This window comes from Erpetoichthys calabaricus, chromosome 5, assembly GCF_900747795.2.
Source record: "Erpetoichthys calabaricus chromosome 5, fErpCal1.3, whole genome shotgun sequence".
NCBI lineage: Eukaryota > Metazoa > Chordata > Cladistia > Polypteriformes > Polypteridae > Erpetoichthys > Erpetoichthys calabaricus.
Window position 1 is genome coordinate 126,342,375 of NC_041398.2, and position 112,696 is coordinate 126,455,070.

Consider the following 112,696-nt stretch of genomic DNA (forward strand, 5'->3'; position numbering starts at 1 on the left):
AAGGCAGTTCTATGAGACTGCAACTCCCAAGCTGCTCTGTGGACAACCATACTGGGGCTCTCCGTAAGGATACTGTCAGGCAGCATATGGAGAAACAACTTACAGATGGGAGACAGTCTCCCACTGCCTCATCTGCGTGACCTCCAGACTTGGGAAAGGAACTATTACTTATCTCAATCAGGATGCTCCATCCATTTTGGTTATCCATCTCTGCCATGTGTCATTGTAGCACAAAGTGGGCATTGCCCATTCTGCTAGGAATTTAGCGACCAGTAAAGACAGCAGATTTAACAAGGATGTGGAAATCCTCCTTTCACCCCATCAGAATTCTTGAGAAAATGGCTTAACTGCAACTCTTACTGTATCAGGATCAGCCACTACCTCAAATTTGTATATCATAGTTGAACTGACATCTTTGCAGAGACCCCTTCAGACCAGAAGACACCAAGTGGACACCCACATTTAAACAAAGACCTGTAATTCAACGAGTGGCTACTGTAATGGACAAAATAATATGCCTATGTGCAGACCCTGGTTCGGTAACTGGAAATGACTTTAATCCAATCACCTGAGGTTACAACTTCCTCCAGAAACTAGCAGCATTCATCTCTTAGTAAAAGAACTTCTCTCTCTAAGAAACCTAAAAGCTGATGAGCTGCTCCCTCTTTGTGGAGTTGAAAGCTGAGATCCACTCTCTCAAGCCAGTGTGTCATGTTTCAGACAGCATTTTCCCAGTTCTGTAACTTGCTAGGTGTGTTTAATTTTGTATAATTTATTTGAATGAATGCTTCTTTAGTTTATAATGTACATTTTTCTATGAGTGTGTTGGGACAGGCGTGTGGCCTATGTTATGACCTTTGTGTTTTGTGGGTGGCTCCCCAAGGGGCGGGGCCACCTGCCAATAACTGCCAGGAATGACCCTTCACCCTTTTTAAAGATACCTCCTGGTGGTTCATTGCGAATGTCCTAGGGAGTGGAGTATTACTGGTGTTTCTGTGAGCTATTGCTTTTGCTGCACTCTGTTTTTGGCTACACCTATTGGGTTCTGTATTGGGATTTTGTTTATTGATTTTTTGAACCTCTGCTCTGTTTTATGACCGTGAATATTGGATTCTGTATTGGGACTTTGTTCACTGTGGATTGCCTTGCTTTTTCGGACAATTCATTTTGCACTACGGAGCTTTGTGTATTACAGAACCATTTAGTAAATCCATCCATCCATTATCCAACCCTCTATATCCTAACTACAGGGTCACGGGGGTCTGCTGGAGCCAATCCCAGCCAACACAGGGTGCAAGGCAGGAAACAAACCCCGGGCAGGGCGCCAGCCCACCGCAACATTTAGTAAATAAACCTTTTTATTTTATTAAGATTTTTCTCGGCCCTTTGGGTTTCTAGTCAGGGTTTTTGATGTTTGTTTTTCCCCCCAGTAGTGGGCAACTTTAGAAACTCCCAGTTTCATGACACAGTGACTGAGCCCAATCTGAGAAGACTGAGAAACAACAGTTATTTCAAGAAGGGAATTTCAGAGCCTAAACTCTTGTGCCAGAAAGAGTATTGAATTACCTTATGAAGTTGTAGAGGACACAGCAAAGAGCCATGTCGCAACGAGAAAGAGTACCCTCCAACGCAAGAAAGTAACAACTCCACACAACATCACACACCATTCTTGGTATCGTCAATCTGTTTATGTGTGCCAAGATAAAGTAAGAACTTTAAATAACTAGTAAGCAGCCAGCCTCTTCTGTGTTATAGGTTTGTCTGTCTGCATCCAGCCTTATATGTCAATATACTGTATATATATGCAGTGTGACAGATAGGGGGTGCTATCGTCCCCTTAAACCCTCAGACAAGACGCCAAACACCAGATAAAAGTCCAAATATTTGATTTATTTGTACAATAATGTGCACAAAGCACCCTCCACTCCACAATACTCAATAATCAATAAACCATACACATTCCTCCACTCCCAGACGCTTAGTCACCCTGCCTCCCAACTCAGCTCGCCCGTCTGGGATCTCCCAGAGTCTTTTATAATCTACGACCCGGACGTGCTTCTGATCCTTCAGTCCATGTGATTACCCAGCACTTCCGGGTCAGATGAAAAATCTTCTTCTTTATCCCGGAAGTATGTAATTTCCTCTGTCGCTGTGACTAAGACGTACTTCCGGGTTATAGGGCAAATAACAGTCCCTGGGCCTCCCTGCAGCAACTCCTGGCGGCCCCCATGGTATCCAGCAGGGCTGTGCATTAAAACTCCATTGTCCATGATTCCCTGCTGGCATTCGGGGCACCGCCATGCTGCAAGGAGGGCTCCATCTGGCGGCCTGGGAGTATTGGCCGGGATGAATGGCCGGCCATATCTCACAGCAGTTATCATATTTCTATGATCCTTGTGTTTATAATAGTGCTCTTCTGTTTCTTAAAATATGTGTCCTTTAGTTACCCCAATATAAATCTAACAGCCAGAGACAGGTAAGTTAAATAAATAAAGTAGGAATCTTACCGAATTATCTAATAAATTACCGGCAATGCCAAAGGCAAAACTGATAATGAATCAAGCAAGTTAAAATCCTACACAACTTTGGTGGCACCTTTATCAGCTAGATGGAAAGATGATAAATGTGTGTATCTCTCAGTTGCAACAAACTCACCATAAATGGACCAGGTGTAAAAGAAAAAAACAGAAGACTGGAGTTAATATGTGTGTTAAATGCAGTAGTAGGCATTGCCGCTGCTGGAGGCCAAGTTGCCTTTTAAAGAAACATAACTCACTATTAATAATACAATTAACAATAACCTTGACATTTTGCCTGCCAGGGCCTTAGTAAGAAAACACTTCAGCTCCCAGAAGAAAAATCTTCCAAGCTGCAAAACATTTAATGTAGATGGCTGCCTTCCAACATAGGCCACAGATTTCCAATGACTTACACTGGGAATGAATCAAATTAGACTTTCATTTGTATCCCTACAGTGAGAAGTGCTCCGATGCTCTTTCACATGCAAGTTAATCTTGTCTGAGAGAAAAGCTTCAGGGAGAGGAGGTTCTGAAGAATTAGTGACGTATAAGAAGTTCAGAGTTCAATGTAATCTGGTAGTCTCTAAATATCTCTGGAAGACATCCAAGACTCGGAGGCCATTTGCCAGGAAAAAAACAATGGAATACAGAAATGTCCTGTTATAAAGAACACTCAAAGAATCATTTCTTGTTAGTGCAACTTAACAAATGTAATTACTTGGCCAGTTTAGTAGATGTTTGCTAAAATGGTGCAGATTTTCAAATAGGATTTAAGCGTTATGAAACAACACCACTTTGTCCCACTGGACCTAATATCGTAGCACTACAAAATAATATTTTTTGTAAACCTGACTTTTAAAATCCAAATCGTAGTGCTAGGCGGTTATAAAATGAAGAAAAGTTTTAGTTTTTGCCAACAAAACAGAAAAGTGCTGAAATAATTTTCATAGCAGACCAGTGTTGTAATTTGAAGAAAGTACCTTTGGCAGCAATTACAGCTGCCAAGGTTTTGGGGAGCCGCCAATTTTGTACATCGGCAGAGCACAGTTTTCAAATCTACATCTTGTGTGGCTTTTGCAATTGCAGTTGGCCTCATAGTATGGTACCCTTTGCAGATTTTGAATCAACAGCTTGATCTGTGTGGGCACTGTCTAGAAGGGGCCATCTTTGTAATCCAGAATCTCCATCCATCCATTTTCTATACCCACTTTATCCAGGACAGGGTTGTGGGGAAGCTGGAGCACATTCCAGGAAACATATGGGAGCAAAACAGGAGCAAACCCTGGGCAGGGTGCCAGTCCAGCGCAGGCCTACTTGAGTATTATTGTTGACCATATGCATCCCTTCATGGTCAAAATTTACCCATTCCAATGGCTACTTCCACCGTGATATTGTATATGTAGAACCACAAGGAACTATACTGGGAAAGCTGTCATATTCAATCTACATGCTCCCAACAGGCCAAATTATATCAAAACACAAGGTGAACTACCACACACACACATATCAGCATTGCCAATCCACCTAACCTACCATTGAATAACAAAAGAGGATGAAAAAAAAGGAAGCAAGAATAGTTCTTTTATTAACAAAATACTAAAGAAAGGCATGCCCAGAAGGGGGGACAAAGTACAAAATAAACAGTTGTCACACACACGTGAGTAGGAGGCAGCTAAAGGGCTTACATAATTGTAATAAAACATCCGACCAGGGGGCGGCGGGGTGCACTGACTGTCTTTCTCGGTTCCCTGCAGACATTTTCTGGGAAATCCTGCAAGGTTCCGGCGCCTCTGAAGACGTCACTTCCTATACAGGCCTTTAAAGCTGCCATCTTTGCCACATGTAATCAGTTCTGTTTTGGATTCAGTCTGGTGACTATCTCTGTTACTAAAAAGCCTTTTGCAGCCAGGGATATTATATGGGTGGCTGCCCCAAACCTTTTTATGATGTCTGGACTCAATTATTATCACACAGTAAAACAACAATCCAAGGCCCTCTACAGTCATGGTCGTCTTTTTGTCAGCTCATCCACCAACACTCAGTACAAGCTCTCTTTTTCACCTCCCATCTTCCTGTCTTCCTCCGAGCTTTTGAACGGTCATAATGCACCTTTTGTGTGCTTCCTGAGGTCACGTCCAGCCACCACCACCCTGTACTCTGCAGCACTGCTTTAGACACCGACGTTACAGTCGCAGTTGAGTGTTTTTACTGATGTGTCATTCTATTTGGAGTCAAATCAAACAACGGGGAAATAATGCTAAAGAGTGCTCAGCTCAGTGCTAAGCATGTCCTGCACCAGTAACCTACAATGAAGAGTCCAAAACTTTCAATAAATGACAGCAGTGACACATTATGAAGTTCACGTCAATGAAAGGCTATGACGTACAGTCCAGTAATTTCTTTTAATAATTACAATTTTCTTGCCTTCATTGTTTCCTTGCAAACTTTAAAAAAGTATTACATTTTATTCTCAGATCCCTTATCCACCAGCCAGGAGAAATTAAAAAAAAAGAGGACATATTTAACATAATCAATGAAAGACCATGAAATATCCACTGTGTTTAAAATTAATTCAGAGCAACATTAATGACTGCCAGTTTCTAAAAGTTTTGAAGTTGTTCCTCAGGTAGTGACATCAATTTTCTGTCATTACTCACGTGACCACACTTTCCCACTCTGTTCTGGTGGGTGGCTTAGGATTCTTCCAGATGCAGTGTGCACACAGTGTAATGTAACACATCACAATACATGAATTGGTTGTTAAGGAGGAACACTATTTTAAAAAATGTTATTACATATATTTACATGTCATCTTTAACTAGTTTTGGTGTTTGAATGTGCAGGTGTCTAGATAACTGTGCTATTTGAGTGATGATACACGGCAGTGGTCAATTAAAGCAATATGGCGTTTGTGTATTGCATCCATAGTGCGTTTGAAGCTGCGTCTTCTACTTGTGTATCACCTGCATGTTCTGGTTTTTGATTTGCTTTATGTCTGTGTGAACTTCATAGACTAGTGCTGCTTGGGAGTTTCCCATTGAGATGCACTGATCTGCACTATTTGGCTAAAAGTATGTGGACACCGCTATAAATTATTGAGTTCAGGTGTTTTAGCCACACCCATTGCTAACAGGGGCATAAAATCAAGTACATAGCCATGCAGTCTCCAATGAGAAACATTAGCAGTGAAATGGGTCATACTGAAGAGCTCAGTGACATTAACTGTGACACAGTCACAGGATGCCACCTTTGCCACAAGTCCGTACGTGAAATGGCTGGTCTGCTAGCTCTGCCTGATTAACTGTAACTGCTATTATAGTACAGGGAAAGTGTACGAATAAGTCTAGGAACAGCTCAGCCACAAACTAGCAGACCACTCAGGCTCACAGAGCGAGGCCACCGAAGGCTGAAGTGCATAGTGTGTAAAATCACCTAACTTCTGTTGCATCTTGCACAACAGAGTTCCAAACTGCCTCTGGAAGCAACATCTACACAAGAACTGTGCATCACCAGCTTCATGAAATGGGTTTCCATAGCCGAGAAGCTGCACACAAGCCTAAGAATACTATGCCAAGCACTGGCTGGAGTGGTGTAAAACACTCTGCCATTGGACTCTGAAGCAGTGGAAACGTGTTCTCTTGTAGTGCTGAATCGCACTTCACTCTCTGGCAGTCTGATGGCTGAATCAAGTCTGTCAGGTTTGGCGGATGAGGAGAATGATCTCTTCCACACTGCATAGTGCCTACAGTAAAGATTAGTGGAAACAGGATAATAGTCTGGGGCTGCATTTTAGGGCTTGGGCTAGGCCCCCTGATTCCAGCGAAGCATACTGTTAATGCTATAGCAAGCAAAGACCATTCTGAGCTTCCAACTTTGTGGTAACAGTTTCGGGGAAGACCTCTTTTCTGTTCCAGAATGCCTGTACTGCACAAACTCTGATCCATAAAGACATGGTATGAGGAGTTTGGTGTGGAGGAACTCAAGTATTCTGCACACAGTCCTGACTTCAACACTATTGAATGCCTTTGCGAAGAACTGTAACACCAATTGTGAGGCAGGTCTTCTTATCCAACATCAATACCTGAGTTTACAAATGCTCTTTTGGCTTAATAGCCACATTAACTCCAAAAGACACACTTCAAAATCTTGTGGAAAGCCTTCACACAAGAGTGGAGGCTGTTCTAGCCACAAATTCTGGCAAATCGATATTGATGCTCGTGGTTCTAATTACCTTGTTGGATATCTGTGCAGCGCCTTGTCTACATTAAGACTTGTACTGTTACTTTTACACCTCACTTGGTAGTAAAATGGGCTTATCACACCACCCAAGACAAAATAAATGAACACCAAATACCTTTCTCCAGTTTTTTGGTGAACAATAGTGAATATTTCTTGAATACTGTAAAATGGAGATGTCCAGTTATTATTTGTGAAAAGGGATTTCCAATATGAAGCCAGGATGAGTTTAGCAGCAAAGCTTCCAAAACAGACGAAGCTCAGCTGGTGTGAAGTAAGACATGAAGAGGAAAAGATCTGTAAATGTAACAGTTCAAGTGTTGTGATATGAGATTTTGCATATAAGTTGATAAATATTTTGTATGTCTTTATTTGTAACTTAGGCAAAACTAAGTCAGGAAAAGTGAATTCTATGACAGGGTTGGGGGAAGTGCTTGAAACAAATGTTCCTCTGCTGAAGTCTCTCTCTCATCCCCCACACAAAGCCAGGTTGCCTAAGCTTTACCTTAACATATGGTTTTGGGGGCAGGTGTGAAGACATTCTTTCACCCCATTGGTCTGAAGTATGGCTGTTTGGAACTGGCTTGTATCAAAAGCCTTTAAGTACCACGATGCTCTATTGGCTGTAGGGGTTGGTCAGAAAATCTATAAATTTGCTCACTCCCTCACTCTCTTCTCTCTCTTACCAAACTGCTGAATGACCATCTCACACCATGAACTGAAAAGGGCAACACAATGAAGAGCACAGCTCGGCAGCCATATTGAGACAGGCATGCGACCTGTGCTGAAGAAAGCTGACCACAAAATGATGCCTTAACTAGAGACATTTTTAAATAACTAACAAGTCTGTGTCCTGCCTGAAACTACACATTACCATTTAATCAGGTTGTATGGTTGCCAATATTCACTTGTACTTTGCATATTGTTATTATTTATGAATATTATCAATAATACATTGTTTAAATTGTAACTAAACTCCTGCTTGTCTTTTACTACACCAAATTGCCTGAGGTTATAGATGTAGAAGGGAAGGTGGGGAGAAGTTATATACTATAATACCTTATACACAGTGGAAAGTCTGTGAGATTTGAGGCATTCTGACAAAGGCTACATATTAATAATACGAAAGGGTAAAGTAGAGCAATATATTACTCTACCAAGACAAAACATTAAGGCAGCAGTAAAATACGACTGGAAGTGAGATACATGGGATAAGTTGGAGAAAACATTGAAGAAAAAATAGAAAATATGAATAAAAGTGTTGATAATATAAGTTACAAAAGAGGATCAGGTTATAAACCCATAAGGTAGTATTTACAGGGAGAGGGGCAAAGTCTGTAATTTTATTTGATTAATAATTAGGATTTCAGGAACTATGGTGTCCCAGGTAGGAGAAGTAGCAGAGAGAGGTCTCTGAGCTGAATTCAGAGTAAGAGGTTTATAATTTGAATTATACAATTTGGAGACTGGTTGTTTAGCAGGTGAAAATGAACTTAAGAGAATGACTGAAGTAAGTGAAGTGAACAAGTGAAGTAAGACCCAAAACTGGAGAGACTGGAATGAAAAGAGCCAAGAATCTTCAGATAGGTCACCAAGGGCACTAAACTCTGCACTTTGCCACACAGACTACACATGATTGGCCACTGATGTTGGGGACATTATTGTGAAAAACAGGACAGCAAGTATGCCAATATGTCTTATCACACAATGCCAAATATGAAGAGCTTAAGAGACAGTAGAGCTAAGGGAACACTTACGGGACCTATGCTTTGATGGAGCAAAGAGAATCTCTAGTACCCAAGGCAGAGGAGGGGAGGGGAAGGAAGGCATAGTCAGGAGCAGTTGTGATAAAAGAAGAATGAAACACTCACCTCCATTCCCTTCCCCAATGAAACCAATATTAAATTTATTTTTTACAAGTTTAGGATTGGGTCTTTCATCATTCCAGAAAAATCTTGAGATAAGACTCAGCCAGTGGTTGGCTGGAGTATGGAGTGGATGCATGGAGCTTACAAAGTTACAATGGGGAGCTATAGAACCTATATTAAGTACTCACCCCTTTGGAACTGTTCACATTTTATTATTCTAAAACATGTGGATTTACCTTGACTTTTTTGACACTGATAAACAGAGAAGCTCTCTTTAATGTCAAAGTGAAAACAGATCTGTGCAAAGTGGTCTAAATTAGTCTTTCATGATCAACTTTTGCACATCTAGACACTGATTTTTTTCCGATTTCACTTTGAAAAACTGCTCAGGCTTTATAAGGTTGCATGTTGATACTGAGTGAACGGCCTTGTTCAAGTCCAGCCACAAATATTCAACTGGATTGAGACCTGAATTCGGTCGCCCAAGGACAATAACATTGTTGTTAAGACACTCTTGTGTAGCTTTGACTTTATGCTTGGGGTTGTTGTCTTGCTGGAAGAAAAATCTTCTCCCAAGGTATAGGTTTCTTGCAGACTGCATCAGGTTTTCCTCCAGGATTTCCCCATATTTTTCTGTGTTTATTTTATCCTCTACCTTAACACGCGTTCCAGGACTTGCTTCAGAGCATCCCCACAGCATGCTGCTGCCACAACCATGCTTCATGGTGTGTATGGCGTGTTTATCATAATGTGAAATGTTTGGCATAGCATTTAGTCTGATGGCCGAAATGGTCAATTTTAGTCAACTCAAACCATAAAACCTTCTTCCAGCTGACTTCAGAGTTTCTCTTGTGCTTTCTGGCAAATTCTAGCCAAGATGTAATTAATGTGTGTCTTTTTTTAACAGTGGCTTTCTCTTTGCCGATGCAACTGGTAGCATCTATTGTATGTGTAGTCTCTCCAATCTCAGTCATTGTAGCTTGTAACTCCTTCAGAGATCTCATATGTCTGTTGGTGGCCTCCCTCAGTAGTCGTCTTCTTGGATGGTCACTCTGTTTTTAGGGACTGTGTGCTCTGTGCTGATTTACAGCTGTGAGTACTGCTGGGGTCTCGAGAGGCAAGGCAGATATTATAATATTCTAAATCTTTGGAATAATTTGTCAAGTTAGCTGGGAGCTACTAAAGCCTGTTTGATCATGGTGAAACAATTTATGAAAAATGTTCTGTAAACAGTGGGACCTTTCTTGGTAATTTCTTAACATTCAAACAAAGAAAGATCACATATTTGAATAAATTATTTCACCCTACGCTGAAGTGCTACAAAGAAGCCAAAATGGAAAACTGAGACAAATGGATATTATGTATTTCATTTAAACAAAGATAGCTGTAATCTTTAGAATGTTTACCTATTCAGGAGATTTATCATATAAGAAGGGTGACCACAATGCCAGCTGATAGGTAAGCAACTTTGTGTAAACGTTTTACAAGAATACAGAAACATACAGTAAGTGTGTGCGCAAAGTGTGCTGAACTAAAGAACTGATCACTTCACCAGGAAAGCTCAATTGGAACAAACCAATTAAAACTTATTATCGCTACAACTACATAACACCAGAACCCATATCCTTAACTTTACCTGAAGATTAATCTGTAGATTAAAAAATATCATTGGTACAGTAAATATCCAGATAATCAAGCACATATATTTATGTTGTAAATAGTTTTCCTAATCTTGTTTCTAATGCCATGATTGTTGGTTCTCTTCAGCGTGAGCCCTTAATCATGAATAGTGTCCTTTATTAAAATAGCAATTATACTTGAGCAAAACTTCCATGTTGACTTCATCTATTAATTTTAACATGGTTCTTCTCTGAAAACTTTCTACATGGCCTCCTTGATTAACTCTGACAGTCTCTGAAAACCCTGGAAAGAAAAAAAAACATGAAATGTAAAACCTAAACACAAGAATTATTTACATAACAGGTAAAACTAGAAAAATTGCAAGTAGCCGTGACAAAATAACAATTTTTTGCAAGTACATTTTTCCCACACTGTGTGGAATGTGATGCTAACCATACAATTCCTTGAATTCTCCTTGCCTGAGGATAGTGCATCTTAATGTGTGATATAATAATTTTGCCAGCTGCTGCAGCCATTAAGTTTGTTTCATAGTATACTTTAAATGTTTTTTCTTATTTTCAATTACTCTATTTGTGGGGATCTAAAATCACCAAATTTGTGTGGTGTCACACAAGGCATGGTCACACACCAAGGCTGGCTTGAAAGGCAGGTGTGACACCACAGTAAATGTGTCTCATCCATAAAAAAGGGTTTAGAAGCACGTAAACATGTCAGCTCTTTTGATCCTTTCTTTGCCTTTCTACACTCCTTTTGTTCAGCTTTTTGCAGCTTAAACCCAACTATGCTCATGCCTTTGAACTTTGTGATCTGGCACTTTGTTTCTTTTGTTTCTGCATTGTGATGTTTGTCACTCATTAGGACCTAGTTACTCACGGACAGTACACACAGCAATGATGCAGGGTTAGACGCAAGCCTGTGTGGGTTCAGCTATATCAGTCTTTAAGTTTTTTTTTTAATTATATATATATATTTTTGTGTTCACATTGTTTCTAAATAGAAAGGCAGCACAATGGAAAATTTAGTGTATTACAGTAATCCCTCCTCCATCGCGGGGGTTGCGTTCCAGAGCCACCCGCGAAATAAGAAAATCTGCGAAGTAGAAACCATATGTTTATATGGTTATTTTTATATTGTCATGCTTGGGTCACAGATTTGCGCAGAAACACAGGAGGTTGTAGAGAGACAGGAACGTTATTCAAACACTGCAAACAAACATTTGTCTCTTTTTCAAAAGTTTAAACTGTGCTCCATGACAAGACAGAGATGACAGTTCTGTCTCACAATTAAAATAATGCAAACATATCTTCCTCTTCAAAGGAGTGCACGTCAGGAGAGAGAGGAAAGCAAACAAATCAATAGGGCTGTTTGGCTTTTAAGTATGCGAAGCACCGCCGGTACAAAGCTGTTGAAGGCGGCAGCTCACACCCCCTCTGTCAGGAGCAGGAAGAGAGAGAGAGCCAGAGAAAAACAAAGTCAAAAATCAATACGTGCCCTTTGAGCTTTTAAGTATGTGAAGCACCGTGCAGCATGTCCTTCAGGAAGCAGCTGCACACAGAAGGTAGCAACGTCCCTATCGTCTAGGTGTGCGAACAGCCCCCCTGCTCACACCCCCCTACGTCAGCGCAAGAGAGAGAGAGAGAGAGAGAAAGTAAGTTGGGTAGCTTCTCAGCCATCTGCCAATAGCGTCCCTTGTATGAAATCAACTGGGCAAACCAACTGAGGAAGCATGTACCAGAAATTAAAAGACCTATTGTCCGCAGAAATCTGCGAACCAGCAAAAAATCCGCGATATATATTTAAATATGCTTACATATAAAATCTGCGATAGAGTGAAGCCGCGAAAGGTGAAGCTCGATATAGCGAGGGATCACTGTATTTATTTTACTTTTAGTATCTGTGGAATGATGACAAACATTACATCACGACTGGAATTCTTCATCCACAAAGATCATACAATAACTGTATGTTAAACTGATAGATTTTAAGGAATTTTTAAAAATGTGCAACTTTTGAACTTCTGAAATTTGACAATGATGGTATCAGTTTCACACAAATAATACTGCTTTTGTTTTACTATTTTTTCCATTATTTTCATCACAGTTCCATGTGTTTGTTTCTCATGGGTACCACCATACTTATTTGCTGGATAAGTGATACATAGGCCATGTGACTCTTGGCATCATGGCAACCATGAGATGTAAGTGGTTACACTATTGTGTTAGCTGAAAAATGTAGGAATACCTCTGCAAGAAAACCTTTCCAGGCCTGTTCTTGTTTGGAATCTGTTTTTTTGATTACCCACACAGAATATAACAAAATCTCTTGAATACTCATGATGTGACCTTGGCTCCAACTGATCTCGTGGTTGTAACATCACACAGTTGATTAGGATTTCAAATGAGAAAAATCTTGGTATTCATAGCTGATTGATATTTGTAATTAAAATAGAACACAGCATAGAAAAACTTTTTGAAAGTTAAGCATTGCACCAATGCTTGATTTGGAAAATATGCCTTGAACTGTGCATTATACATTCAGAAGTGAAATTTTATAGTTCCCTTTTATAGTATCCTTTAGTGAACAGGTTTCATACTAATTTATACCCTTTTGGCCCTGACATCCTATCACTAGTACATAAATATGCAGCCGTTTTTGTAAAGCACAGTTACGTTTGCAGCCATTGGAACCGGGCGAGCTACTATTAGTGCAGACTGGGGAGACTGGCATACACTCTGCAAAACACAGAAGTGAAAATGGTCATTTACGGACTCTGCGCACCACATAGCAAGTAGCTTCCCTTTCAATTTTATTTCCTCATGAAGACTGAAGTATTTGGCAGCTACTGTATAATAACAGTGATCATTTTTTTTGTTTTTTTTTTTCTTTTTTGAGCTTCCTAGACACCCCAAAGGTAGAATATTTCACAAAATAATTTTCCCATAAAAACAGAAAATCCAGGACCGAAAGGGTTAATGAAATTAACAAAAGGTACAGTTGTTTGTGTGTTATTAGTTTATGCAGATTGTGTCTGTCTATTATTGAGTCTTAACTAGAAGATTAGACCACATTTTTTTGCTCTAATTAATGCAAAAATCCAGTTAAATCTAAAGGGAGTACAATCTTTTGGAGCTGAAAAAGGTGTTAAATAATATCAGATGCAACATTTTGTATGCTTGTGGGAATCCCATACTTTTTTTTAGTGACTTTTAAAACACACACAATAGAGATCAGTTGCACTCAAGTTTTATGATGAAATATTCACTGTCTCAGCATGAATAAACCTAGCGTGCACAACAAAATTTTATACACATCCTATTTTTTCAGTTAGACACACTAGACTAAGTTGGAACCCAAAATTTTAATTCTGGGAGTGACTTTTGAAGAGATCCTTTTTATTACGGTGAGTTTTTATGGACAGTGCCCTTTCCTGGATTTTGAGCCTTGAAATAAATTAAAGAATTGCAACTGGCAAATTGTCTTCTGCTGCCTAATAGAAGTTAGATAATTCTACTTTAAAATTACTCACCCGGACAACGGAAAGTCCTGGTGCTAGTTTATAATACATATAGTGGTAAAAGGCTTGCAAGAAGCAGTGAGAGGTACTATGTCAGAAGATACTAAATGTAACTAAACTAAGCCAAAAGAGGTAAGCACAAACTGGAAAATTAATTGTGAATTTCCCCTTGGGATTAATAATCTATCTATCTATCTAATAAGCAGGCAAGAGATTAAAAAGTAAATGAAAACATGACAATGGATGAAGTCAGAAAATTAGGCGCCTTCTACGGAAAATATGATTTTGCTTTGAAAAATCTCTGGGTTCTAAAGGCTCTTTAAATCAACCTCCTGGTCAACATAGCTACCTTATCTGGGGAGGAGGAAAGCAGAGCACCTCATGGTGATGTCAGTTGGGCTCTCATGCTCACTGAGAATCCACTCTACTCTGCAGCTCCCACACCAACACCACACGCTTTTAAATATTCTAATGTTACTAACGCTGAAAACTAAGGAAAAGTAAAGTATGATGAAGTGAATTTGAAAAGGTTTGTGGTTTAGGCTCCAAAACTTCAAAAAGTCCCAAATCCTTCAAACAGGCTTAGGTGTAAAACTCAAACAGGCCTGACACGTACACTGAATAACTTATAGGTGAGGGAAGCTGTAAAAGGCAGAACTCCCCACCAAAAAAAATTCTTTCATATATTTTATTAAGTAAAGAAAAGGTACAAACACAAAACTGAAAAATCATATAAAACAACTAAACACATCTGTAATCCAAAAAAAAAAAAATAAAATAAACAAAAGAGGAAGCAAAAACTTCAAAGCCAAATAACTCAGACAGAAGGGCCATAAAAGATTAAACATTTTCAGGCCTTTAGATAAGCAGCCTCAACAGCTGCTGTGTAAGGAGGCCCCACACCCTTTGGGCTCAAAATGAAAACAACAAATAATGGTACAAACTAAATGAACAAAACAGACAAAACAAAGAACATCTCAAAGTGATTCTTAAATCAGAAAATGTTAAATAAAAAATATACACAAAAAGTTATAAAACAAAAACATACACACAAATCACAAAAGAATTCAAAAAGAGTAACAGACGGAAGAAAAGCTAAAGCCATGTAGGAAACCCTGGAACAACTGTAACAAATGGAGGATGTAAAAACAAATTCCACACAAAATAAACCTCTGTGGCCTTAACCCAAGTCAGGAAGTACTTCAAGTCAGGAAGCTTCCTGCTCTCTGGAAATTATTGTCCATGATTTACTGTAGGTGGTTTTAAATATTGGCCTTAAATGGAGTCTCTCACCATCAATGCCATATTCATTAAGTAATATAACTTTGCAGTATTTTCCATGAATCTGGAAATCTTAATAAACTAATTTTAGCAGAGCTGCATACTACTCACCTTGGTTTTGGACCTTACTAAGCTGCATTTATTTATTGAGGAACATTACTTTTTAAACAAAAGCCTAAGGCATGCATTTTAGTAAAATATGTTTTTTAATAACATGACTTTCAGTCCAGTGGCAAGCTATCAATATTACGCAACACATTAGGCTGTAAATGGTTACTGAACCACAGAAAGTCAAAGTACAGGACATTCAGTGTCCTTCTTTGAGAACATGTAAAAGACATGAGCATTTGGAATAATTCAGTTCTGCCAAACTGCACGTCAGGACATAAAGCTACAAAGAACACTTGTGGATGCTTCAATAATGTGTAGGGAACAAGGAAAGTTTTTTTTTTGTTTAAGGGACAACAATATTAAAATCCTAATTATTTTAAACCAAGCATGTAACTTACTACTATTAAAAGTTGCACTTGCTGTTTTACTATTAACAATGACCTGTAAAAAAGTAATAATAAAATTGATAAGCTTGAGCATAGGACATTTTAATTTTAGAGAACGACTGTATTTTAACACTTGGACTAAGTTATATAAGTATGTGCAATCGGGGTCCAGCAGAAGAATCTCTGGAAACACTACTCTTACGTAGCAAGACCTTAACAAAGGTTTCTTTTGGTGTCTGTTATGCTTATAACACATCAGTAAAGTGGTTATTCATGTCTGTGCATGGCATATTAAGATCTTTGATATGTTGGTAAAATTACTTGTGAATATGAAGGATTTACATGTCTTATACTGAAGTTTTCAATATAAAGAGAAATATTTCCCACTTAAGCCACTTTCAATTTATCCAAAGCAAATAACCATGTTATTGATGCTTTTTTAAGTCTTAATAACACAAAAACAAGCCTTTGTTAACGTCTTGTTACATATCAATAAATGGGTAAAAGATGCATTTTTGCAGTATCTAAAATAAAAACATTTTACTGAATCTTTTGTTTATGTAGTGAGACTTTAGCATGCCCTCACTTTGCATAGCAAAGACATTTTAAATATGACCCCTTTTGGGCCAATCTTGTACAACCTGCTAATTATGTAAACTGAGAAGGTGGTGGTTAAGACTCAGAAATATCTATGTCTGTTTTATTTGTTTTCAACAGCCATGGTAATGTTAAAAAAAGTTTGAGATAAAGTATATACAGTGCATCCGGAAAGTATTCACAGTGCATCACTTTTTCCACATTTTGTTATGTTACAGCCTTATTCCAAAATGGATTAAATTCATTTTTTTCCCCTCAGAATTCTACACACAACACCCCATAATGACAACATGAAAAAAGTTTACTTGAGGTTTTTACAAATTTATTAAAAATAAAAAACCTGAGAAATCACATGTACATAAGTATTCACAGCCTTTGCTCAATACTTTGTCAATGCACCTTTGGCAGCAATTACAGCCTCAAGTCTTTTTGAATATGATGCCACAAGCTTGGCACACCTATCCTTGGCCAGTTTCGCCCATTCCTCTTTGCAGCACCTCTCAAGCTCCATCAGGTTGGATGGGAAGCATTGGTGCACAGCCATTTTAAGATCTCTCCAGAGATGTTCAATCGGATTCAAGTCTGGGCTCTGGCTGGGCCACTCAAGGACATTCACAGAGTTGTCCTGAAGCCACTCCTTTGATATCTTGGCTGTGTGCTTAGGGTCGTTGTCCTGCTGAAAGATGAACCGTCACCCCAGTCTGAGGTCAAGAGCGCTCTGGAGCAGGTTTTCATCTTGGATGTCTCTGTACATTGCTGCAGTCATCTTTCCCTTTATCTTGACTAGTCTCCCAGTTCCTGCCGCTGAAAAACATCCCCACAGCATGATGCTGCCACCACCATGCTTCACTGTAGGGATGGTATTGGCCTGGTGATGAGCAGTGCCTGGTTTCCTCCAAACGTGACACCTGGCATTCACACCAAAGAGTTCAATCTTTGTCTCATCAGACCAGAGAATTTTCTTTCTCATGGTCTGAGAGTCCTTCAGGTGCCTTTTGGCAAACTCCAGGCGGGCTGCCATGTGTCTTTTACTAAGGAGTGGCTTCCGTCTGGCCACTCTACCATACAGGCCTGATTGGTGGATTGCTGCAGAGATGGTTATCCTTCTGGAAGGTTCTCCTCTCTCCACAGAGGACCTCTGACAGAGTGACCATTTGGTTCTTGGTCACTTCCCTGACTAAGGCCCTTCTCCCCTGATCGCTCAGTTTAGATGGCTGGCCAGCTCTAGGAAGAGTCCATGGTGGTTTCAAACTTCTTCCACTTATGGATGATGGAGGTCACTGTGCTCATTGGGACCTTCAAAGCAGCAGAAATTTTTCTGTAACCTTCCCCAGATTTGTGCCTCGAGACAATCCTGTCTTGGAGGTCTACAGACAATTCCTTTGACTTCATGCTTGGTTTGTGCTCTGACATGAACTGTCAACTGTGGGACCTTATATAGACAGGTGTGTGGCTTTCCAAATCATGTCCAATCAACTGAATTTACCACAGGTGGACTCCAATTAAGCTGCAGAAACATCTCAAGGATGATCTGGAGAACCAGGATGCACCTGAGCTCAATTTTGAGCATCATGGCAAAGGCTGTGAATACTTATGTACATGTAGTTTCTCAATTTTTTTATTTTTAATAAATTTGCAAAAATCTCAAGTAAACTTTTTTCACGTTGCCATTATGGGGTGTTGTGTGTAGAATTCTGAGGAAAAAATGTATTTAATCCATTTTGGAAAAAGGCTGTAACATAACAAAATGTGGAAAAAATGATGCGCTGTGAATACTTTCTGGATGCACTGTATTTATGGATCAAATCACTGTGGAGAATCACATGATAGCCATTCAATCAAGAGCCACAAAAGTTGGGGGGGGACACACTTTAGAATCTATTATTTGGACAAATATCTTGGTGAGAATGAAGAAACAAGCTTCCACCCTGGGCAAAGACAGTCAAATATATGAAATGAACTTTTATTTTTGTACTCGACATGGAGTGAAACATAGTTCACCAGTGCGTGGGAATGAAATATAAATCCAACACTTTAAAGGCGAAGAAGGGAGAATTAACTTAACAGGAGACTAAAGAGACAGCAATCACATTCACCCTTTGCTTACTTGTTGGCACCTACCATACACTTTGGCCATCCTATGATGGCTCTTCATCTTTTCTTTGGCCTGCAAGGTTAATCCCCCAGTGTGCAGAGAGCCATTTGTGAGCAAAAATGTAGAAATGCTAAAGTTCATGATAATATTTTTTCTGTGTTAGTACGTTTCTTGGCTCTCTAATATGAATCTATCCAATAATAATATTACTAGCTGATTGGGAGCCTGTTTAAACAATGAGCTAAATTAACTGAAACAAAACCTGTTAATTCCAGATATCATGCAACTAAAATTGGTGTAGCCTAAGCCAAACTGCACTTAAAAGATTTGGCTAAAGGTCCCAGGCCTAATGTAGGGCTATCAGTGATAAAATTACTGACTCCTTCCATTAGCAAGAAGCCAAAAGATTTGAATTCTAATGCAGAAGTAAACACCTTGAACTGTATAGTATACCCCATATAAATATAATTTAAAGTGAAGCGGGCTGTTATTGTATTTCACATGTGTTCTTTGAGGTTTCATATAAGACTAGTTGTGGATCTTGGCTAGTTTACAGGAGAAACAAAGACTGGCTGTGAAGAAAAGAGAAAAAAATCATTGTGAAAGGGACATTTTAATGAAAAGAGAAGAAACAGATAACTAACAAGACCTTACATAAAGGATTTTCAGTGCAGAATGAATATAATGATGCATATACTCTTTCTATTTCCCTTCTGAATGTACACAGTGGTCATGCACATTAATATAAATTATGTGTTCCACTTAGCTCACCTTCCTTGCATAGATGAGTTATGGGTAGCACATTAAAAAATATACCCTTGTTAATCTATAAGAAATTTTAAGTAATCTCTGGGGTTGGATTCTTGTTCATGTAGGAGGTTGTAAAAAGTACAAGACTTGAGACAGTATTACACTAAGACTCGAGTAGATATAGTCTTCATATACAAGGCAGTTTTGAAACAAACATTTTTGAGAGAGGGAGAAGTGACCAAATGCAGCTTTCTGCTGCAACTTGACCTAACGAGCCCAATCAGTGCAGACAAACATGGAGAGAAGCAGTCAGCTATCCCATTGCATTAGAATATTAAATGGTAATACCTGCCTTGAAAGCTATCAGAAATAACTTTTTGACTATCTGCTTCCTATTATTTTATTTTTTAATTTCTATTTTATTTTTGTAAAACAGAACATTACAATGGCATACTACTCAATTAAACAAAATATTATAATATAACAGATACAACCATTTACTTCAAAATTAATACAGGTAAAGCAGACAAAGGAAAAACAAATGGGAAAAAAGAAAGACACAAGCAAAAAAAAGGGGGATTCTTTATAATCAAATAAAATTAGTGTGTACCACATTGGCTTGCTCAAACACAAAGTCTTGAGCAGGGGTACTCAAAGTTTTTGAATGCCGGTCCACATTCAGTTAGCCACCAACTATCGGGGTCCGCTATAGCCAGGTTTACCGTGTAGGTCTGTAGGAGGCTAGTAATAGATTCAACGCAAATGATAAAATTTTTACAGAAGACCAAGACATGCACAAAACATGGAAAACAATTCAAAAAAGTCACATGACTACTTGCAATTAACACACCAATTACAACAGTTAGTACGTAAATGATTGTCACTCAGTGTGAAGTGTGGAACTGTTGTTTCGATTTCATAATGGCAGCATAGTTCGGTGAGTAACCAGTCAGTGCAATTCTTATTGCATTCCTGAGGTTCTGGTCGGTGAATACACTTCTATGTTTCGTCTTGATAGTGTTCATAGTGGAGAATGCACACTCACAAGAATATGTTGAACCAAACATAGTGAGCACGGAAATCGCCAGTTTCTTTGCAGCAGGATACTGAGAATCTGGAACAAACTTTGACCAAAAAATTGTTATGCCGACTTCGTTCAATTTTGCTTTTAAAACGTGAGAAGCTTGCAAATCAACTGCTTCCATTTGCAACAGTGACAGGTTTGAGTCCATTCACCGTCAGGCTGGACAATGAAAGGTTCAGCAACAAACAAAAACACAGGCTTCAGTTTTTTGAAATCCTTAAAACGTTCATCAAACTCGACCTTCAAATGATGTAGAAATGTGGAAATCAACTGAAAACATGCCTGTTGATCAGCTGTCATGCAGCTCTTCAGGTTTGGGAAATGCAGCATCTTGCCACCTTCCATGTCATTGATGAAAATGCTCAGTTTTGTTTCAAAGGCACAACATTTTTCTTGCAATTCGACAACGGTTTTGTCTGCACCCTGAAGTGACAAATTCAGTGTATTTATATGTCCCATAATATCAACAAGAAATGCCAGCAGTGCGACCTTGTCACTGTCTTGAATAAATGTTAAAAATTCTGCAGCTTCTTTGTATTCAAGGACTGCAGGAAGTCAGCTACATCTTCACGGAGATTCCAGAACCTTTCCAACACACGGCCCTTGCTTAACCATCTGACGTCATTGTGAAGCAGCAAATCTCCAAATTCTGCAGACATCTCTTCAAGAAAAGAACGAAACAGACGATGCTGCAGAGACGAATTACATCGTAAAAAATTCACTAATTTCACAAGAGTAGACATCACTTCCGCCAGTTCGTCACAAAGTTTTGAACAGACGGCAGACTGATGAATGATGCAGTGATAAGCAACAAGGTTGGGCTGAAGTGCCTTCATATGAGTGACAAGTCCTCTATCTTTACCAGTCATTGCTGGTGCCCCGTCTGTTGTAAGGGAAACCATTTTTGTTACATCCAATCCAGCTGCGTGCATAAACTGCGATAATGCTGAAAACACGTCCTCACCGCGTGTCTGTTTTGCTAGCGGTAGTAATGTCAGAAACTCTTCAACAAAATTATGGCCATCAAAAAATCTTGTGAACATACAGAGTTGAGACGTCAGTTTTATCAGTGGATTCATCGCACGCGAGAGCAAACAATTCAGCCTGTTTAAGATCTGATATTAACTGACCACCGACCACATGTGAATTTCCCATTGGGATTAATAAAGTATCTATCTATTGTCAGAAAGGTCATCTGCACGACGACTAGCAGTACTATCTGATAATGGTATCTGCTGAATCAGTTCAACACACTTTTTGTCGCTAAACAGAACCGAAGAAGCAGACATCATGCATTCTTTAACAACCTCTGCATCAGTAAATGCTTTCTTATGTCTGCCAAGAAGCCAAACAATGCGTAGCGAAGCTTTTGTAACATTTGATTGTGTGGTGGTCGCTTTCGTCATCAGCGATGAACTCGCTACCAACGACGACTTAAGGGCGTCGATCTTATGCGAACGGAGCTCTGACTTTGGTGGATAATTCGCATTGTAAAAAAGACCAAAAAATGCCAGTAGACCAAACGCAAATTTTATATGCCAAACAGTTTTCAAAAATGCCAGATTTCAGTTATTTGGCATAAAAAATGCCAGTTGGCAACCCTGCTACAGAGTAAATAATAAAACAACAATAATTTTGGTGCTTTTATATTCGGACTTTTGACTTACGCAGAAGACAGTCGCGGTCCGCCAAAAACGTCTTGGCGGTCCGGATTGTGGACCGCGGTCCGCCGTTTGAGTACCCCTAGTCTAGAGCAATTTTCCACTATCCACAAGAACAGCAATCTAAAGGTCATGTTAGCAACTAGATTAATATATCCTGACTGAAATTATTGTTAGGATCACTACATAAAGTGATTTAAAACAACAGATAAACTGTAAAAGATGAATGAAGATAATGTTATTTATTTGTAACAGTTAGCTATGATGTGAAATATTTAGTGAAAAAAAATGCTGAACTGAAAGAAAAGATGGACTTTAGACAGTAACTCTTGATTAATGGCCCATGAAGGATTGCTATGTTTGTCTCTCAGTGAGCTTACTTACTGAATACATGATTAACAAGGAGCAGAAAAAGTAGAAATTTCTTTCCATGCTTTATTAAAATCCTTTCCACATTAAATATATAAAAGCTTGGTTGCAATATGTTCTAAACATAAAAATTAGATTAGGACTTAAATTCCTCACATGAAAACTATTGGCATGCAAGTACGTAATGAGTTCAAGTGTATCAGCCTAGCATTATTTAACCTTTGAAAAATATTCATATTTCTGTTGGCTGACTTTGGAGGAAACAAGTTGAGAAAAACTGTAGATTTTTACCTGAAGGAAAAAACTGATATGCATTTTTATAAATTCATTAGCTAATTTAATTTTATAGATGAAAGAATTTAGCATTAATTTTATAGGTAAAATAATTTAGCATAAACCCCAAATAGTACTTTACGTAAATATAATACAGTGTGCCTCATTTAAAGCAACTAACAACACTTTATTAACTTAGCAGTGAATTATCTCATAGGAAAACCTATGTCAAAACTGAGGGCCTTTACATAACAGAAAGGCTGCACTGTATCATTCCTGTTGAATGCTCATTTAGATTTGTGATGACCCCATTGCTGGGTCTAGAGTATATTCTGCACTTATTGGTGCCCAATTAATAAATTTAATATTTTTGATGAATTTACTGTACTTCCAGAACTGAAACTTTTCTGTATACTGATCAAAACAGTAAACACCATGGCTAGCTTTAGAATATTGGTTTTAAACCTGGCCTAAGTATAGTGGAACCTCGGTTCACGAACGTCTCGGTACACGTACAAATCGGTTTACGACCAAAAAGTTTGCCAAACTTTTGCCTCGGTTCACGGCCACACACTCGGTATACGGACAAGCCAGTTTCCCTTTCGGTTTGTACATGTTCAGTCTCTCCCTGTGCATTTCCTGTGCAGCGAGCAAGAGAGAGAGCGAGAGAGAATGACACACACACACACAGCTCGAGAGAGAGAGGCAGCGCGAGAGACAGAGGCACACACATAGGCAGCGCGAGAGCCGCGCACACACACACAGGAGCGCAAGAGACAGAGACAGACATGCACACACACAGGAGCGAGAGAGAGGCGTGCACACACACAGCAGCACGCTAGAGAGAGACACACACAGGTGCTCCAGGCTCGCAAAAGAGAGACTCACGCACACACACAGGCGCGCGCGAGAGAGAGGGAGCGAGCGAGAGTGGGAGGGACGCATAAGGTAGAGAAGGTTTGCTTTTTGTTTTCAGTTCCGTTTTTCTGCTAAAAAGTGTTTTTAGCGAGCGGTTCCTACCACTATAGCGCGAGCTATTGCAGTGTTAGTTTTCTCTGTTGTTCAAGGTTTTCTCAGTGTTATTCAATGTTTTTACATTTAGTTTACTATTACGCTGTGCATTCTATGGTATAATTAACTATATTTGTGCTTAAAAACAAAAAATATATATATTTACATACAGTTCGTACGGTCTGGAACGGATTAATCCTATGGGGCAAATTGCTTCGGTTCACGACCAACTCGGTTTACGACCAGTTTTGGAATGAATTATGGTCGTGAACCGAGGTTCCACTGTATTGCCTATATGGAGCTAGCATGTTCATCATTTGAGTGAACTGGTGTTATCTAGGTACTATGGCATGTATCCACATCCCATACATATGCAGGTTTTACAAGGAATTCTAAAACTGGCCTGTGAATGTGTATGTGTGTGTGCGTGTAAGCACCTGTTTTAATGAATTTGATTCATACCTAGTACCAAGACAAGCTGTAGTAAAATCCTATAAAATCCCTATGCCAAATCCCTATATTGGAGTAAGTAGGCTTGAAAAATGAGTGTATATTAGCAAATCAATTACATTTTAGGTTAGTGCTCTTGGGAAAAGAAATGAGCTTGAACTGATCATCCCTTTATTATAAAATTATACATTTGGCAGAAGCTTTTATCGAGGTTACTTAGAAGATCTAGATACAATTCAGTTAGTTACAAATAGTTTCTACATATTTAGTGACTGACTTTAGGTTTATAACTCAATCAGCATTTTTGCTGTGTAAAGTCCAATGCCCCTGCTATTACGCCACACTGCCTGTTCTGCACACATTGAGGACTAAAGAATGCCACTGCTAATGAAAGATGCAGTGCACTGATGGCTTTAAGGTGGACCAGGAAATGCAAGGTGCAGTGTGGAGTCTTGATAAGGTTTGGGAATCCCAGGTACTAAACTGAGAGAAAAGCCTCTAAAAAAAGTTCTATAGACCTCCATATTACAACATAGTTTACATTGAATTAATACATGAAGTGCACATTTGTTATTCCCTTGAAGGGGAAGTAGTTGGAGTTAGTCTGCAGAAGTGGATCAAGATTAATGGATTTTATGACACCCTGAAGAGATGTTAGTGGAAGTAAAATCAACATAAATTAGTTTCATACCTGTGTGATGTTCAAGAAGGTAAAAAAAACTTTGCCTTCAGGGACATTTTGGCCTAACAATATACCAAAAATAAATCATACAAATGGCAATCCTGGTACTGTCCTACAAAGAAGTCATTAGAAGGGAAAACCTCATTGGCAATGAAGTGAGGTCACAGGGAGGACAAGAGTGGCTTGCTTAATATGTGAAGCCAAGAGAAGTGGACAGCACATTAAAACACCTGTTAAATGACAAACAACCAAGCATTGTTATTTTGGTTTAAGCTATAGTATTTTTTATAATTATTCGCTCTGTGCATGGTACACATAGTAAAGAAAACAAGCCTTTCCAGTATACAGTGTATTGACGGAATCTGTTATAAATTCATGAATTTTCTAGGTAACCTGTGAAAGAAAGGCTTAGTAACTCATAAGATGTCGTAGTGAATTTAGACATGACACAGTGCTCAGTATAAAAGGCAATTTGCAAAGTAAACACTCAGTGCATAGTAATTTATAATTTGAATATTTGGTGTACATAGCCAATAAATGTATGTACTCAGTAATTGAATTTAGGAGGAACAAAGAAGCAAACCCAAATCTTAACTGCTTTAGTTAATTTTCTTTTTCTTTAACTCTAAAATTCAGGGGCTAAAATTATTTTGGTTTATTCACTGTTCCAGCTGAAAAGAGGCTTCTAACATCTGGGAAGAACTTTGCGTAGTGGCAACCTACTGTAACTTTAACACTCATTCAGATCAGCTGGTCTGTGTGGTATGCTCTTTTGTTGTCCATTTTCTTTATATATGTTAGAAACTGTTGATTTCAATGACAGTTTCATTCTGCATTTCAAAAAACTTACTGACCCTTATTTCTTATGCCTTTGTACATTTACTGTTTTGTTTTAGAGCGAGATAAGATGTGTAATAACATCCAGCTTGCAATTGCAAGGAAAGTCATGTGTGCTTGACAAACATGGGCTATTTTCTCAACAGTCTCTTGTAATGGTTTATCTGGTTTATATGAATTCAATCACACAAATGTAGGATTTGCTTTGTTTTAAGTACTTTTAAATGCAACACATTAAAGAAAATGCACAGGGGATGAACAGTATACAGAAGTTGTACATGATAAAACTTTTCCTTCATTTAAACCAATATGGTAGAATTCCGATAACCCAAAACTTTGTGTAGTCCAGCGCATTGGCATATTGGTATATGGTACTTTATTTTATATTTTTTATTTATGTGGCATATAAAAAACATTCTATGAAAAAGCCAGCAAAATTATTATTACTATACACGTTTTAGCGGCAATTAATTTTTGTTATGATCATGTTAAATATGTCATGGTTACTTGTGTTAATTGACATTGCATTCTTCTTAATTGTGTTATTTACTAGTAGTTAATAAAGGGAAAGGCATTTAGGACTGAAGCCAGGCACCAACTGAAGCCAGGCACCAGATCTTCACTCAAAGAGCTTTGGGAATCTAGAACAAACTACCGAGCCATGTAGTTAAGGTAGAAACCTTGACAACCTTTTTAAGAAATATCTGGATGAGACATTAGAACAGCGTAACTATTGGCTAAACAAGTTTGATGGACTGAATGGTCTTCTCTCTTTGCCAGATTTCTTACATTCTTAAAGCTAGTACTCTGAAAGACATTTTGTTTTTCTTGTGGAAAGGATAATTGAAAGAACATAAATTAAGAGAGAAATCTAATGATATGCTAATGAACTGAAGAGATAATTTTAAACTACCAGCTAAATAACTGTGTATTTGAACTTAAAGAACAATGCAGGATCGATAAGATGGTGACAATTCTGATTTTATAAGGGATATTATGTAATCAGTTTAAATTACATTTAGATTTGGGAATCCAATAATACACAATCTTGGACACATTATCTGTGATGTTACTTGGAATCATCAGTTGTTTCATCAGTTTCAAACATCAGGCTTCCTCATCCAGGTGACCTGGCCAGGGATGATCACATCTCAGCCTATATCCAAGTGGCATGCTTACTCTCTCACTGCTCCTCCCTTTATATTCAGAGCCACCTAGTGGCTCTTTTTATTGCCTCTGTGTTTGCTGTGACAGTTCTTTTCCTCTTCAGCCTCATGATACCTAGGGCTTCATTTGCCTTACAAAGGGCATCTCGATAGACATACAATTTTACTATCATTTTGCCCGTTGCAATCGTTTACTGGCTTCACTTATTTTCCAGAGGTGGCTCTGATGGAGTCAGTGTCTTTCAGACTGCAGTTGAACACCTTCTCCAGGCTCTTAACTGGTTTTCTGTGACTGATAAGATCTGCTCTCCACATATCCTACAACAGATCTTAACTGCAACCTTCCCTCTTTTGAGAATCAGGGCCCAGGACTCAGAAGGTTTGAAACTTATACATGCCTAAGTCATGAGCTTCTATAATCCTTGCAAAATTAACCTGGCTCCAGACACTGATGCTGTAGTTACCATGAGGTCATGCATTAAGTCTCTGATTGGGGGTTGCTTTGTTCTAGACTTGCTTATAGGGCCCTACACTCTGGTTCTGCTGATTCCATCACCATGATCATTGCAAGAGTGAACAGCATCACCAAAATGGTACAGTCAGTGATTATGCCCACTTTAAATTGGTACCAGATCCAGATGAGACTATCTAACTTAACTTTCTATAGTAGTACTGAATGAGGCCTTTCACCTTCTGGGGTGCAAGGTATGTGTCCAGTGCCACTTTTACCAGCTTTTAGAACATTAGTACACTTTAGATGAGAACCAGCCATTCAGCCCAACAAAGCTCACCAGTCCTATCCACTTATTTCTTCCAAAAAAACATCAAGTTGAGTTTTGAAAGTCCCTAAAGTCTTACTGTCTACCACACTACTTGGTAGCTTATTCCAAGTGTCTACCGTTCTTAGTGTAAAGAAACACTTTACCCTTAACAAGTTTCCAACTGTGTCCCCGTGTTCTTGATGAACTCATTTTGAAATAACAGTCTCAATCCACTTTACTAAATCCCTTCATAATTAAACACTCCAATCATGTCACCTCTTAATCTTCTTTTGCTTAAACTGTATAGGCTCAGCTCTTTTAATCTTTCCTCATAATTCAACCCCTGTAGCCCTGGAATCAGCCTAGTCGCTCTTCTCTGGACCTTTTCTAGTGCTGCTATGTCCTTTTTGTAGCATGGAGACCAAAACTGCACACAGTACTCAAGATGAGGCCTCACCAGTGCATTATAAAGGTTGAGCATAACCTCCTTGGACTTGTACTCCACACACCGTGCTATATAACCTAACATTCTGTTAGTCGTCTTAATGGCTTCTGAACACTGTCGGGAAATCGATAGCTTAGAGTCCATTATGACTCCTAAATCCTTCTCATAAGGTGTATTCTCGATTTTCCGACCTCCCATTGTGTATTCAAACCTAACATTTTTACTTCCTATGTGTAATACTTTACATTAACTGACAATTAAATTTCATCTGCCACAAATCTGCCCAAGCCTGTATGCTATCCAAGTCCTTCAGTAATGATATAACGGATTCCAAATTATCTGCTAATCCACGTATCTTGGTATCACCTGCAAACTTAACCAGTTTGTTACTTATATTCCTATCTAAATCATTTATATATATTAAAAATAGCAGTGGCCCTAGCACTGACCATTGTGGAACACCACTCTTAAGATCGGCCAATTCTGATGAGGTTCCTCGCACCATCACCTTCTGCTTCCTGTGTCTGAGCCAATTCTGCACCCATCTAAAAACATCACCCTGAACTCCCACTTCTTTTAATTTGATACCGACCTCTCATGTGGCACCTTATCAAATGCTTTCTTAAAATGTCAAGATAAATAATATCATATGCTCCACTTTGATCGTATCAAAGGGAAATTATTGTATCATATGCTCTGCTACATACAACTCCAACTCACTTACCTTATTTTTGATACTTCTAGCATTAAGGCAAACTATTTTTAATGTGTTACTCCTTTTACATTTAAATGTTTGCTTAGAATTTACATTACTACGCATTTTTTTTTCTACACCATTGTTTGTTCCTCCATGTATAGATTTAAACCAGGCCTGTCCTAAACTCCCTGCCCCCCCATTCCTTAGTTTAAACAATCGACTAGCCTACATATACGCCTCCCCAATACACTGGTGCCCCTCCAGTTCAGATGTAACCCGTCACGGCGGAACAGGTCCCATCTGTTCCAAAAGGAGTCCCAATGCCCCATAAACCTATACCCTTCTACCCTGCACCAAGATTTGAGCCACGCGTTAAGCCTTCTAATCTCCTCAATCTTACCTGGACTGCCACGTGGCACAGGCAGAACTTCGGAGAAGACTACCTTGTCAGTTTTGCTCCTCAGCTTGGCACCTAACTCTTTGAATTTGGATCGCAGAACTGACAGACTAACCTTATGTATGTCATTTGTTTCAACATGGACAATGACAACTAAATCCACCCCTGCTCTGGCCAAGAGCCTATGAACCCTTCAAGGGAGGTCCCCCACCTGTGCACCTGGAAGGCAACACACTGTACGAGACTCTCTCTCTCTGGAGCACACCTGCGCTTCAATCCCCCTAATGACTGAATCCCCCTAATGATTCTGGGAAATTCAGCCATAAGCATTGGCAAAATCTAGCCATAACACAGTCAGATCTCCTCTGCCCTCAGAATAAGGCAATGGAAAATTGAAAGGATATCTAAAGATAGTATGATGCTTCCAGGTAATATTATAAAATGAATGCACCTTTTAGATAAGAGATAATATATATTATTGTTGATATGATATGAAACATTAGGTTCCAGTATTGTATGATTTTTTTAATGGCAACAGTCCTTTAAAAATATAATATTTTAATGAGTTCAGCAGAGTTTAATGCCACCTTTATCAAAGAATCTATTAATAAGGGATGGTTTCATTTCATATTTAATTTCACAGAGTATTGAGAGAAAGATGTATCTTTTAAAGTGCATTATTCTTTATTTTTGATATCACTTACATAGCACTGATTATTCTTTTACGTATGTTTTTGTATACAAAACATAATATATGGTTAGAATCGAACCTTCTGCACAATTCTGCAACTGCAGCAGTAAGATAGCTCTTTGACTATTACATGAGGAACATCATTGAGGTTTTCTTAGAATGTTTTCACCATTTAAAAAACTTTCCATGACGTTGAATTTTTCTGGGCCTCAGGGCCATAAGAATAATCATTAGTGAAAAAAAATTCCTTAGGCTGTCTGCAAATAGTCAATAATTCCTTGTTATTCAGTGAGTCAATCAGATACAGGTAGCTTTATACATGTAAATGTGTTTGTTTGTGCATAAATGTGTTTAAGTGTCTATACACTACTGAAAGTATCGTTGGTTTCACAATGCTACAAAGTATAACACTGTATAATAAAAGATGTACCTGATCAATCTGCTCAGGAGTTGACTGTGAGAATGCAGCTCTCAAATATGGAGAGGGCTGTGAAGGGTCAATGTTGAACGCAGCTCCTGGTACGAGTAGTATCTGCAAATGGAAAGAAAGAGTGATACAGTATGAATCACCAGCCATATAAATGCATGAATGAATACACTGATTTGACTATATACCCATCTTGTATGACTAATGGAACAAGTTAGGTGATGCATTTAGGATAATTTCCTAATTTCTTCAAAAAAGATTAGTTATATATGCAAAGCTTCATTTCATGAACAATAATGATTTAAATCACACCAATCATACTACTAACAACATGAAACGTCGATAAAATTTTAGCACATAAAATAAAGATACCATAAACTCTTTCACAGAAATTATTATTTTCATAGACCCAATTGTGTGTTAAATAGGGAAAAAAACATATTCAAGCACCCTACTATTCCGACTTCTACAGAAAAACAAGGTTAAAAAAATAATTTTCTTATTAATTTACAATTACTGTACCTCTTCAGGAATCATGCAGAAATGAACCAGATAAACCACTGATACTCTAAAATCTTAGAAGCTTTCCCAAAAACACCTTAAGCTCATGACAATATGAAGAATTTTTTAAAAAGTGGAAAATTAAAAAAGAAAAAAAAAACACGTTCTACCTTGTTTGATTTTGGTCTCCTATACCCTTTGCAGAATACTCTATTTCATATAAATAAGCTTTCATTTAAATAATTGGATGCTACTTTAATTTGGTTTATATCTAATAGAAAAGGGCCTCAGGTAAAAAAAAAAACCATAATATTCCTTCACTAACTAGTAATTAGCCTGACTTTACCTAGTCCTGTTCAAGACTAAATGGGTTAAAAAATCACTGACTGACTGTTATGCTTCTGTTTAAAGACAATGGATGGAATCAGGTAACTCTGATCCAATACATGCATGGAAGGAAAATCCTATGCTAAATCTTCTTCACAATTTTTTTCTGTGCAAAAATATCTTCAAATGGATGTAAACAGCAACAATCATTTTTTATATTATATATTACCGAGTATATTATAATATGGAAGCTAAGTCACAGACTTTGTATAAACAACACTGCTCACTTTCCTAATCTGTATTATGGAGGTTCTGCTGTGTATCATTAATACTTCTAAACACTATCTCAACATTATTTTGTGTCTGTATTACCTAATGGTGTACCAATCATAATTTTATGGTCGATTCCTATCTCTGATTTCTTAGATGGAAAATCTGTTTATTCCGAATGTGTTTTTTTGATTTCAGGGTACCATACAGTCTGCAAGTGTCACATAAGTAATTTAAATCTGGGTAATAAATAATATTTTATACCCTGATTAAAACATTACAACCTTTACAGAGAAACAAAGTAACAATCAAACTGTAAACATAGTTTTTCTCCATGCATCCATACATCCATATATCCATGTTTATAACCTGTTTAGACCAATTTCATGATCGCAGGACAGCAGAGCAGACACCAGCACATTCTGGTAGAATACAGGGACTTCTTCAGAACACCTACAACATGCTGGTGCAGGATGCATGTTCAATTCATTGAAGGTCACTAAATTTTATATAAATGATAATTAATTACTTGAAACCAACATTAACTAGTATCAGGCTGAGGTGTTCTCTTAATTCACCTCCAGCTGTAATCAGAATTTATTAATTCCTTTGCACACTGCATGTCAGGGAACTATTGCACTACATAAGACTGATTTGTTTTGATTCCAGCACTATTTGATTCATGTTTTATTTTAAAAGAAGTTACTTTACCTTTGGTGTAGATACACTGACCATGTGTATTTTTTCATATGAGCAATCAAGTTGGTCTTTGACTTACTAGTTAATTACTAACCTAATAACTTTACTAAAAAAAGACTAACACAGCAAAACTTAATGCCATCTTTAAAAGGGCATATACTGTAGGTGTTTTCATTATTATCACAGTAAAGTAATCCATAGATGTTGTGGAACTTGATCCGAACACAGACAGGAAGACACGTTGTAATCAACCCACACACATTTATTTCAGGCTTCCATATTTACAAATCTCTCACCGACCCCCAATACCCCACAGTCCAGGCCAACACAATGCCTTCTCTCGCTCTCTGTGTCTTCAGTCCGCCTCCTTCTCTCCTCCAGAAACCTTTGTCCTTCTTCCTCCCGACTCAAGTCCCCCTCTGAAGGGAGGCGGCCCCTTTAAATAAGCACCCGGATGTGCTCCAGGTGTGTTCCCGGCAATCTCCCACCGACACGCCCCAGGTGTCCCTGTTCCCCCAGCACTTCCTGGTGTGGTGGAAGTGCTGAGGTCCCGGGTCCACCAGGTATTGGGGTCCACCTGGCTGTGACCACGGGCCCCTACAGGGTCGAGCTTCCCAGCTCTGTACCCGCGGCCCCCAGGGCGGTCGCCCCTCAAGGTCTGGAGGAGGCACAAGCCCTCCTCCGATCTTCTCGGGCGTACCGGCTGGGTACCACCCCCATCCGGGTACCACAATGTCAATGCTTGGATTAGTATAAATCAGAGAATCTCCCCAACCCTGATGGTTGCCTTTAGCTTTGATTTTCTTTTATAATTTTAACATAGATTCTTCTTTGGAGTAAGACACAAGTTCTCATTCAAATAAAAATGACTGGCAGGAATGTTTCACACACCCCATTAATTCATAAACTTGTACTTTACTTATTGTTAAGCATGTGCAAGTAGGGGACATCTTCAAGGGGACATGCAAGCAATCCATGCAAGCAATAGCACCCCAAGTTGACAGACGTCCTAACACAATCTTTTTTTCCATCAGCAGATCAGAGGGATGACAGCTAGATGTGACATAATTTCCTCACCAATCCAGGAGGCCTCATCCCTTTCCAAAAGTTCCCTATAAATTGAAGACTGCAACCAGAAGTAGGCATTACAACTGATAGTGACAGAGCTACTAATCAGAAGCACTATTTTCTTCAAACAAACAGGAATGTAGAAAGCCGTTATTTTTAACTTTTTTCTGTTTGTCACCATTAAATGGTATGTTGCCATGTTCGTATCCCAAATCTTTGTGCTGCCTGATTCTTAATATTTATACATTATTGATACATTGGCCATTAGATACATTGCCTCACTTTCTTTAAGGTACAGGTCATCAAATCCAAACAGTGTTTACTAGTATGAGTGAGGCTTTCATGTTAAGCCTCATAAAATCCTCTTCCAATCAGGTTTGAAGAGAAAAACCATTTGATCCCGATCTCTGGCAATTTATTCAATGCACTATCCATAAATACATCTGTTAATAATTTGAAAAAGCGATTGGTAACTCACTACTGATTTCTCAGACAATGAATGGAAGTTAACACTAGACAGAATGCATTCTTCCCCAGTATAGTTCAATTAACCTTTAAAATTTCACATCTATTGAATAAGACAAAAAAAAATTACACTGGACTAGATTGTACTTGTCAAAGATGCTATTAAGTACCTAGCTGCCTTTGCCAAATGTTTTGGTTATGTCCTCTATTTAAATCATTGAAGGCACGGGCTTTCACCTACTTACCAGGCAGACTCAGGATTACTATAATTAATCAACCATGAATTGCACTTTTTGTAGTAACACTTGCAGAAATGCTAAACTGATTACTTTGTTCTGATAACATACACTACAGTACAGTGTATTATTTTGCTCAACTGGAAGAGTCCAAACAAATATAATAAATTACCATGGAAAACTGATGCCCTGCATTATTAAAGATGTAAAAAAAAATATTCACAAATGTTTCATTATGTACATAGCACCCAGTTGTTCATGCTTTTCTCTGCAAGACGTCATGTAGCAATGGGTCAACATGCTCAATTGCTGCAAGCCTTGTAATCACACTAACATTTATGAACCATGCTCAGTTTTAATATACTCTCTTCATCTCTTTCTGTCTCCAGTTTGGTGAGGATGAAGGATTTGAATTTGGAATACTTAATTCATATCTATGTTTATCTTGCTGCATTGTAACATACTGTATATACTGTATTGACCTTTTAAAATCAAACTTAAAAATTATTTACAGCATAATACAATTTTAAAAAATGAAATTGACTCACACTATATCATGAACATCATGAAATGAATTACTGTATTTATTCTAGCTTTGACTGTTCATTCATTTAAAAATAAATGTGCAGCTTCAATCATATACAATGAACGAGAACCTTAAGAAATAATGAAGATGTGGATTTAGCTGTCAGGCTGCAGCATGTTCAAAACTGAACTTCTATCTTCTGTTTGGCATTCTAATTTAATACTTCATCTCATTCAATACCTTGAGTAAAGCCGACATGGGTGTGTTGGCAACATCATTAAAAATATTTTCATGTTAATAAGACTGAAAGCCATAATTTAAGGAAATAGACTCAAAACTTAAACCATCAACATCCAATCAGAAAAAAACATGCAAAAATAGTAAACACATACACTGAGTGATCTGAGCTAAACACATGCAAAAGCATTAAGAAAAACATACATGTAAAATTTAACAAATGGCAGTAAAACTAAGCTTAAGAAAGATAGCTTAGCAAAGACTAAAGATCAGTTTAAATACCACTAGCAGAATTTCTTCATGTTAGTGACACATAACTGCAAGTGCAATGCAACTGAAATTGGGGATCTTAGCCGGAGACAAACTGTACATGGCAGACGGGACAAGCAAACTACACTGTGGGAGGTGTGACCAGAAACAGACTGCATGGGGGAGGCCTATGAATATTACATATCATTTTATATTCAGGAAAAATAACATAAATCTATAGGAATATTTATAATTTTAATAAAATACTGGAAGTTTAAAATACTTGCAGAAGTGAAAGATGCCAATAGTAGAACTTGTGATTCTACATTTATTGGAAACTGGAACAGAAAATGTAATATTTTAAGTAATAATAAAAGTACTTCTGACATTTCCGCTCATTTCTTTATCTTCCTTCTCTTATCATCACTTAACCAAACCAAAAAAACTCCAAATTTGCCGTAAATTTACAGGGTGTTGCTAATGACATCAAATCCTGGCATCACGTCAAAGGTATATCATTCCAACGTTTGCTGGTTAGACTACACTGCTCTTCCTTGGCATTCTTAGGCACAGTGTACACCACACTTACAAATACAGAAATATACATTTGGGGCCATTTCTGTATGCTCTGTATTAGCCTGGCCAACAGATCTTCAGCACTCCCTTACTTTCTAATTACATGGGCACTCAAACAGAGGATCCAGTTTTACCTAAATTAGTTGTTCCCTGCTCAGGCCAAATCTTTGGGGTCACTGTTACACTGCCTGAGACAAGACACAAAACATATCTGTCACTACTAGTAACTTTTCTAATCCATGAGGCTAGAAACTGAATATTCTATAGAAGATGGGTTACTTCATGACAAAATACATGTTTAAAGCATTTTCTTACATACTGTTTAATTATAATTTTTGCATATTGCTGCAGTTAACACAATTTATAAATATGCATTTAAGAGGGTAAACCATATTTACTGTAGTTGCCTAAGCCATAGCATTTACTGCTAACACAATGTGAGCTGTCAGAACAGGACAGCTTCCATGCATCTTGGCAAATTTTCCAAGGATCTGGACCTGTATGGCACTATTCTTTCATGAGAAATTCCTTCACTGGGTTTTTTTTGATGATTCTGATGGAAAACTCTGGGTAAGGCATCACTCCAGAATGTCCAATATGTGTTTAACTAAGTTGGGATCTGGTGACTGGGATGGCCAGAATATGGCTATATTCTTCAAATCTTGTATTGGCCACTTGTACAGTGTCATTTTAGGTTTTTACCTAAAATGAAGGCAAGCAGTCAATATTGCTTTTTTATTATTGTAAAATGCACTTGACAGTAAGAGATCAACCAAAATTCTGGAGCATTTTGCACACATGGATTTCATTTGGTGGGTACTAAAAACATAATGGCTTGACATGGTCACGTTTTCTTTTGCCCAGTACACTGACACTTTTTTCTTTGCTCTACTTTACTTGCTGGAGGACATTTTTTGGTGTACTCTGTAAAGGTCTCAGTAACAGATAAATTGAGTACAAAAACAAATATAATAATATAATGGCACTAGATGCAACACCATGGCTTCGTAGTTAAGATAGCAACAGGGTAACAAGAAGTCAGTACTAAGTTTAAACCTATGAGACCAGGAATAAAGTTGGGATGTAGCATTACTGAAGAGACAGCATGGACTTACTGAACCTAAGCTCTGGAGTGTAACCATACTTGTGTAGAGGCAAATGCTTTTAATATTATTTATATTCTTCAGTCATTCAAGTATTTATTTTATCACCTACTTGAATGATAGGTTAGGCAGTTGGGATTGTTTTCCTAATGAACATAATCAAAAAGTATATAAAAAGAATAGTTTACAAAGTTACCTTGTGAAAATTTAAATTAGACATCTACGGCACTCTTTCAAGGTCAGCAAATCAAATCCAAACACCTTTCTATTATATTGCACTACAAACGTAATGTGTAAAATATGTTGATTATCTCACTAACACCAAGAAACAGCTCAAATTGCTTAATGAAATTATTAATGTAAAGCCAGTCATGCTAAAAAATGTAATGTGGTTTACAGTCTCATACAGGGTGTTATTTTTTAATTAAATGTTATTAATTTCCAATGGTCAATACAGTGTAAAATGATACAGTGTAAGTCATAAATTGTTGCCTATTAAATACACTATCCTGATGTTTTACTGCAATAATGCTTTCTCACTAAGGAAACAGTATACTGTTTATAAGTAATCAGGTAGAAATGTAAACAGAAAACAATGGTCAGTGTGTTTGCAGTCATTTCAGCTTTGTAAAGGTGCTCATTTTGAAAGGTGCTAATGAAAAATAACAGATTCCGTAACTAGGGTATATGAGCCCCATCCAGAGTAGAAATAGCTGAGAGATTTAAACAATTTATCCTGCTAAGCACAAAATTTTCCTCCCAGTGAACAGTACTACATTTCAGCAATAGTTTAGATGTTGACTTTTTACCATATCAGATATGAAAAAACAATATGAAAACTAATTTATGCTGGCAATATTATTTGTCTGAAACAGGACATATTGGTTAATCTGAAATTAACTTTATTAACTCCAGGGCAAAATATCACTATAGTATGTACAGTAACTAACTTGTTTATACTATACCAAAAGATTAAAAAAATATCTCTGATTGAATTGCATTTTACCCTTCCTAGTAGCCCAGATAAGGAGCAGATTATATGGCTTCAAAAGGATTATGAAATAAACTTGCTGTTACCTTTCACATGTAAAAAGTAATCCCTGACATGTAAACACAGTATTTTAGCTTGGACTGTAAATGTCAGCAGGTTGAATGCAAGTTCATGAGCTATTGACATGCTGGTCAAACCAGTCTGTTGCATACTTGATACAGAGGTCAGTCATTTGTGTATGTCACTTCTTGCATGTACAGTATAATGCTGTTGGGCATTTTGTTTAAGACAAGTTTAGACTTGTTTTTCAGGCTATTCCGTCATAGAAAAGTTGGAAACACATACATTAAAAACATTAGAAGATGAATTTATTTGCTTTAATTTAATAAATTCTATTCAATGTTATTACTGCTAATTTCCCTCTACAAGTATTATATTTACTTGAAAAAAAATAGGCAACTTTCATTTCTAATTGTTTGGAAGTTGTCTTCAGAAAGGAGTAATAAATCATTGTGGAATGTATAGTTTGTTACAGAAATTTCAATCTGATTTTCTATTTCACTGATTGTTTGGAACTTTAGCAATTAAACTCCCTAAATAATGACCGTACTATCTGCCATTTCCCTGTACCGCTTCATTTTCTTTGTTGGAATTTCTTGTTTGAAAAAATTATTTAACAGCGAGAAAAATGAGATTACTTTGAGAGGTTTCACTTGTCTAGTGTTCATTGTCACTAAACATTACATTCCACGCATTAAAAAGTTACCCTTCCACAGATGCACAGTAAAATTAGTGAAAGGCAAAAGGAAGACATTCTACTTTTTAATAGGCATTAGGAGACAGACATGTGACCTGGACTTTGCTTTGAAGGAGGACACTACTATGGTGATTCCAGCACCATCAGAACGCTGTGATTTTATTACTGATAGTAAGTTGGATAATATAAGTCTAGAATACCCGGGAGGGACTGGCTTGCCATTTGGCCTAAGACTGTGGGCCCGCAAAGGATTGTATTCTCCAGGATTTCATGTCCTGAAGTTTTTCTTTTCTCTCCTCCAGGTATTTCTGAGGCATTATAGTCCATTGTTTAGTTCCACAGTTGCATTGATGGAAATAATTTTGCTTGGCATGAAAAGGCAGGTTAAAGTACTGATGACTTAATAAATGAATCTGCTGCCACCTATAGGTACTTTAATCATCTTGTGGAGAGGAAAGAATTAAGGGAATTTTAATCAGGAAGAATTGCAATTAAGACTTTAAGGATCTTAATTTATTTACTTTCTGCTTTGCATTGTCTATTATTAATATTTAAAAGAACTAAATCAAAATTTCCCTGGGATCCTTTATTAAAATAAACAGGTCTGGAAAATGAATTAATTAATGCATTCTAATGATGTATGTCATCAACATTTTGGCATGTTCAATAGATAGTTAGATAGATACTTTATTAATCCCAAGGGAAAATTCACTTACTCCAACAGCAGCATACTGATACAAAAAACAGTATTAAAGAGTAATAAAAATGCAGATAAAAACGGACAATAACTTTGAATAATGTTAGTTAACGTTTACCCCCCATGGGTGGAACTGAAGAGTTGCATAGTTTGGGGGAGGAACGATCTCCTCAGTCTGTCAGTGGAGCAGGACAGTGACAGCACTGAGGAGATCGTTCCTCCCCCAAATTATGCGACTCTTCAATTCCACCCGGGGTAGTAAACGTTAACATTATTCAGATAGATAGATAGATAGATACTTTATTAATCCCAATGGGAAATTCACATTCTCCAGTAGCAGCATACTGATACAATAAATAATATTAAATTAAAGATTGATAATAATGCAGGTGAAAAACAGACAATAACTTTGTATGATGTTAAATGTTAACGTTTACCCCCCCCGGGTGGAATTGAAGAGTCGCATGGTTTGGGGGAGGAACAATCTCCTCAATCTGTCAGTGGAGCAGAACAGTGACAGCAGTCTTTCGCTGAAGCTGCTCTTCTGTCTGGAGATGATACTATTTAGTGGATGCAGTGGATTCTCCATAATTGATAGGAGCCTGCTGAGCGCCCGTCGCTCTGCCACAGATGTTAAACTGTCCAGCTCCATGCCAACAATAGAGCCTGCCTTCCTCACCAGTTTGTCCAGGCGTGAGGCGTCTTTCTTCTTAATGCTGCCTCCCCAGAACACCACCGCGTAGAAGAGGGCGCTCGCCACAACTGTCTGATAGAACATCTGCAGCATCTTATTGCAGATGTTGAAGGACGCCAGCCTTCTAAGGAAGTATAGTCGGCTCTGTCCTTTCTTGCACAGAGCATCACTATTGGCAGTCCAGTCTAATTCATCATCCAGCTGCACTCCCAGATATTTATAGGTTTGCACCATCTGCACACAGTCACCTTTGATGATCACGGGGTCCATGAGGGGTCTGGGCCTCCTAAAATCCACCACCAGCTCCTTGGTTTTGCTGGTGTTCAGTTGTAGGTGGTTTGAGTCGCACCATTTAACAAAGTCATTGATTAGGTCCCTATACTCCTCCTCCGGCCCATTCCTGATGCAGCCCACGATAGAAGTGTCATCAGCGAACTTTTGCACATGGCAGGACTCCGAATTGTATTTGAAGTCCGATGTATATAAGCTGAACAGGACCGGAGAAAGTACAGTCCCTTGTGGCGCTCCTGTGTTGCGGACCACAATGTCAGACATGCAGTTCCCAAGACGCACATACTGATATGCATATATATATGTGGGTGTGCACATGTTTCTATCATAAACATTGGCATACCTAAATAATAATACCTACCACTCTGTTGCTGATGACTAGCAAAAAATGCAAATTCACACATCTTTCAAATAACACAAAAAAGCAAAAACAATGGTCTGCCTTGAATGGTATCAGAACATTGTGAGATCCTCTGAAAATCATCATCTGACAAAGTAAATTGAGAGAGTTGCAAATACCCTTGTATTTGTACTTGTAGATTGTCTAATTCGTGTTACCATCAGGGAAAAGTAGGGTTTCTTCCCAATGATAAGGCATATCCACAAGCATTAAAAGATTTGTTGTTTGGTGAAAGTGAAATCCCGTGAGAGAAAATTTCAAGTCCCGTGAAACAAGAGATTTGGAAAAGTCCTGCCCACATCTAAAACATTTACAACCACACACCGGGTTCAATCATTTCTCATTTGTGTGAATGCTATTGTCAGACACATTTCTTGTCTTGTTTGTTGGTGAGCGAAACCCACTAGTGATAAAAAAAAAAAAAACAACACATGGCACATGTGCGCCCACACACCCAAGAGTATAGAGAACACTGCAGGGTTAACTGGTCAAGCCCTTCAGTGGAAAAAAAAAGTTATTGCAGCACATGGCAGCATGACAATTTCACATTCTACAGAAGCAGTATTTCTCTAGATAAGTAATTATATTAAGCATATGCTAGAACATTGGAACAAATCCTTATAGCGACAAAGCTGGGGGATGTCATAACTACAGGGTGAGGCAGAAAGGACGGATGTTTTTTACAAAATCATAAAATTGTTAATTTTTTTACAAAGAAATTTATTGAAAGATTTGAGTTCATATTGAAATAGCATTTGACAAAATCAAGTGTGGAAAACAACATCTCCCATGGAGTGTCCGTTATCACTGATGCATTTCTGAAGGCGTTCATGGAAGTTGGCCTCCACTCTTTTTCACCATCTGTCGATTTGGGCGACTTCCACGTGAATGGCTTCCTTCAGTTCCTCCAATGTACGGGGCTTATGCTTGTATACATGTGCCTTGAGGTGACCCCACAAGAAAAATTCGCACATGGATAAGTCAGGGGACCGAGGAGGCCAATGAATGTCACCAGCTGTGTGGGCTGTCGCCCCATCCTGTTGAAACCACTGTAGCAGTTGAAGCGTGGAGCCACCTCTAACACCCTCAGGTACCACTCTGAACACTGGATAAAAGTCCAAGACTTCTTTATTTTACAATAATAACGTGCACCAAGCACCCTCCACTCCACACTCATAAACAATAACTATTCTCAATAAACAATACAATCCTCCACTCCCAGACACTTCGCCCTCCTACCTCCCAGCTCAGCTCAAATGTCTGGGCTCACCCAGAGTCCTTTTATAGCCCCTGACCCGGAAGTGGTTCCTGGCCAAACCCCCAAGTCCTTATCCCTTCCGGGTCAGGGTAAACAGTCTTTCTTCAGCCCGGGAGCACGTCGTTTCTTCCTGTCACGTGGTGATGACGCACTCCCGGGTTATAGGGCACGTAAGGGCCCACTAGCCCCCCTACAGCGACTCCTGGCGGCCCCCAAGGTATCCAGCAAGGCTGTGTAACGACACTACAAAGTCCATGAGGCCCTGCTGGAACTCGGGGCACGAATATGCTGTCCGGAGGGCTCCTCCTAGCGGCCTGGGGGTGAGGGCCGGACTGGGAAGCCGGCAATCCTCCACACCACACACACCGAATGGGAATACGTTTTCGTTGTAATTCAGGTAAAAAGAAGTTGTTTATCATCTCGATATAGCGCTCCAAACAATTACTGAGGCCAAGTTCAGAAGAATGCTTCCGAGCAGATCGACTTGGACTGCGCAGCAGGGCTAGTCGTAAGCTTTCCACATTTTCAGGGGTACGTGCCATTCGTGTAGTCCCCGATGGTCTTTTGTTCATTAGTGTACCTTGTGTACGAAGTGCTTTAACCCAACGTAGGATAGTGTTACAAGCGGGAACAGCTTTATTTCTGTGGATATTGAAATGGCAACGAAATTCATGCTGAACTGCGGTAATAGATTGGTTGTTCTTGACAAAACAGTCGTACGCAAAAACGCTGTGTTCTATCATCCACGGCTCCATGGCTTCAACTAAAAAGAAAATAAAAAAATGCTAAGACTTCGCGAACCTAACGCCACCTACCGCACATCTGTCACTCCACCTAGTGGTGTGTTCTCGCCATTTCAAAGACGTCCGTCCTTTCTGCCTCACCCTGTATATTAATGACAAGTTACATTACTGAGGGAAACTTATTACCTATTTTGTACAAGTGATAGGAATGCACCCCATTGACCATTAATGCAGAAAAGCCACTGGGTATTACACCATACAACATTCCCGTATTAGGTGGACTGATATCTCCACACTGACCCTGTATAACTAAGTGCATCCTGTCAGAAACCCCCTTTTCAGAAACAATTCCTACCAAGTCTCTTTATGCTGCCTCATCTGGGCTCCTATTGACCCCAAGTTGGATTATCTAGGTTAACAAAATAACTGATGAATAATTTTCACATACCCACAAATAACCTTGAGAACAGATCCTAATAGTTAAGCAGGTTATATTTCTTTAAGTTATCATTTCTTCTCTAAACAGTTCAGTTTTATATGCAACTATTAACAACAGGAAAGAGCAAGAACTAATAAGACTCTAAGGATAAGGTGAAGAAAGAAATAAAAAAAATGAAAACAGATGGCAGGCTACCTATACCTAGCTAGTGATTTATTTACCGGAATGGTTCCAAGTAAATGCACATTTACAGGAGGCACCTCCTAGAAGGACCATTTAAGCACCTCTTTTTTATGCTAACAAATTAAGCTTATTTTTCAGTCACTATTTACAAGGATACAGCTTTTCAGACTTTAACTCCACTTAAATGAAGCCTGAGTTCTGCAGGTAGATTCTACTAAGTACCAAACACAAAGAAAAAATAAAAACAAAAATTTTCCCTGATCCAAATGAAATTTCTGTATAGATGCAGATAATGTACAAGGGCAATATTTGGTTTATTGAGATCCCTGTTTTAGACTGGAACCTTTTCAACCAAGAAAATAAGAATATCTAATGTCTCCTTTTACTTAATGTGTAAAGTTATTTTTCTAAGGAGAATTGTACAGGCTGAAAATAAGATGGAAACATGGTGTGCTGATTTTCTCAACAGTACTATATTGCCCAGGCCTCAGTACATAAACTGATCCATTTTCTAAGTGCAAATCCTCTTTAATAAAACCTCTGTGTGCGTTCAGTGTCCGTGTGTGTGTGTCTTCTGGTGAAGTGCGCATGCGCGGGGCACGGTGCGATGCTTCAAAGGCCGCCTGACGCATCACACAAGACAGAGAGGGCGGGACCTATAAAATATCGCACAGTTGATCCAATCGGATTTCTGGAAATGAGGTAAGACTTAAAACAAAAGGCACGAAAAATCCAATCGGGTACTGAGACACGGAGACCAGCTTCCCCACACAGGTTGGATTAGTGTTTGTGGTTGTGCAAGTGTTCACTCTGAGGATGTCAGATTTGCGATTAAGAAGCCTGGCCCGGTAAAGTGTAAAGTGTCAGTCGTTTTCCTAAATATACAAATTTACATGATATTACAATAGGATGACTTTTAAAAGTAGATTTATTTTTGTGCACATAAAATTCATTGCTGGGGAGACGCCACACATACAATAATCAGCTGCACGCCAGCACAGATTAAAATACTTGCTGGGGAACTGCACAGTACTTGCTGGAGAGACGCCACAAGCACGATTATCAACTACACGCCACACATTACATCAGTTGCTGGGAAGAATCTGCTGACTGCTCACTATTGTAACAGAAAATTAAATGCATTTTACGGACATCAAAGCCAGTATTACTGTCAGAGAAAATTACAGGCATTTTACGGAAATACAAACCAGTATTACTGCGAGAGAAAATTAAAGGCACACAATACAGTGATGCATATTACAGCCACATACAAGCCAGTATTACTGTTAACAGAAAATATTACGGACGTACAAGCCTATATTACTGTGACTATCTATCTACTAACAACAAGCCACCCAAAAAAGAAGAAAAAAATAATGAGCGTCAGAAAAACGCTAAAAGAGAAAGACTCAGAAGAGCAAATAGATCTATGGAGGAACAGGAAAATGAGCGTAAAAAAAAAATTCTCAAAGAGAATGCACTACTGTTCTAGCGCCCATTGTTGTAACGGGCTTAATGTCTTGTATACATATAATACATCAATTCAAACATTTTCTGCACCACTTCATTCAGTTCAGGTGCTTCAAAGCAGCACCAAGCACAAGGCAGCAACCAACCCATGCAGTCATGTACTGAACATGCAAACTCCAAACAATCAGTGACCAGACCAGGATTTCATCTCAGGACTCTAGAATTGTGAGTCCCAGTGCAGCCCTGTATTATACTAGAATTATTTAATCTAGAAGAATACAGTAATACATGACTAAATAAGGATTTTTTTTTCTTACCTCTTTTTCTAAGGCTTTTTTCATGATCAGGGCATCCGTATCCAGAATTGTTTTGAGCTTGATCCATAAAAACATGCCAGCAGAAGGACAGTGCCACTCAGCAACCTCTTAGTGACATAAAAAATAAGGGAGCATCCTTATTACCTTAGATGTACTTAATTTAGAAAAAAACTTTTAAATGAAAAACGTTAACAGAAAGTGAAAAGCAGTGAGCCAAAGTCTTTTAAAAAAGAAGTTAATGGTTTTAAAATGTATATTGTATTACAGTGCCTATAAAAGTATTCATCCCCTTGGGAGTTTTCACATTTTATATAATGCAACATTAGACAGACAGACATAGATACTTTATTTGTCCTCAATTGGAAATGTGGCCTTTTTACAGAAGCTTTTTAAATAAATATATAAACAAAAATCGATAAATAAATACAAATACTCACATACTTTAGTCTGAACACATATCAAAATGACTATAAAGCAAGAAAATTAAAAAGAAACTCTGATTTGGCAATCATAGTCACAGTAAGACATTAGGCAGGCATACTGCTTTTGGTAGCTCCATTAGCATTTCCTGACACACTTCTGCTGAATGACTCATTGGCTGAAAAAATACTCAGTGTTAATTGTGTCAGAGAGAGTATCCAGACTGCATAGTATACCTGAGTATGAATCATAGTGGATTTAATTTGGCTTTTTTAACACCGATCAACAGAAAAAAACACTCCTTAATGTTGAAGTGAAAACAGATCTCTTCTAAGTGGTCTAAGTTAAATGACACAAATCCAAAACACAAAATAATTGATAGCACAAGTATTCACCCCCCTCGAGTCAGTATTTAGTAGCCGCACATTTGGCAGTCATTACAGACTTGAGTCTGCATGGACAGTTCTCTATCAGGTTTGCATATCTGGTCACTGCAATTTTTCCACATACTTCTTTGCAAAACTGCTCAACCTCAGTCAAGTTAAATGGGGATCTTGAATGAACTGACTTTTACATGTCCTGCCACAAATTCTCAATTGGATAGCAATCTGGATTTTGTTTTAAGGACATTCCAGTGCAGCTTTAGCTTTACACTTGTGTGACACCCCATGTAGTGCAAGGTTAGCACCAGAGATGCAATGTTTGCTATGAGGGTATTGACAGAGAAGTACAGAGAAGGCCAGAAGGAGTTGCACTGCGTTTTTGTGGACCTGGAGATAACATATCACAGGGTGCCTCGAAAGGAGTTGTGGTATTGTATGAGGAAGTCGGAAGAGGCAGAGAAGTATGTAAGAGTTGTACAAGATATGTACGAGAGAAGAGTGACAGTGGTGAGGTCTTCGGTAGGAGTGATGGATGTATTTAAGGTGGAGGTGGGATTACATCAGCGATTGGCGCTGAGCCCTTTCTTATTTGCAATGATGATGGACAAGTTGACAGACGGCATTAGACAGGATCTATAGCGAGAGTAGGGAGCAGGTTGAGGGGACCCTGGGGATTTGGAAATATGCTCTAGAGAGAAGAGGAATGAAGGTCAATAGGAACAAGACAAATACATATGTGTAAATGAGAGGGAGGTCAGTGGAATGGTGAAGATGCAGGGAATACAGTTGGCGAAGGTGGGTGAGTTTAAATATTTGGGATCAACAGTACAAAGTAAATAGGATTATGGAAGAGAGGTGAAAAAGAGAGTGCAGGCAGGATGGAATGAGTGGGAAAGATTGTCAGGAGTAATTTGTGATAGACAGGTATCAGCAAGAGTGAAAGGGAAGGTCTACAGGATGGTAGTGAGACCAGCTATGTTATATGGTTTGGAGATAGTGGCACTGACCAAAAAACAGGAGACAGAGCTGAAGGTGGCAGAGTTAAATATGCTAAGATTTGCATTGGGTGTGACAGGGATGAATAGGATTAGGAACGAGTACATTAGAGAATCAGCTCAGGTTTGGAGACAAAGTCAAAGAGGCGAGATTGCATTGGTATGGACATGTGCAGAGGAGAGATGCTGGGTATATTGGGAAAAGGATGCTAAGGATAGAGCTGCCAGACAAGAGGAAAAGAAGAAGGCCTAAGAGAAGGTTTATGGATGTGGTGAGAGAGGACATGTAGGTGATGGGTGTAACAGAGTAAGATGCAGAGGACAGGAAGATATGGAAAAAGATGATCTGCTGTTGCAACCCCTAATGGGAGCAGCCAAAAGAAGAAGAAAGTGGTAATGCCTGATAGGCAGATTACCCCAAATTGGGGTTTTTGTCTTGATCAAATCTTCTCCCAAGGCTCAACTTTCTTGCAGACCGCATCAGGTTCTTCTCCATGATTTCCCTGTATTTTGCTGCATTAATTTTACCCTCCACCTTCACAAGTCTTCCAGTGCCTGCTGCAGAGAAGCATACCCACAGTTTGAAACTGCTATCTCATTGCCTCCCAGTGGGGATGGTATGTTTTCGATAACATGAAGTGTTAGGTTTAAGCTAATACGCCAAACATTGTGTTTAGCCTGATGGTCAAAAAGCTCAGTTGTAGTCTCATCTGATCTTTTGCAGGTGAGTGTCTCTGGTGACCTACTACATTAGTCTTATTCTTGAATGATCTCTCTGATTTTGTAGTCTTGCTCCTCCAAGGAGATTGTGGCACAGTGGTAGTGCTGCTGCTTTGCAGTAAGGAGACTGTGGAAGATTGTGGGTTCGCTTCCCGGTTCCTCCCTGTGTGGATAGCGCTTTGAGTACTGAGAAAAGCGCTATATAAATGTAATGAATTATTATTATTATTATTTACAGTTGTGCTATACTATTTGCATTTTTAATGATTGATATAACTGTACTCCAAGGAAATTTAGTGATTTGGATATTTTCATGTATCAATTCCTTGACTTGTTCTTTTCAGTCACCTTTTAACAGAGTTGTGTGGAGTGTCCTGTTGTATTCATTGTATAGGTTTACGCCAAGATACTGACTCACCACATGTTGGACCTCACAGATAATGTGCACTGAATTGAATCACCTTGACTACAGATAGGTGATCTCCATTTAACTAATCATGTAACTTCTAAAACCATTTGGCTGCACCAGTAATGTGCCATATTAAAGGGGATGATCGATTATTGTGTGTTTTGTATTTGTAATTATTTTATACTGCTTTGCAGAGATCTGTTTTCACTTTTGCATTGAAAACAGTTTTTTTCTGCCAATCAGAATAAACAGAAGTTGCCTAAAACACTTTGATACAACAGCTTGATGAACCACTTTGGCATCATATACAAATGTAACCAATTTTCGTACACTTTTTGAATCAAAGCTCCTCCATTCATCCATTTTTTTTTCCAAATATAGGAACTTGATAGTATGTCAGTAAACCAAAGGGCACACTCACCCACTTAATGAACACAATATATTATCAAAATTAATTAAGAAGTAGTAGTGGTGCCAAGACTGAAGACGGTAATGGATCTAACACAGCATAACAAGCATATTGCAATCCCCAATTCAGAAAAACTTTTTCTAAGCAACAGGTGGGTAAGGGGCACTGTTGCATTTGAGTTTTGAAACAGCAGCCCTTGAAACCCTAAACATTAACAGAATATTATATAAATTACCTATTTTCCTTTATTTCAGGTAAACCTCATCTTACATTAACATCTCAATGTCTTTATCTAGTACATAAGTAGTTGGTATGATAATGTTATGAATAAAGTTATACCCTTTTCATTACAAAATTATGAATAGAACTTTAGAAGGCCCAACAAAGTGTAATGCAATGCTCAGTTAGTTTATTCAGAATTAATACACAAAATCATCTATCTAATAAAGTCTACTGTATTAAACAAAGGATTCATTTGTCCAAACAGAGACCAGTAACATTGTCTGAGGTAGCAAATCTTCTGCTTAATTTGTTCTAAGAGGTTTTAACACAATTAATTCTACACAATACTAAATAAGTATTTTCATATCATATTAGTAAATATTCCACATAATTCTGAGACACTAAATTGAGGCAATATTAAAAAAAACGAAAAATGAAAAATGATGAAATAAATAAATTCACATAAATAATGAAATAGTATAAGATACCCATATCTCCTGATAGCACTGGTTGCAAAACTTTAAGCAGCCCTTGATGGCATGCCAGTACATTGCTAGGCCTGCCCATGGACACACCCACAGTTTTACTCAGCCAGTTTAGAGTTAGAGCTGCCAGTTAACCCTAACCTGCATGTCTGAATGTTGAAGAAAAGCAGAGCACATAGACATGGGGAAAATATGTAAACTTCACAAATGCAGCATCTGTGTGGGACTCCAAAACTGAACTTTATACTGTATTTTAAGGCAACAGTCCTGTCCAATAACAAAACAGAAAACAAATTTTATTTAAGTAGTATATTGGGGTTTGGAGTCACAGTAGCTCAATACTGGTATAATCTCATGCTCAGGTTTTATGTATTTTTTCTTATATTTTTATAGCATTATTTGCAAATTATAGTTACAAATTTTCATTTTGAAACAGTGCAGCAGGGAGGCATAAATTTACTTTGCCTTCATTTGAGAGTCAAGGCTGGGGGGCTGTCAAAAGGCAAAGCATTTGTGGAACCTTGCCCGGACACAGACAGGCGGACACCAATGGTTAACCCAACACACGTTTATTCACAAAGTCCTTATTTACAAATTTCACACACAACCCCAAAACTCCCCCAAAGTCCAGGCCTCAACAATGCCCTTTCCTCTCTTTAGGCCACCTCCAATCCTCTTCTCCCGAATACCGTCTCTCTTCCTCCCAACTCAAGCCCTCGAATGGAGGGAGGCGGCCCCTTTTATACACACCCGGACGTGCACCAGGTTCCTCCCAATTAGTTTCCGCCGGCACTCCCAAGTGTGGTGGAAGTACCGGCTGCGCACCCGGAAGCACATCCGGGTGTCCCTGCTCTTCTTCCCCCCAGCACTTCCGGGTGTGGCGGAAGTGCTGAGGGTCAGGGCTCCTCAGGCATTGGGGAACCCCCTGGTGGTGACCACAGGCCCCTATAAGGTTGAGCTTCTAAGCTCTGTTCCTGTGGTCCCCAAAGCCACCAGGGCGGTCGCCCCCTCGTGGTCTGGAGGAGGCATAATCTCTCCTCCGGTCCTTCTGGGCATCCTGGCTGGGTGCCACCCCAGGGCCGCTTGCCAAATATGTTAAAGCCCACTGCGGCACTTCTTGTGTGATTTTGAGCTATACAAAAATAAATTGCATTGTAGTGTATTGTATTTGTACAATTATTTGTAAATTAACTCTCCATCCATTTATTCAACCATTTTCTGAGCGTAAAATTTCTGTTACATGATAATTCAGAGGGTGGGGTAGCATTTAAGCAAGTTTACTTAAACTATAAAGCAAACAAGCAAATAATTTTTCTGTATAGCACCTTTTCAATGGTGAACACCATCACACAATGTAATACAAGTATACAAATGTAGTACAATTGTTTTCAAATAACTGGGGCACAGAGAAATTAAACTACTTGTTCAGGGTCACATTTTGTGTCAGCAGAAACAGTGCAAGTAATAGTGAGGTTCTTGGTTCTAAGTATTGTATTTTTTTATACTATTAGAATCTTCTCATGTTCTCTGACTTGTGCTTTTCATTCTCAAGCTTTGCTACCTGATTAAGATTATTATTACTTATTATTTATTATAAGAAATAATTAAGATATGTGTCTTGCACTTATATACTTGTTTTTGTTCTGCCATGTTCTAACTTCATCATATTTTTCCCACAATTTGTTCTTAGGTTATACTTACTGTTGATCAGTATCAGAGAAGGTATTTTCCCAAACTAAATTAGGCTGATGTCACATTACACAGCTTTTTTGCCAACTACAGTTGCTGATCTCATCGCTTCATGATGTCAAATTACACAACTAAAAACCACAGCTGATGTCATATTTACCGGTTAAGTTCTAATCTTTCAGCACAGTTGTGCTTGCCCTATTTTCTGAAGGCCAATAGCAAGCAGCCTGATGGAGCTGGTGCATTACGAAGGGTTTTAACAACTGTGACAAGTTCAGCAGCAATACTGACCCTTTATTTCTTTTTTTCATTCTATTATGATATGCAGAGTTTGAAGTGAAACCAAATTACTGGTGCTACTCAGTATAGTTGGTGTCTTGCAACTCCTCAACTTTCATTACTACTTTTGCAAAACATGCAAGCAGATGGGTAGTGGATGCACCTTGGAGACTGCAATAAACTACCATTCGATGAAATGTTGCTGTTTTTTTACATCTGTTTTAGTACGTAAAACATGAAACTTAAGACTGACTTTTATTTGTAAGGTTCAAAACACCCGTGTTCCTTATTTCTCATCACTACATTGTATGCATTGTAATTCTGGGTGAACATTAATTGGTTGTCAGCTCTCCTGCACACATCTGACTAAAGACCGGCTAAAGTCAAAATCAAATCTGTTTAATTTTATTGGTGCGAATCACACACTAGTTGCAGTAAGTCGCTGGGTATGTCACATTAAGTAATCAACTTCACAGGAATGTGCAGCTGACACCCTCTAACTCACTAAAATTATGTAAATGAAGTCTATGACTGAAAATCACTGAAAATGTTGAGTAATTTGACATAGGCTTTACTTGATTATTCAAACCCCTAAAATGCATAAAGCTTTCAGATTACAAAATAGTAGGGTATTGTACAGTGTTGGCCATTATGGATGCAACAAGAAGTGAAGCAAAATGACACCTTTATTGGCTAACTAAAAAAATACAATAAGCAAAGCTTTTGAGGCAGTTTAGGCCCCTCCTTCAGTCAAGCTTGCCTGAAGAATGGACCTGAGCTGCCTCGAAAGATTCTAGAGTCATATTTTGCATGGACATCAGCTACATAACATACCCAGGGGAAGGAGAAATTGACCTTGAGTAGTAAAGGTATTATTATTTTTGAAAAACTACTGCTTCTTCCAGGATTTATTGTTGTGGTGTGATTAGTACTGACTACTGACTGACTGTTGTGAGCTGTGCTTAATGCCAGCAGTAGACAAGTTCACATAAATTAATTTTTCTGCACTGCTGTTCACTTCAGTGCATGCAATACTGGTCAAGGAGGTGGCCTTGGGATAATTCTGTGAATGTACTGCAAACTGCTTCTAAAATTTTACATCCATTGAGGTACTTATCTTCTTATATAATACGCTACCATGGCTGTTCGTTTGTCTGTCCAGGATTTTAAATCACCTGTAGCTTGCAAACCATTTGATCTATTGACCTGAAATTTGGTACACATATACTACGTGACATCTACTATCCGCTTTCGGGGTGATGATTGACCTCCAAGGTCAAAGGCCAAACCTGGAAGGTCAAGGTCAAAAATCAAATAACCTGCACCCTGAAATCTGGTACACATATACTACGCTGAAACTCTGCACTACAGCTTTATATTAAATGCGAAGAATTTTGGAATTATTACTCTTTTTGTTTTTATTTTATTGTAGAATCAACTGTCGGCAGCAGGCAGAAGGGTGGCTGTGCAGTGCATGCATACAGGTGCCATTCTCATTCCTACCACCTTCGCTGTCACTTCCCCTACCTCTTCATATCTTAAATCATTCTTCAGGCAGATTGAAGACTTAAGTGCCAGCGATAGATAGATAGATAGATAGATAGATAGATAGATAGATAGATAGATAGATAGATAGATAGATAGATAGATAGATAGATAGATAGATAGATAGATAGATAGATAGATAGATAGATAGATAGATAGATAGATAGATAGATAGATAGATAGATAGTTCATTAATCCCAAGGGGAAATTCACATACTCCAGCAGCAGCATACTGATAAAGAACAATATTAAATTAAAGAGTAATAAAAATGCCAATAACAATGTAGGTATACAGACAGACAATAACTTTGTATAATTTTAACGTTTACCCCCCGGGTGGAATTGAAGAGTCGCATAGTGTGGGGGAGAAACGACCTCCTCAGTCTGTCAGAGGAGGAGGACATTGACAGCAGTCTGTCACTGAAGCTGCTCCTCTGTCTGGAGATGATACTGTTTAGTGGATGCAGTGGATTCTCCATGATTGACAGGAGCCTGCTCAGTGCCCATCACTCTGCCACGGATGTCAAACTGTCCAGCTCCGTGCCTACAACAGAGCCTGCCTTCCTCACCAGTTTGTCCAGGCGTGAGGAGTCCCTTTTCTTTATGCTGCTTCCCCAGCACAACACCGCGTAGAAGAGGGCACTCGCCACAACCGCCTGATAGAACATCTGCAGCATCTTATTGCAGATGTTGAAGGACGCCAGCCTTCTAAGGAAGTATAGTCGGCTCGGTCCTTTCTTACACAGAACATCAGTATTGGCAGTCCAGTCCAATTTATCATTCAGCTGCACTCCCAGGTACTTATAGGTTTGCACCCTCTGCACACAGTCACCTCTGATGATCACAGGGTCCATGAGGGGCCTGGTCCTCCTAAAATCCACCACCAGCTACTTGGTTTTGCTGGTGTTCAGTTGTAAGTGGTTTGAGTCGCACCATTTAACAAAGTCCTTGATTAATTTCTATACTCCTCTTCCTGCCCATTTCTGATGCAGCCCGCGATAGCAGTGTCGTCAGTGAACTTTTGCACGTGGCAGGACTCTGAATTGTATTTGAAGTCCGATGTATATAGGCTGAACAGGAACAGAGAAAGTACAGTCCCCTGAGGCGCTCCTGTGTTGCTGACCACAATGTCAGACCTGCAGTTCCTGAGACGCACATACTGAGGTCTGTCTGTAAGATAGTCCACGATCCATGCCACCAGGTATGACTTAATAAGTTTTAAAGCAAAAAGATGCCGACAAAAGAAGAGAAGAAGTCAGGTGGCTAGGAAAACTATGAATGCTCAAGTCAAGTGTATTCGTTACTGGTCAAATTATAATGTGACTTACAAAATTTAGATACAGTAGCTCACATTAAAACAAAAGTGATTAAAGCTTGGATTAGTTTTCAAAGATGTTTCAAGCTTGTTAATAATACTTAACAGACACCACTTTTCAAGGCAAATTACAAAAATAAACTAGCGGATATATATCTGTATTTCTAAATTAGTCATGCTAAGCATTAGATATTTGACAGTTTATAACATACTGTTGTAAAGAAATGAACCAACCTTTAAGCCATTTATCAGCAGAAGTAAGCATTGCATTTCTCTGTTTTCTGTAGAAATCCACCACACTAAAGCAGAAAATACAAAAATCAAGAAAATTTTGTAAATTATGAAAACAGTCTTAAGATAAACAACAGGCTAATATTTAAAGATCTATACAATATTTTTTAGAGAGTTAAGAGTGTTTACAGCATTATAACAGCTAATGATGTATTTATGTGTGGAAGCTCCCACTAGGTTGTCATCAAGAAATGTTTTCAGGCCAATGTTGATGGAGAAATATCTATTTTTTATACTGTTTTTTAATTATAAAGTTACTTCTCATATTCAAAATGAAACTCAATACCAGCATTTTTTTAAATAATTTTTAGCTCTCTTCAAATACGTAACTATTTAGTCAATTTGCCATTACACAATATTGTGTTTATTTGGGCTAGTTTTGCAGCCTAACTGGTTGGAAAGTGTTGTTTTGTTATGCTGAATTATTATTATTATATTTATAGTATAATTACTATATTATTAATAGACTATGACTTTTATTATTGAAATTTCATGATTTGTTTTAAGCCAGGGAACGATGTTAACAGTGTAATCATTTGGTTTTCACTACAAAAAGAGCTTATCAGAAGTTTGGAAAATGAAATCATGCTGGCATGGTACCAGACATGGTGGTTCTTCTGACTTGCTGGCATCAGTGAAGCCCAACAGTGACCCAGAGGTCTTGCCAACACTGATATAGTGTAGTGGTAAAATCAGTTAGGAAACACTCATGACTATCTAGGTTTTTAAATAATAAATAAATATTTCTCTCTCTCTGTCTCTCTACCAGTTTAATGGTCATTTCTGGGTAAACCCAAGTTGGAAGCTGCTTCCCTGACACAAACCTCATTTAGTTGCTTTTTACAACAAGAGGATTGGTGACTTTATTCTAATTCCAGGTCACAAAGGTTATTTAATATCTGAGCAAGTCTGCTACTTACTCACAAACCATTAGGATAAAGCATAGCATGGTAGACATATAATTTTTGTGTGGCAGCCCCAAAATAAACCAAAAATGAATGACATATAAAAGGTCTTTCCTTTTAAGAATTGAGAGGGAACATATTGTATTGTTTTTATGTATGGTGCCCACTGTTGAACATGGGTGTTTCCAATCCACACCCTTCAATAGAAAACAAAAAACAGAACAAGCAGTTCTTTCAGCCTTGTAATGCATGGTTACGAAAAAAAAAAAGAAATGTATATATGACTAGTGTGTTTTGTCTTTTTAACCTGCATTTCATGGTGTCCTTTTTTCAAAAAAGCTCTTGTAGCTCTCAAATTCTTCACATTTATCTCAAGTCTAAATACGACATGCACATGACTTATATTCAGAAGTTTTTAATACAACCTAACATTTTAATTGCCTTTACTAAGTGAAAGTTAACTCAGTACCAGACCATACCATACCATTTTCTAAGCTTGTTTAATCCTAATCAAGGTCGCAGTAGGCAGCAAGAATAGGGTATAAGGAACGTACATTCCCTGGATGAGGCGCCAAACAATAAATTGTGCTTATAGAGTTTTTTTTCATGTAGGTCAGTGTCACTTATCTTTAATTTTATAAACTATGTTCCTTTTTCTCACATGTAGCACTTTACATTTATGTTCATGAAACTGTACTTTCCAAGTAGATCCTCAGTTGTAAAGACTGCCTAGGGTGTTTATGTTTCAAAGCCTAAAAAGACTGTCTAAGTCCAAGGTGTTTATCTATTGATTAGTTTTTTTTTTTTTTTTTTTACATTTTCTGCTATGATCTAAATGGCTTCTATTTACTTTTTGATACAAAGATTTATCAATGCACATGCTTTTATTTTTGACTACTACAGTATTTCCCTGTTCAAGTCTATAAAATTCATTTGGGAGATCTTCTAAACTCTTCCTGGCAATTATTTAGAATAGTGTTTTTGAATAAGAAACTTCGTAAATTATTTCTGTTTGATTTCCATCAAATCCTAATTTGAAATGATACATTTTTACATTTTCATCCCATTGTAATATAAGAAATTAAAAACTGGCCACCTCTTGGGCAAACACTGTTTGCTCTTGATCATTTAGGATAGAGACAAAATCCTGAGAGATGGTTCTCTGCATTGCAATCTTGATGATCTTCTTTTGGCACATGAAGGGTTCTATTCTGGTGCATTTTCAGGAAAACGGCACAGTGCATTGCACTTGTCATTGATTGTCTATGCTTAGAGAGAAGCTGAAACCTGCAATTCACAGCAAAAGAAGATTAATGCTGTCAAAAACAGTCTTGCTGCTCCATGACAATACATGTCCCCATGAAGTGGCCACAACGGTGGAGGCAATGCAGCATCTAGTCCTGATCTAGCACATTGTGACTATACCATCTTCGGTCCATTTAGAGAGGCTCTATGCATTTGAAGATTCACCTCTGAGGTAAAGGAGGATCTGAATTTGTGAGCAGCCAAAAAAATTCTTCTCTAAAAGTATAAAAATGTTCCTGGAATGATACAAGAAGTGCATCGACCTGCAAGAACACTAAGTGGATTAGTTATATAACTTTTAAGTTCTTCTGCTCACAGTGACTGGTTTTAAAGGGTAAGTTCCATCCATCCATCCATTTTCCAACCCGCTGAATCCGAACACAGGGTCACGGGGGTCTGCTGGAGCCAATCCCAGCCAACACAGGGCACAAGGCAGGAAACAATCCTGGGCAGGGTGCCAACCCACCACAGTAAAGGGTAAGTTGCCTTTACTTTTTGATTCTCTCTTGTATCATTGCACTCACAGAATTCCAATCTTGGGGAACAAACTAGCTGTATAACAAAGCAGAGGCTCATTCCACAGTTTGATATCCTGACACTAGATGTTACTCAAATGTCTTTTGTTTCTGATCTCTTTGGGGATGCTTTGCACTGTTTTCTTTCATTAAGAAGTTAGAAATGCCTTGTAAACAGTAACAAATCTTTCATTATTATTATTAGTTTACATGGCTGCATGTGTTTTCTTTCTTTAAGGAACCTTTAAGGCTTATTTTCAGGTGTAGCTGGGCACATGGCTAATTTGCATGCATAATTAGCCATGAGGTGCTAAATGGCCAGTGCACAGAGATCAGTGTTTTATGTCCAGTGGTATATTCTCATTGTGGTTGGCTAATGCAGTAATTTATATTTGGAAAATTGTATTTATTTTTTTAGTTTTTGTTAAACACATGCAAGGTGAAAGGCTGGAGTAGGGATCAGGAGGCGATATCACATATGCCTGAAGCAGCTCTGCAACAATTTTACAGTACACATGCATGAAAGTTCTGTGCATGGCTCCTACAGCTCTGTGATGTCATGCAGGCCTCACAAAGCCTCAAGAGGCACTGAGGAAAAAAAAAATGTTCGCCTAAGCTGGCCACAAGGTAATTTCCAGGAAAATACTCAGCAAACAAGGTCACTGGTGAATATAGCATATTCACGGAGAGAAATGCTTTGGTGAATTTTGCTAATTAACACCACTCTTAACTTTATGTTTTTGATTTTTATGTAATTTGACCAAGATCTTCCATATTTCTCAATATAGCATCCACAGATCAGATCATGAAAATACTATTACAGTAATCCCTCCTCCATCGCGGGGGTTGCGTTCCAGAGCCACCCGCGAAATAAGAAAATCTGCGAAGTAGAAACCATGTGTTTATATGGTTATTTTTATATTGTCATGCTTGGGTCACAGATTTGCGCAGAAACACAGGAGGTTGTAGAGAGACAGGAACGTTATTCAAACACTGCAAACAAACATTTGTCTCTTTTTCAAAAGTTTAAACTCTGCTCCATGACAAGACAGAGATGACAGTTCCGTCTCACAATTAAAAGAATGCAAACATATTTTCCTCTTCAAAGGAGTGCGCGTCAGGAGCAGATAATGTCAGAGAGAGAGAGAGGAAAGCAAACAAATCAATAGGGCTGTTTGGCTTTTAAGTATGCGAAGCACTGCGGCACAAAGCTGTTGAAGGCGGCAGCTCACACCCCCTCCGTCAGGAGCAGGGAGAAAGAGAGAGAGACAGAGGAAAACAAACATCAAAAATCAATACGTGCCCTTCGAGCTTTTAAGTATGCGAAGCACCGTGCAGCATGTTGCTTCACGAAGCAGCTGCACAGAAGGTAGCAACGTGAAGATAATCTTTCAGCATTTTTAGATGAGCGTCCGTATCGTCTAGGTGTGCGAACAGCCCCCCTGCTCAATCCCCCTACGTCAGGATCAGAGAAAGTCAGCGCAAGAGAGAGAGAGAGAAAAGTAAATTGGGTAGCTTCTCAGCCATCTGCCAATAGCGTCCCTTGTATGAAATCAACTGGGCAAACCAACTGAGGAAGCATGTACCAGAAATTAAAAGACCCATTGTCCGCAGAAATCCGCGGACCAGCAAAAAATCTGCGATATATATTTAAATATGCTTACATATAAAATCCGCGATAGAGTGAAGCCGCGAAAGGCGAAGCGCGATATAGTGAGGGATTACTGTACTAATGCTCATGGTTTCCATTTATTCATACACATTTATTTTGATGCTATCTTGCTGGGATGCAGAATTTTGTTATTAACACAAGAAAGTTTTAGCTTGTAATCATTTACACACATACAGGTATGTAATAACTCTAGTGGCAATGCAGAACACTGTCAGGTCAACCTGTTACCCTGAACCAACACCAGTGCAGACCAGCTTAATGTTAGGAAAGGTAATTTATTAACAAGCAAAATACTTAGAAGGGAGGAAAAAAGAGAAGGAGAAAAGAGTACAAAAACAAAATACAAAATGATAAAACTGTCTCTCTAGTCCTTAAGTTTCTCTAACCTCACCTTCACAGAATATAATCAATACTTCTGGTTCCACTACAGCCCAAAGGGAGGCACTTATGCATCACCCTTATTCTAAATGAAACTCCAGTAAACACTATTCTTTCCAGAGGACTCTCCAGGAACCTCAAATACTTCAGCAGGGAAACATCTGCCCAAATGCCGCACCTCTAGAGCTTGTTCCTAGCCAACTGCTTGTATGTTATCCTAGCTGGGAAAAGGTATTCCTGCTGATTAATATACTTCTGTACACTTCCATCTATCTGCTTTTTTTGTCCTTTCATTTCCTTATTAAAACATGAACACTGAATAATCATAAAATTACACAATTAGAATCACAAGTCAATACATAAGTAATTTGCTGAAACACAGTATACAGTAAATGCACAGAGGTATGGCCAAACGTTTTATGATTATAAATATTCTAACAGGTTCAGAAAACATTTTTAATTTTTAAAGACTGTTAGTTTACTGTCCAAAAGAAATACAACATTTCATTGTTCATGGAATCAAAATCTTTGAATTTACCTATCCACATGCTTAAGGAATCCCTCCTGTCCCCATTTATGAAGCAGCTGTGAGACCATAACCTGAAAAAAAGAAATTATTAGGAAATTAAAACTATACATAATTTGCAAGTTGTAATAAAAGTAGAAAGAGAATGACCCACATATTATCTAAATTCAGACGGCAAAAAAATAAAAAAACAAAAGAAAATCTTTCTCTAAAGATACTCTCAGCGAAACTGCAACAGTACTTATAACTTTTGCTAATTTAAAAAAGCAATTATATTAAATATAAATCATATATACAAAATTAAATCAAAACGTAAAGGCAATTTGAAAATTACATGGTAACTGCAATACAACACATTTGCCATGGCATGGATGCTCTGCTGTGGGATTGCACTATTGTTGAACAACGTGCCACAATGAGATTTCTTTGAGAAATTCACAGAAGGATGTTGGATTGTGTAAATCATTAAGCTGTTTGGATACCCATTCTTTGGAAACTCAACAGTACCCCAAGTCATCATGCATTATGGCATATGCAGATCCATAGCAGACTATGAAATGTCCAGCAACAGCAGACAACACAATCCATCGGTCTTCTCTGATGAAGGCATTCCCCATGTCGATGTGGGCTTATGCCATAATGTTGATAGTTGGCTAGACCAAGCTTCAAACCTTTCTTTCCATTCATAATTTTTTCATTGACTCATGTTGTTTTCACTTTGGTGAATTTCAGAAGGTTTCACACTTTCTGCCCAAAGAAATCTCACTATGGCACATTGTTCAATGATTGTGCATGTTCATTTGACCTTGGCTTCATCTAGACTAGTGGCAGTGCTCTGTGCTGTGTGTGTTTGGGCTACCCATATGCCATTGCAAATATGTTATATTGCATCAGCTTCTGTCCATTGCGGTCTATGTGTAATTTTCAAATTGTTTTTACTTTTCAATTTACCCTCATATAAATAAATAAGACAATTCAAAGAAAAAAAAATGATTACATTTCAACTTTACAATAATGTCCAAAAGGACAAAAAGTACTGAACTACTTCTGCTGTACTGTGTGGAGTTCTGATCACCATACTATAAACAAAACGTAACAGCTGTTGAAGCTCTGGAGATAATAGCATCTCTGGACAAAAGGGTGTGTCCTACACATAGAGGGTCAGAGAATTTAACCTCTTCAGTCTTAGACATAGAAGGCTAAGGGGAAAAAAATAACAGGTCTTTGAAATTCTTAAATTGATTGATAAAATTGATTCAGCAACGTTACTTTCAGCTAAATTGTAATGAAGGACACTTATGGAAATCAAGAGAAAGTATACTTAAGACAAAAGCCAAGAAGCACTTCTTCACAAAAAGGGTTGAGTCAATCTGAAACAAACTACCAAGTCACATGCAGTAGTTGAAGAAGACACTATGACAACATCCTAGCAAGCACGATCTTGCTTGTCATTGTCAGTCTTTTCATTTATTACCCGCTGATCACTTTAACATAAGATGCTATCTTTATGGATTGTAATTAACAACATAACTGAATTTTTAAATTTGAAATTTCTGTTAGTAAATGTATTTTTGTGTCTACAATACACAGAAAAACCATTCTAAACAGTCATAGATAGAAGCATAGAAAAACATTTTGTCCCAAATAATGTCATAAAACACACACACACACAAACCAACACTTTTTTTTTTATTTTTACTTTAAATTTCTCATACATTTTCTCTCTAAACAAAATTATCAGCTTCCTACACTTAAGATATCCCCATAAATATGACAGAACACAGTAGATAAGGCTTTTATGAAAATGTATTAACTTTATTTATTTAATTAGTTTCCAAAACAAAATGAATCCCAAGGAAAAATAACAGTGGATTTTAAGTTATGCACAATTTAAACATACCATTATAAATCTACGGCATTCAGTTAAGGAAAATAAAAGAGCACTCAAAAGATCTGAATACTTAAACTCTTTACTTACCTGTGTAAAAGTGCTGGTATGCATTGTAGAAGTCTGAATGTGTAAAACAACTCTGTCAACAAGAGGTTTCGGTCCAGTCATAAATCCAATTCGTAACCTAAAATTAATGATAATATGCCACGGTTTCTGTTTCAATTCAATTTACTTTTAACATCAAACTAAATTGGCCTCATGTGATTTTGAGTGTGGACATGAGTGGGCCCTGTGATGGACCTGCATGTGGTTTGTTATTGTCTTGGTTCTGAACTTGCTGTAACAGTCTTCAATACCACCCATGATCCTAAACTTGATTAAGCAAGTTTGAGAACATTTTTTGATATCAAAAACTCAAATTAACTCAATTTTGCCATATTGTAATTTGTGCTTTATTCTGCATTATGCAAAACGTATTATACAAAACCCAATGCCATCAACCTTAAAATATATGCATTAAGCATTCAGATAAAGATATTTATATTCAGAATGAACACATACAGTGTACACTGTGTGCAGTATATGGCCCATGTTGCTCTATAACAAATATAGCCATCTACTCATTCATTTTCTGAAGTTCCATTTTTTCTAATAAATGCATGCAAGAAGCAGGAGCTTATCCTAACAGTCTTGGGCAAAAAGAAGGAACTGAACATGGACTGGACACCAATCCATCAAAGCACACAACCAAGCAGTTTATCATTTTTACCCAGGTTACAGTCACAGGTTAACATATATATGAAAAGAACATGGAATACGCCATTGGAGAACCCACATGAACAATTAAAGACTCTTAACAGATAATATCCATGCTGGGCATCAAACCCTGTTCCCTAGTGTGGAACATAACAAAAGCAACATACCCATCTATTCATCCCTCTATTTTCTTAATCTGCTAGCTTGAACAGAGGATCATGAATCAAAACACATTCCAATAGTATCAACCACAGAACAGAAACCAACACTGACCAATCTTGAATGGAACACTTGCCCTTTATAGATTCATATTTACTTTTACTGATGGATATTAGAATAAACAGTTAACTAGACATTTACATCTTTGAAATGAAGTATGACAATAAAATACATTTATCTGTTTGAACAAGGAGAGAACACAAATATTCCTTAAAGTTCCCAACATATACAGTAATTGTACATGTAAAACCAATCATGCTTTTCCCTGAATCAAAATAATGATCCAGAAAAACAAGTAACAACTAAATAGATTATGACCAAAGAGTAAGCAAAAAATATAACAAAAGGTAACAAAAAGAACAACAAAGGGTAAAATAATAAAGACCTCAACCTCTGGGCTTATCTGTTATGCTGTGACCCCTGATTACCTTGTGGGTTGGCTGGTCCATTTACCTACAGAATTATTCTCCCTGTTTACCCTCAAGCTAAACCATTTTTCTTCTTCATAATCTGGCATTAACTTTCCAAAACAAGGTGTTCAACTCTACGTCCTAACTTCAAGAATCACTGGCCATATGCTGGTAGTGGCTTTTTAGAACTTTCCTATTACAATGAATGGGTATGCCTTAGTAATCACTACAGGACAATGTCACAAGGCCCCAGTGTCTTCTTGGTACAACGTCTTCCTAGTGGCCCCAAACTGGGGAAGACCAGGTAAAATCTCCTTCCCAGTGTCTTTGAGTGAATACAATATGTTGTACAGGAACTAGAGATCTCCAAAAATTTTGTATCATGACTGTCTAAGACCCAATTCTATCCACTGTGTAGCAGCATAGTTCATCTTGTAAATAATTTAAGCTTTCATGTGACAAAGAATTTAATCTCAAAAGAGAGGTCATTTAAGTAAAGGAGAGTGTACACCACTCACTCTCTAACAAAAAAATGCTAAAAATTACACAAATTAAAAATAGTCATACAACAATGCACAAGTTTGTATACATTGAGAACATTAAATAGTATAAGAAAGGTCTTTAATAAGTAACCTCTGAATTTTACTCCAAATTAACAGATAAAAAGATAAACTTTCAAATTTTATTTACAGCCATAGCTACCGTCACAAACAAGTTATCACAACCATTTAGCTCAATTACCCTCTAATAGTAGTAGCAATTTCTTTTATTATAAACTAGACAGCATATGACTGCAGACTAAGCAGTGAGCTTTCCAGAAGTAGTGCTACTACTGTATTCAGATTCATAACTAAGCAAGAATTTTATAGCCCATTTCTAAACTGAAAACTACCACCTGTCCTACATTAGGAGTTGTTTAACGGCCTGTACTAAATACTTTTCAATTCACCTTCATTTGCTAGGATTGTTACCAATTACTTCCCATTGGCCATTTATTTATTCAAGAAATTAGATTTAGTATGTCATTTTTTTTAGAATTAATTTTTTTAAGAGTTTTTGTAAGAGTTTTGTCTCATAACTTTAGTACTAGGTGTGGCAGGGTGGCGCAGTGGTAGCACTGTTCTTTTTTTCTTTTTAAAGTGGTGAATGTCTTAACAAATATTTAAAATGTTAATATGTTTCTCAGAAATAGGTAGTAACGACTTACATTTACTCTGTTACTTGTACTTAGGTTTGGAGCATCAGTTTAAGTGCCTTAGCAGTTGAATGAAAATAATACTCCGAAGCTTAAGCTGTGTTGCTATAATGGTAACGCCTTTTGCACAACCTTGGACACAATTTCCTCACTTAGACGGATTTACAAATCTGCTAAACTCTCTCTTCATAACCCTAAGCACAAGTGTCACTGCAAAGAACAGTTCACCTTATTTTTTTAAAGGGGGGGGGGGGGCACAATACAGAGAACTGTGCATTCCAAAAACATATCTACTGAATAAAATTGAAACAATTTATGTTTGTCTGCATTGCATTCCTTCTACATTCCCAGTTTACATGCACATGTATATTTTTCCTTGTGTAATTTTTATCATATACATTTTTGCTTTGGCAACAGTGTTTTCAATTGTAGTATTGTCACGGTGACAGAAGTAGTGTCTATATATTTGAGATGTGTGTGTGTGTTTTGACAACAAAGATTTATTCTGAGCAATGTCAACATTGTTTTGAATCAATTGTTGGATTTTGACAGACAGAGATGGATTTTGAAGAATAGAGTCAGAATTTTTAAATTTGAGTTTAGAGAGAGAGAGAGAGAGAGAGAGAGAGAGAGAGAAATAGAGATGTTGGGAGTATGTACTGATTTTACAGCACGTTGCCGCACCCACCACACCAGCACCTGAATTAGGGACCCAAGTGCAGCCAGTGATAGCTCTGCACCAGGATTGCCAACCCTGTTTAGAGTTTTGGAAAAAAAGGTGCTGTAATTACAGAATATGTTTTAGAACTGTAAATACATTTTTGGACAAATTGTTCTATTCAGAGTAGTTTTTGGCAACACTTTTCCTTTTCTACTAAAAAAAGTACTTTTACTATGTTTCACTTCCGTCACTCTTATTAATATTACATTTGCATTTTTCACATTTAATGTTTTATTTTCCTCCAGGCTCTTCAACTCTTCACCATCAACTGGCTTATTCTATGGATTTAATTAGTCACTTTTGGCTCTCAGGCACAGGTTTTCCTTGTAGTACTGACAGAAATTGATTAGTCTAGATTCGATTAGATCTTCATTGTCATTTTACACGTATAACAAAATGAAATTTAGCATCTAACCAGAAATGAGCAAATAGTAGAGTAAGGTGCAATAGACAGTGGGTGCAAAAAGAACATTAAGGTGCAATAAACAATAAGGTGTAATAAGGCAGCATACAAATGAGAATATACGAGGGGGGACCCAAAAATAACCAGAATTTTGTTGTTGTTAGGTTATTTATTTATTTCCGGTTATTTTTGGGTCCCCCCTCGTATACCTATATGATATTTGAATTTACAGGTAATAGTATATACAAGGAAGAGTATATAGATATAAATACTGATCAGCAGTACAGATACATGGTATGAATGAATATAGATATGATATACTTTTACAAACAGAATAGATATATGTAAACAGGTGAAAATATGGATAAAGTACAGTCAGAAGTCATTGATGTTTAGAAGGGTCAGCTATTGAGAGGTAAGGGTTGAGAGTTCAGAAATACTGGTAGAAATAGAAATTACATATTACTTTCTGATTATTTACCTTGGGGTTTTTAGTCAATGATGTCTCACTAATAGTAAGCAAGTCACAAATTTGATCAAATACTAAGGAAAAAGTAATGAAAAATATGCTCCCCATTCTTCAAAAAGTAGTCAGAAAATTAGAGCCATGGAGGATTTGCCAAGCACCTCAAGTAAATATCCCTAGCCTCAAATTCAGTTACATTTAGGTAAGATTTATTTAAAATTACCATTTTGCTACAATTGTTAATTGAAATCCGAACTTCATATATTTTTTTTATTTTTGTATTTAGTCACTGCTTTTGGATATTCCACTTTTATTGGAAGTAGATTTAATTTACTGAAACGGCTTACTGCATTTTTTTTTTTAAATGGTTTCAGTACACTATAAGCATCAGTATATTAAGGTAACTTGGGTACTTTGAGTAGTTTAACCTGATTTTTTATATATATTATTTACTTTAAGTCAATTTCTGGAGAAGTGCTTTTATTTTTATTTGATAGTATTTTTTTAAAGTAAGAGTATTTTTACTGGTATATTGGTATGGAATACTCTGCCCACTTCTGATGTTTCTAGAGAGCAGCAACTTATTAAAAGTAGTACTATTATGTGTATTGTTCTAATTTTTGGTTGCTGACTGAATGATTAAAATTATGATATGAATCTCAAATTTAACAAATGATTGCTATTTGAACTTGATAAATAATTGTTAAATACAATACAGCAAATAGTACCTACCCTGATGAAAGAATTTTTGAAAATGAATCCAATCTAACAACACGACCATCAACATCCATTGATAAAAATGATGGAGCCCAAGGCTACAAACAGAAAAAAAAAACAAAGAAACATATGAGAGACTTCTAGGGTAATGTACAAATGTTTAATAACAATAACCTACTTGGTATAAAATATGCTACTGGCAACTTTGGAACTGTTTTGTAATTGCATTTCTTTATTTTTCAGTTTTACTTATTACAGAACTACAGATCTAGATACTCAAAATAGACTAACATATACCATAAATGTATTATTAAAACTGTAAATACTAGTAATTAGCATATAAGTCCTCGCAGGTGGCGCAGTGGTAGTGCTGCTGCTTTGCAGTAAGGAGACTGTGGGAGATTGTGGGTTCGCTTCCCAGTTCCTCCCTGTGTGGATAGCGCTTTGAGTACTGAGAAAAGCGCTATATAAATGTAATGAATTATTAAATGTCAAAATTTTGTTAAGTTGTATCTACGAACAGATACATATTTGTATATGTTGCATATTATAATAATTGAAAACCATTTGTTATGGAATGTTATATACATAAAAATATCCTTTTACCTTTTGAAACTGAAGAAAATAGTAGGGATCATCTTCAATAATAAGTAAATCATATTCTCTTGCAAGCTATACAATGAAAAAAAAAGTTAAACATATCCATTGTCATTTAAATGATCAGTTACTCAATATTTAACACTCAAAGGGAATGCAATTTCATAGACACTTTTTGAAATATTCATTGGAAAATATACTTATGTGGTAAAAAGTTGTGTAGTACTGCAGTAAAATGGTACAGAGATATGAAAATACTTCTTGCTGCTTGCTTTATAAAGTGTGAAGGAAATACAGTTTTGAATGCCACCCCATCCATTTTCAATACCCCATCCATTTTCAAAACCGTGGGTATGTTCACCATCCACTGCTGGCTGTTGTTTTGCTGTTTGATATTATCAACCTTATCAATCTCTCAACCTCACTGTTACCCAAAAAACTTGGGTCAAAAATGAATAAATGGATAGATAGTTAGTGTTTAGTTTAATTCATTAGTTTAGAAATTAATTAATGAATTCTGAACTGAATTTTTCCAATCGGTTGTCAGAAATTCAAACTGCACTTAAAAGATGAAAAAGAAAACCTGCACACTGTTTGCAATGTACAAATTAACCTGCAATTGCTGAGCGCTTTGAGTAGTGAGAAAAGCGGTATATAAATGCAAATAATTATTATTATTACCTGATAGATCTTATGTTTGCGGTCCTCAGTTAAGGAAGCCCCTGTAGGATTTCCTCCATTTGGAATACAATAAAGACATTTTGGAATGGTGCTATTATGATTCTTAACATCTTCTTTATTCCACTTAGATAGAACATCTCTCAAAGATTCGGGGATCATTCCATATTGATCACTGGCTACATTAATTATGTTACAACCTAGTGGCCTTAGCTGATATAAAACATAACAAAAAGAGAAACAGAAAGGTCAGAGAATATAGCTAATAACTACAGTCTTCAGAATTAGATACATCTTATTGACTATGACAGAATGACCCTTCAAGTATTACTTATTTGTTTAATCTCCTAGGTCACTTAAATTTACATTTTAAAGGCAGTTTAACTTAGTTATAACATGCTTTTATTAGAGAGGTATTAAACAATTTTTCCTTAACTATATAATTCTTTGTAAATTTTACAGTCATGTGAATTGAACAGGTCTTGACTAAATACAAGAGCAGCAGGCGTCTGATGGAGAAAATGAAAAAATAAAAGAAAAAAAGGCAATACAGTGATCCCTCGCTATATCGCGCTTCGCCTTTCGCAGCTTCACTCCATCGCGGATTTTATATGTAAGCATATTTAAATATATATTGCAGATTTTTTGCTGGTTCGCGGATTTCTGCGGACAATGGGTCTTTTAATTTCTCGTACATGCTTCCTCAGTTGGTTTGCCCAGTTGATTTCATACAAGGGACGCTATTGGCAGATGGCTGAGAAGCTAGATTGCTTACTCTTCTCTCTCTCTTGCGCTGACTTTCTCTGATCCTGACGTATGGGGATTGAGCAGGGGGGCTGTTCGCACACCTAGACGATACGGACGCTCGTCTAAAAATGCTGAAAGATTATCTTCACGTTGCTATCTTTTGTGCAGCTGCTTCCTGAAACGACATGCTGCCCAGTGCCTCGCATACTTAAAAGCTCGAAGGGCACGTATTGATTTTTGAATGAAAAACAAACTCTGTCTCTCTCTCTCTCTCTCTCTGCTCCTGACGGAGGGGGTGTGAGCTGCCGCCTTCAACAGCTTTGTGCCCGGTGCTTCGCATACTTAAAAGCCAAACAGCACCATTGATTTGTTTGCTACAGATTGTTTTCTCTATCTATGTGACATTCTGTGCTCCTGACACGCACTCCTTTGAAGAGGAAGATATGTTTGCATTCTTTTAATTGTGAGACAGAACTGTCATCTCTGTCTTGTCATGGAGCACAGTTTAAACTTTTGAAAAAGAGACAAATGTTTGTTTGCAGTGTTTGAATAACGTTCCTGTCTCTCTACAACCTCCTGTTTTTCTGCGCAAATCTGTGACCCAAGCATGACAATATAAAAATAACCATATAAACATATGGTTTCTACTTCGCAGATTTTCTTATTTCGCGGGTGGCTCTGGAACGCAACCCCTGCGATGGAGGAGGGTTTACTGTATCTGATGATGTACACAAGCACTTTAAATCAATACAAGATGAAACTGCGGCCCAACTTACATAAACAGGACAAGTGGAACATTAATTTGAAGCATAGCAGCTATGGTCTTGAGGTCATCTGTTTTTTCCCCTTTTCATATGTGCAGAACAACTCAAACATGCTAGATAAATATTTTTCTAAACAATAAATAAATAAATACATCTCTTAATTTCTTTTGGGAGTTATAAAGCCATCACTAGGAATTTGTGTTAGCCATTGTGAAAAAGGGAAATACTCTCTTTTGCTCAACACTGGAACAAAAAATATCCATTGAACCTGCTTAATCCAGTTCAGGGTTACAATGTAAGGTTACTATTTTCTTGTTTGAATTATGCTTAACTCTTGCCTGAGGGTAATAAAATTTTCTACTTGGCTCTACTTTTCATTATGAACACATAAAGTGGAGTAGCTCAATTTTAAATTTGCATGTAATCGGAATCTCGATGGTGACAACATTCTGTAATTGATTAACCTCAATTTTTCTTCTAGAATTAAATGATTATCTATTCATTTGATATTTTTTGTTGTATTAACTATTCTGTCTTCCAAAAAGGTGTATTTGCCATTAGACATTGAATAGAATTCCACTTTAGGGGTAGGTCTTCAGCTTTGGAACTATCCCCAACAAGTTGCCAATGGTAAATGTGGAAGATGAATGTTCTCTTCGTTCCCTTGTACTAATCCTTGTCTAAGGAGTTAAGCAGAAGTAAGCTTTAAAAACATGCTTTGCTGAGCAAACAGAAAAATATTTGTCAAAAGGACTCAAGGTCTAAGCATTCCACACTGAGACCGCCTTATCACGTTTTCCCTTAGTTTACATCTGAACGACATAACAAAGGAGCCAAGGAATCAAGTTGCACAAGGAGCATTGAAGGGGCTCAAGGATTGTGTATAATAAAGTGTTGACTGTTGCATTTTCATAATGAATATTAAATCATGCATTCTAGGGGTATAAAAACTTTGCCCCACCCAACAAACAGTTGTTCAGAAGAGCCCTGGCACTGTCAAGTAATATTGATTGCCTGTTTTTCTGAAACCTGCTCACTGTGACGATGAGAAAATAAAGCTGCTATATGACCACACCCGCTGTCTTGTCTGGTGTCTTCGTCCACATAAACAACAAATTATATGTTTTTAAAAGTAAGTTTATGAACTGAAACAGTGACAGTATCTCTCCTTTGAAAGCAAAGACATAAATATTCTAGGCATAAAAATTGGCTGTGATAACATATTTTAATAAGTGGACGAGCAGTTGTGTAGAAATATATATGAAATCAAGGACAATTGCTACACTGACTTGGTATGCCTCCTTGGAGCACACAAAAATAATATACAAGATGTACAGCAATGCATAGCATTTATTGACACTTTAACACATTACAAATTGACAGAGGGTACTTACTGCTGTTAGTGTTCCAGAATAGGTTGGTGCATCTAACAACACATTGTCTCCAGGACTGATAAGCATTTCAAACATCTGTCAAAAGCACATCAAAAATTCCACATTACTAAAAACATTACTTACTATGATAATTCTTAAAATATATAAAGTAATCCATAGAATACAGTTAAATGTTAGGGTTTTCCACAGTAAAAATCATAATGGAGAGTTGAACAGCTGCGTATGTGGAGCGCCACATTTTCAATAATTATGTGGTTTGTTTACCAAACGTAGCCATGTGAGCTGATTGCCTATTATCTGATAATTAGAAGAATACATGAAGATTATGCACTGCTTCACAAGCTACAGAAAGGACATGTTTCATTTAAGCAACGCTATTGATAGCATGCCCTGCTGAAGGCGTTCATTGATGCGCTGTTAGTAGATGTAATGGATTAGTCTCATTTCACTGTATGATGTTGCGCATTTATGTACTCTCCAATACGCTACTCTAAGAATGCAACCTCTATTTAGTTTATCTCAAATCACGTCTACTAGGCCCATAAAAAATTGTTAATAATGTTTATATGGGCATAGAAATAAATTATATGAAGAATAAATGTTAAAACTCACAATACTGAGCTATGGACTAAAAAACTTATATAAAATAAATAAATTAAAAAAACTCTTCACTAAGGACTGCAACTGAGTCAAAACCTGAACTGATTTAGCTAACATTAATTAAATAGCCAGCACTCAGCCCCCTAGACTACTTTCTCAAACAAACAATAAAACTACTACTAGGCATTTATTTAAATTTTAAGTCTCTTTCAAACATCCCTAAATGCTATACATGCTATAATTTCAACTGTTAATATTTATCTGAAATTTTGCATCTTTAACTGATTAGTGCGAACCAGCCACTCCCTGACTTTAACTTAGAATCTTTTGGCAATTTCTTAAAAATGTGAAAAACTAAATGTATTTATTAGTCTAGGTAATTAGGATTAGAAGGCACATCAGCCTGAGAAAGAAAAACACTTATTGATTATTCATGTAATCATTATGTGAAGGGAGCCCTTTAAAGTCTGATGTATGCTGCACACAGGAAAGGGAACAAAAGAATGAAGAACAGAAGAGAGAAGATTGTTGCCCACATAAGACTTCTGAATTACAAAAGAAATTGACAAACTTGCAGAATGAACAGAACATCTGAAGTTGATATGCACTTAGACTTGAAAAGACTGCTCTTCCATCATCTGTATTTTACTAAGTATTTTTAATAAGACACTTTTTAAAAAATATTTCCTACTTTTGCTCCCTTCCACATCAGTGACGTGCGGTGAGGTTCATGGCTGGTGAGGCACTGACTCCTTCAGAGTCAGATTTACAAATATATGAACCCAAAAAAGTTGCTTACTCACTATTCAATTGTCAGAATGCACATGGTTATGTTTCATATCTCATTAGCATTCCTTACACACACCTAGGTAAGGTACATATTTGACTAAGAAAGAACATTACATTTATAGCGGCGGAGACAGCGCATTTGCTCTGCACCCTCCATGTGTTCTAAATTTGCTGTTGCAATTTACACAATTCATAATCATTCAATAAAAATGAGAGTATGAGTGGTGTACAAAAAAAAAAGCAGATTTCATTTTTGACCTTAATTGAAATACTTAGTTGTTTTTAAAAACTTTTAATTCTGATGCTTTAATCAATCTTAATACAGTCTGTTCAACAAAAGGATAACAAGAAAAACAAAAATAATATTTTATTTAAGGTCAAAATGTAGTTTTTAAATATTGGATTGTTTTTTTCTTAGTCTGATCCCATTTTTTTTTTGTAAAATTGAAAACTGTTTATGGTCTTACCTTTACTTATAAATTAAGTCCATGCACCTATCCTCTCCACGAAAATCTCCGTCACTTTCTTGAAAAAGTCCTCCTTATTTTCCTTTAGTTTTAAAGATCTTAATCTTTCATTTTGGCAGTCAGTCAGAACAAAAAATAAAAATTAATGGACCGCTGCAGTGCACTATGACTTTCTAATACCGCTAACTTATTGGCTCCTCTCTGTAAAAGAACAACAGTAACAAGCACCTGTTGGGCTCATGTCCGCCCCCTTCGGTGCGGCACGGTACTGTCTGCCTCACCTTGTGCGTTTTCACTAATGTTTTATGTCCGATCAGCAAGACTAAATATGCTACACATGTTCATTAAAGATATTAGCCAGACCGTGGAAAGTCAAGGTGTATAATAAACGTATCTGCAAACCTTATATTGGAGACATACAGAGAGACAGCAACAGGCACGCGCCAAATGCATGCATCAGCCCAGTGTGTGAGGGAGAGCACAGTGTGAGGTGAGGTGAGGTGAGGCTCGTCGTTGCCGCACCTCACGTTTCTCCCCTGTATTTGAACAGGAAATACGCCATTTCAGCAATGTTGACTATAAAAATGATCAAAGTTATTGGAATCATACAGAAAATAAATTCATAGTACAGACCAGTGGACACATTTATTTTATGTTATCACTATTAGTTTTCTGCTTTTCATGATGACCGCATGTCCCTGATCTACATGCAGGTAAGACTATACATGTAAGGCACTACAGATATACCTAACACCCATAAAACAACATAGTTACACTAACTATAGCATAAGTGAACCGAAATGACAAAAATGAGCATTTTCATAATAATATACTCAAGGTATTGTGATAAGAACACCTTATGTGGGCCATATTCCTGCAGGGGTTAGCGGCTGAGGAAAAGATATTTTCCAACAGAAAGTAGAATGGTGAGTGGGCACCTGCTTTGGTGATTGCCACAGGTATTGCTTATCTCTGAAGACAGCGGTTTGATTTGCTTCTGCTAAGCAAGCAAAGTCTCCATGCTTAAAGCAGCTATATTAAAAGTACAGATAAAATTTCTACAATAAAACAATGTTGAATTTGTAATATTTGATTAACATTTATAACATAGTATCAAAGTTAATGTGTCTCCAGTGTCCACACTGTGCCTGAAGAGTGATGATAGTTTCTCTTGCAATGTAAAATTAGGTGATTTGACCATCAGTCTCAAAGGGCACTGGTATTGTTTTCTTGCCTTTGCTATATATGGTTTGATCACCTCGATTGAAAGTGAATTTACACATTTTTTTTTTTTTTTTTAAAAACGTAGTTGACTGCTGTCCAGTCGCCAGAAAGGTAGAGACCCTCTGAACCTGAATAAAGTGCTGTGCTTACTTTGATTGACTGGTACTTTTACAAGGTGTTTTATGGAAATTGTATTACATTTGTATGTATGCGTATATTTATTTTTATGCTTAAATAGTGTAATTACTAAAAGCAATGGTGTGGCAAACTATCACAGCACACACACATTTTGTCCATGATGAACAGTATTTCCTGTAGTTAGAACAGTCCAATACTAGATTACATCCATAACTCATACAAACTGCTCCAGGGTTCACTTGGTGCTGTGCCAATATTACTGTGTCTAAAGGATCTCTGTCAGGTTGTTTAATCTGCACCAGAGTGCGACTGGCATGTTCACATCTACCTAAACAAATGAGACAATGAAGGATATTGCTCTAAATTTAAAAACAACTACTCCAAACAAACTATATGTGAAAACACCTTAAGAATTGGAAACTGAACGTAATGAAGCAGGTATGATGTAGTGAATAAGCCTATTGCCCCTCCCATGCCTAGGACCAGGAGATGTCATAAAAGTGGGGAAAGTTAGGACAACTCCAAGGGCCCATTACTGAATGGGCCCTCAAAAATATTAGAACATAAATTTATCAGTTTTTATTAGCCAGTTATTTAGATTAGGTTTAAATGAATAATTTACTTGCAATTTATAAACTAATGTTTATAAATTAGTCTCCATATTGTATTCTCCCCACATCTCTTTTAGCCTTGAATGGTTCAGCCTGCTCCCCAAGCACTTGAATTGTAGACAGACTTACTATTGTAGACTGATAAAATCCACAGACTTACTAGTCAATGAGAAATGCAACTTCACTTTGCTCAAATTAAAATGGTGAAGCCAAAATTGAGGTTTCCAAAAAAAAAAAAGGCAAGAAAAGCTTAAATGAGAGAAGAGTGGGCAACAGTTGTTCACTCAGTTTTTCTCAGGAGGTCATTTTATTAACATTAGTCCATTCTACATGGACTACGATGTTTGCTGATGACATTGTGATCTGTAGTGAAAGTAGGGAGCAGGTTGAGGAGACCCTGGAGAGGTGGAGATATTGCTCTAGAGAGAAGAGGAACGAAGGTCAGTAGGAACAAGACAGAATATATGTGTGTAAATGAGAGGGAGGTCAGTGGAATGGTGAGGATGCAGGGAGTAGAGTTGGCAAAGGTGCGTTATATGCGTTAGAGACACTGACCAGAAAGCAGGAGACAGGACTTAAAGATGCTAAGATTTGCACTGGGTGTGACAAGGATGGATAGGATTAGAAATGAGTACATTAGAGGGTCAGCTCAAGTTGGACGGTTGGGAGACAAAGTCAGAGAGGCGAGATTGCGTTGGTTTGGACATGTGCAGAGGAGAGATGCTGGGTATATTGGGAGAAGGACTCTAAGGATAGAGCTGCCAGGGAAGAGGAAAAGAGGAAGGCCTAAGCGAAGGTTTATGGATGTGGTGAGAGAGGACATGCAGGTGATAGGTGTAACAGAACAAGATGCAGAGGACAGAAAGATATGGAAGAAGATGATCCGCTGTGGCAACCCCTAATGGGAGCAGCCGAAAGAAGAAGAAGTCCATTCTACATACATGGTTGTGCATGATCGTTCATCCTCAACAACTAAAAGATCAAAAACATCTAATTAGAAGCCATTTTGAATAAGCTGTGCTGGGTTATGCTTGTTACGAAGTAACCTACAAGGAATGGAATATATCACAGTAAATAGAAAACAACTTTTCAATTGCTAATGATTTTAATGCTAGACAGGTTTATAAAATTTAACTTAGTACTTTCCTGGTAAACACTCAAACTCATTTCACAGAATTTAAGCTGTAAGTTACTTTAGTTAAGTGAGTGCATTTCAAATTAAGTGAATCAAGAAGACTTCATTGCATGATGAGACAAATTTGACCCATATTCCAAGAACGATCTTTTAGAGATACAGTGGCCTTAATTCTCTTCTTCTGTGTGACTTTGAAAATAAGAAGTTCCCTGACTCTTCATCAGGTCTGTATGCTAAAGCACTAAGGGCAGCAAAACTGACTTTTCACATATTTTTTTTACCAAATAAACTCACTATTTGGAATAGCGGATGTATTTTGTAAAAAAAAAAAAAAAAGTCTTCATTTACATTGTTATTAACGCAGGGACCTAAAAATTATTATCTCAGATTTAGTGTACAATGACAACAGTATTTAAGATTACCTCAAATTTATATCAAAATATGGTTTCTCTGTATCTTGTCCGAAATTTATTTTAGTTCTAAATGCTATTCCATTGAATCTGTTAAGTTTGCGTAAGCATACAATTGTCCCAAGCCTTCTTACTTATTGTAATTCTTAATATTTTGGAACAAAAATGTAACAATAAAATGTATCAGCATTCATATGTTTTTAATAAATCAAATTAATCCAAGAATATATAGTTTATGGGGGTAATTATTAAAGAAAAAATGGCAGAAAGCTTGGTGAATTACTAAAAGTTATCATATGTTACCAAAGGTTTGTAAAATCCAATGTAAAATTCTTCATAAAATTTACCCAGTTAAATATGAGTAGAATGTTTCCAGATGTAAATATTAATTTCACATTTTGTCATTCATTACCAAAAGAAGTTCAACACCATTTTTTATAGTCCCATCTACATAAACTTATGGATAGAAACGTCTACTTGGATTATCCAGAAATTATTTAATTTTTCAATTAAAGGATATGATTCCCTTTTATGAAAAAAATCTTGTTGAATATACAACATCATTTCTAATTAATTTTTAAAAATATTATTTAGGAAATATTTCATTCAAGAGTGTAAATGGATCCGATATAGCCCCTTTTCCTTTTCTTTACTGAATGTATGGTACATGTAAGTCTCTTGAGTTAATTAAGAGCTGGAAATCTCTTGGCTTGGCTAAACCCTTACAATCTGTTACACTCATATAAAAGGTGGAAATAATGCAGTATCATTATTGATGTTTATTAATGTATTATTTCTAATTGTTATATGTATTTTAAAATATTTGTATGATATTGTATGTAAAACTTATAATGAGGAATTAACCATGTACAGATCATTACAATGCAGATTTTAGGATATTCAGTTTCTTCAACAAATACAGATATTATCTTAATCAACTGAGTCACAGGCCTCCATTTATATAAAAGAGATCATCTTCTAGCCTAAATGAGCAAAAAGTCACTTAGCTAGAAAAAAAAATAATGACAGTATTTAGCTAGTTTATGCAATCCTGGGCAGTATTACTGTATATGCATTATAGGAAGTAATGCACATATGTACATATTTCTTTTTGATCATGCATGGGTATTTTCAAACACCACTTACATTTAAAGTTGCAGTATCTATTAATCAGTTCTATAAGTGCTTCCTGCTCCATGCTTTGCAAATATACAGTGAGTAAAAATGGTCAAAATATGAATAATAATGTAGCAAAGTGTGGTGCCAGTGTACGTGGCTCTCTGGGATTTAAGCTTCTTTTCATGGCTAATTTTATTGATCTCTGTCCTTAAATGTTCTTGTTCAGCCAGCTGTTATTTCTACAGTAGATTGAAGACAAGACAAGAAGATGCTTCTCTTTTACAAAGTGCACCTGCATGGGATTTTGTTGGCTTTTATATCTGGCTGATCTTGCCAGAGTATTGTTATTATTTTCTTTCTGTTGGCTCTAGTTGTTTACCACTGTTAATATAACATATAAAGGTGTACAAACAAGTAATACCTAGAATTGCTACCCCAAGTTCGAATACTGTATTTGCAGAAATTTACTAACTTTTAATTTCAATTATCAAACCTTATTTTTTGGCTAATTTGACCGCCCTAGTAAGTATGGGACACAACTAGAGCTATACCGACCTGCAGAGGTAAAGTTATCAAAAGCTTCAATTGGATTTTTGGCTTGTTGCGGTGACACAGCCACTGTACAGGGTTGGCTATACTTTTATGCTAACAGTGTCCCTGACTGGGACTTTAAAAGTCATAAAACTGCCTTGATATAAAGCATTCTATCTATTTATTTATTTATTTCTATTAGCATCTTAGTTCTGTTAGAAAGCATTTCCTTATCTTTGAACATCATCTTGAAATCTTGCCTTAGACATTCCTTCCTGGCTGCCTGTTGTGATACACATTTCCATTTTCCCATTATTGGCATTTGGTGGCTTGTGAAGGCTTTTCTGAAGATCCTTTACCCATGAAAGTAATTCTGGGATTCTGGAAATTAAATATATATTTTAAAATGTGTTAGTTCAAAATGGTTAGCTAAGAAATAAAAAAAATCATGTTTCAGTACATCACTGTCTCTGCTTGTTGCATCTAAACAAAAGGCTGAGTTTTATAGATATTATGGAGGAACTTACCCTGATGATCCGGAATATTGTAGTGCTTTGTCCATGATTTTCTGGTCAAATACCAAACTACCTCCATCTTTCAGGGTGAAGGTAGCAGTCTGGAAAGGAAATGTGCTCGGGTTGGGAACTCCTCCAGCTAATGAGATTAAGGAAGGTGGCATTTTTTGCTGAAGTTCAGCTAAAATTAAAAAGGGACTAATTACTTTTCTAGTTATTAATACTTAAATAATAGTATAATATTTTCAATTTAGTGTCAAAAACATATATAATTTGTTTCATTGCATGTGTCCAGGCAAAATTAATGTAATTAGGCAAACTATATATGCCAATAAAAAGAAAGCAGTAATATTAATGTCAAAGGAATACCTTATTATACGTGATGATTAATCAAAAAGGTTAATAATATTATTTCATCTATCTGTTTCATAGAAGCATTTCGTAAACCATTAGCAAACAGACTTTAATGGAAACAATAGGTTTGATGATACCCTTCGGGGTCTAAAAGGCATACCATTAATGTAACAAAGGAAGGCTAACAAAGATTCATGAGACCAGTACAGAACTGCTAGTTACAGTGACTCAGTCACGTGCCTAAAGAAGTTACTGCAACACAGGTACAAGAAACTAAGTGCCAAAATCAGGTTTGCCACACCGGGCACAAGCCAGACACACAAGTTAATTGGTGCTATATGGGAACAGCTAGTCCTATCCATGAAATTTACAGTTTATTTTTTTTTTTTAGCCCATAATTTTTCATGAGTATTTTACTAGTACCACAGTAATCATTACTTGCAGCCCAATCAGTTTTGCACTTACCATCACTAATCTGCCTCAAACAGAAAAAAACAGATACTACGGATGTTACCATTAATGTTTTCTGAAAAGAGTAAAAGATTAATGTTTATAGAAATAGATACACAATTTTTGGTAATTTTCAATGTATACAAATCAAATACTATAATGGTAATTTTCAATGTATACAAATCAAATACTATAATTGTATTGCAACAAAAATTAAGAAATTTAATTAAAAAAGAAGACTAATTCAGTGAATTCTTTCAGGTCAGTCCCAACATCAGACAAAGCTCCATAGTTCTAACAAAAACTGTCAAATGATTTATTAAAATAAAAAATGGAGAGTGTTAACTTTCCTATCAAACCAAGAAACAGGAATAACTGTTCAGATGTCGCCCAAGACCAGTCCTAGAGGGCACTGAAATCAGTTATAGCTCTAGATTTCAGTAGTCTTACCTAGTGAGTGCTTTGTTAACTGAAGGACAGGTAATAGCTGTAGTAGGTACAGTAAATCTTGGATTTTAAAATTGCAGTGATCAATAATACTGAAAATGAATTTAACAGTTTAAGTCAGGGAGGCTATTCATTCATTTTCTGGCCCCATGCACTGATGGACAAATCAGTGGTCCAAACACCCAGAACCATCAGTTTTTGTTTCTGGACAACCAAACTGCAGACTGAAAAAAGCCAGAAAGCTACCAGATGTTTCAGATCTTTGGTCCACACAATATTTTCCTAATCAAAAACAATTTGATACAAAAGACACAATTCTTCATGTATGATATTAACTTCAGTGTCACTTTTAAAGACAGCTACTGATAGTGTGCCAGACTGCCTGAAGGTCAGATTGTATTCTCGTACAGATAGCCGCAGACATGGTCGCTCATAGAGGAGGTGGACCCTGGTTTGCTTAAAGTACAAGCCTTCAATGCATGTCAGAACATTGTGAAATTGTAGAATCCGACTTTTCCCAACATATTTTCTTTGCCTTTACATATCGATCTCACAAATTATTTTAATTTCTGCCTGCACACACTTTAATATTTGCCCAGGGTCTGGGCGATTTCTTATTATTAATTTGTACATACCTGGCTATCATTGTGTGCTTTTAATATTGGATTGTGTATTGGTGTGGGTAGCTTTGAATTATTTCACACAACTGTTCCACGAATAAGCCCAAATCTTTTTGTCTGGCACTTGCGCAGTCCATGAGAACAGGCAGGTACAGGACCGTGTGGTCACAAAATTCTGAAGACACACTGTTGCTCATGCGAGGGTTGATGTGCTACGTATAACTGATGACAAAATTTACATCACAAACACCTTGATGGACCCTCACAGTGACAAAGAAGTGCTAAGTACAGACAAGCTTTAACCACCATCTAAAGCCTGTTATTTACTTGATGCATCTATGACAGTCAGTAGGGATACATAGCAACAACGTCAGACATGGCAACACAATTGTGTGCACTAGGTTTTCTCCCTGAGCTGTGCATGTACTTTTTTCTAACTGCATGGTGATGCAGATTTCGTGGAGTGGCTGGTTAAGTGGGTGGTAGAAAAACAAATAAATGGCTGAACATGAACCAATAGGTCATTTTTGTATGTATTCCTTGCACTCTGCCATTTGAAGTGCATATATTCATCATATAGGTCACCCACTTGCCCTCCTTTTGCTGCTTTTGGTTAATGGGTATGACTTTCCACCTTAGCCTCTTTTTCCTGTTAAAGCCAGTTGTAACAGGTACAACTCTTCCATTAACAGAGTCTCACTTACTTTATTGTGAATGTGTTTAAGTATGTGATACTGACTAAACACTGCCACCTACTGACTAGGAGAATATCAATGCACTGATTGAATCGGCCACTGCCTTGGTCGCTGACAGCATGCATTGCAGTTTGCGCGCAACTCTTAGCATACACACTCACTAGTGCAGCAAGCAAGCAAGTGAAATAACAGCAACAGTTGTAAAGCAACTGAGGCAGTGAGGGGAAGAATGGCAAAGTTGATCGTATCCTCTCGTTGTTTACCATGATATAAATAAGGTAACAATTAACATGTTTATCTCCAAGTACTCCATGCTACAGCCTGCAAAACAGGGAGGAGCTGCATGTTGGTGTAGGGTTTCATTTGCCATATTACACAGACTCTACACCATTTTTGCACACATTTACCGAATTAAATCTAACCTACATAACTACCGTAACACTGTCTAGCCATTATAGGAAACAACAATTAAAACATCAGCCGAAAAGCTGATCTTTTGAGAAAGGTAATCATGGAGTTATCAGGAAATTTTCAAACCACTTCTGCAATTACGTCCTTACAAAGCAGCTGTAATTTCGCAATAGAAAATATTAAGCTACTGTTGATCAAAATGAGAAATCTTATTTCTGTGATCTGTCTGCGTAACAAGTGTCCACATAATTTGTGTGCTCTTTATCAAATCAAGTAACAGTGTTAAAGTCTGGAAAACAGCCATGAATAATTAAGTGTACAGCTTGCTGCAGCTTATACCACTAACCAGTTTGCTAAGAAAAAGTGTATAAACCTAATGATCTGTATGCTGTTTAAATCAACTTAAAAATCACTTCAGCTTTCAAGTAATCACGTATGTGCTGTATGCTTCAGCCCAAAGGGCTATGTACTTAATATGACTGATGTTGGCTACATACAGTGCAGTACTTGCTTCTAACTATCTTTAAGTATATTTGACCAGAGTTTCTTACTTCCTAAAAATGAACTTGTATTCATGTCAACCATCCTGGTAGTTTATAAGAGATTAATAAATAATAATAATATATAATTAATAAAAATATATTATTTTTTAAGTACTAGGGGGCTTTGCTCGCCAAACCCCCTGCCTGCACTAACCACCAGTAACTTCGTGTCTCTGTCGCTTGCACATGTGGATTTCACTTTCACCAAACAACAAAACTTTTAATTCTTGCGGATAGGCCTCTTCATTGGGAAGAAACACTACTTTTCCCTGATGGCAACATGACTTTGACGATCTACAAGTCTCCAGCATAAAGTTTAAAGACAAATAATATCTACATACTTCTGTCATATTACCTATGTCCATATATTCAATCTCTTTTTGCTTTTACCTTTTCGTCAATATTACATTGAATTTTGATTCTGTGTTTGGAATTACATCGTGACAATGCAACGTATAACTGCCCGTGAGTGAATATCGTTTCTTCGTCTCTACACGAACTGTGTCTGATAATAGCATTCACACAAATGAGAAATGACTGAACCCTGTTCGTGGCTGTAAATGTTTTAGATGTGGGCAGGGCTTTTCCAAATCTCTTTGCATAAAGTCTTGTCTCGCAGGGCTTGAAAATTTCTCTCACGAGATTTCACTTTCACCAAACAACAAGTCTTTTAATTTTCGCGGATACGCCTCTTCATTGGGAAGAAACACTACTTTTCCCTGATGGCATCACAAATTAGACAATCTACAAGTCTCCGACTTAAAGTTTAAATCCAAACAATACAGTATATTCAATCTCTTTTCGCTGTTACGTTATTTCACTGAGTAATAATTTCAGTTTGTTTGCGCTAATGCGATCTTTACTATCATTTTTTTGACACTTTCGAATTTTCGTACTTCCATTATCTCTAATCTGTTCTGCATGTGTATCGCACCAATATTTTCTAATTCTTTATGATATTCTACTTTGTCATCTACTGAAAGTATCTCTCTGAGAAAGTCACGTCTCGTCTCTCTTCCCAAGATTTTTTATTATAATTGAGAGATATGATTTAAATTTTTGTAAAATATTATGATCACTCTTAAACAGGTGTTAATATCTCCCAGCTGATTAAAAAAAAAGACAGCTCGTGCCCACGTGACAAGACATTGAAATCCTTGAGTCTATACACAAGGCTCTAAATCCACCAGTTAGTTTCACAGATGTACTGACATGGGAATCATTTTTCAGTGTATTATATATGAACCTGTGCTCCACCTGCTCAGTGAGGAACTCCTGTGGCCAGAGGATAAGGACACAGAACCCACAAAAGAACATTAAACTTCCAGTGAAACTTGTGAGGCATTTGCTATAGTTTTTAATCATAAAATTAATGGTATTAGAAGTAATATAGCATATCCCCCAAATACCGATCCTATTAAATCCCAGTATTTCATTTTAAGAGAATTAAATTCTTTCACCAGGATAGATTTACCTGATCTATATAGAATAATTTCTCAACTGAGATCCTCCAACTGTGTCCTTGACCCAATAACAAGTTTTTTCAAAAAAATATCCGGCGTACTAATTGATAGTGTGCTTGACATAGTAAATTCATCATTAGATACGGGGTCTTCTCAGACTGTCTTAAGACTGCTGTTGTTAAATCCCTGCTCAAGAAAAATAATCTTGACTCCTCTGTTTTTGACAATTTTAAACCTATTTCTAACCTGCCTTTCTTAAGTAAAATCCTAGACAAAGCAGTCATTACAGAGCTAAATGATCATTAAACATTCTATTTTTGACAAGTTTCAGTTAGGTTTTAGAACAAATCACAGTACAGAAACTGCACTCATTAAAGTAGTAAATGACTTGCGACTTAATGCAGATAGAGGCCGTTTATCTGTTCTCATCCTCTTAGATCTGAGTGCAGCATTTGATACCATTGTTCACAATATTCTTATACATCACCTTACTCAGTGGGTGGGCCTCTCTGGCAATGTCTTAAATTGATTTGAGTCTTACTTAACAGGTTAAAAATAATTTGTTACTTGTGGTAATTGTACTTCAAGACACATGATATTCTACATGGCGTTCCACAAGGACCTATCCTGGGTCCAGTGCTCTTTTCGATCTACATGCTTCCATTAGGTTAGATTATCTCAAGGCATAATGTGACCTACCACAGCTATGCTGACGACACACAACTGTATTTATCATCAGCGCCTGATGACCCCGTCTCTCTTGGTTCACTAACACAATGTCTTACTTGTGTTTCTAAATGGATGAGTAGTAATTTTCTCAAACTAAATAAGGAGAAAACAGAAATCTTAGTGATTGTCAAAAATTGATATAGTGAGAGTATTAGAAATAAACTTGATCCCTTAGGCTTAAAAGTCAAGACAAAGAATTTAGGGGTAATTATTGACTTCCACCCAAATTTTAAATTGCATATTAATCAGATTACCAGGACAGCATTTTTTCACTAAAGAAAGATATCAAAGGCTAGATCCCTTATAACTTTGCAAGATGCTGAGAAATTAGTTCACACTTTTGTTTTCAGTCGACTAGATTACTGTAATGCACTCTTCTCAGGACTACCCAAAAAAGACATCAATTGGTTGCAACTTGTGCAGAATGCAGCTGCCAGAATCTTAACTAGGAAAAGAAAATCCGACCACATCTCTCTAGTTTGATGTTACTACATTGGTTACCTGCGCCATTTAGAAATAATCTTGCTCCATCCTATATTTTGGAATGCCTTTCACCTTATAGTGCCTGCTTATAAGAGTCAGACTGCCAGATGTTCACATGACCATCATCATCTAATTCTTCCACGTGAAGCCTGAAAACCATGATGACTTTTTTAGATCATTTATGTTAGGTTGAATGTGCCATGGGGGCTGGGTGGTCTTGTGGCCTTGGAACCCCTGCAATTTTTTTTTTCTTCCAGCCCTCTGGAGTTTTTGTTTGTTTTTTCTGTCCTCCTGGCCATTGGACCTTACTTTATTCTTTGTTACTTAGTATTGCCTATCTTCATCTTGTAAAGCACTTTGAGCTATATCATTTGTATGAAAACATGCTATATAAAAAAATTTTGTTCTTGTGTGGACAGTGAAACCAGCCCTTTGGAATGGTGTAAGATCCACACAACTGTATTTCCTTTGAACTTTGAAATATTTTCTTTGAACTTTACCTAAGCACTACCGCTGTATCCCTGCCACCAGTTCACCATCAGAAAGGGTTTTTAGCACAGGAGGCAACACTGTCACCTGCAAAAAAGCATCAACCAAGTCGGAGACAGTGAATAGGCTAGTGTTTTTAGCAAAAAAACTGCTTTTGTAGAAAAAAAAAAAAACCTTGAAAAAATGTGTTCTACCTGAGATTTTGAAGTGATAGAGAATAGGGGAAGATATTTAATACAGCTAGTAATGCAGATTTGATTTACATTGTGTTATGTTTCCAATTTAACTTATTTGCACTGTTAAACTGTTTGCACATTGTTTTTCTACATTGATACATTGCCTTGTTAATATGAACTATTGTAAGTGCAATCATTCTGAAAACTTGAAAATCAAAAACATTCTAGAATTTTTAAGGAAATGTTAAGTGTATATAATTTGTGTGCCATTTTTTAAAAGTAAATCTTATCTGCTTATTAACATTTTTAACTTGTTTATTCAGAATATATTAGGACAGATACTTTTTAAAAATGTAAACAATAACATGAAACTATATCGTGATAATTATCAAAATGGATCGATACAGAAAAAAAAAATCCTCGTAATGTTTTTATCCACATTGCCCAGGAAAAGACATTACTGCAAAAAGTTGCAAGTAACCCTCCACAATGTATGTAAAGATGGGATACTAGAAATCGTACCTGGACTACCAGGTTTGCAAAGCTAATAGCCTAGCTGACTACCATATCCATTTACAATTTGTCCACCCCTGGATGTCATTCAGTACAAGAGTGCAAGCAGAATAAATATGATCAGGCAGCAATTGGTTCATGGCTAGTACTACTTGTAGTTCTGCTTGAAACACCAGTCTGGATCAAGACATAGTATGTACACCATCAAAAACACAAAGACTGTTTGCTCAAACTGGAGTATCGGGAGGAGGCCCTTGCATAGGTCTGCAGAGCACGCAAACACTATAAAGAAGATACCCTAGCTAAGAACTGACACACAATAGCTAAAAGCAAATAACGTTATTCTTATTATTTTGTCCAGGTAAAGATGGCAAAAAAAATGCGAAAAAAAGTCTGAACAACCTGTCAGATACCTAAAGAAGCAAGAATACTGGTTGGGCATGTGTTTCTTTCACCAGACACCAAAAACATACACGCAGGTGTCCAGTTCTGAACTTACTAAAGTACACATAGTAAATAGTAAAGTTCATAGCAAATCATTTTTGAATATATCTTGATTACTGCAGAAACCTTGCCTAGTTACCAAGCTGACTGAATACTGCCTTAATTACAGCAAGTCACACTGACGTGAGACACCATTGCTGTACATTTTCTCTTTCATTTACCAATTTTAACAACAATTCTTGCAAGTCTAAAACTCCCAAGCTTTCAACACATTTATTTTTTTTTGCAAAATGAAGAAAGATTATCATTCAGAAATTATTGACTCCATGCAAGGTGGCACGGTCTAACCAGTGGAATATATCTGAAACACACGATTAAAAGTATTAACACAGTGAAACAACAACTACCTAAGAAATATTCTATATTTTTCACCAAGATAAGTTATGTATTCTTTATACTATCACAAAGTCTATTAGCAGTAGTACTTACTCAGTAACCGAATTGGCGATGCCGTTCTAGCTGCACTTACACGGTTGATGAATCTTGCATAGTTCATTTTGCCTAGAACACAAAAAGTAATATTAACAGTTTTGGAACCAATACCACAAATCAGTGGACATTATTTGGCAGCTTGATTATACCATTAAATGAAAACAATATTCATTTAAGGACAAAAAATAATGCTTTGACTGAAACTTGTACAAAAGAAGAATAAGGATAATGGAATCTAAATAAAATATTTTTATATGTTTTTATTTATTTTAATTACAGACCGATAATATTACATATAGTCAAGTCAAATTTAACAATTCAAAGCAAAATGGAACCTGGTCCCAAGAAAAAGAGAGAGGAGCCAGTAACCAAAGCTACTCTATAAAAGAAGCAAGAAAAGAAGGGTATCCTTTTCCTAGAAATGGAAGATTATTCTAAAATGTTATTGGTTAGATCCTGCCATATTTTAAAAAGTTTTGAACAGATCCCCTAAGTGAGAATTTGACTGTTTCCAATTTCAACTAGTATAGACCATTGGTTACCCGCTGATTTAAGAGTGGTGGAGTGGGATTCTTCCAGTTGAGCAAGATAAGTCTAGTAGTATAGTAAAAGAAATTACAGTTTGTTTGTCCTTCTCCACTTCAAGGCCGTCTAGATATACACCAAAACACAGCTGTTAATGGGTTAGGAGTGATTGTGACACCAAGGCTGTCTGACAGGCATGCAAATATTTTTGTCCAAAATGTTGTTAATTTGGTGCACACCCAGAACATGTGGCCCAGTGAGTCTAGAGCTGGATTGCAACGATCACAGTTTGAAATCTTGCCCTGGAAATATTTTGGACAATTTTAAATGAGAAAAATGTGCTCGTTAAAAGATTTTAAGATGAATGACTAAATACTTTGCAGATATGGAGCTTGAATGTATTCTGTGCGCATGGCTGCCTTCCACTCTTTTTCTGAAATATTAAGTGACAGATCCTTTCCCCAATGTACTCTGGGGTCTTTGAAAGATGAAACTTTAAAATATTTTATAAATTGTAGAGATGTTACCTGAGTCATCAAGACTGATCAATAATTCTTCTGGAATAGAACAAGGTGGAAGGTAGGAAAATTGGACAGGTTTTGTTTGGCAAAGTTTCTAGCTTGAAAGTAGTGGAGGAATTGTGTTGATAAGAAGTTGTATTTAAAGCGTAATTGTTTGTAGGATGCAAAGACATTATCTATGTACAAGGTTCTAAGTGTTTTAATCCCAGACATTTTCCAGACATTGACTAGTGTATATGTTTGAGAGGGTGGAAAAGGTGGTTGTTATACAGAAGTGCCTTAAAGTGCTTCTTACATTGGTTCCATATTCTGAGAGAATGAAGGGTAATTGGAGGAAGCAGGCAGCCTTGAGCTCACAGGCATCTGCTTAAAAGAGGAAAAACACTGGCCTTTAGTAATCAACTCTTAAACTCTTGTATAGCACAAGCTAGCTAAAACAATGTGTTTTGCTTTAACTTGATTGTCTAAGGTATTGATAAGCCTTAATATGTAAGTTTAAATGCCATCTAAGATGTTTACATGTATATGTGATAATGTGAAAGCTTGCTTAATTTTTTTAAAATGTAAGCTTGTGGTAGCTTGTTAAGTCTTTTGTCAGTCGGAAGCCTCAGCAGCAGTGTTCCCAAAACAAAAGTTTGCTTACTCAGGTCCTTCAGAGAACACAACATCCTTGACTCACAGAAGTTCAAAACATATTGAGTGAAAAGAAAGGCAGGCCGCAAAAGACAGCAGCCCTTGTGCTAAAGTAAATTGTGACCTTTCAAGCTGCTTCAAGAATATAAGCTTTCAATAGCTAATAGCTCTAAAACTAATAATGAAGCATACTGATCCTTAATCTAAATTCTCAATAATACTACTGGGATAGGTCCTTAAATAGGGAAGTCTAAAGAGTCAAATTAGCCCAGAATAAAAGGTCAAAAATAATTAACAGATGATTTTTGTTACGCTTCTCCCATACCTTGGCAACTAGAAGCAATCCAGGCATTTCTATAAGATTGAAATAATGCCAAAAATGTCCAGAATTATATTTCAACGTCCAAAAGATAAAACATTACAGATTGAACACACAGTATCAAAGGAAATATGAAGAACACTAAACAAGTCCGGCCACCCTTTTTGCATTCCTGTATGGATTTATTTTGTTTTCTTTCTGGTTAGGCAGCTTTCTTACTTTGCAATGTTCTAAAGAACAACCAAGTTATTTTTCTGCCAGCTTTTACACCCAAACTCCCCATAAAACCAACCCACCATTGATCACGACCGTCTTTCTCTTACTGGTGTAACTTTGCCCTACGAAGCCTAAGCATAGCTCGTGCACTGACAGCTGCCAGCCCTTAAGGCTAATCCCAGCAATATCAGGCAGGGGACCTCTTTATTTTTCCAGGGATGCTAGATTTGGAAATATTGTTCTCATTAATATATGCAGCCTTGGCTAAAGTGAGAAAGGTAGCACCCATATTATCTGCTCTTAGAGAGCAGAGTCTCACCTATTCTAGCTGGTAACTGGCCATTGCCATGTGTCAACCTGGTGGACTCTTTGAGCAGCACTCACTGCCCATGTTCTTCTCCTTACAGAACTCCTAGTATGTACAGGATTGCTGTACTCTCAGTTTCTGAAGGAGTATTGCAGACTTCCTCCTAGGGCACCACAATTTCTATCTAAGGACTGTTCATTAAGAATTCCATTCTGTAACACACACTCACCAGTCTTGGTTCTCCAAAGAATACTTATTTCATAATCCTCAAATATTTTTATATGGTTCGTACTGATGTGCTTATTGCCATAAATGCAGTGTTTCATCTGAACTTCGTTAAACTGAAGTACTGTACAGACACAGAAACAATGAGACTCGGCTACTTAAATTTAATACGCCAATGCTCACATGCATATGCATAGCAAAGGCAATACTTCTGTGCCACTTTTGCCAATGACATCAAAATAAAATGCAAACAAATTAACTAATTAATACCAATTAAATTCAAATGAGTAGAAATGTTCAAAATAACATAAGATGGCACCCACAGCAATTCCTAGCATCCTCACCTTATGTCAGAATAGACCATGGCTTCCTATAAACCTATAATCAGGTCTGGAAAATGAATTAATATATTGTCATGAGTGCAATATCTGTACCCCTCCTATAGTGACAAAATTGAAGGAGACACAGAAATGGACAGAGGTATTTGTGCAATGATGTGAAGGAGAGTAAGGGAGCTGTTTAGCAGAGCAGTTCTGTTTGGTGTAGTCAGCTGTTCAGCATGATTATATTTGGGGGCTCTATCATGAGTGTAAAAAGTATACAGAACAGAAGAGCTAAAGAGCTTAATACTTTAATCATTATACTACATTATTTACCTGTTCCTGAATTTTGTTTGGTATTTTTACACTGTATTAATCCTTGAGGGGAAATTGTCTTTTTGCATGCAATTTTTATTTTCCATGCATACTGCATAAAGATATTAAGATTCTGAGACTAAAAACAGACCACATACTGTATTTCGTACTGGCACATATACCCTGGGGGGCGGCACGGTGGCGCAGTGGGTAGCGCTGCTGCCTCGCAGTTGGGAGACCTGGGGACCCGGGTTCGCTTCCTGGGTCCTCCCTGCATGGAGTTTGCATGTTCTCCCCGTGTCTGCATGGGTTTCCTCTGGGCACTCCGGTTTCCTCCCACAGTCCAAAGACATGCCGGTTAGGTGGATTGGCGATTCTAAATTGGCCCTAGTGTGTGCTTGGTGTGTGGGTGTGTTTGTGTGTGTCCTGCGGTGGGTTGGAACCCTGCCCAGGATTGTTTCCTGCCTTGTGCCCTGTGTTGGCTGGGATTGGCTCCAGCAGACCCCCGTGACCCTGTGTTCGGATTCTGCGGGTTGGAAAATGGATGGACATATACCCTGCCAAACCAAAAATACTATGAAGGTTTAACAGATTATGAGACATCCTAACAGAAGGCATTATGAAAAGCCTCACTGCATTTTTATCTTTATATGTACTTGTAACAGGAAAGCACAAAGATGCAGTGTTTAGTGCTACAGCCTAACTGGTACAGTGTCCAGGTTCAAATCATCCTCAAGACACTGTGTGTGTAGTATATGCATAAGCTCCCTACTTCTCCAGATGTTTTCTACTGGTTCGTCAGTTTCCTCAAACACATTTATCGAGAAATACATGTTAGGAAGACTGGAGAGACTAAACTTGCCCTGTATGAATTAGTGAACTGTGGTGTATGAGTGACCATGAAATTGACTGGCACACCATTCATGGATGGTCCCTGTTTTACATTCAATATTTCAGAAATTGGCAACACTCCCATTATGTTATATTGGAATAAAATTAATGAATAAATACTTGAAAAATGCTAACTTTACATTGAAAAGTGTTGTAAAAGTGACAAGTTTTAATACTTTTTTCTCTTTGTTATAAATGATCCGATATGAACATGAAAACTGAAAAGGGTACCTTTGAGTCCAGCATCTTCTGCGTGTGCCATAGCTTACTTTGCAACAGCAAGCACAAGAGTCTGCTTTTCAAGATGGTGTTGTGTATGACTTCAAAGATCACTTTCCTTCAAAAAAATTTATTTTATACAAGTTTTCATTGTACTTTGCCCCAAATGCTAATGCAGCTAAGTATGGTTAATGATTTATCTGTCACTCTTTTTTCACATTAAATAGTGTGGAATTAAGGTTAATGATCAACAAATATAACAATCATTATTGTGAAGCACTTAAATTAAAACCAGATTATGACTTTTAAAAACATGCTTATGATATTTTAGTACTTCAGCAGTTTTTTTTTTTTTTCTTTTTTGATTGCATAGGCATTACTATACCAGGTGGCACGGTGGCGCAGTGGTAGCGCTGCTGTCTCTCAGTTAGGAGACCCGGGTTCACTTCCCAGGTCCATCCTGCATGGAGTTTGCATGTTCTCCCCGTGTCTGCGTGGGTTTCCTCCGGGCGCTCCGGTTTCCTCCCACAGTCCAAAGACATGCAGGTTAGGTGGATTGGTGATTCTAAATTGGCCCTAGTGTGTGCTTGGTGTGTGGGTGTGTTTGTGTGTGTCCTGCGGTGGGTTGGCACCCTTCCCGGGATTGGTTCCCTGCCTTGTGCCCTGTGTTGGCTGGGATTGGCTCCAGCAGACCCCCGTGACCCTGTGCTCGGATTCAGCGGGTTGGAAAATGGATGGATGGATGGATTACTATACCAACGTTCACATTCAGGGGCTGAAAATGTTTTAATTATTTTTAATAACTCTTAGATTTAAGAATAAGAAACATTTGCAATGACATGGATCCACAAGCATTCTACATTAATTAAAAACACAAACTGGAGAAATAGGGCGGCACAGTGGCGCAGTGGGTAGCGCTGCTGCCTCGCAGTTGGGAGACCTGGGGACCTGGGTTCGCTTCCCGGGTCCTCCCTGCGTGGAGTTTGCATGTTCTCCCCATATCTGCGTGGGTTTCCTCCGGGCACTCCAGTTTCCTCCCACAGTCCAAAGACATGCAGGTTAGGTGGATTGGCAATTCTAAACTGGCCCTAGTGTGTGCTTGGTGTGCACCCTGCCCGGGATTGGTTCCTGCCTTGTGCCCTGTGTTGGCTGGATTGGCTCCAGCAGACCCCCATGACCCTGTGTTTGGATTCAGCGGGTTGGATAATGGATGGATGGAACTGGAGAAATAACAATAAAAAATTATAATTTTGTGTTAAACTTCAACAACAATAAAACAGCATTTTCTAAATAGTGTTTTTAAGTCTCTACCCAGTCAAGCCTACAATTTTCTTGCTAAAGCATTATACACTGCTTAAAATAACAGCAATAAAGGAACTAAAATACTGTACAAAACTAAAAGTGTCATTCACAAAAACAGTTAACTTTCAACCAAGTATGCATTTCAAGTTACTCAGTCTTGATCTGAACTCTTGACTGTAGCAGTACAAGGAGTGGCTTTATAACTACAGTATTCTCTTTGACTACAGCTTCCTTGTAGGACAAAGTGGGCATTGCCCATTCTGCTAGACTTTAGTGGCATGCCAGGCTTGTTAAGACAGCAGAGATGTAGACATTTAGCTTCACCTTTCTCCACTTATATTCCAAAATAAGGGACTGAATTCTTTGTACCATGTCCAACCTGTACACCTTTGTTATCAGATGAACAGCCATCTTTGCAGAGACCTCTCTGCAAACTCTTTCTGGACAGATGGAGCCAAATAAATATCCAAGAACAAAAATCTATAATTCATTGAATGACAACTGTGATGGACAAAACAACACACCTACGAACTGGTCCTGATTTTGTAACAGGAAGCAAAATTAATCCAATCACAAGAGTTTATACATTCATAGAAAACAACTAGCTACACTGAACTCTCTGAAGGGAACTCTCAATGGAACACTCGTGAGCACTAATTCAAAAACATTAATTAAAACTTTAATTTGGCGCATTGCATTTATTTCAGATGAATAGGCTCTGATTTGTGTTATCTTAAAGTGCACAGTATCCATTAAGATTTACTTATTTATTTATGTATTGTTACCAGTGGCATTTGTGAACTTTAGAGCACAATTTCACTAGGCAAATGCAGATGTACCATGTTTGAGAAGAAATAACTTGAAAAATACCAAACTTATCTTTTAACAGACAATGCATGAGAAGTTATCCAATCTCAGATACCAGGAAATATACAGAGCTGTCTTTCATACTATTAAGTCCTAATAACATGTTTAGTGTGTCCCTGGATGTCACCCATAGCAACCACTACAACAAAGATGCACAAAATGGAGGCATCCAAGGTCAAGCAAGATAGCATCAAAAAATAGTGCTAAAAAAAGAAAACTTCCTGAAGGAAACTTTCTAATAAAAACAAACATCAAAAATGAGTTCTTTGTGTTAAAAAAATAGGAAATACATATACTTTAATTTAAACACTTATAGAAAGCCCATGAAAATTCCAGCTAAAATGTAAATTACAACAAACAACCATAAGTGATTTTCTAGAAGGATCAGGGCTTGGGGGCGGCATGATGGCACAGTGGTAGCGCTGCTGCCTTGCAGTTAGGAGACCTGGGTTTGCTTTCCGGGTCCTCCCTGCGTGGAATTTGCATGTTCTCCCCGTGTGCTCCGGTTGCCCCCCACAGTCCAAAGACATGCAGGTTAGGTACATTGGCGTTCCTAAATTGTCCGTAGTGTGTGCTTGGTGTGTGTGTGTGCTCTACGGTGGGCTGGCGCCCTGCCCGGGGTCTGTTCCTGCCTTGCACCCTGTGTTGGCTGGGATTGGCTCCAGCAGATCCCCGTGACTCTGTGCAAGGATATAGCGGGTTGGATAATGGATGGATGGATCCTGGCTTGGACTGGTCAATAGACTTGGGGAAAGTGAGTGCAGATGATGCTGACCCTGAACCAAAGTCAGTGGTGTAAATAAGAGAATGTGCAGGCAGTGGCAGAGAAATGATCACTGGAGCCATGCTAAACCGGAGCAGCGGTAGCATAATTAGAGGGTGGCCAAGGGAGAAGTCAACCTCTAGTAAAATGTGTGTGAGGAAGCAAGGCAGAGACTGCATTTTACAATGTATAAGGCTATTGGTACCAGTGATGATAAAATGTCAAACAAATGGTTCCATAAAAAAAAAAAAAGAAACACACAAAATGAAGATTAACACATTATTTTGCCATACATTAAATGACAGTATTAAAAGATTTCTCAACATTAATATCAAAAACACAACACTAAAAGTAGAAGCTCAAATGAATATTCCAAAATTTCCAATTTTTGTTCATTGGGCACAGTGATTGATTGTATTGTACATAAGAAATCGATGTGATTTGTAACAATGGTGACATCTACTCTGAAATTGTTAGTTATTCAAGTCCATGCATGCTATAAATTTTAGCACCAAAAAATAAAATAAATAAATAATCTGTGGCTTAACAGAGCTTTTGCCTTCAAGCCCCAAAGCAGAACTGGTAATTCCAGGAACAAAGATAAATTTCACATACTACAAATTTTTTTTCTATATAAGAAACTGCATTTACAATTTTCCTTGAAAATGCTCAAACTGTTATTAAGATGACTATTTTGAGTTTGTTATAAACATTTTAGGGCGGCATGGCGGCGCAGTGGGTAGCGCTGCTGCCTTGCAGTTGGGAGACCTGGGGACCTGGGTTCGCTTCCCGGGTCCTCCCTGCGTGGAGTTTGCATGTTCTCCCCGTGTCTGCGTGGGTTTCCTCCGGGCGCTCCGGTTTCCTCCCACAGTCCAAAGACATGCAGGTTAGGTGGATTGGCGATTCTAAATTGGCCCTAGTGTGTGCTTGGTGTGTGGGTGTGTTTGTGTGTGTCCTGCGGTGGGTTGGCACCCTGCCCGGGGTGGGTTGGCACCCTGCCCGGGATTGGTTCCTGCCTTGTGCCCTGTTTTGGCTGGGATTGGCTCCAGCAGACCCCCGTGACCCTGTGTTCGGATTCAGCGGGTTGGAAAATGGATGGATGGATAAACATTTTAATATATTTAAAATAAACTGAGCTTTTGAATTGAAGACCTGTGCTTCCTCGCATTCATTGGTCAAGAGTTCTGTCTTCAGTTTAAAAGCTTGTAAATGTGTTTTCTCTGGTGCACTGTTCTGAAGTATTTATTTACAATATTTTTTAAACAAATTAAAGCATTTTGCTTGTTTTGAGCATACAAACTGGATGACTTGACACATTAATTATACAATTTGTTTAGACATTTTAAGACTGTCTGCTGTGGTCCAGATAGACTCCCATTCTATCTGAAACTTGGTTACCTCCATGAAAACATAAGACTACAAGTTTTTCTCAGCCAGTGCTGCAAACTAAATGTGTTAAGTAACATATTATATCTACTATCTATATATAAAATCCTAAGCCTAAAAGTGAAACCGTGACGTTTTTATGTCACGTTTTTTGTCACGCATTAAATCGGGCTTATTTTAAAACCTACATATACATGTTTGGTATCATTCTTTTCAGAATTTATCCAACTGTAATTGTGATGTTGTTAGATTTTCAGATTCTTACTCTGTTTTTAAATTATAAACTAAAAAATATGAAGAACTCACGTCCAGCAAGACGGGACTTTGTGCCAAAAGATTAAACCATGCCCGGGGCCGGAAATAAAAAACAAAGAGTAGGACAGCTGCTGTATAGGCTTTTAAATGTTTGAAGTGCAATGCGTGATGCAGATCACGCGGCAAGGCAGCAGCAGCAAGCCAGGTGCTGATTGAGCAAAGAGGAGGTGAAAAAAAAAAAAAAACTATTTGTTTCCCATTGTATCACAATTTAAGACGGAGTTTCGGAGGAGCGACTGCGTCTCCTTTGGAATGTGTTCAGACCCCCTCTTCACAACGCGAGCAGCAGAGACGTGAAGTGGCTAGCAAGAGAAGCCAGCAGGGGGGGGAAACCCCCTAGTGTTTTTGTTTGGAGTAACCCTTTTATGCTGAGACACCACTGATTGTTAACTTCAGCTGTTGTCCCTCAATTGTCTTGCCTTTAATTAATGCCAGACAAAAACACAACTAAGATTTTCTATCTACGCTTTTATGGAACACCAAAATTCTTGTAACTGGTTTACCACCTTAACTACACCACCTATAAAATGTATTCTTCTTCCAAAACGCCCTGCCATTATTCTTCAAGATAACCCAATATGTAAAGGCAGGCAGTGTCTGCTTACTGGTTAAGGATTTGAACTTCAAACCCTGAGGTTGTTGATTGAAATCTTGTCACTGGATAATGAGTGACCATGAGAGAATCATTTCACTTGTCTGTGCTCCAAATGGAAAAACACGAAAAACATAACTAACCAATTGTATTTCAAATGTTGCAAGTCACCTTGAAAAAAGGCATAAGCCAAATGAGGTGATGATATATAGGGTTGGATACAGACAGATTGCTTTATCTAATACCATTTGGAAATTTGGCATACTTTTATTTTGGAACAGTGTTCCACATTAATGAAACAATATGCCATTTGTGCCATAATTATTTAAATATGTAATAATTTAATTTGACTTCAATATGCTGTAACATATTGATAAAATATAATGCAGCTTCATCAAGTGTCTTCCAAGTAACAAGAACCTTCCTACAACAATGTAATGGACTGTCATCAGTAAAGTAAACACTTGAAATTATAGTCACATTAACATTTGAACCTGTCATAGCTATTTTAGCAAGTATGGTAGATGATCCGCTGTGGCAACCCCTAACGGGAGCAGCCGAAAGAAGAAGAAAATAGCTATTTTAGCAAGCATTATGAATTTCGGTCTACTAGACATTAAAAATATGGAGTCTTTCATCAATTTAAAGAGTTCACCTAAATTACAGTGCAAAACTGAACAAAGACTATCATTTACTTTAAAAAATAAATAAAATACATAGCAACAGTTACTCAATTATCTATCTATCCACAGTAGCCCATCCACGATGCATTGTGTGCATGGCATGAAACAACCCCCGACTTTTAAATTTCCATTGCACGATTACATGAAAAAAATAACCTTAAAATTGTCGCAAGTTAAATAAACAGCGAATGAATTCAAAACTGTGTTAGATGGATGGGTTACTTTAGCGTTTCACTGTTTAAGATTGATTTAAAAACTTAAAAAAAATGCTTCATGTACTGCGCGTAAACAGCTTAAAGAATACAAATGATGAATTATTAACATGTTCCGTTCATTCTCTCCTACTTTAGCGTTTCACTGTTTAAGATTGATTTAAAAACTTAAAAAAATGCTTCATGTACTGCGCGTAAACAGCTTAAAGAATACAAATGATGAATTATTAACATGTTCCGTTCATTCTCTCCTGGCTTTGGATGTCAGACTGTAAAGTCACTGAATGCGAAGCGTTACCGGTTAACGCTGCCACTTAGTGGTAGACACTGTAACAGCGGGGTGCCCTATTGGCATAGGCTAACTATGGTAGCATGCTTAAAGCAGCACCAAAAAGGCTTGTGGAAGCCGACTCCATGTGGTTCATATCCGCAAATAAGGAAAGGAAAAATACAACTGGAAACAACATTTTCATTTTACCAGTACAGTTAAACTCCGAACCAAAGCCTTGGTAAAGGCATAATTAAGTAGCCCCGAAGTGCACTTTTGTAATATTTTAATGTAACTTTTATCTCGTACGTACGTGAAAACATGTCGTACGTACGTAAAAGTATTTCGTACGTACGTGAAAACATCTCGTACGTACATGAAAATATCTCGTACGTACAAGATATTTTCACGTAACGTACGAGATAAGGGTTGTCCCAATTTTTTTTTCACTGTGTGGTTCAGAGCTTCCGTAGTACACAGTAAAATTCAACTGGAAAACACATTTTCATTTTTCCTTTATAACCTCAAAGAAGCTTCTTAAACGTATACATATTACGGTACTTGTGTACTAAACGGACGGCTAGTACCCTTTTCTATTATTATGATGCCCAAATCGTATTTTCGTTTTTAAGATTAGGCACCCATAGGGGACATTAACATTAGGGACCTATAGGCAACTTATGCTCCACCCCCACTAACTTCAAAGTTAGTATTTGCGGTTGGGGTAGGAGTACCCATATTACTTTAACCATATATTTTTTGCTTGTAATTATGAGTCCACATAATATAAAAAAACTGAAAAGTCGCCAGGACTCAACAGTACTTCAACGTATGTACTACTTTATTCGTATTCCACTGCAGGGTTGTAAAAACATAGGCTATCTCAGCAGCATCAGGGACAACACTAAACAAAAACAGCACGTCGAGTGACTGCTGATGTAGACTTTGTGACAGGACAAAACGTTTGCGCGATTAATATAATGACAACCTCACAGCAGTACAACGTCTTTAAGTGATTTTAGAAAAATACTCTTTCATACATCACATAATTTGCCTCAATCATTGGTAACAACTGACCTGTGAAGCAAGCTGTTTTCGGCAACGTGTTTATAACATTAGCGTGACCTGGGATTGTTTAGTTTCCGCTGAGCGGATTGGTTTGTAGGCCGGCGACAAGACGGCGCGTCACTGCTGGTGGGTGGGGCGAGTGACATTTGACAGCTGAGAGATGTCGGGCGCCGCAGTGTCTGGACGCATCTCCACACGGTTTTAACTTCTCAATGAGGCTCACTTTGCAAGTGTGGTGGTTATGCACCAAAATGTTTTTTGTAAGTCCAGTGCGTATTCCGATAAATGCTAATAATGTCAGAGATATTTCATATTAGTTCAGGGATATTTCGTAGTTCAAATTACAACGTCCCAAGCTGACATGTTTAACATTGTTACACTATAAACAAAAGACATCAGCAGGATAGCGAAGGAGATGCACTCTTCTGTCTCTCTTCTATTCCGAACGGCGTTCTATTCCTGACCCCACCAAAAAGCCTCAGTATTCAAAGATGTCAGAAAGCAGCACAGTATCGTTATTGTTATTACTACTATTACTGTAACTATTGGTAGCTACTCGTATTAGTATTTACAATTATAAAAACTGTACAGTTTGCAAAACTTTTTTGAAAACAGGTTGAAACGTTAACGTTACGTGTATGTTTGTTGTTTGGCTAGCGAGCTAATTGTTCATGACTGTAACACTAGTTGCGATGCTGTTCAGTTTGGCTATTAAAAGATGGGGCGATCGACGCCAAATCGTTGCGTTTGATGATGGCCAACCTTTTGGACTCGTCGTGTCAAAAATGATGTAAAATGCCTAAGCTGACTATGCTGGCGTGTCACCCTCTAAACAAAAGAGAAACAATTCTTTGCATATCAATTTATTTAAAAAAACACAGCCCAATCATGTGTGGTGCTATGTATTATAAAAGTAAAAGAAAAACCAGTGACTTACAATAGAGAATATTATAGGTGCACTGATAACTGGGCTTAAAATAGTGATCTAAAAATTACCCAACTCTTAATAGTAGTTTCGAATTGAACTGAGGTAATAGGGTGTGGTACCGTGTTAGCCATTATGAATGTAGTGAGAAGCCAAGCAAAATGACACCTTTTATTGGCTAACATGGCCGGATTAAGGTGGGTGCTATTGATGCTGCAGCATTTAGTCCATTCCTGAAATAGGCCCAGATGAAAACAGACGAGAATCTTCCGGAAGATGAACAGTTTTCCTTTGCTATATTAACCTCAAAATAATTCTTAGAATGAAATTTGAAGTCCGAATTTCGGACGCCTAGACACAGCGTTACTTATTATACAGTTACTATTGTTCTTTGCGCATTTATGCGCACTCAGAAACTGGTGACTGTGAACGAATCAGCAAAGCTTACATTTACAGGCTTTTGTCATCGTTGAATCTTACTCAGACATTTCCAAACGTCGAGATTGGGTTGCGCATCTATCTGTGCATGATGGTGTCCAATGCCTCCGGTGTACCGGCGAGCGGAGCGAGAGCTGCGGTCCTAAATGGGACAGGAAAGGCTAAGCATGCTGGCGCTTATGAGCATTGAGCATGACCTGCTGCGCAGCCTTTACTTCACTGACACGAGCGAAGGATTCGCGCTTGCTAACGCTCGAAAAACAGCAATATAAGTAAGCAGCACTAGCGCTGTAGTTAGGGTGACAATATGCCTAGGTTAAGTTGATCTGGTTTAGCCTTTTCTGCATTAAGTGCACTTTTCAGACAATTGCTATTGAATGTTGATGTTACATAGTTTGATGTTAATCTCGAGTTGTTACGATACTACGTCGTTATTATTATTCATGCTTGGATTGGTTCCAGCAGACCCCCGTGGCCCTGTGTTTGGATTCAGCGGGTTGGAAAATGGATGGATGGATGGATGTTCAATAAAGGCTGGCTGGTTGCGTTGCAAGCAATTAAGGCTCCTTGATCGGTCTGAGTGCGCATGTACGGTGAGTGTCGAATGCACATGCACCAACGCCGAGAAAAAATATGCCTTTTTTGCACAGCAGCATCGCGTCCAATTTAGTCTTAATCCAGCCCTGATGGCCAACTAAAAAGATTACAATATGCAAGCTTTCGAGGCAACTCAGGCCCCATCTTCAGGCAAGAATTGAACTGAAAAAATGTGACATCAATTAATGGCTTTTTTGTTGCTGAGTTTTAATAGATCAATTTTGAAACTGAATCTGGGTCCTTTGTGCACTTCAAGTCTAAATAAGCAGGACTAACTTCACCTGTCTGTCGATTACTTTTGTCCATTTTAACGTTGTTTAACGCCGAGAATAAGGTATCGCAAAAGTATAACAGCAGAAAATAAGCCAGTTTTAGGACGGATCAAGAGGGATAGTTGAGACAAATGTTTAACAGCACACGATTAGAAATGGAGACTACTTGCCCTTTGCTGAAGTGTAACCACGGAGAGAAAACAACGGCAGCACTACCCCTTGCAGACTCTATGGAGACTGTGTACAGTATACTGAAACAGTCTTTGAGGTTAATAACTTCCTTACCTCTGCAGCATTGCTGTTTAGGGAAGTTCTGAATCGCCCAATGAAAAAAAATATAGGTAACGCTTATTTCGTAGGTATCCTTTATGTAGGTAAAGTATCACGAACGTAAAACCTCTGTACTTGTTGAACTGGCTCCTAGCAAAAAATAATTCAATGCAATTCACACAAGCAACGAATTAGTGATGGGAACACCGGCTCTTTTCAAAGCTTCGGCTCTTTTGGATCGGCTCCCTTTAAAGAGCCGGCTCTTACGGCTCCAGAATGGCTCTTCGTTTAGTATCACTTGGATGCTTATATTTTAGCCTAATTAAGCAATTATGAATGGTTTGTGTATAGCCTAAGCAATTTCTTATTCATTGTTTTCAAACATTACGTATTTTTATGCATTTTTTCATTACAATAAATACACAGTTACTATTGTTTAACATTTTAATAAAAGCTTTAAATGAACAACTTAACACAAAAACACAGCAAACAAATTAAATAAAGGCCAAACTCAACAACAACAACACAACACTATGACTCTTTGAATAAAAGTTTTTAGGCCAGGTTGGCATTCAGAAATGCCAGATGCCTCAGCTTAGATGGGCTGATGCGATTTCTCCTCTCCGTGATTATTTGTCCTGTTTTTGAGAAGACTCTTTCTGAGGGGACCGATGTAGCGACAATGCAAAGTCTTCCTACCATTACCTTAACCAGGCGTGGGTAGACTGCAGCCTTGGCCTCCCACCAGCTCGGTGGGTCTTCAGATCTTTGGATGAGGGGCTCCTCAAGATAGGACCTCAACTCCAGCATAGCATCAGCTGTGGGATTTCTCCTTGCAGTGTCTCCTGTTGCTCTTTCGTCAAAGAGCCTCCACACAGCAGAAGCTTGTGGTTCCTGTGAACACGGCCCTGCTCCAATTTCTTCCTCTTGGCCCTCTGATGGAGGAGCAGACAGGCTGCTGGGGTTGCAGCTTGCTGCTGCTGCACTTATTCTTTGAAATGCCTCATCCACAGCTCTTTTGTCATTAAATGCTACCTTTTTCCAGAGCAGTGGTTTCTGAAAGCACAGTGTTGTACTCCATCCTCAGATATATAGTTATGGAATAATTGTTTGGGACAAAGTTACTCTGCTAGGGAGAACATACATGGGGTTTAAGGCCTGTACAAAAGTTGTAAATCCTCTGTCCTCCACAATGGAAAATGGTTGAAAGTCACTAGCTATCATTTTGGCCAGCTCCTCATCGACACTTATTTGTTTGTTTGTGTCATTTGTTTTGGAATAAATGTGCTTATTTTGGCTTGAACTGAAGACCGTGTTATACCTGCAGTTTTCGGTAAGACAGTGGATGCTGCAGCAGAAGTACTTGGCTCTTTTCCAGGGTCAGTGGATGGCAGGAGAGAGGGCACGCTCTCCTCCAGTTGCACGGATGGGTGGGTGGTTCTTATACATGTATGTCTGTGCAGGTTTGTTGTTGACCCTGCTCTAACGGATATTTTCATATTACAAATTCTGCACTTAGCTTTGCAGTCTCCAATATCACTGAAATGCAGCCAGATGCTGCTTCTTTTTCGGCTTTCACTCATTTCTTCACTCTTCTTTTTTTCTTCACGATGCGTTTGCATTTAAATCTGGCTCCTCGTCTGTCGCAGCGATCGCTCTGTGTACCTGGCCTGTACCAACACTCGCTGTCTTCGGAGCGTCTGCCCCCCTTCCTTCTTTCACGTAATGGTACGATCCTAGTCCGATGTGTTGTTCGTGAACGAGCCGGCATTATGAGCCAATGTTCTGTGTGCCCATATAAGTAAAGTCCCGCCTCTGCCGAATGGATTTTCAGCAGAGCTGAGCAGGAGCGACCGAAGCATTGGCTCCTCTCGTTCGCTTCAAAACATCGGCTTTTAGAGCCGGCTCGTTCGCGAACGACACATCACTACAACGAATGTAAAAGTCTTTTTCACACAAACTCCGATAGTGCGCTCATTTTGGAGATATCGCAATTGCGCCATGAAAATTACCTTCCAGTTTAGCGGTTAGAATTCACCGAACTGTGCAGCTTCGTGATGAAGGATGATGTGCAAATATGGATGGTCGTAATCCATTTTAAGCCCTGGGCGGTGCAGGGTCTTATATTTTTATTGTTTCTTATATTTTTGTTCGTTCAGTTTCTTTGGTAACTTGGGTCTTGGTGAACGTGTCATAGATTCGCCATCACTGCTATAGACCATGGTATATTATTTTGTGCGGACTGGAAAAACTTGCTGGTATACGTTGTAAGGCTGCTTTAGATCTTATTTAATTGATCTCTATCAGTTTGTACATACAAAAATTGAATATTCAGTGATAACCAGTGTAAAATATAGACTCCCTGTAGTTGGGTTCAGTGCTTGCACCTTTGCATTTCTCTTTATACAGTATCATATAATTTGCAAGTATGAAATTAGTTTCTTTTGCAATGTGGATGATATTCCGCTCGTTTTCTACATGAAGCATCTCAGCTTTCTAACCTAGAAGCTTGCCTAGTAGACATTAAATGGCTTGAAATTTTCTATTGTTGAATTCTAACAAAACAGAAGTGCTAGCCATTGGTCATAAAGCTGCTAAAAAGGCAATCTGAATTTAACATTTCTGTTGATGGCATCCCTATCATAAACATGGGTGTATTTATAGCCTGTGATCTTTCGTTTGATACAGATATTAAAAATGGATCTAGAGTAGCCTTCATTTTACTTATGAAATACTGCAAAATCTAGATATATGTTAGCATTCCATCCATCCATTTTCCAACCCGCTGAATCCGAACACAGGGTCACGGGGGTCTGCTGAAGCCAATACAGGGCACAAGGCAGGAACCAATCCCGGGCAGGGCACACACGAACAGCACACACTAGGGCCAATTTAGAATCGCCAATCCACCTAACCTGCATGTCTTTGGACTGTGGGAGGAAACCCACGCAGACACGGGGAGAACATGCAAACTCCACGCAGGGAGGACCCGGGAAGTAAACCCGGGTCTCCTAACTGCGAGGCAGCAGCCCTACCACTGCACCACCTGTTAGCATTCCATGATGCTAAATAACTTATCGATGCATTTATTACTTTTAGGTGGATTACTATAATGCTTTGCTTTGTGGCTGATAACACACTTTGAGTTAGTTCAGAATGCAGTGGCTAAAGTGCTTAGAAGAGCTGGGAAATATGCATATATCACCCCTGCTTTGTTTTCTTTACATTGGCTTTCTGCTGATTTTGTATGGATTATTAGTGCTCACCTACAGTTAGGTCCATAAATATTTGGACAGAGACAACTTTTTTCTAATTTTGGTTCTGTACATTACCACAATGAATTTTAAATGAAACAAGACATGGAGATGTTTTCATACCAAGAATACCGCTGATTCCGAATGATCTACCCTTTGATTTAAAACGGCTACAATTTCCTGTTCGTTTGGCTTTTGCTATGTCAATTAATAAGGCTCAAGGGCAATCACTGCAAGTTGCAGGCATCAGTTTGGAAAATCCATGCCTTTCACATGGACAACTCTACGTAGTATGTTCTAGAGTGGGCAATCCTCAGAATTTGTTCATTTTCGCACCACAAGGAAAAACAAAAAATATAGTGTATCCAAAGGCGCTGGATAGATAGATAGATAGATAGATAGATAGATAGATAGATAGATAGATAGATAGATAGATAGATAGATAGATACTTTATTAATCCCAAGAGGAAATCCACATACTCCAGCAGCAGCATACTGATAAAAAACACCACTTATATTACCTATTACAATAAAATGTGAATCAGAAAACTGTTTGGTCTATTTCTATGTTGTGTTTCTTTCATTTGGGAAATTCTCCAGTTATAGATTCCCGGGCAACGCTGGGTACTCCTGCTAGTAGCTTATAAAGAACCCTATTTATGGAATAACCCTCCTGTAGAGGGATGAGATTCCGACAGTCTGTCAGCCTTCAAATCTAGCCCAAAAATATATTTGTTTAGTCAGGCATATAAGTAAAAACTACAATGAATCTACTTTCATATTTGCCCTTTGTGTTTTCTTTTAAAAGTTGCTATTTTATTATTTTTAATTTGTGTAATTTTCCAATCTGCGCCACCACCACCCGATCAAAGCATCATGATGTCCCTACATTGATGGATTGAAGGCCAGAGGTCCACATGACCATCATCATCAAGTTCTTCCATGTGAAGACTGAAAACCATGAGGACTGATTGAGATCATTTATGTTAGGTAGAATGCCTAGAGGGGTTCAGCGGTGGCCTGGAACCCCTGCAGATTTTGTTTTTTTTTTCTCTAGCCGTCTGGAGTTTTTTTCTGTCCTCCCTGACCATCGGACTTTACTTTTATTTTATTTTAATTAGTATTGCCTAATTTTATTTTTGTTATTTGTCTTTTTTCTCTTTCTTCATCCTGTAAAGTACTTTAAGCTACATCTTTTGTATGAAAATGTGCTATATAAATAAATGTTGTTGTTATTGTAAGACAAAACAGACTCCTTCATTTTGTTCAATAATGATCTGGTTCCAACTCCAAGATTTTTTTCTTTGGGTTTACGACCAGGAAATATTTCAAGTTGTTTTGTGACCATACTCACTTTAAATGTACTAAATAATTCAAATTTGAGTGCTTGACTAAAGGAGTTGTTAAAGAGGTATTGTGAGCTATTACTGTAGATATACAATTTTAAGTTGCTAAAGTCATCTTGCTTTTCTTTCATTTTTATAGAAACACGTAAAGATTCAAAAAGGAGAGTCAATACCACCATTGACTCAATGAAACAGATGTTGCACCTGGTTCCAGTGTCCTTTTTGTAGCGGCCCTCCGGACTGGACAGATTAAACAACACCTGAAGAGTCAATTTAAGAAAGCAGTTCTCCATGAAGGTAAGTTAATTTGAGAGTTGATTTGTAATATATGTGCAGTAATTTGACATGTTTTTAACACAGTATTTTACAATATAACCATTTAGACTATCTTGCATATTTTAGGTTTCATCACCCACAGATGTGATTTACACTGCAGAATCGCCACAACAATTGGTTGAGTCAGTGGATTGTGGATTATTCATGTTGATGGTGAGGAAATCAAAGAGGATTCTTTTTTAGGTTGGAAATACTTTAGAACCACTACAAGTAAATTACAGTAAGTACATTGTGCACTGTACTGTATGTAAATAGATTCAATTATATTCATTTTAAATAATTCTTTAGTGTGCCCCTCAGTTTGCTCTGTACCTCACAGCTCTAAGCTTTCAGCTATGTCTCTGATTATTCGTTCATACCTAATTGTTACTAGTTGTAATGTTCTTTGTTCTTTCACTCTGCATTGTAGTTTGATTTACCATTGATCAGGAGATGTTGGTGTATTATTCTCTTGGATAATTTTGCTGTTGGAAGGTATCTTTCTCCATCTCTTTCAATGTGTGGCTACCGTGTGAGTGTTTCTTACAGGACAAAGACATTCACTAAAGGGGTACTGGACAGAGGTTTGAATGAGACCCAGAGCAGTGAGGAGGTATATATGTAATATCTAATAATATGTAAATAGGCATATAGAAATACATGTTTTATTTTATTTAATTCTCTGTGTGGTCTTATCTTAAGTAGCCACTGATAAAAAGGGACCTTCACACTGCAGCAAAATGGTTTCACCTTCATAGACAGGTGTTCAGAGGTACAGTGTTAGGGGCACGTTTTCTGGAGATGGAGGAGGAAGACCAAATAAGAGCTCTCCAGGACATCATTGATACAGTCGATACTGAAGATGCACCTTTGGCAAGAGAACACTTTTTATTTCTTTTTCAGTTTAGGGATGATATGGAACTTCTTGCTCAGGAATGTTGGGATAAAATGAATCTTGGAGTAAACTGCATATTTCATGAATCCATATAATTTTTGTTTGGGGTTCAAGAGATCAATTTAGAGAAGTATGTTCCTACATTAATGATGTTAGTTAGTTACTTGTTGTATTTTGTTGTGCATTAACGTTCTGCTGATTTCAGTTTAGACCACTTTGATTTTCTGCTCTCTTTTGATGATGGTTATTTTTTTGAAAATATAAAAAAATTAACTGCAAGTCTCTTTTTGTTTCTGCCCCTCATTTTGAAATTCTGATATTATTTATTGTTACTTATGTTAGTATTTTTAAAGATCACGTAATGCTATCTAAATGTTCTTTTTAAAGATTTTAAAAAATATTTCATAATAGAATAAACATAGTAAATTAGTAGAAATTTCTCCTTTTGAAAACAATTCAGTGTTTTTGAGGGTTTGCTTGGAGAGCAGAACATGATTTATTTTGGTACAGTATAAATAGATTTGAAGTCTTGGACATTATCAAAATGCTGTCGTACAGTATATTTTAATGTAATATTGTGGCTTTATAAGACACTACACACATTACTCAAATACATTCAAAGATAGTTTTTGTATAGCCCTCAACATATGATTTCATTTTTTGCTACATATGTACTATTAAGGGACTTAAAAAAATCAACAGATGGTCATTTTATTTTAAAAACAGGCAATGTAAATAACCGGTTCGTTCTTTACTCTCAGATAGATCACATTCTTTTCATTTATTAAGCAGAACGGTATATTTTCATTTTCTACACAACACTGTAACTACAACTGTATATACAGTAGCTTCAAATGTACAGTTCAGCAGGCTAAAATAAGACAGTGAAACACACACAAACACATTAATCATGCACATTTACTACAGGTCCTCTCATTGGTTCCTCTGTGGATTAGACTGGCATCTGTGGCATCTTCCTGTTGAATCTTTACGATGGCTGAAGATGTTGGAGTCTTTGGCATATGTTGTCGCAGTTGTATGCAAGGTCTCTGCAATGGTTTACCTTGCTCCTCAAGAAAGATCTGTCTGCTATGGCACTTCTCCCTGTACCAGTCTGGGTGCAGGGATGTCCAAATGACAAAAGCATTATTTCTTGAGATGTTTAATATGTTGAAAAAATTGCCTGTAGCCAGCATCCAGCATGCTTTATTTTCTCAGCTGTAGCAAGTCATCGGCTTCTCCAAATTGTCCACTCCTTCTTTTATAGCATTGTAGTCCATTATCATCTCTGCCCATGGAGTCTCCTATCCCTGTGCAGTGTGCTCATCAAGATTACATTGTGCACCAAGGACATGTCAGTTCTGTAGACAAACCTTAATGTCTTCACTGGCCTATTCCATGTAGCCAGCAGCTGAGATGGGAGCTCTGGCTTATTTTTCCTTATAGTGCTGAGCATTGTTACCTTCCTCTTGATGACCCACTGTCCCAGTTTGTTTGAAATTAAAAGTTATCCTACATGGCATTGTGGCTACGCAGCCCATGTGTCATGTCCAGGGTAACCCTTATGCCTTAATTTCTGTCCGGCTTCCCCTTATTAATGAAGTGGCATCCTCTGCTCTTCTGTATCTATCCATCCATCCATTTTCCAACCCGCTGAATCCGAACACAGGGTCACGGGGGTCTGCTGGAGCCAATCCCAGCCAACACAGGGCACAAGGCAGGAACCAATCTTCTGTATCTAGTTATATGAAAAAGTTTGGTAACCCCTCTTAATTCTTTGGAGTTTTGTTTATCATCGGCTGAGCTTTCAAAGTAGCAACTTCGTTTTAATATATGACATGCCTTATGGAAACAGTAGTATTTCAGCAGTGACATTAAGTTTATTGGATTAACAGAAAATATGCAATATGCATCATAACAAAATGGGCACCCCAACAAAGATATTACATTAATACTTAGTTGAGCCTCCTTTTGCAAATATATCAGCCTCTAGACATCTCCTATAACCTTTGATGGATGGATGGAGGTATTGTTGACCATTCTTCCATACAAAATCTCTCCAGTTCAGTTAAATTTGATGCCTGCCGAGTACAGGTGGGCGGTATGACCAAAATTCTATATCACAGTATTTTTCTAAATTCTGCCGGTTTCACGGTATTAGATGGTATTTTTTTCCCCATGCATGAGTGGATGTTAACCACATTTTCCACTGCAATTACTGCAGTAGACTGGCTAAGAAAAACCTATTCGACTGTTATGAGAATTGTACATTGTACAAAAAGAAATTTTAATGTGCACACAAATATTAATCCAGGTTTGCATGGCCCCATAAAGTGATAGTTTTCAAGGGGGTGGCACTAAAGAGAAGGAATCACATTGCATGACAGATGCAGTCAAAATATAGAACCTTTTAATTGAACAAATTTTGCAAAAGCTTAAACTATAATTTTGACAACATTTTTTCAACCATCCAAAGAGGCATTTAGACTTAGTAAAATATCCAGAGGTGTTTGTCAAAAGTTGGATTGCACTGAACACGTCTTAGAAAAGGAATAAATAGTAAATATTTTTTGTAAACCAACTACACTTTCTGTTAATGTTAACAATCTCTGTCCACTGACACGTTAAAGTGACTTTTTAAACAATTTTACCATCATTAAACTGCATAATATTTAAACTAATAAATAATAACAATAAAATACATAATAGTATTACCGATAGTTGCACCATTACTTCAAGGCTTCAAGCCCAGGTGCATTACACAGTATTCACCAAATTAAAATAAAATAAAACAAGTGCAACTTGGTGATGACATCTTACCAACTGTACCATCATTTAGGCAAACTGCATTAATATGGACCTTGCTTCAAGCTACGCTATATACATAAATAATAAAACTGCAACTTGCATTTATAATGCTATTTGTGGTATAGCCCTATGGAAGCGCATTAGGGCCACTGTGAAGAAAAAAAAATATGGACACGGAAGAAAAAAACAAACTATATGTCGAGAATAAATTTGACATGTTGACTTTATTCTCGACATTTCCACTTTAATGTTGACGCTTATGTCAAGATTAAAGTCGACATTTCCACTTTATTCTCATAGTTTATTTTATAATTAAAGTAGAATGTTGTAAACTAAACTTCATCCTAAAATCAATGTTTAATTTACTAGATTTTCTCAAACCCCGTCATAAGTTAATGCAGCACATCAAATACTTTGTGTTAAGTGTTCCCCGACCCAGTCGTTAATCACTACGCTTCTTAAACTGACTTTCTCCACACTAAGAGCAGGCGCCTGCAGCAATCACCGCACAGAATCCATTCACTTCATGATATTCCTGCTCTCTACCAAAACCCCAGTTCCTATCTTTCCTTTTTCTTTCTCCACATTACCAATCACCACACGATAAACATCTTTGTGAAATTAAAACTAGTTATTAACTTAGCCGACGGAGTGTTCAGAACTTTAAAAATATCTTCGTTATACATGTTTAATTATGCCATCCATTCAGGGTTCCACCCATCACAGCAAACATTGTGTGCAAGGCAGGAGAAAATCCTGAACGAGTCACCAGCACATCGCAGGGTGAATACGAGCAAAACATACACTAGCAGGGTCAATATAGCATAACAAAACCTCACATCCTACATGACTTTGAAAGGAAACTGAAGCACGCCAAGTAAACCCACCAGAAAAACATGCAAATTCAAGGCAGGGTACACCCGAGACCCCCTTGCTGCCAGGCAGCAGTGCAACGTACACGCCACCGTGCCCCCACATGATTAATACATACTTTAATGCATTTCATCATGAAAAAGATATGAAGTATTTATCTTAGTATTCTAAATGTTCTGAGAGCAGGAATATCATTAAGTGAATGTGTTCTGTGCGGCGATCGCTGCGGGTGCCTCCTCAGTACAAGAGGAAGTCAGTTTAACAAGCACGTACCGATTTAACATGGCTCCGGGAACACTTAACACAAAGCATTTAATGTGCTATATAACTTATGACGGGGTTTGAGAAAATCTAGTAAATTAAATATTCATTTTACGACGAAGTTTAGTTTACAGTGTACTACTTTAATGACAAATTACGAGAATAAAGTCAACATTTCGACTTTAATCTTGACATAAACGTCGAGAATAAAGTCAACATGTCGACATTATTCTCATCATAAGCGTCGAGATTAAAGTGGAAACGTTGAGAATAAAGTCAACATGTCGTCACACTATTACACAGTACCCAGGTACATTACACAGTATTGAAAACAAATAAAACAAGTACAACTTGGCTTGCAGTATTATCCAGTAGTATAGAAACAGTATTTACACATTTGAACATAATGGTCCACATACGACCTTTTAAAACCAAAGTATCTCCAGGCAAAGGACGTGACTCCTTTTTTTCGGCAAAAGTTCTTCTGTGTGATCATGTTCAACTTTATCATCAGCTACAGCTTCAGTTTCGGAATGTTCTCTGTCCATTTACAGAGCGCAATACCTACACTACCTATTTAGCGGTGTAGCAGTGAAAAAGCGCCCCCATGCAACAACTCTGTGATTAGCAGTGTAGCAGTGAAAAAGGTCCCACTTAAACAGTTTCCCGCTGCGCCACTTTCAGAACGTCGGTTAGGCAATTTAAACCGGTGTTGCGGTATAAGAAAAATCCATATCATAACAAAAATAAAAAACGGTTTTTGGTATGAACCGGTATACCGCCCAGCACTACTGCTGAGCATGGACAGCCTTCTTCAAATCATCCCACAGATTTTCGATGCAGGTGTTTTTCTTGGAATGCAGTGTTCTTCTTCCGTCATGCAAAGTGCTTTTTGTTATGACCAAATAACTACATTTTTGTCTCATCAGTCCAAAGCAATTTGTTCCAAAATGAATCTGGCTTGTCTAAATGAGCATTTGCATACAACAAGCGACTCTGTTTGTGGCGTGAGTGCAGAAAGGGCTTCTTTCTCATCACCCTGCCATACAGATGTTTTTTGTGCAAATTGCGCTGAATTGTAGAACGATGTACAGATACACCATCTGCAGCAAGATGTTCTTGCAGGTCTTTGGAGGTGATCTGTGGGTTGTCTGTAACTATTCTCACAATCCTGCGCATATGCCGCTCCTGTATTTTTCTTGGTCTGCCAGACCTGGGTTTAACAGCAACTGTGCCCGTGGCCTTCCATTTCTGGATTACATTCCTTACAGTTGAAACTGACAGATAAACCTCTGAGACAGCTTTTTGTAGCCTTCCCCTAAACCATGATACCGAACAATCTTTGTTTTCAGATCTTTTGAGAGTTGCTTTGAGGATCCCATGCTGTCACTCTGCAGAGGAAAGTCAAAGGGAAGCACAACTTGCAATTGACCACCTTAGATACCTTTTCTCATGATTGGACACACCTGTCTATGAAGTTCAAGGGTTAATGAGCTAATCCAACCAATTTGGTGTTGGAAGTAATCAGTATTGAGCAGTTACATGCATTCAAATCAGCAAAATTACAAGAGTACCCACATTTTTTGCACAGCCAGTTTTTCACCTTTGATTTAATTTCATACAACTAAATACTGCTTCACTAAAAATCTTTCTTCAGAAAACACCCAGAAAATACTCAGGTGTTCCTAGGAAATGAAAGACATACCACTGTTATCTTTTTAAGACGAGCATTTATAATACTAAGTGACAAAAACTAGACAAGTTCTATATAAGGCAATTAATATATAGTATAGTGGAGTTTAGAAAATGTATTGCCATTTTCTTTGCATATATGTTTAAAAATTTTAGATTGGCTAAAATTCTTTCATTTTAAATTGGTTTAGAGCAATATTGTATAGATGTATTGTAGCTGTTTTTAAAATGATCACATTTCCTATTAACTTGTTACTTAAATGTGAAGTGATTTAAACATTATAATTGTTTATTGTGTTCATGAATGTAAACAAAAAACTATTTTTGATTAAAATATTTTTTTAATGATTTTAATTTTGCCAACATGTTAAAAGGTTCCCACAGACCCAAACACAAAGTAAAGGTTAAAAGTACATTTTACAGAAATGATCAGTATTGTTTAGTTTGATCTGTGACACGACGTGATGGCAGAAACCCTCCAAACTTCACAATGTTTGGTTTGATACACTGTTTTTCCTTCTCGTTTTTATTGCTTCATTTTTGAATAGGTCCATGACACGACGTTACCTCCGGGCTTGCAGAGACTTGCTGAAACCTTCCAAAAGTCATTCTCTGAAGTCTGTCCTGAAACTGTGGTGACGTCAGTTCCGTCCTGAAACTGTTGCCCTAGATCTGCAGTGACATATGGTGCTGTGGCTTTGCAAGTGGATAACATGGACTTGTCCCTTTAGATAGATAGATAGATAGATAGATAGATAGATAGATAGATAGATAGATAGATAGATAGATAGATAGATAGATAGATAGATAGATAGATAGATAGATAGATAGATAGATAGATAGATAGATAGATAGATAGATAGATAGATAGCATCTATTCTGGGCAGTCATATTATTATATGATTTTAACAGTGGCTTTCAGTTTATACTTGACAAGTTTTTGAACAGCAGGGCCGTACTTGTCAAGTCTTTCAGAATTACTTCAAGGAAATGCACTAAAAGACACTATAGGATAAGAATTTTTCATACCCTCAGAGTAGAACATAAGAAGTATTTATGAAGCATTTTGATTCCATTTGCAGCTAAGAG

General features: G+C 37.7%; 1 protein-coding gene across 2 annotated transcripts; it reads right to left on the reverse strand.

Annotated features, from left to right (window-relative positions):
- Positions 1-9,514: 9,514 nt before the first annotated feature.
- aadat (aminoadipate aminotransferase) lies at positions 9,515-97,755 on the reverse strand. 2 transcript variants are annotated; one of them, XM_028802011.2, is made up of 14 exons: positions 97,671-97,755; positions 85,712-85,783; positions 77,419-77,587; positions 77,152-77,272; positions 69,868-69,942; positions 66,966-67,175; positions 66,294-66,359; positions 65,703-65,785; positions 60,888-60,984; positions 58,922-58,983; positions 53,552-53,616; positions 44,447-44,553; positions 29,953-30,054; positions 9,515-10,546 (listed from the first exon to the last, which is right to left on the reverse strand). In XM_028802011.2, exons 2-14 carry the CDS (start codon positions 85,776-85,778, stop codon positions 10,505-10,507), a joined length of 1,266 nt encoding a protein of 421 aa, XP_028657844.1. In that variant the 5' UTR covers positions 85,779-85,783; positions 97,671-97,755; the 3' UTR covers positions 9,515-10,504. The 2 variants fall into 2 exon arrangements, with proteins under 2 accessions (XP_028657844.1, XP_051784600.1); XM_051928640.1 differs by lacking the exon at positions 97,671-97,755 and adding an exon at positions 90,218-90,310.
- Positions 97,756-112,696: the final 14,941 nt, after the last annotated feature.

Excerpts from the sequence above, each read along its gene's own strand:
- aadat (XM_051928640.1), bottom strand. The coding sequence starts at position 90,248 with ATGGCACACGCAGAAGATGCTGGACTCAAAG. Across the intron at positions 85,784-90,217 it reads AGAAGATGCTGGACTCAAAG|GCAAAATGAACTATGCAAGA; the intron begins GTACCCTTTTCA and ends TTTGTGTTCTAG. Across the intron at positions 77,273-77,418 it reads CAATATTCCGGATCATCAGG|AATCCCAGAATTACTTTCAT; the intron begins GTAAGTTCCTCC and ends TTTAATTTCCAG.